At 38.5% G+C, this 140,381-nt stretch overlaps 16 protein-coding genes across 20 annotated transcripts in view; 9 read left to right on the top strand and 7 right to left on the bottom strand.

The window, feature by feature from the left end:
- Positions 1 to 32,914: 32,914 nt before the first annotated feature.
- On the bottom strand, positions 32,915 to 38,535 carry LOC105398630 (ATP-dependent RNA helicase DHX33). Its single transcript, XM_048631182.1, has 12 exons — positions 38,023 to 38,535; positions 37,666 to 37,875; positions 37,207 to 37,429; positions 36,914 to 37,098; positions 36,689 to 36,764; positions 36,214 to 36,401; positions 35,664 to 35,837; positions 35,251 to 35,375; positions 34,959 to 35,086; positions 34,550 to 34,714; positions 34,125 to 34,253; positions 32,915 to 33,817 (listed from the first exon to the last, which is right to left on the bottom strand). The coding sequence occupies exons 1-12, from the start codon at positions 38,271 to 38,273 to the stop codon at positions 33,569 to 33,571; spliced, it is 2,103 nt and encodes a 700-aa protein (XP_048487139.1). The 5' UTR covers positions 38,274 to 38,535; the 3' UTR covers positions 32,915 to 33,568.
- A 325-nt stretch (positions 38,536 to 38,860) lies between these two features.
- On the top strand, positions 38,861 to 42,548 carry LOC105398621 (FAD-dependent oxidoreductase domain-containing protein 1). Its single transcript, XM_011570768.3, has 7 exons — positions 38,861 to 38,979; positions 39,049 to 39,360; positions 39,509 to 39,809; positions 40,101 to 40,437; positions 40,537 to 40,768; positions 42,134 to 42,248; positions 42,369 to 42,548. Exons 2-7 carry the CDS (start codon positions 39,082 to 39,084, stop codon positions 42,506 to 42,508), a joined length of 1,404 nt encoding a protein of 467 aa, XP_011569070.2. The 5' UTR covers positions 38,861 to 38,979; positions 39,049 to 39,081; the 3' UTR covers positions 42,509 to 42,548.
- A 380-nt stretch (positions 42,549 to 42,928) lies between these two features.
- On the bottom strand, positions 42,929 to 44,768 carry LOC105398610 (calcium load-activated calcium channel). The gene is made up of 5 exons (XM_011570757.3): positions 44,566 to 44,768; positions 44,056 to 44,133; positions 43,790 to 43,964; positions 43,239 to 43,379; positions 42,929 to 43,097 (listed from the first exon to the last, which is right to left on the bottom strand). The coding sequence occupies exons 1-5, from the start codon at positions 44,624 to 44,626 to the stop codon at positions 42,998 to 43,000; spliced, it is 555 nt and encodes a 184-aa protein (XP_011569059.1). The 5' UTR covers positions 44,627 to 44,768; the 3' UTR covers positions 42,929 to 42,997.
- Positions 44,769 to 46,425: 1,657 nt separating this feature from the next.
- Positions 46,426 to 63,694, top strand: LOC105380396 (serine/threonine-protein phosphatase 1 regulatory subunit 10). The gene is made up of 5 exons (XM_038120866.2): positions 46,426 to 46,915; positions 48,809 to 48,906; positions 50,235 to 50,509; positions 50,731 to 51,867; positions 62,017 to 63,694. The coding sequence occupies exons 1-5, from the start codon at positions 46,913 to 46,915 to the stop codon at positions 63,474 to 63,476; spliced, it is 2,973 nt and encodes a 990-aa protein (XP_037976794.2). The 5' UTR covers positions 46,426 to 46,912; the 3' UTR covers positions 63,477 to 63,694.
- A 3,909-nt stretch (positions 63,695 to 67,603) lies between these two features.
- LOC105398594 (glycerophosphocholine phosphodiesterase GPCPD1) lies at positions 67,604 to 74,140 on the top strand. Of its 2 annotated transcripts, XM_011570745.3 has the most exons (8): positions 67,604 to 67,732; positions 67,871 to 68,976; positions 69,213 to 69,438; positions 69,561 to 69,770; positions 70,013 to 70,135; positions 70,452 to 70,586; positions 72,821 to 72,967; positions 73,201 to 74,140. In XM_011570745.3, exons 2-8 carry the CDS (start codon positions 67,967 to 67,969, stop codon positions 73,573 to 73,575), a joined length of 2,226 nt encoding a protein of 741 aa, XP_011569047.3. In that variant the 5' UTR covers positions 67,604 to 67,732; positions 67,871 to 67,966; the 3' UTR covers positions 73,576 to 74,140. The 2 variants fall into 2 exon arrangements, with proteins under 2 accessions (XP_011569047.3, XP_011569039.3); XM_011570737.3 differs by lacking the exon at positions 67,604 to 67,732 and having other exon boundaries at positions 67,852 to 68,976.
- A 2,245-nt stretch (positions 74,141 to 76,385) lies between these two features.
- Positions 76,386 to 81,697, bottom strand: LOC105398583 (transmembrane protein 268). Of its 2 annotated transcripts, XM_011570716.3 has the most exons (5): positions 81,263 to 81,692; positions 81,063 to 81,178; positions 80,469 to 80,981; positions 78,764 to 79,020; positions 78,383 to 78,517 (listed from the first exon to the last, which is right to left on the bottom strand). In XM_011570716.3, the coding sequence occupies exons 1-4, from the start codon at positions 81,582 to 81,584 to the stop codon at positions 78,781 to 78,783; spliced, it is 1,191 nt and encodes a 396-aa protein (XP_011569018.3). In that variant the 5' UTR covers positions 81,585 to 81,692; the 3' UTR covers positions 78,383 to 78,517; positions 78,764 to 78,780. The 2 variants fall into 2 exon arrangements, with proteins under 2 accessions (XP_011569027.3, XP_011569018.3); XM_011570725.3 differs by lacking the exon at positions 78,764 to 79,020 and having other exon boundaries at positions 76,386 to 78,517; positions 81,263 to 81,697.
- Positions 81,698 to 83,498: 1,801 nt separating this feature from the next.
- LOC105398574 (suppressor APC domain-containing protein 2) lies at positions 83,499 to 86,091 on the top strand. Its single transcript, XM_011570706.3, has 3 exons — positions 83,499 to 84,885; positions 84,974 to 85,168; positions 85,541 to 86,091. The coding sequence occupies exons 1-3, from the start codon at positions 83,941 to 83,943 to the stop codon at positions 85,652 to 85,654; spliced, it is 1,254 nt and encodes a 417-aa protein (XP_011569008.3). The 5' UTR covers positions 83,499 to 83,940; the 3' UTR covers positions 85,655 to 86,091.
- Positions 86,036 to 87,105, bottom strand: LOC105398564 (28S ribosomal protein S18b, mitochondrial). Its single transcript, XM_011570694.3, has 2 exons — positions 86,575 to 87,105; positions 86,036 to 86,243 (listed from the first exon to the last, which is right to left on the bottom strand). Exons 1-2 carry the CDS (start codon positions 86,992 to 86,994, stop codon positions 86,076 to 86,078), a joined length of 588 nt encoding a protein of 195 aa, XP_011568996.2. The 5' UTR covers positions 86,995 to 87,105; the 3' UTR covers positions 86,036 to 86,075.
- A 551-nt stretch (positions 87,106 to 87,656) lies between these two features.
- LOC105398551 (centrosomin) lies at positions 87,657 to 98,690 on the top strand. 2 transcript variants are annotated; one of them, XM_038121002.2, is made up of 12 exons: positions 87,657 to 87,797; positions 93,469 to 93,518; positions 93,989 to 94,128; positions 94,983 to 95,102; positions 95,747 to 95,827; positions 96,034 to 96,095; positions 96,229 to 96,265; positions 96,353 to 96,460; positions 96,553 to 96,704; positions 96,787 to 96,858; positions 96,945 to 97,927; positions 98,188 to 98,690. In XM_038121002.2, exons 1-12 carry the CDS (start codon positions 87,778 to 87,780, stop codon positions 98,382 to 98,384), a joined length of 2,022 nt encoding a protein of 673 aa, XP_037976930.2. In that variant the 5' UTR covers positions 87,657 to 87,777; the 3' UTR covers positions 98,385 to 98,690. The 2 variants fall into 2 exon arrangements, with proteins under 2 accessions (XP_037976930.2, XP_037976929.2); XM_038121001.2 differs by lacking the exon at positions 87,657 to 87,797 and adding an exon at positions 92,008 to 92,383.
- Positions 98,691 to 99,421: 731 nt separating this feature from the next.
- LOC105398541 (uncharacterized protein C18orf63) lies at positions 99,422 to 101,816 on the top strand. Its single transcript, XM_011570664.3, has 8 exons — positions 99,422 to 99,622; positions 99,706 to 99,844; positions 99,953 to 100,130; positions 100,246 to 100,342; positions 100,425 to 100,521; positions 100,806 to 100,940; positions 101,086 to 101,199; positions 101,544 to 101,816. Exons 1-8 carry the CDS (start codon positions 99,486 to 99,488, stop codon positions 101,628 to 101,630), a joined length of 984 nt encoding a protein of 327 aa, XP_011568966.3. The 5' UTR covers positions 99,422 to 99,485; the 3' UTR covers positions 101,631 to 101,816.
- A 138-nt stretch (positions 101,817 to 101,954) lies between these two features.
- Positions 101,955 to 103,497, bottom strand: LOC105398531. The gene is made up of 4 exons (XM_011570653.3): positions 103,187 to 103,497; positions 102,758 to 102,955; positions 102,286 to 102,413; positions 101,955 to 102,203 (listed from the first exon to the last, which is right to left on the bottom strand). The coding sequence occupies exons 1-4, from the start codon at positions 103,383 to 103,385 to the stop codon at positions 102,006 to 102,008; spliced, it is 723 nt and encodes a 240-aa protein (XP_011568955.2). The 5' UTR covers positions 103,386 to 103,497; the 3' UTR covers positions 101,955 to 102,005.
- A 1,260-nt stretch (positions 103,498 to 104,757) lies between these two features.
- On the top strand, positions 104,758 to 107,463 carry LOC105398509 (U2 small nuclear ribonucleoprotein auxiliary factor 35 kDa subunit-related protein 2). The gene is made up of 8 exons (XM_011570631.3): positions 104,758 to 104,884; positions 104,964 to 105,037; positions 105,245 to 105,456; positions 105,563 to 105,826; positions 106,022 to 106,198; positions 106,541 to 106,706; positions 106,893 to 107,001; positions 107,250 to 107,463. Exons 1-8 carry the CDS (start codon positions 104,859 to 104,861, stop codon positions 107,446 to 107,448), a joined length of 1,227 nt encoding a protein of 408 aa, XP_011568933.3. The 5' UTR covers positions 104,758 to 104,858; the 3' UTR covers positions 107,449 to 107,463.
- LOC105398520 (transcription termination factor, mitochondrial) lies at positions 107,325 to 111,104 on the top strand. 2 transcript variants are annotated; one of them, XM_048629155.1, is made up of 7 exons: positions 108,032 to 108,051; positions 108,202 to 108,444; positions 108,542 to 108,720; positions 108,966 to 109,062; positions 109,857 to 110,010; positions 110,418 to 110,568; positions 110,872 to 111,104. In XM_048629155.1, exons 2-7 carry the CDS (start codon positions 108,267 to 108,269, stop codon positions 111,085 to 111,087), a joined length of 975 nt encoding a protein of 324 aa, XP_048485112.1. In that variant the 5' UTR covers positions 108,032 to 108,051; positions 108,202 to 108,266; the 3' UTR covers positions 111,088 to 111,104. The 2 variants fall into 2 exon arrangements, with proteins under 2 accessions (XP_037977207.1, XP_048485112.1); XM_038121279.2 differs by lacking the exons at positions 108,032 to 108,051; positions 108,202 to 108,444 and adding an exon at positions 107,325 to 107,460.
- A 977-nt stretch (positions 111,105 to 112,081) lies between these two features.
- LOC105398498 (dnaJ homolog subfamily A member 2) lies at positions 112,082 to 113,979 on the bottom strand. Its single transcript, XM_011570620.3, has 2 exons — positions 113,819 to 113,979; positions 112,082 to 113,661 (listed from the first exon to the last, which is right to left on the bottom strand). Exons 1-2 carry the CDS (start codon positions 113,885 to 113,887, stop codon positions 112,501 to 112,503), a joined length of 1,230 nt encoding a protein of 409 aa, XP_011568922.1. The 5' UTR covers positions 113,888 to 113,979; the 3' UTR covers positions 112,082 to 112,500.
- Positions 113,980 to 123,611: 9,632 nt separating this feature from the next.
- Positions 123,612 to 131,930, top strand: LOC105398492. Its single transcript, XM_011570607.3, has 5 exons — positions 123,612 to 123,763; positions 124,799 to 124,904; positions 128,098 to 128,258; positions 130,554 to 130,793; positions 131,350 to 131,930. The coding sequence occupies exons 2-5, from the start codon at positions 124,802 to 124,804 to the stop codon at positions 131,506 to 131,508; spliced, it is 663 nt and encodes a 220-aa protein (XP_011568909.2). The 5' UTR covers positions 123,612 to 123,763; positions 124,799 to 124,801; the 3' UTR covers positions 131,509 to 131,930.
- A 1,988-nt stretch (positions 131,931 to 133,918) lies between these two features.
- LOC105380391 (polycomb group protein Psc) overlaps positions 133,919 to 140,381 on the bottom strand; it is an 8,812-nt gene continuing 2,349 nt past the window's right edge. Inside the window, exons 1-9 of the mRNA XM_048627872.1 lie at positions 139,159 to 140,381; positions 138,586 to 138,595; positions 137,232 to 137,409; positions 136,978 to 137,074; positions 136,471 to 136,636; positions 136,002 to 136,168; positions 135,171 to 135,466; positions 134,409 to 134,727; positions 133,919 to 134,220 (exon numbers count right to left, since the gene is read on the bottom strand). The exon at positions 139,159 to 140,381 is cut by the window's right edge and continues 2,349 nt beyond it. Of these exons, the coding sequence (XP_048483829.1) occupies positions 133,962 to 134,220; positions 134,409 to 134,727; positions 135,171 to 135,466; positions 136,002 to 136,168; positions 136,471 to 136,636; positions 136,978 to 137,074; positions 137,232 to 137,409; positions 138,586 to 138,595; positions 139,159 to 140,381 (2,715 nt within the window). The 3' untranslated portion in view covers positions 133,919 to 133,961. The remainder of the gene's footprint in view (positions 134,221 to 134,408; positions 134,728 to 135,170; positions 135,467 to 136,001; positions 136,169 to 136,470; positions 136,637 to 136,977; positions 137,075 to 137,231; positions 137,410 to 138,585; positions 138,596 to 139,158) is intronic.

Here is a 140,381-nt window from a genome sequence, read left to right on the forward strand (position 1 = left end):
CTCGTAAAATTGACAAAACAACGTTCATGATTCATGAACGTCATTTAACAAATTTATTAAATTAAGTACAAGCAAAATATGTTGGTAATAGTTAACACATTGGTAATACGGGAACAATGGTTGGATCACTGTGACTGTGGCTCATTGTATTAGGAAGTGTGTCGTCTGTTAATTAGTGTGCACTGAATGCTACGAGCCTACGCGTGCTACGCATCGCTACGAGCTACGAACCAGCTACGCCGTAGCAAACTCACATCTATACCGCCCACGCTCTTTTTTATACTTTTAATTTCTGATTTACTTTTCATGGCTTTACAAATTAACATAATATTGGTCAATAGTTCGTTTATGACTTTGCTGTGGATTACAGCATGAAGGTTTATAGGTCATAGGACCGACTCAACACCATATAATCTCGTTTTAAATGTTGGTTCGAGAACAGCATTTTCCAATCGTGACTTAGATCTAGGTGAGGCGGGGCCGCGGCTGCGTCCCGGGGGCCCGCAGGCGCCACTACGAGTAATAAACTTAGTTTTATTGTCCTCGCCCGTCGCTCTCCCAATAAACCCTCGCCGCCTCGCAGATGCGTCGACAGTCGCCACAATGTTTCTACATCTTGTCGATAATACCACAATGTTGTAGTTCCAGTGAGCGGGAATCCAGGCTGACCAATAACAACGTTGCTAATGCATTCATTGCTCGGCTGATGTGATTGTGTGGTTCTTATTGACATACGAAATTGATCTTTATCTCACAATTAAGCTATTTACGATTCAATCATCACATCATCGGTCTGTAGGGCCATGCCCGAGGGCGTCCCTTGCATAGCTTGCTACCTGTTCTTGATCTTCACTCAAAAACTCATTAATCGCACCTGTCATCAGTTCTTCAGCATATAAGACCGACCCAATTCCACTTTCAGCTTGCAATTTTTTACGTTTACTTTACTTACACTGTAGGTACACAAAATTAGAAATTATAATCTTTAGTGCATAAATTCTGCGTACATGCTGAGGCACGATTATCTGGCGTTGCCAAATTTGGCCAATTAGGCACTATCGACTAGCGACAGTCCGCCTAAACCATGCCTAAACACAACCAATAATGGCTTATTATTATGTCAGACATTAAACCGCGGGGGTTCCTACAAAACGGAGCCAAATTTTGTAGGCTATCTCCGAAGTCCCAATACCAATATGCTTTATTTTACCATGCGGTGGCCGATGTTTTTATGTGAAAGGTCCAATATGGACCATGCAACAACGATAAATATGTTCCTATATATTGTATGAATAGTGTACAGTACATATACATATTATTCAATCTGTTACCGAGTGTTTGAAAGATATAGGTACGAAATTGAGCCAATATCGCTTGTACAAATATTTAATAAAACAAATTTAAAAAACTTGCGTGCAAAGCTTAAAGCGTTGAGCTCTACAAAACCTCATAAATCTATACTCCCAAAGCCACACTTCTGATAAAACTATATTTATTGCGTGGTTTGATTTATTTACAGCGGAAATCGGAGGCTCTCGCCGCAACTGTCTCCTAATTGGGCGGACTCCGCGCTGGCGCTTCATCAGCCACAATTATTTGTATTTCCATAAAACACGCCATCAATACCTACTGATTATTCGCATTCATTCAGTCTTGTTTGATATTAAAATGAGTAAAATTATATGCTATTTTTAATATTTTACTATTAATAAATTAAAATGTATAGCGACCGGATTCTGATATTTCTGTCGAAGGTTTCACCTCGACTATACTGGTCTATACAGATCCGTGCGTTTTATGAATGAATGATAATGAATGTTTTCTGGGTTAAAGGGTACCTTAAAAGGTAAAAACTGAACCCTTATAGGTTATAGCATCACTTTCTTGTGCATTTGTCTATGTTGCAGTCCTATGGCACCCCAGAGGTGCAGAGGGTCTCCACTAACGTCCGCCACTTCCGCCTATCTTCGGCTGTACTTTTGGCCTCACTCCAGCTTAGTCCAGCGGATCGCAGCTCATTTTCGACGCTTCGGCGCCATGTTTGGACAGGGCGTCCCCGGGAGCGCTTGCCATTTGGTGGCCTCCAGTCAAAGGCTATAGTTGCAGCATTCGTAGCTCCTCTCCGTACAGTGTGCCCAATCCATCTCCACTTTCGCTTCGCAATTTCCTTGCCGATGGGAGATTGTCGGCACAGCTTCCACAGATCTTCGTTACGTATTGTCTTCGGCCAGAAAACGCGTAGGATCGACCTGAGGGACTTATTGACGAACACTTGCAGTTTGTTCGTCAGCCCTTTCGTCACTCTCCACGTTTCGCAACCAAAGAGCAATACGGACTTCACGATGGAGTCGAAGAGGGAGATTTTTAATCACCTGCACACCCTTAAAACATTTGATGATTGAGAATTCTCCATTTAACAATAATGTGCATTTGTCTATAAAGACAAATATATATTTTGTACTGAATAAGAATTTTACAACTATTTAAATACTGTTGGTAAAAACAAAGGCGTACTTTAGTGTAACTTTTCATTTGTGAATCAGGGTGTCTTTTGTGTGAGATTGCTACACAGTTGTCACAGCCGGGCGCAGACTGAGGGCGGCGACGATCAAAGGGGCAAGTCTTTTTTAGATTAAACAGCGAACGCCCTCGCGCCGCCTCATAACTCCTTTGATCTCAGATCACCTTTCACTCTCACTTGTTTCCATAAGTAAATAGATTTGATTAAACGGTGATTCAATTATACTTTCATTACAGCACCTTTTTTCTTTATGTTATAGGTATCTTATGTTTGCCTTGGAGAGACACGTTAATCACCAAAATTTTTAAGTTTTTATTTTCCAACATTGCATTTCGTAAGCTATTTATGTCAAAAGGTGTAAGATAGTCTGATCGTTAACCGTATAGGTAATATGATAAAACGGATTCACAAACACTCTAAAGTTACCACGCACACATGCGTATTAAGGATTTGTACGGTCGAAGTTTATATCACATTTTTAGTCATTTAGTTCAGATTTAATTGCACAACGTATCGAGGTGTCGCACGAAGCCAGGGCCGGACCTGTTGCGGCCCCCGCGGGCTGCAGTTATTGTTTTATTTAACGCCCCCGGCTCATTCACAGAACACTGATTGCGAACCTGCGCCGCTACACGGGGGCTGCTAACTGATTTAACAACGTTTTTATTTAAATATAATTCTACCTATATAGTAAATCCTTTTTCATCACTTTTTCTAGCGTGGAGGTAGCAGAAAGTACTGCTAAAATTGGGTTTTGTTACCGTGGTGAAAGGATTAGTTTCAGTCGCTTACTATCCAGGGTTCACCGGGCGTATACAATAACGAGCACGTCACTCGTGGAGGCTTCATGAACTCGACATCAGAGACTCAATACCTATTCCATACCAGTCAACCATCAGATATCAGCTGATATTCAAATCTCTAGCAGCACCAGTAGATTGTATGTATTTTTATGTCACATATTATTATTATTTCCAACAGAAAATAAAAAAATGTTAACATGGTATTTTTGGATCAGCAGCCACACTATCGCTGTTTCCAGCTGCATGAAGCAGCTCGAATAGACAAAGGTATCGACACAATCCATTAACTCTCAGCATCAATGATAACTGATGGCAACCTCGTGCGAGAAGTTTTATTTTATTTACTTATAATAATAGCCATTGGATTTACTTTACTAGTGGTTGGTAGAAGTATGTTTGGGCTAAATTTAAATTTACAGTTAGGATAAGTAAATGAGTCGGCGTTTGTACGTTATTGAGTGACTACTTCATATCGCAGTACGAATTACTTTATAATACCTATAATTCTAACCACTTGCGTTAAATGATGTCTCTGAGTGCGGCAGGAGTGCTAAGGTAAGGTGTAAACGAATCATTTATTTGCAAAAAAACCGTTACTGTCGGATATATTCAATCCAGCAATGGATTTACAGCCAGTCATTTGATTTTCAAAATTATCTCCATTCATCACTTGTTCGAAACATGCCCCAATTATCTGAAAAACATGTTTACCAATATAAATTTACATACTGCATTTAATACAGTGCGAACCAAAAAATTGTAGGTACATTTCATCCGTAGCAGGTAGCGAAAGGATATTTGTATTTTCGATGAAATCGCTGCAAAATATGGATCTTTCGCGAAATGATTTTAATACAATATTCGGCGGGCGATCGGGCGCGTTGTCAGTGGAATTTCGACGGTGGTCATTACCGGGAACGAACTCGGCCCGGCCACAAATGAGCCGGCGCCGGCGCGCGCCCGAATGGCCCGATTATACCCGCCCGGCCCGGCATAGCACCGCTTTATTAATAGCTGCGTATCCCTGCAAAACCGACAATTGCTGGTTTCCGCTGCCCTTCGGTGACCTACTTGCAACTATGTATCGTCTACTGTGTGTGATCTATTGTCTAAAGTGGTACAGTTCAGTGATGAATCCTTTTCAGGATCCGTCCATCGCCTTTACCGACTTTTTTATACGTAAAAATATACGATTTTAAATTGTAAAATATTTAAGAATTCATAAGGAAAGAATAACAATAATGTGAGCACGGCGCGCGGTCGCTCGAAGCAGGAAATGTGTTGTCGAGACCGCAGCGGCAATACGGGGTAGGAAGCAAATGAATGCATAAATTGCATTAAACCAAGAACCGTTTAGAACCCAGCCTGTTACTAGTGAGAATGGAACATGTATAATTTCGATGGTGGTTGCCATGTATTGTTATGTTTGAATATAATTGCAATGCAACAGGCAAGACTAATGACTAGTGATGAGTGAGGCTTCACGTTGCTTTGATAGATCAGCAAGCTTAATTGCTATTAGTTTCCTTGGTAATTCAGTCCCTGTGTATTTAACGTACAAAATTAATCTACCTCTATATAAAGCTAGGTTAACGTTAACAAAGATTTCAGATCAATGAAATGTCAAGTATAAAATATAGTGATACCTTCCTAATATTTACCTGACATATCGCGGTGGTCTGATTGAGCCCTCGTTACCTCTCAATGGGAGCTTCCGCAGCGCTTCCGGCGGAAGTGCGTACTCCGACGCCATATTGCTTACCCCCACCGGCCGGACATCATTATTACTACGCTCTTTCAGTCTATGTCGTTCATTAAATTGATCGTATTCCTGCTGTACTCGTGTTAATCCTAGTCCCAGTGTTTACGTGTAATCATAACAGAATAAACAGTGATTCAATGATTATGTGCTATAGCAAATACATTTTAAGTATTTGCTATCTATATTAGCTGATTGAAAAACACTTTCCATCAATACATTATATAGGGAAAATACTCTCTATCTCAAGTTAGGTACCTACTATAAAAAACGTTCTTAGGATGAGCTATTACACATTTTGTTACGTAAAAGGCGGTTGTTTATTTTGTATCAAAATGAATAATGTATAAAATAACAGGTTACTTGCGCGTCGAAGTCGCTTGTTTACTGAATATTTCCGCTCCGACTAACCCCCCGCGTCCTGTATATTGGATTACCAGTTTCCGATCACACGTAGGTAAGCCGACAATAATTGCGGCATGAGAAAATAATATTCAAATTGTTGTATATGTACTTACATAGTTGTAGGTAGTTCTTGGTGAGCATTGCGCTCATACGCTTGAGCGGCAAATATTGAATAATTCATTTGTAAGAGAGCAATGCCGGTTCACCCGGGCTCGCCGGGCTCCGATAATAACAACGAGTGCGGCGAGGAGTCCCCGGAGCCCGGACCGGAGCCCCCGCCAGCCGCCCGCCCGCTCGACACCACCAGTCCCATTTGCATTCTCTAAGCTCTCAGCCGATCTTGATTGCTGGTCGTATCTATACTGCAGCTGCACTCTTACGTAATGCCGTCATCTTTCCACAACTTCTTTAAAATAAACTCAGCATTATAAATAATGCTGTCAACATGCATTCTAGATTTATGTTAAAAATATTCTAGTCATTTTATCACGCCATATTTTAGTGAGAAATTTATTGCAGCATCGTCGCCTGCAGTTAAGCCTTCAATAAAGCATTACAAACACGCTAACTGGAGCGCCGGTCGCCGCAAATATTTGATTGGAACTAGGCACTAAAGAGCACCGGTAAGTCCGGTAACTAAAGTAATAAGCGCAAGTTAGGTCGCGCCGGACGTCGCCGCGGTCAGTTGCCTCGCCAGTCGCCTCGCCGGTCGCCTCGCCAGTTGCCTCGGCTGCCGTCGCCGGTGCCTCGTTTGTGGACTTTGCGGTCAAATTCGCGATGTCTCATTTATCTGGCGCGTGCTGCGAATATGCCGAGCGGAAACGACACATTTATCATTATTGGTTTCTTTCTACTCTCAGCGTATTAGCAAAGTTTTGTGCAGAACCATTTATTTAGTTCCGTTACTTACGGACCCTTATAGAATATCAAATTGTGAGGTAATTGAACATTAAGAGTTGACTTATTGTTAAAATACTACCTATAGTTTTCTGAATAAATACACTCACGAGCAAATAAACAGTTCCACTTACAAAATGCTGACACCAAATAGCCCAATTTTTTTTAAAATATACGAAATTTGAACAAAGATTTTGCGTTTTTAGTTGGTGATATTGTGATGCGTGGTTAAATTACTTAAATGTTGCAGAAGGCGTCATTAAGTTACTTTTTTTCCGTTTAAGACTAATTTGTGTTTTTCTCACTGAAACTTTTTCATTGCCTGTGAGTGTATTATTATTATTATTAAGAAGATTCTATACTTAACCAATTTTGTTCGGTAAATACCTACTTACATATTCTAATTTTAAAGCTAATATTTTTTCTGATGTTTCTCTCTAAATCTCATATATCTATGCCACCACTATGTTTTACTTCAATTGAAGACTTAGCGTCCTGCTTATCCTGTTCATCCTATTGCGTTCAGCGTTTGTTTCCGCTCGGCGTAATCAACAAATAGGACAACAACATGAAACGAGACAGGCTGTTTTATTTTTTCCCCATAAAGGCTGCATTTTCCAAAGTGAATTGCGTATATTTTTTGCAAGTAATTCTCAAATAATGGGGTGAGCAGTGTGACGCAGGTCCGACGGCCGCGGACACATTTGTCACTCGGCATCTCGCATCACGAGCCGGCTACGTGACGGGCCTATTTCACATCTCCTAGATAACTACTTCTATTCTACTTCCCGAGATGTTCACGCGTTTTTATGAGAATGATGAAATAAAAGTTCTGTTATTGATGAAATAAAAGTTACAGATTGCAAGCTATTTGAGATACACCTGCTTTTATGTAAATGTAAGCTACATTTTACACAAGTACCTACTCTTATTGCTACCTAATAATTAACAAAAATAAAAAAAATGGGTTTGCAGGACGTTCAAACACTGATTAACTTGCCCATGTTCTTATGGGCGGATGACAAACGCTACTAGGTAAATGTACGATGGAAAACGTAAATATGAGATGAATGCACCATCGTATAACACACCAATAAATAGTATTTGATTTCACAAACCATAATAAAAATACTGAAGAAAGAAATATTACTTGATTTAACATTTATACAATAAATGCCCGTAATTTCCTGTCATTTGGCTTTTTCATTTGCAAAAGATTGAATTGCGTGCCGGTGTTGGTTATAATGCCCTCTTTCTCGCAGTTTTCATCGCCTCATTCTTATTCATGAACATCTATATTTCATCTCGTATCGACTCCTAGCGAGTGACTGATAAAGAGGCTGAACGACCCATTGTGTTACATGAAATATTGTTTTCCTTTTGTGAATAAATTAATATGAATTCTTCGAAACACTTCCTTGTGCCATATATATTCCACACACGACTGCTTAATCTGAATATGTTTATTGCGGCAATATTTTTATTCGGAAGTATCCTCTCTTATACTGCTTATGGGTTTTCGTAAGAAGTAATTATACTTAGCTACTACTCTACGAGGATTGGTCACTTCAAATGTAATAAGACGGTATTCATGACTCCTCTATTCCTTCGGGTCTTACATGTTCCCTGATAACATCTAAACAGGACCACTTTCAGTTTTGTTTGTACACAAAGCAAACTTTGTTATGGAAAGTGGAAATATTTCAGCAAGTTGTATTGGATCCATGGAAGTAACATGGGGCTGCGGCGCGGCGTGTGTATTTTCAATCATCCCGGCTCACCTGGCTCTGGCGGCGGTTCTTCTACGTTTTTATTTTCAACGCATAGGTACCTACCTAAATATATTAAATTTAATCATGAAAATAATAAAATTTTATCTGTATTGTTACAAACTCAAAGCAATGTAACAAGAGTTATTTACGAGATTTATAAATTTGGAGACAGTCTGGCTTTGAATTCGATTGGTTTCAGCATTTTTATTACAAACACAAAGATAGAGTAGCAAATTCTCATAAAAACGAACAACAATTGGAAAGCAGTGTGGTCACGATATAAAATGTACAGTGTCTCGTAAAAGCTGCGACGTGCAACGTCTAACCGGACAGCTGTTGATAATTTTGTGAATGATGTGTTCTTAAAATGTAATATTGAAAGCGTTTTGCAATATACACACACACTCAATTCAACACTTCCCAATAATAATGTTGTTCGTTGGCTCAGTGTATGCGGGCCCGGAGGTTCCCGGGGGTAATTTCGTTTGGAGCATGGTGACAACCAATGTCACCTCTGGGACGTCGATCGCTACAATTTTATGTCGTCACCTATTTTTGCGGCGCAGTCGAGTTCGTAATGCCATCTCCTGGGCAATGTTAGCTTCAGCGCGCGTCGCCGTCTTCAAGATTAAAGGTGTCCTGCAGCTACTTTTAAATCGACATTAAATATATTATATCCCTGGTATGCTTTCACAGTACACAGTAAGAAAGTGACACAGTAACAGGAGATTTAATTTGATCCCTATACCCTGGGTGGTGGTTCCACTATACCCAACTATTTAAAGGCAATGTCTTGAACTCCCAACATAAAAATAATCATGACTTATGTCAAAGGTGTTTTTACGAAAAATAAAAATACAAATATCTTTTCCATAAAACTGACTTGTTTTAAGACAGATAGATTTAAAAAGTTCACCAAAGTACAAAATGATTATAATATGATCGCATACTCATTTGTACGTTCAGGTGCAGAGAAACCTGACGCCCCTCTCATATTAACAATGCTTCTGAGGGGGGTCAGGTTTATCTGCCCCTTACTGTACATAATTTAGTTGGTACATTGTATAACCTTTTCTTATTACTTATATACCTAGTAGTTTCGCGATTAATCCATTGAAAATATTGCAATTTGGATCGAGAATTCGATTCGACGCGACGCGAGTAATCAGAGCAGAGATAATTCGTCTCGAGTGAGGCTGATGCGGCCGCGTCGTACAAACCACTTCGCCTAGATTCCAGATATGCCTTCTTTGTATTTTTTTTTTATATGACACTCGGGTCATGGTGTGAAAGCATAATTAAAAATACACATCAATACATTACTAAGGCCCGGTTTCGCGATACTCGGTTAAATGTAGGTAAACAAGAGATTAGTTCATCCATTAGTCATCTTCATATTAAATTCTTGACAGATGTGTCAAAAATCAACAACTGATCCCTGGTTATTATCTAACCGAGTATCGCGAAACCGGCCCTTAACGTATTAAAAATTCTTCTATCAAATACCTTCAGTGAGCATGACGCTAGTACCAGTATCGCAAATTGAAATAGCTTTAAATACTAAACTGCATTAAGTTCACGAGTACAAAGATCATCATAACTAGTATTTGTCTCACAAACATTTGCACGGGGGTCAAGTCTATAAAGTTCGGAGGTCCATCCCGAACTCCACCATAAACAAGATTTACTTAGTTCAGTGTTCTCGGCTTTGTACGTTTATTATTTGTTCCGTTAAAAGAGCTAAGTAGTAATTGCCTACAAAAATAAATATTCTGAAATATTTTAAGCCTATACAGTTGTACACACCTACTCGTAACTGTCTATTAGAATATAATTACGAATTATTTTTCAAATAGACACTGCTGCTAGTCAGCTGATATGAGCTACCTTTATGTAAGTTGTAATTTTAATTATCATATTAGTGGTTGAGTTTCAGACGGCTGAATGGCGTAGTGGTTAGTGACCCTGACTACTGAGCCGATGGTCCCGGGTTCGATTCCCGGCTGGGGCAGATATTTGTTTAAACACAGATATTTGTTCTCGGGTCTTGGATGTGCCCGTTAAATGGCAATAGGCCCGCCCCCTATTACATTGGGACTAACATAACACTCTGGCGAAAAGTGGGTGCAGCAATGCACCTCTGCCTACCCCGCAAGGGAGTACATTAGTACAAGGCGTGAGTGCGTGTGTGCGTGTGTGTGTGGTTGAGTTTATACTAAGCACAAACCGGCAACTGTAACGTGGGAAGCCCTTCACTTCAGCCCAGTGGACCGATGACTTTTGATCGGTAGCCAGTAGGGGTTGAATAAGGAAGACAAAGTAAACAATGATGTGCCGCTTCCTTAGGTCGCTTCTTATTTCCTAGTCTACGAGGATTTTTTTTATATTCAAGTGTAATTTTGTAATTTTATTGTCATCTTCTTAGAAACCAACATAAGTACCTACTTGAAAAGGAAGCACTTGTGCCTACATAAACCTAGGTTCTTACGCAATCAATACCTGTGTACAGTGTACATTGAGTTACGAACTTTTGTTTGAGTACAAATTCTTTTTTTGGAAGATATCGTTTGCAACAACAAAAGAAAGTTTCTTTTCTTAAAAACTGGTTACGAGGGGCTGAATATTTCATCACGCTGAGTGACGATGTTGTGTTACGGAGAGTAACAGACGTGACGCGAGGCAGAATCGTCCGTATCTGCCTGCGCATCTCCTAATCCTAATCAAATAACTGACCCATCTGTGGGTAGCTATTCTACTGCATACCCTTTGTGCAGATTTATTTCACACGCCTAATTAACATACAGCCAAAAACACTCGCCGCTGCGAAGGTGGCTCTTAATATTCAAAACACCAAACGGGTGGCCGTTTTTTAAGGTTACCCTTTAAGGGGCAGAGACCGCAATTTCAACTAACTCTCATTAGCTTACTTACATTATTAAGCAAATGGAAAAGATAATGGATTAGGCGCGTAAATATATTTAACACCATATAAACTGAGATTAAGAGGCTATAAAGTTTTATGTGGCAGTAAACATGCTGACAGAAAACATAACTTGAGGTGAAGCCTGGCGATGGCGACGCTATGAACGAGCCTCTGAACGACCTCTTGTTAAAATATGCGCGACACAGAGAAATATAGCTAAATTCTACGACGTTCTTATTTGAATTGTTTCTGAAGTAATAACACAATTGAGTTCTTATTTATTTTATATTGGCCTAAGAAATCAATTACTTATTATAGACACTTTGAGCGATATACAGGAAGTTGCTATTGCAACTATAGTAAGCCGAAAGGTGATGCACATATTTCCACGCCCGAGTCCGCGTTTTCATATGTATTTTCATAATACAACTTTATGCATTTATGTATAATGCAATACTTATACATATATGTAACATAATATTAATAATATAAAAAGTGATAGTGCCCTCAAGGGAGAAATAAATATGTCATCTTCTTGAGCGATCTCTAACACATAACAAATGATCATTTCACGTTTCACTCCCAAAGTTATGTCTTTATTACCACGAACGCTTCCCAACGTGTCTTCCTGTCATAGATATGGATGTAGATTGCACAACATTACACTGGCGAAATATTCTCTCTCTGACATCAGCCTAAGGTGCTGTGCCCACTGCTAGAGTCGAGGTCCGTGATAGTTTGTATGTAGGTTTGTTATGCTTACCACTTTAAGCTGTAACTAAACGGGTTTTGATAAAACTTAAAGCTTAGAACATACAGGCTTATGTTTTTCGAAGAATATCCCCGGGAAAATCTTTTAAGGTGAAGCGAAGCTCGCGGGAAATGCTAGTTTAAAATATAGAGAACGTGCGCCTCCTGGTCGCCGCCGCCGCGACCCCTCCTCGACTCTCGGCCAGTGAGCGGAGCGCCTAAAGCTAAAAGGAACTCCGACATAAGAAGAGTTGCCCTCAATAAAAACTTGTTATTCCTTATGTTATGGCATTTCGCAATCCATTCCAATACAATATGTCTATATTACTGCTGAAATATAAGTTTTTCGGTTCATTTTTGTCTTAAGTGGGGACTTAAAAGTACAAAAATACTACTAGATGTATGTCTTATTACTTTTCTATAGTGGTAGCTATACCAGAAATTTTATAGTTAAAATAAAGTATATCAATATAAATAGATATTTAGGTACCTCTTTCGTGAGCCTGTTTGACTCATTTCATAAAAAAGTTTTTAAAAAAAATCTAACAATTTATATAGCCCAAAACATGAGGTTTTTGCTGAAAAAAAAACTTATGTCAATCAGTCCACCTGTATCCGAAAAAACACAGAAACACTTTTCTTTTGAATTTTATAATAAGATAGTTTCTAAGGCTATCCTTCACCAGCGCCCTACACAGGCCTAATGCGCATCCTGTTTCGGGTTGAAGCAAGCAGATTGGATTTCACTCGCCCCCGCGACTCTCCCCGAAAGCCTTCACTTATTTGAAACAATCATAATATGAGCCTGATCCTGCGAAGCCGAGCCACTTACAGCTCCAGTGTAGAGTTACAGTCATTATTTATTTTAGGATAGTTACTCTGTTTCTACCATGAGATCTTCGAGATACAAGTAGGTGAGGTGTATTATTATGATGATAGATAGTTTTCAATATAAGGACTTACTCCAAAATAATATAATACATGGCTCGAAAAACAAACGTAGTATTGGGATCGTCTTTTTCTACAAAGATAACGGGAAAATCCACTGTGATTACCAACTTTTTGTTACACTAATCACTATTACTAGTCATATATAGCACTGTACGAATGCTGTATACCCCTAAACGTACGCACAACATAAAAATTGGCAGAATATACATTACAAATGTATAACCTATTATTTGTAGGTATATTAAATAAACAATAACCGTATTATACATAATTTACAACAAACTTTTAAACAAAAACTTTAAATTCAATTTTGGATTACCCGGAATTATTTCTTGGCAGGCAACGCTAGAAATTAAAGCAGGGGATTATAAACCTTAATATTTTGTGTAAGCTTCCCAGCGGAGCAGTAGCTGGGCGGAAGCTCCTAGTCAAGGGAGTAATAAATTGTGCAAACCGAGTCTGTTCATTGCTGGTCGTCCCGCGCGCCGTAGCACTTCGTAGCGGCTCGTAGCCGTAGCATGCGCGTAGCACATCGTAGCTCGTAGCATATTGTAGCTCGTAGCACGTCGAGACACTGCAGCGCACAGCCACTGATCTATTTATACCACTGGCAATTTTTATTTATCTCATTTCATTTTCCGTACCCTCAGAAGCATCATCAACTCGTAATCCTCTTCAGCCTTTGTCATCCTGCTAACTACGTACGTCCTGTTTAAGGTCTGCTCAATCTCTCGAAGGCTGAGAGAGAGAGAGACAATCTCTCGAAGCACCAATACGAGACCCTTTAGAAACTGAACTTAGCAGCCCTAACAATCTCACGTACCACCGTTATAAACTAATTATAAACTATTTTACAATAATTCGTGAGCTGAGAGTCTAAGATCTTTCCAAGTACTCGACTGCGGTTGTAAATACTCGACAACGACAAAACTTCCCACAGCATGCAAATTGTTAACAAATTCTTGCCCTCGTCTCAGGTAATTGAATTAAGACTGGCCAGCGCCAGGCTGTTATGTAGGTCAATTGTATACACAACACAATATCCGAGACAACATTCGCAATAAGTCTAACAGCTCGCAACTAGACAGAACACAGCCAGATCGACCCTGAGTCAGAAAGATACATAAAATTTTATTGCGCCCATAGGATAAATTACCTAGTGCTCTATATTGGTGTTGTGTGTTGGTAAGTTTGTTTGTTAGGATTTTCCGAAGACGGCTGTGAGTAAATTAGTGTGTGTAGTGGTAGTGTTGTTTAATTAAAACGCTGAACGCATTAGCGCGCGGGAGCGGCGCGGGGCGGCGCGGGGCGGTGCGGGGGTGATGAGAGGAATGTCACTCCGCCAAACTCCACAATTTATTCCGTTCAAATTAATTCTTTGTCTTCCCCCCTCCCGCCCCGCCCGCCGCCACCTACCAGCTGACGACTATTGTTTTAACTTTCGTTTTAGCTATTATAGCGTTCCAACGCCACATTTGGCGACACAAAAAACTCTGCCATAGAGAGTGCAAATTCGCCACCAAAACTTGTATAGAACGTTTCAAAACTAATAAATTTGCTTTCCTACTTACATAAAACAGTTTTAAGTGTTTATGTAGCACAGGATGTAAGTGGCGGCCGGGGAACTCAATCGCTTTACCTACTAAACGTTAACCTGAATAGTAAAATACTTCTTTTTGTATCTAGGATGTGTTTTGTAAATAATAAGAACCAAACATTTTGTCGATATTACCCTGGTGCTTATGTGAATACGTTATGTGAGTTTCTTGTGTATGAATGGCTGTTGACGAGTTTAATATATTTTGTTCGTCCACCTGCAAGTTACACTTCACTTCTCACTGTTTATTGTTTTCAATGTTTTTAGTCGATTTCAATAGTTTACGCAGTAGTATCATTTACTACGGCTCGCGGGCACACGCTCGGTAAGTTGATAAAAATTGGGACAAAACTGATATGTTTACTATTTTTAATTTGAAATTATCTTGGAGAGGTAAACAAACTAGACTGCTTGCAGTGGTACCAACAGAAGAACTTCAAATGCTTCAAATGATAATAGTGTGACCAGATGGTCACATGTTCATTAGAAATCTGTTGTTACCTACTTAGATTTTTATACGTTGTGTGGAAAAGCAGTTTGACCTATTAAATAGGAATGAACAAACATTTATAAAGTATACAAAGTGCGCGAACAATGGGCTCTCACCACATGTTTACGGAGCCACTGAGCAGCGGAACTCTATTGGCTACGACAATACTAATTGCGGATTACTCTTGCTTGTTCAGGATTATTTATATGTTTGTTTATTCGCGCCGTATCGCCGGACTGGCCACACACACGCACCGATTTCTAGAAATCCCCAACTAGCCTTTCTTCCTTCTTGTACTCGTGAATATAGGTAGGTACATATCTGTATTTAGGTATATTTGCCTATTTATTAATCTATTGGGCAAACGGATATCATGAAAAACAAGTCTACTTTCTGATCTAAAATAAACCCGGCATATAACTTTACGGAATCCGTATAAAATAATAAGATCTTGAAACGGGTAAAAAATATCGCTTCGTGGAAAAGCAGTGGCTCTGATTGTCAAGGATTTGTAATATCTATTTCAGCACTTTTGCCGTAAGGATGGTCGGTAGTAAAACGAGGAAAAAAGATACAGCACCGCAGAATGGCCGCGAGCCAACTGGCTTCGTCGAGATTACAAGTGCGCCATCTACTGGCACAGCTATAAACTATACCACCCTCACTATACATAAATATAATACGCGACTCATAAATATATCAAGTACTTTAGGTGCGACCCAGTTTCTTTTCTGTATTCTGAAAAGATTTTAGCAACAGCAAAGGTACGTAATTTCAATTAAATAGTTTGGTAACGACTCCAAATAATAGTAGATCAACAGTTGTGTTATCAAATTCACATAATTAGTTAACTTCGTTGACAAACACTGCTGTAGGTACGTTATAATTATAACTTACATGATCTGCATATTTTTTGTATGTTTTTTTTTTATTTATTTTCATTTTATACACTTTTATACTAGGTAATGGCAAAAGATGCAAAATGCTGGCATATAATTAGGGTAAGCTGGTACAATACAATGCCGCTCTATTCAGGCGCTGCCAACACAAGTGCCAACCCCTATTCGTTTGCTCTCGGCCACTCATTATAACTCTACTGCCTCGGGAACGCTACATTAGTCCAATTAAGATAGCAGATCTAAATGTTTTGTCATTCATCCAGCCCGTGTCACATTAGTGCATTTACAAACATATAAATAACATGAATTAAGTGTTTGGTGTGTCAGAGTATACAGTGTAGCAATTTTGTTATCAAGGCTTTTGATAGAATTTTTATACGAGTGTTTTTGACATAAGGTATAAAGCAAGATAGGCGAAAGAACTGAGTTATCCTTCAGAACTGATTGAGGAATATCAAGGAGTGTTTAGGAACAATAATTAAATACTACAGTCACTCTAGAACTACAGGGTGTTGCAAAAAGGGTATACTAAGCCAAAACCTCCGTGTGCAGCATGTTATATCTAAGCTCAAACAACACCCTGTATATTCAAATACTAAGTACCTGAGGTACCTAGTATTTGAATATACAGGTGAAAAGAGTACTAAAAAAATAGCCCTACACATTGCTTATGGCATTGTTCTATGAACAGTTTCCTGATATGAAACCCTTTGTACAGTGGTGCCGCTGGCCGGCCGCCAGCCCCGCATGTTCAAATGTTCATATCTCGCTGGATCAGCGTGACTTACAATACTGGTTGTACCTCATACTTTTTAGTATCAATTTTTTGGTCGGCGCCGAAACTTTTGTCTCACAAACCGACGTGAGCGGAATCGGGCGTTGCTTTATTTGGTCGGGATCCTCGGACTTTTTTATAACTTTGCAAGAAACTTTGTAAAACTCGTAGCTTTAAATAACAAAACTTGTTTTATGGGGTATGCAAATAAGTATACCTATCTACTGTTGCTTACAAATATTAAGTACATAACTAGGCATACCTACCTAGATATGAAAATAAACAAAAGTTTTCTATGTGATCTAACAAACGATTCGAATAGTGGACTGGTTAGTAATACCTATTGCGCCGAATTTGTTAGATTTACAACCGGAGCGTACAATTTACAACTAAGCACCACGAGTTTCAGTCTATGTCTTTGGTTACTATTACCTAATGACTTGACTAAAATACATTTCTACAGGGTGTTGCAAAAAGGGTATACTAAGCCGAAAAACTTTTGTTCTACGAGTTTTGGAAATTCACAAAAAAAATATTCGTTCTCCATAGTAAAAAGTCACGTTACCAATAAAGTTTCTACGGAAAAGGAAATATTTTTTCGTGAATTTTCAAAAATCGTAGAACAAAAGCTGTTCAGGATGACCCCTGAGTCACCCCCTTTCTTAGCCTAGCCTTTTTGCAACAACCTGTATATGGGTATAATTCGCAGTACTCGTACGTCAGAACGAGGCGTCGTCATGTTCAATTATTGTGTTGTTAAATATGGATATGTTTACGAGTATATCGGCCAAACTTATAATAAATACGTACTTAAAGCAATTAATAACTCCACAACATCCGTCCGCTAAAGTCAACTTTCATAAAATGATACAAAACTTTCACGGACTAGTATCTCTCAGTAAAAGCCGAAAGTTAAACGAGGCATGCAGAGTATTGCGAGCCGCAACAAAAGTACAGGAACGTTCGACCGAGCGATCCCAGCCGACTGTAGCCAAATGAGGACCGAGTGGATTGGTTAACATAAGCGGCTCGCGACCGATTGAACTCTGATAGAATTATCGAAACAAAGACAGCGGTGGCCGCGGCCGCTTTGTCGAGGCTTCCACCGGCTGTATCAATGAGCCGCGTCGCTGGAAGTCTTTCAGTGCCTGTCGTATGGTTATATGAGTCATGTACAGAAGTATATAAGTACAGAATAATAATTAACATTAATGCTCATGCATTGTAACTTATATTTCTTTGCATGGTTTCTTAACACCACTACTGTTCGCAATGCAAGTTTTCAGGAGCTTCCATGAGTAGAAATATTTGAAGAAATATCTGCTTTTAATTATTTTTTTGTACCCCGTTATTCACATTGTACATATACCTACCTACATAATGTTGCAATAGCTAATAATTATACAATTCTTAAATACGACCGTTGTATACGTACAAATTAAATAATATTACTCTATTAATTAATTACATAAAACGTAAATCATAAATCTTTTAATAAGTAACCACAAATCATTATACTAGCATTAATCCGTGAGGTTCATAACGGATTAAAAAGTTTTGAGGTGGATGTGGGATTAAAACTATACCATATCTATACCAGAGGAACATTTACATGTGAACTTGAAATCCGTGCAGGCGTATTCAGGCTTGCTGATTGCGTAACAACGTGCAAACTTTACTATTAAGTACATGTAACTACACTTAGTTCCCCGAAATATTGTGGTTGTAAACCTTGTAAATACACGTACAATAATAAACAGACACAAAGCCCGTTACAATTTGAGTGCACAGCATATTTAAATGACATAGTTTTGTGACGTGATGATGTAGCGAGGCGTCACTGTGGATCATTTTCCGGTTTCCCGCCAACGCGCCCGGTAACATCATGATTCAACACCTCGTTGTAAACAATTAAACAAGGAGCACACTTCTAACAAACACTAAAACTCAACTTACACTAAAACTTTTAACTTCAAAATGTTAGCAGCATTTTAGAGAAGACTACTTTTTTAACAGAAAAAGAAATAAATTATAAACCGTGCACAGCGAAGCAAAGCATTCACTGCACGTACGAAGTAGTTAAGACGAAAAACTTTTAGCTCTTGAAATATGTGTTGCGATCTTTATTTTAGAGAAAACTAACCAAGGAACGGTTTTTATTTTGGCTCATAAATAAAGACGAATTATTGTTTTATGAACTCCAAAGTACTCCAAACAAAGACTTCGTAACTATAAACGTTAAAAGTTACTATTGGACAAAAAATAGCTTGGTATGTATACCTACAATTTATTCTAGAAAGTCGCGGTATTTTAAAAACAGCTCCTCTTTTTTTATGCGTGTACCTAATTTTATCAAAAATATTTATGCAGATTTGTGCTTACCAGGTATTTATTAATTCAGCAAGAATAAGCAAGAATTTTGATATTTAATCATAAATCGGCCATTCCTGAGTGAGATTGCATCGCGCATTCCTCCATGCGGGATCTCCATATCGCATCCCGACCGCACGCCGCGCCCGTGGGGAAATACCACACTCTCGGTTTTAGAATTACCACCCGCCCGTCAGAATTGTATGCGAATATCACCCAATTCGCATTTAAATATTCAAATCGCTATCTATTGTTTTCTATTTCGATCTAGTTTCAAATTTGAGCGTTCGTGAAACGTTGATTGAGTGAGTACCGATGTATCTGTAGTGTTTGTCGTATGACGTAAGTCCCTAACTGTGATGGTGCAGAGTGTATAGTATAGTATGTGAATAGAAAACCGATTTATATTTTATTTTTTATTTTATTTGTTAGGGATAACAAACAGTTATACATTAAAACTTAGATATATGATCTTAAATATGTTACATGACAGAATGTATAACCCACAGCGTTATCCACGTATTACTATGTTAAATATTAATTAAATAACAAAAACAACAGTCAGAACAGATGGTGTGTGTAAATTATGAAGTAAGTAAAGTATGTATGCAAATATAATGTAAGTAAGTATTTTGTGTATTGTGTATTACCCCAAATAATATTAATATTAATAATATTATGTATTATTGAAATATATAAACATCCGTGAATGCAACATTTTTATCAAGTAATATAGCTATTAATGTATATATATATATATATATATTTATGTGTATATTATATTATTACAATGTATACTCGTAGTAGGTTTATTTATTCATTAGTATTGTTAAGATTGCGCAAGACCTCTTGTTTGTACTTAGAATGTGAGCTCGAGAATATATCAATGCCAAGGAAGAATGTGTTATAGTCATCTACCATTCGGCGCAACGGCGCGCGCAAGCCTGCGTTAGTGTTGCTGCCGGGAGCAGCGAACAGCCTGCGCCGGCGCACCGCGCGCAGCTGCGCCGTACGGGGCACTTCGTATGACAGGAGGCGAGTCAGCTCAGTACAATTATACCTACCGTGACAGATGTTGTACAGCGTCATGGCGGACAGAAGTGTTCTTCTAGACTCAAGACTGGGTAGATTATATAGTTGCATTAATTCGGAGTAAGGTAGTCGTGAACCAGCGCAGCGATAGTGAACAGCTCGTAGAAATTTACGTTGTACTTTTTCAATAATATCTTTATATTTAGCGTAATAAGGAATCCATATTGCAACAGCGTATTCTAGTTGGGACCTAATCAAAGTCTTATAGAGGTAAATATATGTGGAGGGGTGTACGAAGTCTATACTTGATCTCATGACAAACCCGTACATTTTATAGGCTTTGTTTACAATTTTATTAATGTGTTCATCAAGATGTAGTTTACAATCAAGTTGCACTCCAAGATCACGAAGAGAATCAACTTTAGTGAGTAACTGGCTATTAAGTAGGTATGGATAGTTGAATACATTCTTGTTTTTGGTGAAGTTGACAATATTACATTTTTTTATATTTAGTTGTAGTTTATTACGCAGGCAGTAGTCTGAGAAACGAATTAGATCACGTGGATATGAATTGTTTAAAGGTAGGTAAATTATATTCATCTGATAAGGTAACTAAAACAAAACACTTATGTTTTAATCAATAGATACTTACATTTATACAAGTTATAAAAACATTGCATAAGCACTGTAAAGTAGTATGTAATAAAAAACAATATCACCGAATCACTCAATGCTTCGAAAGGCTGATAGAAAATAAATCCGCTTACACAAAGCAAATGATACCCTGAATAAGATGAATAGAATAGAAGGAGCCGCCTCCTCGTCACACTCATTCCTCAATAACATCCTTTCATTTGAATCTCAATGCTTCGATGACACCCGGAATATTCAATCCAGGAGTAAACTATTCATTCGCCGGGTACGATCCATACACCGCAGCCGGCTTAGAGTGATGCCAATGATACCCAGCATGGGCGCCGGCCACGCACAGTGCCAAATGTACGAATCTAAACTACTTTATTATTTGCAAAGTTAAAACATGTTTTGGAAATACTGTTGATACTTGTGCTTCGGTTTTGAAACTTATTTACGTTGGGAAATGTATTCAGTGTTTCGACGAATATGTTTCTTACACAGGTATCGGCCATCAGTAGGTACCGGTAAGGATCCTACTAGGTATGTATTACCTATCTCTGTGCTAGCTATACGTACGTGGGTAGATGTGTACACTCAAACACAACCCTACAAAGCGGTACAATTTTTCCCTTTGACATTTGTAAAAGAAAAAGGATAACCGCTCTCCGCAGGTCGAGCGCAAAAAAATATGTCTGAGGTTTCATATCAAAGTGATGTCTCTAAAAACTCCATAATTATTGATGACTATGATATATTTTTGTACAATAAAATACCTATAGATATTAAAAAACAAAAACAAAAAAAACAGGCACTCACGCCTTGTACTAATGTACTCCCTTGCGGGGTAGGCAGAGGTGCATTGCTGCACCCACTTTTCGCCAGAGTGTTATGTTAGTCCCAATGTAATAGGGGGCGGGCCTATTGCCATTTTACGGGCACATCCAAGACCCGAGAACAAATATCTGTGTTTAAACAAATATCTGCCCCAGCCGGGAATCGAACCCGGGACCATCGGCTCAGTAGTCAGGGTCACTAACCACTACGCCATTCGGTCGTATAGATATTATGTTTACAAATATGGTGATAAATTTACTTCGGAATATTTAATATCTAAAACTTGCATGTAAAAGTTAAGTAAGTATATAGGTACTTTTGTGCTTTGAGTAACCTATGATAGTTCTCAGAATTATGAATATAGCCATAGTTATAATTAGCGACGAGCGAATGGCGTAGTGTATATATGTGTATATACGACTACTACTTTAAGTGTAATATAAAATATTATACTTAAAGTAGTGTCAGATTACTACATGCAGATTTAGATTTTTAATAAATATGCACCCTTTTACTATACTAATTTTACAAAGAGGACATACATATTTGTATTTATTGCTGTAACAAACAAACTGAAAAAGGACTAAACCGACTTCAAAAATATTTCAGCATTATTGTACAATGTACATATAGCTTCATTATTAGAAACCCTAGTAATAGTATGTGTTATAGTTATAATTGTGTAGAAAGCGTGCCTAGATACGTGGTAGATGAGTTATAAGACGGGTAATGCGATAGGTATTCCCCATAGAGCTCTTGAAGACTGGCTTTTGCTCGAGTAATCTTATCAGAAATACATTTTGCCAAGAAAAGAATCCCGGAAAAAACGTCCTACCAATTTATTACCTCACGTCCGATATAACTTTATAAAAAATCATATCAATAAGGGTTCTATGATTAAAAATATTTTGGGTCGCCTGAATAGGTTACAATATGTCCGAAACGAAATATATTTTTATCAATGTACCTACTTAGAATGATGAAAACATGCAAATAAATTCTAACTTCAATTTTGATAAAAAAGTTAATTGATTATGGTCGAGTTAGCAGTGTTTGTACGATACGTACCTAGCGGAGTGCAAACCAATAACGAGATCGTAATGACTATCGAAACTATAATACTACCTACTCGATATTTTTCAATACATTGATGAGATTACAGAAAATAACACGCATACTTAATCATACTAATTATTTTGGTTGGTTTTTTTTTTGTCTGCAATTTGTGTCTTTTGGTACACTATCAGTACGGAGGTATGATCTGTTATTTTATAATTTACTATGTGTAGAATGTGTTCCAAGAAATGTACCTAAGTACACAGCCAATGTAAAGTTTTGGAGCGAAACGTATTGCACAATATGTATGTAATGTATAATATAAAAACAAATAATAAACTCAATCCTTGCTAGAAGAAATGCATGGCCTCCATGAACATGCAGGTGCGACGAATACGAATGTAAAGTTCGCCGATACAAATATGGCGGGCACGTGCCCGGCCTGCGAGACCTCGGAAGTGGCTCAAAGCAAGGACCAGAGTGTATGATACGGCCTTCCGCCTCACTGCACGCCTCTGACTCGTATTTGCTGCTCTATAACCTCGTAATAATATTTGTTTGCAGCCGGCTCTTCTGAAAACTTTTATTTGAACTTCCATTTTGCGGTAAGACGGTCTACCCTAATGTTGGACATTAAATTAAGTGTAAGTAGTCCATGTATACCTATGAAACTTGACTTATTTAAATTTGTATAAATATTTTCGTTAATCTACGAAGTCGACGGTTCAATTGTTTAAGAAAATACGCTATTACTTTTTCCTATCAACATGGAATAACATGTAAGTTAGAGAAGGCTAATAAAAAGATTGTTTTTCTTCGATTCCGGCAGATATGGGATACGCACGGAGAAGCGGTTTATCCAGTACTTACCTCGTCGCCACCTGCACGTAGTGATGACGGTCTGTAGATGTCGAACTCACCGCTCGCACTGAACACTATTTAATTGCGCTTATCTCCACACAGAAACACTAATCCAGACACACGGTTCTCCTCTCCATGCATTCTTGGAGAATACTAAGAGCACATAATTTGAATTTACAGGTACACCGTTGGGCCAGCATAACCAGAAATACCTACTTTAAGAAATAGTTTTAAGGACCCTAGGAACTCAGACAAGGAATAAATAGAAAAAATAACCCTACGTCCTTGTAATATCTTCTTGTGTATTCGAATGCGGTTAAAGCGAAGCTTGCCGCAAAGAGATAGTCGTAAACAGTCGAGCGGAAATAGCGCGTTGGGCCTCCGCCGCCGCCGCCGCCGCCGCCGCCGCCCGCCCACGCACGGAAATGAACCGCTCCGCAACGCTTCCCACGCTTAACGCACGCCGCTTACAGCGCCGAGTACACTCGCCTTAATAGATTTACGCCCTTTTTTATCTAGCTGCTGAAATGTGCACTCGTTAACCTCCGCTAAACGAGTGTGTTTGGAACTCCACTCGACGCAACTGCGGCAGCTTTTAATGAAGTTATTTTTTATCCTCCTCGTATCATACGCTCGTAAAGCGGCTTTCAGGAGAGTGATCAGGATTAAGTGATTTATTTCTAAGCTTGAACCATTGCTTACTACGCGGTGGATATTGTTGTTATAAGTATTGTTGTAACTGTGCAGTAAAAGATAAGTAAGTTAATAATTACGTAATTTAATTTGATGAGACTGCAACATTAAGTATCTAGATCTTAACAGACAAACCATAACTTAAACTCTATTGATATACCTATTACCTATTCATTACTTTATCAATATCCATTTACTGTTTAGAGCAACCTTTTCTGAATTTCGATAGAAATACTCAACATTTACATCTGGGGCTTTTCTACTCGCTATCAATTTCATAGGGATACGGACTTACTTAGATGCGATACCGTTTACACTCGGCGGCAGTGTTCTTACGGCACATTTGCTTCCAATTCAATTCTATGCTCGGCTCGTTGCAGCGGGGAATGAGCCATCCCGCAGATTGTCCCCGCCCGCCCCGCGCCCCGCACCCCACATCCCACCAGTTAATGCTTTCACGCCGTTTCATCTGATCATTATCCTACTGAACGTAAAACGGCCCAGCCCTATAGCTTCCGCATCCCAATACCATTTACTTTATAATAAAACCGAACAGTGAGCGACTTGCTGGCGAGAACCAGTCAAGTGGGAATCTAATAAATATTGCAGTGAATGAATTGAATGCGATGTTGGGAGCACACACGGTGTCGTGGGGCCGAGCCGGCGCCGTGGGACGAGTGCTACGTGTGACGTGTGCGGCGTGGCGCAACGTGGCGCGGCGTTGCGTGGCGTGGCGTGGCGTGGCGTGGCGTGGACCGCGTGTCGCACGGAGCACTCCGTGCTGCACCTTCGTGCCACCGAATAATAAATATTAACGCCTACATAACGGCTTAGCTTGTAACATTTCGCCTTTTGGCAGGTGTTACAGGAGCTTCCTCGGAAGAAATGTACATATTATATGTTCCTACACGCTCTTCCGTCTTAGCGTAAGCATTTCATTTATTTTGTTTTCAACGTAAATGCGGGCATCCTAACTGCGAGCGAATGAAGTTACGGCTCAAAATAACCTCGTGATTTTGTTAGAAGGGACGGTAACTGTTTCATCTTCGTAGCGCGTTTAAAATAAGGAGTTCCTTCGTAGGCACTCGTCTTACAGTCCTGTAAACAGTCATAATTCTATCGTTACCTATAATAAAATACAGTAAATAATCTATTTTTAAGTATAATTACCTGCATCTCGCTCACTCGGATGGAACCTACATATCATAGACTAATATCTATAAAAAAAAATCTAAGCTACGACTACAAATATGTGTATCACAATTATCTGGAGGCGCAAAGTCCCAGGCACCTGCATGGCTTGATGTTAAACTTATGTTGCACAAACTAAACTTGGTGCTCCATTGGGTTAGTTATTACAGTTCATAATTCTCAGAACGAGGGGCGGGCGGCGCTTTCAACTCACTTAGCGCTAGATGTGCCGCCTGAATACAGAACAGACTGTTATTTAGTTAATCTAACGCAAATAACGACAACTCGGGTATTGTTTTGTTGTTACAGATTATTTACTTTACATAATTATAAGTATCGGGTGTAATATAACTAACAGTGTAACAGGCGGAAATCATTCTGTTCTTAGGAATAAAAATATTAATGGAAAGAAAAACTGCTTTCATACATTCAGACCGACCCGTTCGTCGTTTTGATTTTTAATAGTATCGTACTACATGTGTTTCAGATATTGGTTATGTAGGCCGCATAAGCAGTTAAATTATCTATGAATAATATGACTTGAATCAAAAGCATTATGTTTTGGAGTTTAGTCGTAACACACCTCTACGGTGCTACGACGTTGCTACGACGCTACGGCGTAGTAATTGTAAGCTACAAATATCGTAGCAAGCTTTTGAAAGGAAAAGTAATGTTGATGTTGACACATGTCAGCGCCGGGTTCACCAATGAGTTCTTTTCTGAATTTGAGTACAATGTATACCATCGCTCTTACGGTGAAGGAAAACATCGTGAGGAAACCTGCATATCTAGATTTAGCACATCTAGATATGTGAACCCACCAACCCGCAGTGGACCAGCGTGGTGGGAAATGGTCCAAGCTTAGGAAGGCAGTTTAGACCTTTTCGATATGCACAAAGGTTCCATTCGAGAGAGCCAGGTGCAGGTACTGACACCCCCACAGAGAATAGAATAGAATAGTTTATCTATAAGGGCATGCAAGGATATGCAGGTATTGAATGAAAGGATGGTCAGTTATAAGTATACACATACCTAGCTTCTGATTATAGGTAATTATAATAAAAAGAACATGCCTATATACTCTTACCTATTTTATATGTATGTAGGTACTATATAGCAAAACCCGCGGAGATTCCCAACTTATATCTCCACGCGACCCGCCCCTCGCAAACCAAATGGAAAGCTTTTAGCTCATAAACGAATTTCTATACGTACTCTTCGCTGAACGCATCTCACGCGGAAACGAACACTCCCTGAACATTTCACAATCACAAGTAGATCTATACCTACACATACACACACATACCTACTACAGCTAACACATCGATATATTTTTTAAAAAACCTTAGTATAAAGTTAAACTATCTGCTATGTAAAATCAAACAAAAACGTTTGTAAATGTATCCATAAGTGGTTTAAAAATACGAAGCAACAACATTACAAGGTATTCATGAAACCTATCCTATGGAGCAGAGGTTGTGAGCAGAGTATAGCCGAGAGCTCCCACAACCCTAATTTTGTTTCTACAAATAGACGAGGCACTTTACCCGCTGCTCCATTCATTTGATGACGAACGCGGCGCGACAGCTTTTAGCTCCTAATTAAAATTGGTGTAATGATTTGATGGAAGTCTGCGGAGCCCCCGACAGAAATGTGAAGAGAATTGTCGGCGGAGTGCTGGTAAATATGATGTTCATTACTGGCTACAATGCGGTCTTGTAATTAAAAACCGAATTGGATTTAGAAATATACTTAATTACCTAATATTTAATCATTTACTCCTGTATGGGCAGTGTCAATCAATACCTTCCGGTGGACGGAGTCCGTTGACACAATAAAACTAGCTTTAGCGAATATAAGCGAATACTATTTAACAACTCGTGTTACCTGTTTTAACCATTATTAACATTCGAGACCAAGTCAGTTTCAGTAATTGCATCAAAATTTAATATTTTGTGAAGTGATTTACGTAGATAGTTATGAGAGTCGGTAGTGCACAAGCACATGCGGCCGCAAGCCCGCGCGGCTCGTCGCGGCTCCGGAAGAACCTGATTTATTGCGGCACTGCATTTTAATTAAATGCGAATTAAAACCGTTGTCAACGGAACCCGCCGCCCCGCCCGATGCATTCTCTGGGCACGCATTGCACGCTGTAACCCTGTTGTTTTCATCACGATACGTTGCTTCAAGTGTACCTTCTAGAATGCTTAGTTTGCTGATTCTTTTGAACTTTTTAGCAATAATACCCGTTAGAAACTTTATAATTCAACACAAAACGCTGTGGCGACGTGAGTTAAATGGGAGCAATGCGGGAATTTCACGCTATCTTGAATCTTATTACTGTGGGAACAGTGCGAAGGACACTGCTGCGTTGCCAAGACAAAGGAAGAACATTAGAAAATTTAGGTAACCACATAACGGAAAATCTTTTGATCTGGAATGCCACGAAAGGAAATCTCATTTGTTATAGTAGTTCCGTCTGACGGTTTATGATTTAGTGTCTCCATGTCGGAATCAGTAAGAGACTGCGGATTTTATTCGAGTGTACTTTTTTCATTTTGAAGAACCATCTACAGAATAGAAGTTTCCCCTATTTCCTAAGAAGATCCAGTGAAGTACTCTATCAATAGCTTTGAGTGTGCCTACAGTAGTATAATGTAAATACCTTGGTCCAATTTGATTAAATATACCTACATAATATTGACAGTGGATGGAAGCGGCGCGGGCGGAGCGGGTCAAATGTCCTTCAGAGCGTCCCCGGGGGCCTCCGAACCTTTCCAAGAGGCTTGTCATCGACGCGCCAGCCAGAATATCCATTTTACATTTAGGTATCTACTCACCAAAAACCTTTTATGACTTTTAGGAATCCTTACTAAAGTGCTGAAGGAATTTGGTGTAGTCTAATGGTTTTTGGCAAGCTCAATAAATGTAGATACTAAATTCCTAGGGTTTTGACGACTTTTATCCTTACTATCTGAGAGAGGGTAGTAAACTATACAGGTGTAGCAAAAGTGGTAACTATGCCGAAAAGGAGTGACTCAGGAAGTCATTTTAAACAAATTTTGTTCGAGTCATCTCTTCTTTTGGCTTAGTATACTAACATTTTAGTACAAAAAGTGCCGTCACGATTCTATCTGTATAAATTTTATGTTATTTATTATTTGAACATATAAATTTAATTATTGCTCAGTTTCTTGATTTACCGCGATTGTGGCTGGGTGGTTCTTTGAATTATTGGTATTGATTACCTACTCACTTCCAGATGAAATTAAACACCATTAATCTTCGTATAAACAAAACTTACGAATGACCAGCTCGGTAGGGGCTGGATAAAATTGATGGCGCATCAAGAGCATTATACAAGCCATGCATTATGGCGGGAAACTTGGGCAATTAGCGAGAGGGAACACAAAAAGCAGACGCGATGAGAACGTTATCGATGACGCCATTCGTTTCAAACTCGCATTAAGCTGCGGAGTTTTGGCGCGGAAAGCGGTCGAGCGCCTGTATGTAGCCGTCTAGCGCTGTAGACCGCTGGCCGCCGTATCCACCTACCTACGAGATCAGGAAAAGATTGTGTCCACTTGAAAATTTAGTGCCTTAGATATAATGTAGGTCTTTGTTAAGACGGCGCCGGCGTTTCGTTTAATTTAGGTGAGGTTTACCCAACAAGCAAAATGGTCGAATAAGGGCCCATTTATAGCACTTAAAATCGAATAAGTATTGATTAATGGCTGAAATTTTACTAGATTGTGCCATAAAAGTGGTACAGCTATTAATAAGCATTTTTATCTAATTTGCGCTGTAACAATGTCGAATACACATCTACTCGACCTATATTCGACCTATATAGCCCGTTTATTCGACATTTCTATAAAAGCTGCTTTATTTTATTTAACGCACACATTAGTGCTGAAAGAGAGCTTTAAGAGTTATTAATTCGCTTATTGATTGTTCAGGTTGCTATTATAGAACTATTACTCATCATTGTATTATTTGGATCTAATTTGCTGAATAAAAGATTTTATTTTACTATACTGCGTCATTGTAACTCTTATAGCTTCATTAATCGACATTTCGAATAAAAGCTTTCAAATAACTGTAATAGCTCACATACTATTTGAAATGCTCTTATGGCACATTAATTCGATAAATAATTCAGTAACAGCATTTTGGTTACGTTTATACAGTTTATAGTATTTTAATGTGACAAGCAAATAAATAATTCCATTGCACATTCATTTTTTTATTACGTGATAAAATGGATTACAAGTCATGGAAATTAAAAAAGAAAATTAAAACAAAGATACGGAAAAATTCAAACTAAGGTTCAAACAAAGTATTTGTCTCGAAATTCGTCAAGTGCGATGGCCGAAACGTCAAGTGGTTCCGTTGTTCCACAGAAAACAACTGAAGAAATCGTGGGCCTGGTGTCTCGGTCCATAAAACATATCCTCCCTTCTCAATTGTCTGCACAATCTTGAAAACCATTCTGGAAAAAAAGCGTGATTAGTATCTTTTCTGCTTTATTTAAGTTGTATACTTGCTTGCTTTGCAATCAATCAATCACTTTTAAATGTTTGCTATATTCTATTCTGAAAATCAATGTAATAAATTTTTCATCGTGTGAAGAAAATGAAGTTTTTTTTTATAATTATATAGTTGCTAATTTATCATTAAGTATGAAATGAAGCAAATATGAACCAATCGTTAATTAATTACATTTAATAAAATACATCAAATGACATTCACCCCAACTCGGGTTAGTCAAGCTAAGGATTTTGCATTGAGGAACCCTAAATTTATTTAATGATGGCTGCTTGTTTTGCTATTAGTGCAACATTGTAACTATTATTGCATCAAAAATCGATTAATAGTGCTGTAATAGCGATATACGAACAAACATGGCTATTATTTTATTTTTATAATTTATTTAATTAATTTTGACCATATTTACTATTTTTTAAGAAAGATTTAACGTAGCCCTTAAACATATGTTAAAGAATTCCTATTACTTTATCGATAAAGTTAAATGCGCCTAAGATTTTTCGTATACGAATGTGTAAAATGCAACAATAGAAATTGCACTAGTAATAACTCATTTAGTTATTAATGGAGACTTACTTACCTTTATGCTTTTGTAATCAGTCATTACGATAGATCAGTCACAATAATCCACAGATTTTCTTCCATATATTTTTCTGCAACAGTGTGACTAAAATTCAGCTAAATAGTGGGGAAAAAGAAATTTTGTTGCATTTATCCCACAAAAATGAAGAGTTGTAGCAACTCGACAGCTATTATTCTACTTATTAGTCGATTAATGAGCACCACATCGCTGTTACTGCACCCTTAGTGTAGAAGCTGCAACAAAATTGCTATGACAACCCTAAATTGGGTACAGTTTACTTTTACTCGACTTTTAACCTACTATAATAAGCTTCTTGGTTACAATCACTCGACTTTCATAGCACTGAATTGCTGTATAATTTGTGCCCTTTTCGCGTCGAGACAGCGCTGCCGTGACCATTATTCGACTAATTACGGGACTTTTACAGCACATATTAGCAAAACAGGAACGTGGCCGTTACCTTTATTGCACATATTTTTGCTACTTGGGTACTGGCTGAGCTTGGAATTAAATATTAAAATAAAAGTTAAACCATAGTGTCACTAAGATTTTTGAGATATTTTTATCATAAGTCTGCAAAAGTATTTAGAACCCGTACCTACACGGTATTGGGTTGGGATTTTAATAATTAATAGATGTATATTCTCACAGATACTTTAATATTATGTTGTAAAATCTATGTACAAAAACAAGTAAATGAACATTTAGCACCAAATCACAAAAAAACTTTTATAATTACAGAACAAGCACTTAAAAACTCTCATGTTATAAAATCGTTATCTTACGCACTAAGTCTTACTTATTTACAATAACTTATTACTCCACAACACACGAACATTCTTAACAAAATAACAATGGTAGTATAGGTAGTAATGGTTACAACGATCATTTATTATTTAAAAAAACGTAGTGTGCACGAGAATACCAACCCCCTACGTGTGCTCTTAGACGGGGCACAAGACACGCACGTCAAGACTTGACAAAAAACTTCCGTCGCACTCACTCTCGAAGCCGCATCAGTTAGCCAAAACTTTTGTCACGTCTTGGCGTGCGCGTCTTGCGCCCCGTGCTAGATCTTCTCTTTGCCTTATATTTCCTACGTCCGGCGCACCCCGGCCAGTCAGCTACGTACGCTAATCTGACTAGCTAGATAATATTTTTTATTATACTCGTCGAAATATAATAGGCCCGTTTGGAAAACTACTCAAATTTGCTATTTACTCTTGATTTACTTGATGAAATACATAAAAAGACACATAATCTGGCTTATTATTTAACGGCCGAAAGGAGAAATAACTTTTAAAGCACCAAAAGTTACTTATTGTTTAGATTTTTCATGATTTCGGTTTGACACCAGCTGTCATCCCATATTATTATTATTATTAAATACTTTTTTGCACAATAATAAATTTATGTACATAGGCGAACTTAATGCTAACACCATTCTCTTCCAGCTAACCTTGGGTGTTGTGGAGAAAGTTATAGGTAGTGCGAAAGACTGAGAGGAAAGATAATTACCATACATTTTGGAGCTGTCCAAACGTGCCTATTATATTTCGACGACTATAAGACACGCTAAGAAATTTATTAAAGATCCAACAACATGTTTTGTATAGGGATTCTCTCTGAAAGATCGCATCCGGAACGAAGTAATCCGACAGAGAACTAAAGTCACCGACATACTCGTAGCTCACCGAGTTAGTAAGCTTAAGTGGCAGTGTACTAGTCACATCTGTCGAAGAACCGATGACTGATGGGGTAGGCCGCGACAAGGCAAACGTAGTGTGGGACGCCCTCCGGCTAGATGGGGTGACGACTTGCGAAAGGTGGCTGGTTATGATTGGATGCGGAAAGCTAAAGATCGCATCCAGTGGCGTGCTTTGGGAGAGGCCTACGTCCAGCAGTGCACTGCTATAGGCTGATGATGATAGGGAAATTCATTGATACTAAAAACTTTCGAATACCATTCATCTTCTTATCGTTTCGACGACAAACCAACAAAGTCGCTAAATAATACATGGCCAGAACTGGGCCACTGATACTAGCTGATAGCGGTCATTCACAATAGGTTTATGAAGAAAAACTATAAAATCACTTTATAAATGAAGCAAGCATGGCAAAATAGCTTTTTATATTGTGGATTGATCTTTCATGAGATATTACCAACACGGTGCCCTATTATTGTATCTAAACGAACACACCCGATTTAAATATTACGCCGCTAGTTACATTCAATTATAGCAATAAAATATCGTACAAAAATAATTCTTACGGATTTTTTACTTCTGGAATGAATATGGAGCTTATAAACGATAGTAAATAATTCGTAAGAAATTAAAGTTGAGTGAGGTAGTCAGATATTCTGGTAAAAACGATAAAATCACTAACGATAACACATATTACTTCTTAAGCTGCGTACAGACCGGGCCAACGAACGGCCAACGAACGCCAACGGTTATCCCAACGATGGATATTTATCATACATAATACAGGGCAAATTGCAGAAACGAAGGTCAACGAAAAACGTTCGTTGGCGTTCGTTGGGCCGGTCTGTACGCGGCTTTAGATAAAACATTAACTGTTCGGATATAAAAGCCTGTTATTTTCACATTTTACTCTATAACTTAGAAGTAAATCTCTAAAACACTAATTAAGATAAAACTACTTGAAACATAATAATTGGTATACAACTTAATATGTTCAAAAATATGTATGGCATAAGATAACTTGTTCTCACCTATTATACAGGATCCAATGTTATTAGTGCACTTCCCGTCGGCGGGTTAGTGGGCCCGACTACCGAGCTTACTATTTAGTACTTTTATGAAAACAACTCTGAAATAGCAAAAAATAAACAGCTATTTCATAGTGCTTATACCTACACATCCAAAATGTAAGCTACAGCTGTTTTTTCGTGATTTCAGATGTGATCTAAGGTAACGAAATATAAAAAATATACCTACCTACTAAACGCCTGGAAACTCAGGCAATTAACTTCTGTTCAATGCTATCATAACCACATCGTCACCATAACTCCACTTCAATTTAACTATACCTTGTTTCACATAAATAGTCTCCTAAAAGTTAACGGTACTGACTCTCTCTTTATGAAAATTCGGTACAGCATCCACTTCTTACCGTGCCGACAAACACTTGAGCTAGGGTTTGCCACGTGTCAAATTTAGTTTATAGTCTATCCAAACCCTACCGTCCGTTCCTTCGTCATCTAGCCCTTTTACCTCCCGGCAGCCAATTGGCCTGCACCGCCGACGCCGTCACGAGATACGCCCTAGTGGTATGCAACAGCTCGGAGTAGACGAGCGCGGGGGGGCGCGCGGGGAGCAGGGCGCAGGCGGGGTGCAGTCGCGCGGGCACGCCGCCGGCCGTCACGTAGCGCGCGCCGCCCACTGCCGCCGTCTCGCGCAGCCACGCGCAGTTGCTGAACAGGCCTGTGAGTAGGCACTTTAGCACCTGAGGAATTGGGTGGCATGTAATAAACGGGGTTAAATGAAGGTGGACGAGGATGGCTATTTAAAATCAAATAAATGTAAGAAAAAAAACTCGAATAGGGATTGGACATAATTATAACGAGTTGTGTTCACTATCTTTTGGATGTGCCGTTTAACGTGGGACACCCTGTACAAGAAAGCTCAAGGGCAATCGCACGGCCAGCCTCTTTTATATCTCGATTTTCAGGCGGGAGAAAGCCGTAGCAACGCAGCTCTCACCTTGTAAGCATATTAAAGCATTACGGCTATGCTTTATGTGAATAGAGTACCTGTTCATGAGCTTGCCCGCAGCTAGAGACGGTCAGGTTGAATCTCTGGCAGATCTTCAGTAGTTGTTGCCGCACTTCGCACGCGTAAGTTAGGTTCTTGTGATTCAAGTAGTTTTCTTTGCACCATTGCTGAAAAATAAAATTCAAATATACTGTACTGTCATCGCTAGATACGTTTTACTCCTTAGGTGAGACCCATTGGTGAGTTGCGTGCCGTCGTCCCAAAGCAATTGACTTTTTTTGAACAGCAACAACGCAACAGACCAATGGGGCTTTGCCCTTAGTCTGCTATAAGGCCTTAAGTGAGAAGCAGTATAAAAATTCAACCATATTCACAGGTCAATAGAAGTTCCCAATGTTTTCCCTAATATTCTTATTTCAAAAACATTATATTAACCAACAATATTTTGTAAAATTAAACTCACCTTCTTTAGCGTAGCTTTGCAGAAGGCTTTGAACACGTTTAGCAGCGTGATGTGGTCGCCGAGCGGCGATACGAACTTCTGTTTCACCTTCAACGCCTCCTCCCTCTTGTGCATCGGCGCGTGGAACACGTTCTCACTCGACAGTATCGCCACTAGACTTAGCGCCTGTAATCAATATTTACGACTTCAAAACAGTCCAAAGCAGCTGGAATGACTTTATGTGGGTTTTTTGGCGAGTTTCTGTGAGATGGTTTATATTTACATTTGTAAATATATCTAGGTACCTATCTATCTATTCTATAGTTATAATGGTGAACTATATCGTATTTGGTCAGGACAGACATTTTGGGATAATCCTAAAATTCCATCAAAAATATTTGTAGAAAATATAAGTAGATATGGTGCGTACCTCGTCCAAACAATCGTACTCCGGAGCACTCAAGAGAATTTTTGAATATTTCGGGTCAATGGGGAACGCCGCCATCTTTTTGCCCAAAACAGTCAGCGTCGGTGTCGTGTCCACGTTCTCTACAGCTCCTGCAAAAAGAAGATAAATGGATGGTTATAATGGCTTCAAGTTGGAATTCTCATGTAAGTACCTACAAAACAAGAGAACTAATTGCACACTACGATGGACGTCAAACTTGTTAAAAAAATGTTCTATAATAATAATTGCACTCGTAATAAAACTATAATTTTACCCAGTTCCCGCAACAGGTTCAAAGAAGTCCTGACAGAGTCGGCGGGCGGCGCGTTGATCAGAGGGAACGTGTTGGGCTCCACGCCCATCGCGATCAGCGACAGAATCGTCGGCGCTAGTGGACACCTGTAAGACGCCATTGTTTTAATTGAGCTTCAGCGCAGAATAATCTGACATCAAATAATCATCAACAGCTCATAATCTTTCACTACTGGCCATAAGCTTTTCTTCTCCCATAGGCTACTAAGATGTCGGGCTAGAGTTCATAATATCAACTTCAATTATGTATCATCAACATAATGCCATAGAGACCTATGTCCACTGTCCAACAGTGAATGAATATATCCTGATGATGGTGACACAAGAGCAAATAAACAAAAAAAACAAACAGCCAGGTGGCCAGTAACAGAATACCTAACAATCTCGGGCGCATTATGCGCGGCTCTCCCCTGGAAGTCCTTGGCCGTGTAGAGGCGGTAGGCGCGGCCGGGCGCGTCCCGCCCCGCGCGGCCCGCGCGCTGCCACGCCGCCGCCTGCGCGCAGCGGCACACGCGGAGACGCTCCGCGCCCGTGCCGCCGCACCACGTCCTGTGGGGGAGGTGAGTTTCTTAATATGGATAAATGTTCGTTATAGCCATCTCCGCAACAACACTTGATGACGATGATGATGATGGTGTCCTCCACGACGTGTCCGTCGACGGCGACACTTAACAACGTGCAACAACACTTACCAGGGGCACTAAAAACTGTTGAACTTCAGTTTTTTATATCTGTGGCATCGTGGCTTAGAAGAGAATGTAGATTTTATGTCTTGTTTAAAAGTCATAAGTATATTTAGAGTGATTTGAACTATTTCCTAAAAATATTGCTATCGTTAACGGAAATCTATCTCTGGAATTTATGTTTATTCCAACAGGAAATCGGTGCGCGGTGAACCTAAAACCAAAACAAAGAAAACACAAACCTCTCTTTCACCATCCCGGTGTCGATGACGCACTTGATGCCGGGTATGGTGACGGAGGCCTCGGCGATGTTGGTGGCGAGCACCACCTTCCTGCTGCCGGCGGGGGCCGCGCGCCACACCTGCAGCTGCTTGCCGGCCGGCAGCCCCGCGTACAGCGGACACAGCTTCAGCGGCGGGCCGGCCGCACTCTGAGGAACGTGAATGGTTTGTTGTGTGGTAATAGGGAGACTGGAGAGCCGCGGCGAAAGTCATGGACAGAGGACAATACCTCAGGTGTTTGTCCCCAAGCGAAAGTAAAATGTTTGTAAAGTTTAGAGATACTATAGGTATACATATAGCAATATTTTACAAAGTGTAGGTTTTGAATAAGTAAGAATTCGGTTTTCAAAATTTAGATTGTTCAATCTTCAAGACTAAATAAAATAGGTACACATCAAGCTTTGCTCCAAGAGAATGTATTTACAACAATACTCACTTTAGCTATCTGTTTGATGTTGTATATAACACTCTCAATTTCTTCCTGGCCAGTCAAGAATACCAGGAAGTCATGGCTGTAATGAAAATATAAATTAAGTATTATCGTCCAATATTGTAATAATAGAATACAGCATATGTTCTAATTAAAATTTGATCCTGTGCCACAATAATAAAGTCTATGCATCAGCCAATATGGGGGTGATGGTATAAATGAATAACTTACTTGGATGGCATAGTGGAATGGAGCTGGAATATTGTGCATACAGCCGCATATGCATAGTCCTCATGTGGTGATTTTGAGTGGAAAATAGTGACAGGATAGGTCCGCCCTTCCAAGTAGATCACAGGACAGTTGTTGAAGTACTTACTGAATGTATCAACATCCATCGTGGCAGACATTATTATGACCTACAGGAAAGGTAGAATATATTTATTTATTTTGTAAAATTATAATAAGTTTTCATAATATGTTGAATATTAAAAATAGAATATTAGAAGTTCAGCAGCTTTCAATACCTTGAGAGGAGTTAATTTCTTCTCAGTCCTCTCTTTCTGTGCTATCTTGATGATACCGAACAGGACATCAGTGCTGACGGTGCGTTCATGAGCCTCATCCAGCACCACCACCGAGTATGCCTTCAGAAGGGGATCTATGATGGCCTCACGCAGGAGCATACCATCTGTCATATACTTTATCTTAGTCCTAGGACTTGTCACATCTTCAAACCTCACTGTATATCTGAAAAATTACAGATTTTAGTTTTGTTGATGGATAATAATCATGCAATGGAATCTTGGTATTTCCTAATACAAATGAATGAAATTTTCTCTATATGAAGATTGCATTCCATGCTTTGCCTACTACTGTACCTTGTTACTATAGTAAATTGAACATATTATTTAAGTAATACATCTTATAGCTTACTTATCCTTCTAAGACAAAGTGTAATATAGTTAGTTTACTTATAAACTAACCCAACAATGGATCCCACTTCGGTTTTAGATTCAGCAGCAACTCGGAGTGCTATGGTGATGGCAGCCACTCTGCGGGGCTGTGTGATGGCGATGGCCCCTGCCCCCTCCAGGCGCGCCCCATGGATAATCTGTGGTATCTGTGTAGTCTTGCCACTGCCAGTTTCACCAATAAGAATCATTGTATCATTCTTTCTAATTTCTTCAAGGATTCTAAAAAATATATTTAATTTACATTATAATAAGATTTTCAAAAAGGACAAATAGTAATTCAAGCCAAGAAATCAATCTATAGTAATTAAAGAGGAATATGGTATTGTGGATTTAGTAAGCTGCAATACTGAAACTTGGTAAGCATACCTATTTCTCACTGCATACACAGGCAGCTTCTTCCTTGCTTCTTGTAGATCTTCAGAAATTGCCGTCTTTTCCACTTCATGGTCACTCTTTTTGACATTTATATCACCGTTATTAGGTGAGATTTTGATGTGAGTTGCATTCAAAGGTGTCTTTGCTTTCTTTATGTTAAGCTTATTAATGGATAAAATATGTTTTCTCTTATTGGCAGACTTTGCATTTTCTGCACTGATTGAAGCATATTTAGAATCCATTGTATTTTAACATATTATTACCATGCTAGTGGTAGCGAATTTATGATTTTATCCAATGTGTCCAATATTTATTCCCAAGTGGTTTTTGTAACTCAAATAGCCTAGGAATTATTTCCCGTCACACTATACACTTCGATGAAATATTTAGATAATAAAATTATCATAATTCTTACATTTTGTAGCTGAAGATACAAATTATATTCAAAACAAATCTTCGTTTGGAGGTTATGTTATCAATGCAAGACTGCAAGTGAAATTTATGTGAAAATGTCAGTCGGACAGTCGGACAGAAAACAAATTTGGGATGGTCTGTGATTTTTAGGAATAAAAATATATTTAATTTAAATTTTATTAATTATTTTTATTGCGATAGAGGTATTGAAAACATATTCATCTCAGAACTCCCGACCTCCGTTTAACTTCTTTCTTCAAAGTTTCTTCATGACAAGGTTGATTTGAACACAAGGAACATCAAATCCACCCCAATAAGCGCTATTATTCTGAGCTTCGGACAAATTTTTGAATCTGTGCAAAAAATTACATTTATTCACAGAGTAGTTACATTGTTCTGTTCTGAAGTTTCTGTAAACATTAAAATATTATTAAATTTTTCACTGTAAAATTTAATAAAGTTTTATAAATAAATATGTTGCATCAGGGTTTTAACTAAAGATATACATCATCGTCATCATCTGCAAAGTATCCGGTAAAAGATTTAGAAAACAGTTACGATTTTCATCCTTGTCTAACCTATACTTACTCTAAAAACTTTCAGTTTTAGGTATTCCTTCGCCATAATACAAATAGAATGTTTCATAAATCCATTAAGCGAGCTGTTCTATCTCATAAAACTTTGAGTAACTTTCGCCAATATTCAAAAACCATAAAACAGAAACATCCTTTGAGAAAGACATTAGATATTATCAAAGGTGATTTTCCCTCAGTATTTGGGAAAAAAGACAATTACCTTGAACATGCCGATATCGTAATTATTGGTGGAGGTATCATCGGGTCATCTATTGCTTATTGGTTGAAAACTAGAGCTGGAAGAGGTTTATCTGTAGCAGTTATAGAAAAAGATCTAACGGTAAGAATCACGAAATTTCGTCATTTATTTATGTAACGAGCTACTTTTAGACCACAAGTGATACAAAAGTTATAATTTTGCAATCAGGTAAGGCATTACCTATAATTTTAACAAATACCTAACTCATTCTCCAACAATATGTTTTCAGTTTAAGAAAGCTCAGCAGTCATCTACATTTTCTCTAAATCAGCATTTCTCACTCCCTGAAAATATATTACTATCCCAGTATGGTGCAGAGTTTTATAGAAATTTCAATAAAAATATGTTCAGCAATGTTGACATAGAATATTGTCCTCATGGATACTTGGTACTGGCTAGTGAGAAGTATGCAGAGAACATGCAATACAATGTGACACTGCAGCGGGAGCATGGAGTGAGGAATGAGTTGCTCTCACCACAAACTATTAAGAGGAGGTACCCATGGATTAATACTGAAGATGTTGCCTTAGGTTTGTATCCCTTATCCTAACACCAACCAAGACAGTCATTACCAAATATCTAAATCAATGTCAGACATTTAACACAACACAAAACCCAAAAAAAAACACTTGCTGCCACAAAACATGGCTTATAATAATATGTATATAAATAAATATGTTAAGTGCTAGTATTTTTCTTTGAATCTGTAAAAATTGTTTTGTCAATGAAGTTTTTTTCTATTCCTTCTTTCATACTGTATAAAATCAAAACTGCTATTATTCCATGCAATTTTTATTTAATCATATATATTTCATTCACAGGATGTGTTGGCACTGAATTAGAAGGAACCTTCAATTCCTGGTCAGTACTAAATGCTCTCGTACAAAGATGTAAAGATATGGGTACTGTCTACATGGATGCTGAGGTGACAGGCTTTGAACTGCAATCACAAAGAGATGTGATGATGGAAGGGGTTCCTCCGGGCAGTTTCAAAAGAATCTACAAGGTACAATACACTTCACCAGAAGGGAAGGAAATGGACATTAAATTTGCTTCTTGCATATTGGCAGCTGGTGCAGAATCTGCAAATATTGCCAAGATGGCTGATGTTGGTATTGGTAAAGGACTTCTGTCAATACCACTTCCTATAAAAAGCAGGTAAAGTCAAACCTACACATATCACACTCCAACTTCGCTACACAAAGTTAAACAGTGATTTCTGATAGGATATTGGAATGAATCATATTATAATTTCAGGAAACAAAACATCTACACATTAAAGGGTGACGAAAATCCAATCGGTATTGGGACTCCCTTGATTCAAGATTCAAGTGGTTTGTGGTTCAAAAGAAATGGCTTAATGAATGAAACCCTTGTTGGACATCTCCCATTGTCTACTGTTGATTCAAATATTTCAGAGCAAGAGTATTTCGATACAGTCATCAAACAACCACTCGAAAATAGAGTGCCTGTTTTAAAAAATGCTGAGGTAAATATTATTAAGAAAAAACCAGCATTGACCTATTTCTGTTTGACTGTTGCACATGCATAAAAATAGTGCCCCTACATATGTTCCCAGCCCGGCATTAAAGGAATCTCAGAGTAGTGGAGGTTAATATAACATATAGCTAAAAAACATAGCAAGTGATTTGCTCGCAACGAATAGCATTCGCTTTATGAACGCGCAAATGCTGCTATAATTATAACGCGACGCGCCCTCGCGAGCTTAGCTCGCAAAATTGGATAGCGTCTGCCCGCGGCCGTTGCCACGACGCTACTGCTAGAAATAGCGGAGCGGCTCCGCTATTTCTCGCAGCCGCGAGACGTGGCGCGCGATAACCGCGCAGGCGATATTCACTTGCTTTGTAGCGTCTCGCTCTCTCAACGGTGCAACGTCGCGCGACTCGCGTGTGAGAGAGCGAGACGCTGCGAAGCTGCAAGCTTCACTACGCAATAGCGCTCCGCTATCTGCTGAAATTAGCTCCGCAGTCGCGATTTGGCAACGGCCACGGGTGGCCGCTATGCTAATTGTGCCTCGCGCAACGTTACGAATTACGATCGCGTTGTTTGTTTTGTTGCATTTGCGTGCTGTAAATAAATATTTGTAAATATACATAATAATAAATAGTTTAAATAGTAACGTATTAAAATAGGTATAGTGTTTATTTAGGTTTAGTGTAAAATTGAAAATAAATAGTGTTTGTGTAAGTGTAAATAGGTACTTTCTAACGGACAATTTGGTTCTGAGGACAATTTCGTATTTTAAATGTTTTGTGATTGTGTGTGATTGAACTTTGACTGGACAATTTACCTATCTTTACTTTACGTGTGTTTTCGTAAGTGGATGAAACATTGAAAGGATATTACTTTGTGGTTTTAAAGTGTTTTGTGTTTGTAAATAGTTATTGCAATTAAAGAACGTTTGACAATAATTCATAAAAATGAAGAGAAACAGTGATGTGCCATTATGGAAACAGTGATGTGCCATTATAGACAGTCCTAAGCCTGTAAAGTATGAAGGAAAGTTCATTGGTTTTTTCATAAATTTTTTTTTTTGCTCTTCAATATCGTTATAACCTAGCGGATTAAATAACCTGCTATAAATGTGTAACATAGCGTCTGTAGCGTGTTATCAAAATGTAGCCGTTTTTCCCACCACTATCTCAGAGCATGAGGACACTATTGCTATGCGACAGGAATACACAAATAGGTCAATGCTGGTGTTTTGAAACAGAGACTGGCTAGTGCTCTTACATCAGTGAGAAACCCTAGTTCAGCTCTAGTATTTGTCACTGAACCAAAGTAGAAGATAGAAATGGTTAAAGACTGATAATTACCTGGACTTTTTCTGCAGATCATCAACACAAGTACAGAATGCACAGATTACAACACATACGATGACACTGCTATTGTTGGGCCACACCCATATCACAACAACCTAGTTATTGCTGCTGGATTCGGAGGGTTAGGTATGTCTAATTGTGTTACTTACATTATAATTTGGTAAGACAATGGACTTGTAGTATATTATTCTGCCTATAAATTCCTCTTTTATTATTATTCATCAATAATAATTGGTTTTTTTTCAGCATATCAACACGCACCTGGCATCGGAAGAGCTATAGCTGAGCTAATTATTGACAGCAGATACATTAATATTGAATTAACAAGGCTTCATTTTGATAGGTTGCTCACTAGCGAATCTATGGTAGAGTTAAATATTTATTAATAGACATGATGGAGTTATTAAATTATTGTTGTTAACTGAATCTCCCTTAATTTATTACAAAATTCATTCTGGGTTTGGTTCCGCTTTAAGGCTACTGGCTGACTTGCTGCTACATGCTTAACTGTGGTCTTAGCCCTGTGATTATATGTATAATCTTGTACATAATAACGGTGGAAACTATACTATAGTCCAACCTGTCCAACTATAAAGTCCTGACATTAAAGAGTGCCATTTTGCAGACTTTCTATCTCTATCAGTTATTTAGTGGTTATTTACATACATTTAAAAAATAAAATACCGTTTGGCAATGGCTTTTTAACGGTTTTGTCCTTTAATGAATACATCAATTAAATATGGTCTCAACTTCGTTTTGAGGACTTTATAGTTTTACTGTTGACTCTTCTTCATATAAACATCGAAAAAATTACTAACTTCTTTATTTGAAATAAATAACTTACAAAACAAGTAATAAACTTGACTATGATATCATTACTTGAACTGAGCAGGAGAAGGGGCACCAAATAGAGCTCCTCCTTGTTTTGATGCCACACGTGACGGAGCAAAGCCAAGAAGCTTTTGAATGTTTTGCCTGAAATAATGAAATAGGTACATTATAATGTTAGTGAATCTAAAAAACAAGGTATAAAATATTGCATTTTTCAAATTATTACTATTAAGTAGAAATGGTGGTCTTATCGTGTAAAGCAATGTATTTAATAAACATGCTTACCTAATGCTCATGGTACACAAAATGTACAAGAATATGAATGAGCAGTCGGTGTAATCATCTCCTGGCAAGTTCCTGTGACTAAGTCCTTGTACCCAGGAAATTGGATAAAATGGCAGTTTAGCTACTACTCTTCCATCAAATCTGAAAATTATAAAAATAAGTTTTGAACCTAAAACAGGATTAAAAGTTGCACATTCATGACACATTCCTGTGATGATGTCCATGTTCAGTGGACAATGTTTATCCTATACACTAATTTAGCTTCAGGTAGTGTAGATTTGTGTGTGTACTTATTCTAAACTATGGGAACTGAACATGTAAGTATACAAAATAAAAAAATCTATAGAGTGTTGAACATTCCATTTGAACTTACTTAAATGCAGACATTGCACATCACACATAAAAACTTTAAAAAGTACAAGAATCATTTTCTAGCTAAAGGCTGGCTCAGAGCTACAGGTGGAATATACAACTTTTGTACATGCTACCCTATTTTCAGTGTACAGCTAGCATGGATTATATAGGTTTAAGTCAATATAATAGGTACTTACATACTGTTAAACATGCTAAGCAAAGCAGTGAAGGCAAATCCAATAGCAAACATTGACTTCATTTTTACTAAAGACAAGTCCCTGTTGTTGTTCTTTAATCTTTCCTCTTCACGCTCAATCTTCTTCTTGTGTTGCTTGTCCAGTGAATCTCCATGTGCTTCCTTCCGTTTCTCCACTAAAAATATATAATAATAAAAGTTATACTCATATTATCATTCTTCTCGAAGATTATAAAGCAGAAAAATAATGTAATATTTAGTTCTTACATTTTTTACTCTGTCTCTCCACTTCCACCTTAAGTTTCTGATATTTTTCAGTACGATAAACAAGGATCCATGTTAGACCTGAAAATTGAATAAATCTTTTTTTTCTGACTGTATAACTTTTTACACTACATCAGTATATCTATTGTGATGAATTCCCGGTATCCTGCATCAGGAACAAAGATATTGATGCCGTCAAAACCTTAATTTCTTTAATTAAAATTTAACTCTATGAGTGTTTCCTCAAATGTCATTTTTAGCTAGCAAAATATATAGTTTGACAGCGTTAAAATTATAATTTCTGCCTTCAGAATAGCTACCATTGTAGGATATTTATATGGGGTTTGTGTCTTAGGTAAAGTTGGCATTACAAGTTGGAAAATTCACTATAACGAAAGACTATCAGACACAGTCATGCCTTATACCTAGTATTCTATTTAAAAATACATTATTTCTCACTCAGCTCTTAATACCTATGTTATAAATTGGTAAAAATAATTAAGATCTCCTAACCTTCTCCTAAGAATGCCGTGCATATAGAAATAAAAACTATTAACAAAGAATCACTCCACATGGCGTCAATAGATCATAAAAGGACACCGAACACAATATTTAACCAGTTTTTGATTTGGTTGAAAATAACTGAGAAGAAGTAAGAATAAAATTTTCGATAAATTTTGCAGAAGTGAGTTGATCGAGTTGAGTGACAAGCTGTCAAGCCATCAAGCCAAGAGATTTACAAAGTATCTACTCTGTGGTGATAGGTGGCGATCAATCGTGATCACAGTGAGTCTGTTATTATTCGGAGGTCACATACAGTGCATGTACAAGTTATAGCGAATACGAATAGCCAAGTGAGGTAGCATAAAATAGAAACAAATAAACTGACGTGTTCGTATAAATGACTAAGGTTCAAGTTTTTACCTTTACAGTACCCAAAAAAAAAAACTATTGCTATATGCTCAAACTCAGAATAATAACAGCCTCGATTCATGGTCACAGATAAATTCATTCACTCAATTCCAGTGTTGCCAATCTGAGGAGAATATCCCAAACTGCGAAGATTTTCAGTCCAAAATGGGAATTTGTGGGACATGCATTTGTACACTTAGGTATATCCCATTCCACGGCGAAAGATATCTGACTTATTACATTCAAACTATAAATTTAAAGAGTCTTTAGATACCAATACTTATGGCCGTATCCACTAAAGCAGCAGGTGGAGCGGGCGCAGCGGTGGCACGCGTTAGTATTATTGGCTTTGTATTGTAAGTTATTTGTATACTCGCTGTTCCCGCGAGCCCTATGTCCCAGATTAGGGATCCCAGGATCTGATGATGATGATGATGATGTTCTTATGGGTTTAGACCATAATTATGTATACTTACCAAATATCATTCAAATTAAGTAGTTCAGTAGTTTGGGCGTGAAAGAGTAACAGATAGACAGACACAGGTACTTTCGCATTTATAATATTAGTTAGGATTAGGAGTTGGTCCAATGTTACTATTTTTTACTGAGCTGTTCTCGCAAGCTTCGCTTCGAATTTAAAGACTTCCCGTGGGAACACCACGATAAAAAGTTGCATGTGTGTTAATGTAATTTGTGTCAGCTAATAGCACTCCATACCCAATTTCGTCCAGCCGTTTTGATGTGAAGAAGTAACAAACATAATAATATACTTACACATACATACATACACATATTCTCAAACTTTCGCATTTATAATATTAGTAGGATTCATTTTTTTAATGTATCATTCCGAATATACCTATCTTACAGTCGAACTATAAAGTCCTGACAGTAAAAAGTGCGATTTTGCTAAGACTTTTTATCATTGTCAGTTATGAACTTACTTTTACATATATTTAAAAAATAAAATACCGATCGATAATGGCTTTTTACCTGATTTATCATGGAATAAATATAAAATATCGATTAAATACGGCCTTTAACAATTAGTTAGGATCCACTTCCGTTTTCAGGACTTTATAGTTTTACTGTAACCGAAAACAAAACAAAATCTTTAAAAAAGCTACATCGTGATTAATTTAATATCTCGTATAAAAATAAAGTAGGTAGTTCTTTATTTAATTTGATATAAGTATATTTTCATCAAACAAGATGTTTATTTTCAAAATGGGTTTATACAATAACTTTAGCCTAATAATAGTACTTTATTTATTTGAAAAATCATGTGGGCAGTATGAACTCCTATAGAATGTTTTTATATGTAAGTATACTTTATACTTTCCTAAATAAATTATATTATTATCATTCCCCAATAGGTTTGTAGGGAATCCTGGTCATAGCAGTTGGCAATGCTACACATTTCTCATTCGGTCCCGTCTGCATTCCGGTCAATCGGTCATCATTCATTCTTTTTCATTTCCGATTCGAGGCTTGAGCTGAGCGCCTGTGACTAGCTCTACGTGTCGTACACCCTTGCTTGTGGATTTGTAACGTTGGAACTTTATACCCGAATCCAGTGCATTTGTAGAACTTTTTTATATTGAGGATCTGACAGAAAAAATACATAAGTAAAAAGTAAAATAGAATATAAAGTAAAGACTTATTACGAATCTATTAAATTAGGTCATCCATTGTCTTGAAATCGGGACATTTTCATCGACGTGGAGTAGCTTGATTGGATCTTATTTTGTACCAACATACAATTTTTGTGTAAGAACTGTTAAAAGTAATTTGTAAGACTAATAAATAGCCGTACAAATAGTGGTTTTCTTTGTGAAAGTTAGGGAAAATCGTTTGCGCAGACTGCGCCTCCATGTTGAATGTACGCAGGGCGTGGCAGTAGACGAATTGCGCAGTTGCTGTAAATCTGTTATGAAATAAGCAAATCATGGTAAGTTGCCTTAATATAATGTTTTTTTCTTTATAAATAGTTACCCGTAATTTATGTATTTTTCTACCGTGTGTTTTTCATAAGCAATAAAATTTGGCATTCCATGGCTAAAGTGCGTATGTAGAGCGCACAAATTAGTTAAGTATGTGGTTGATGTAGGATGTACATTGTACAATCAATTTTATTAATGGGTACCTAACAGTTAAGAGAAAGCTGTACCTAGGTTATAAAGGCGTTTCATCCATTGTTCCTACATAGGACCGCCATTTTGAATTAGCGAATGACGTTTCGAACCTAATCGTACTCGTGACGTCACGTCCGTCATTCTAGACGCGTCTACTGACCATAGACAGGAAATGACATACCTATTGTAATCGTCATATCGCAATAATATCTATGGTCAAACCCTCAGAATAAAAAATCCAAATCATAGATGGCGCTACTAAAACGCTCAAACAAAACCACTCATTTAGCTTCATTACAGTAGTTTTGTACGAAGGTTTTACTAGCCATCCAGAAATTAGTTTTTTTAAGTGAGCTGTTTTAAGTCGTCTTATTACAAACGCGCTTGAGTTTTGGTCGAAGTAACATACAATTTAGAACAGGAAACACATTATTCATAATATTGTGATTTGTTGTGTATGTAAGAAAGTGGATCAAATAAACGCTTTATCTATCTATCTCTGTAATATGCCACGCGACATGTTCAATCAATTTGAATTGTACTATTTCCATAATAGACTCTTACCGACTCTATTCATGACGTGTCGTACTCCATCAGATCGCGTGGTGTTTTAATTATGTACTGTTTAATGTGACAACTGTCAGGGCTCATGCTATACTTTAAAAAGTACCTACTTACCTATAGGTCTTAAGTAGGTACCTATACTTACAGTTTTGTAGTCAAACCAGTAACTATAACTTCGTATGAATGACTAAGTTTTTGAAAGCAAGGATGTTTATTGTAAACTTATTTTCACGATCGATTTCATACTAAAATTTTGATTTCGTGCAAATGTTTTTCGTTCCTGGGTCAAGATGAGTTGCAGACGTTGCAGTACACATCCTGGCCAAACCTGTGCGACATATTTATTTCTATCCCTGGTGTCCTGAACTAGTTGCAGATATTATTGCTGAGCGACCCCACATATAATATAGGTACAAAGTAAAGTTTACACAGTACAGTGTGAATACATTTTTTTTGTTCACTTATAGCTCCGCAGTTAAGAGAGGAGTAGGCAATCGGCACGCTTAATACAACGAGATAAAGTCGTGTATTAAGCGGTAGTTAAAATTACCTCTGGTATTCTTATTCGCTTGATTAATCATTGTTTCGTGTATATTCTGCACTTCTCCGGACCGGCAAACTTTAATTGCCGATTTCCGTCGGATGAAGTGAAGAAGCATAAGATGGCTTTCGATATTTTGCTTCCTTTCCCCACTAACCTTTTTCTTAACCGTACGAGCAGTGAACAACTAAGTGGCGACAGACTGATGTTGTGATGAGTAGACATGTCAGGTAGATTATTATCATGTCTACTACTAAACGACATGCCCGCATCATTCTCTTATATATTTTTTATTATGCTTGTTTATTTTAACTATCGTATTTAACATTATTCAACAGTAGAGACTAAGAAAATATCGTTATGCGAATGTAGTGTACCAGTAGTATAGGGAAGCGTCTACATTGCGTTATTTTAGACTAATTTACTAACTGACATTTGCTAAGGCCTCTATCATCGCCATACGACCCATTCCCCTGCAATAAAGATTTATGTATCATTTCTGATGCATCCTTCAGAGGCCCTCAAATAGTTTTCCCTAGTCTTTTTCTATTTGTATGTAATATGAATATGATAACATTCTAATGTCATAATTTGTTTGTTGCAGCCCCGTATCGACCCTATTCAATTACTGAAGTGCCTCAGTGTACTTCTCTCGCCCACGGGTGGAATCAAAAGCAAGGACGAATTGCAGAGACTTGCAAAGTAAGTCTTTTTTTATCTATTGTTATTTTTCTAAAAAAACTATCACCACACAATGTTACGTATATATTTGTTAAAAATTTATTACAGTGCTCCAAAATTGATAGTGCGCATAGAAATCTTTGACAGATCGGTTGTTTTCGATTATGTGACAAATGATATTGACTCTTATTTCTTTCGGATAATTAGCAAAATCCCAGTGTTTTTTTAAGGCTCCTACGATTTAATGAATCGGGTGTGAAGATCTGCATGTGCATTATTAATTTTGGACAAGTGTACGTATTTTACTTCAAGGCATATTTTTAAACCAGTGATATGACTTCATGATATTAATATGACAATCTTATTACCATCGCTCTTCTTTTTGTCAAAAACACGCATGATAGAACGAGTGTTATATTAATAGGACGTTAATAGGATATTAATAGACGCTTGGTTAATAAATGGTACCAAATGTATTTTAACGGGTGATTTCCATACAAATGATTCGGCACAAATGTGGACAAACGAAGCGCAGCGGTTTCAGACGGGCGTATTTAATTATTTATACGTGCAATCTCGTGTTTAAGTGCGTGTGCGCGTGCCCGCCCTTTGGGCCCTTACCCTCTTACGAGCGTTGACGCGTGTTCGGGTGTAAGCTCGTATGCTGAAACAACCGTATACGTGCCGAAAAACCTGGTCTGAAACCGCTCTTAAGGGTATTTTTTTATAGTAAAATTAAAGTTTGATGATGCCACTATGCACCATCAAATCTGATTATGTTTAAGTGACAGCAACCAGCTTATTCTTCCGACAGCCCACCTTATTGTCACTGAACAACTTATTCAATATTAAGCTATAATCACTGACACCCACATAATTATTATAATGCCTGATCCTGACTCACGCCGAGAACACCAGAGACGCGATAGTGTGATGAGTATCTTGTTCTCTCGCTCGGGTGTTCTCCGAGCGGTGTCGGTCTTTTGGCCTTTCACGAACACAACGTGAGTTTGGATGGTTCACCGAGATCGCGAGAAGTCTCGACGAACCTCTCGCCGAGACTTGTCGGCGTGAGTCTGGATCAGACATAACGCAAGCGCAGAACTATAATATCTCATGTTTACATTTGATTTCATGTCAATATAAAGTCCTGTGGGGTTACCACCACCGAACATTGGCAATTAACAATCCATAAGCAGCGTCGATCGCTTGTCAAATCTGACAGATTTTTTACATACGCGGCTTATGAATTATTGTTCATTGCTAATGTGTCGGTGGTGATAGCTGTATTAACTATTTTAACAAATGAAGTATAAAACAATATTAATCTATGTGTATATTTATTTCAGACTCATGACAAAGTTTTCGAAGAAACTTGTATCAAAATGTATTTATATACAAATATTAAAATGCACGGAAATGGAGCTGCTAGGCGTATTTATGGGATCAGGAGGTTGGCGATTAGTCCACATGTGGCTGACGGAGAGTATAGTTGCGAAAAACTGGCCACTTGTTCGGGAACTCTTAGAACTCCTTCTATTATGTCCAGTTGATATTGAAAGGCTGAAAACAAACAACTGTCCGAAACTTGTTAAAGAATTATCCAAGGACGGAAATCATATCGGTAAGTAATTTACTACGATTGTTGTTGTGTACATGTTTCTGTGCCGCTTTCCTTGTATTATGTAATTTATGTATACATAACTAAATTGATGACATTAAAAGAAAAAATATGTAATGGTCATTACATATTTTTCTTTTTTGGAGTTGCGATAGTTGTTCTACCATTTGTCCAAGCTATGCTTATAAGTAAGCTATAATAATATTATTTTTTCTTTATTTTAGCGATCAGAGCATTGGCCACTAAACTTGTTGAACAATGGCTAAAGACAGTCAAAGGAGAAGTAGTAGATCAAATAAACATTTCCGATATTCCACAAATTATTGCTGATGCAAGTTCTCTAGTTAATGTGGAAGCTATGAACTGCATGGAAACAGAACAGTCTGCAGAACCGCAAGTCAAGAAAGAAGTATTAGAATATAAAGCAACTGCAGATGAAATAAAAACTGAAGCATCTTTAGAGAAGGTTGAGGTGAAGGCAGAATTAGATGAAAGTGACATTAAAATTAAAGAAGAAGCTTCAAAAGAAAAAGAGACTTTACCGGTGTTGAAAATATCTTTGAAAGATGGGAAGCAAGTAATTTCACAAGTTGATGAAAATGATGTTAAATCCTCAATAAAAACAGAGAAATCCAAACATAAGAAGGAAAAATCTTCAGAAAAATCTTCGAGCTCCTCAAAATCTAGTTCTTCCAAACATTCAAGCAAGTCGCATTCGTCAAGTGAAAAACACAAAAGCAGTAGTCACCGCAGTAGCAGTAGTCCTAGCCATCATAGCAAAGATAGATCAAAGGACAAAGAAAGGCGTTCCTCTCATAGTAGTAGTTCTAAATCTAGTAAACATAGTGATAGCAGTAAGAAGTCATCAGAAAAAACTAGCACGTCTAGTAGTCGTTCTAGCAAAGAAGAGAAGTCTAGTAGACATAGTTCTGACAGCAGTAAAGATAATAAATCGAAAGATAAAGATGACAAAAACTCAAAGGATACATCTATAACTAAAACAGAGAAGTCTGATAAACCCTCTATTCATAAACTGGGTAAAATTCCCAAACTGAGTGATAGTAAAAAAGATAAACCTTCCATATCTATAGAAGTTAGAAAACCCGATGAACCGAAGCCTAAAACAGTCAAAACTTTTCATTCTAAGTTTAGATCTCATGGCCTTGAGGAAGAAGTAAAACCACCTCCATCTCGTGCATCTTTGCTTAGCAAGAAAGTACTTCCAGCTTTACCACCAACTGTATCCATACCAAAACGACCATCTCCAGTCCACAATGAATCTCCACCTGAAAAGAAAGCGAAAACTGTAGAACCTGTTGAGAAACCTGGGGCAATCAAACTAATACCTGCTAAGCCAAAGCGTAAGTGTTGTTTTTTTACATGTATTATCGATCTATTACTAATATTTCTCTTTTTTACAGGTCAATATTTCTTCTCGCACGCTCATGGTCTGCGAAAAATGCGTAGAAAAAATCTTAGGTTATACGTTTTTGGTAAGTCTGAAATGTGCAACTTAATGGGCTCAAAAGTGATTCTGTTAACCATATTTTTTCAAATAAAACATGAATTCATACTTATATTTTTTCGTTGAATACTTACCTGGGTTTGTTAAAGCTTGAAGCGTGAAAAACATACCTAGTCTTTTCTACGTGGCCGCCTCGCTGGATCCATGTGGGACGTGGTTCGCCTACGCTGTCGACCGGTGCACCAGGCGACGTCATCGTCGACGACTTCGCGAGTCCCTGGGGAAGGCTGAAGTAACTGGCTGAATTTATATACAGTTTCTAGAAACAATTTTATGATGATAGATAGCTCATAACTAAATACTAGCTAAGAGGAACACAACATCGTTAGGTTATGTTAGTAAGGAAGGAACTGAAAACAACGTTTCCCATTTAGAATCTACCCATCCGATGCATATTCGCAGTTATTAATTCATCTTATGGAAAGAGCCTAGGAGTGAACTCTCAAATATTTATGACTTCCTATGGCTATGAATCTATGATCATTCGACCTTGCTATTTTTCAAAAATCCCGAGAATTGTCTCGTTAAAATATTGAATTTTATATGTATAGAATTTATATGTCGAATGGTCAATTAATGCATTTTACAAAATAACATAAAAACCTGAAGTGGTTTAAATATGATGTAGTTACCTGACTAACCTACTGAAACTGAACACATTGTTGTACTCTTCTCCCTCATGAAATTGAGAAACTTTTTCAATGATAAATAATTTAATTAAAGTAACCCTTTATTGGAGACGTATAGATAGTAAAGCCTGGTTAAGCCAATCTTATCAATCTTAATTAGTGCATCACTGAGTTAAATAATAATAGGTAATATAAACAAGTGAAGCATTTAGAGCCACTTTCACAAAGTCGATTATGGCTTTCTGCCATAGTTTATTTTCTCTATGGCTTTCTGCTACTTTATGAATATAACTGGGTTCAGGCTACTACGCTAACAACGCAACGGATCTGGTTGGTCGGTACGTTGGTTTACCAAGTTATCAATAACTCATCAGTGAACAATAATAGTACATAATTATTACAATTCATTCCTGACATTAGTCCACTCAGTATCCCCGTTATGAAGCAACAAACAATAGCTTCATAAAATTACCTAGTATTAACTATACAAAGTAATACCAACCCTTTGTTCAAGATACTATTAAATCAAATAAGGGCATCGAAATGAGTTACGTAATATGTAAATCGACCTAGTTCCCTTTATTATTTTTTTACTTGTAAGAAGTGTATCAATTGATGTTCTATTAATATACTTACCTAATTTATGGTGTCCTTCCTCTAAAAGAATCCACCTCAACTTATGAAAAATGAGAAAATAATGGGTTGTATCATGTAGGGACCCTATGCTAGTGTTTTCCTAACTATAGGTATATTGGCATAGTTTCATTACATGGAAGTCCTTTCTTCGCCTGCGGGTGTAGATTTAGATTTCAGACGGTGAGAAAAGAATCTCTAAAAATAACTTATCGATATACCCAGAGCTTCCTATATTTACAGTAGCCAATGTAAGTAAGCAGGTAATTATTATCTCGTCACAATTTTACGGTATAGGTACCGAAAACAACATGTTGGTATGCCACCTGATTATACCTAACATCTGTGCATAATTTTTAATTATCGGTACCTATTGATATTATTGTGACAAGGTTCTAATTTTGGTGCCTATAGCTTTCGATTACCGTGCACCTGCCAAGAGAGAAAGGTACTTAGGTAAATAGGTAGCCTAGGTATGGTATGGTATACCTATAAATGAAGATTTCATAATGGGTATTTTACCAACACTAAAACGATTAATTTCGAGTTTCAACCGCCGCCGCGCCGATGGATTCTCATTAGCATCTCATTAGAGTCGTCAACTTGTACTTTTCACATTATGGAAATTGGGATACCTATATGTGGGTACAAATTATCTCAATTTTACCTATGAATAGTTAACAAGGGGATAGATTCCTAAAAAGTGACTGATGCTTTGTCACATTGGCTGAGTGTGCTACTTACAAAAGGGAGAGCCTAACAATACAATCTATGGTGCTAACTGCTAAGACTGCCTGGTAGTCTATAAATATCATTAAAATTACCTATTAGCAGTCGCATTGTAAACGTATTTTGATGGATCCCTTATTGTTCAATGTATTTCTAAGCGCTGCCGCTGTTGACCGTAGGTACATCATCTCATGAGACCACCTGTGTGTGGTGATGTCCCCAGTCCTACTTGTACAGATACTTTTCCCCGCACACATAGGTGTGTTCTTTGAAGTTTTAGTGGGTATCCTTGATCCGCTAAACAAACCGCACAGTCTGTTCCTAAATCAAACAATAAGAGCATGATAGTTTGTTATCGATTTTAGCTAGTTATTTTTACTTTTAAAATTTTCTCCTTTTGCCAACTATGTATGTATGCAACAGATGTCGAAAAAAGGGTACTGTAAAGACGACAGGGATCACACGACTTAAGATCTAAAGGGTGGGAAAAGGCTATTGTAAGCCGAATGGGGGTAAGTTCGTTATTGAAAAGGGGAGGGCACCCATTGCCCATTGGCTACTGCTGCGCCCTAATGCTGGCACCCCACTTGGCTATTCATATTTGTTATTAGATGCCAAAGGATGCTGAATTCGCCAAATACCTACTTACCAAAAAATTTGGCATATTTGGCAATAATATTGCATACACTGACCACACATGGCAGTTTTGGCAAATACGAATTGCCAACTTGACCCCACCACGGTTGTAGCATGGAATCTATTGTGTATTGTGTGAGACTGGTAAAAAAAGTGTACCTAACTACTTAGTTAATTCAGAACAAAGCTTTTCTAAAAATAATTATTTATAACATTGTTTCGAAATGGCTCGCTGATTCACCCCCTCTCGGCTTACTAGATATATCATTTTCTCAACATCTCTGTTTAATTATTTTTTATGATGCCTTATGCAGTGGCGGATTTACCTATAGGCCAAAAAGGCCAGTGCCTAGGGCGGCAGATTGAGAGGGGCGGCAAATTTGGCAAATTTTTCGTTTTTTTTATAATTAATTATACGTGTATCATCTGTACCATCCATGTATAAATTACTATTATATAATTAAAAAAATTAAAAAACCGACTTCAAAAAACCACTAAAATGTAAGAAATAATTTAAGGTTTACACAAATTCTACTCGTATGAGACAGTACAAATATACCTAAGCAGGAACTGTTCTTTTTTGATGTTGGTGCGGTGACAAAGTAATCTGAAGAAATATGGCACCAACTTCAAAAAAGAACAGTTCCTGCTTAGGTATATTTGTACTGTCTCATACGAGTAGAATTTGTGTAAACCTTAAATTATTTCTTACATTTTAGTGGTTTTTTGAAGTCGGTTTTTTAAATTTTTTAATTATTATTTTATTTAATAGTTTTTAGTTTATTTGTAATAATTTTCAATCAAAAGTAAGGTGCAAATGATACCAAAAAGTCCTACTAATCAATACGAATCATTCAAGCCTAAACACGAAGTAGTTGCTATATACCGTTGAGGAGTTCCCCTGACTGCCTTCCGTTTCCATCATCAGATCAGCTCAAGGTCACCATCATATTTTTTTGTTATAAGAACTATATTTACGTTCTTAATTTCATTAGAATCGGTTAATATGTGCCCAAAATGGAAATTCATACCCTGTTTTTACCCCTTTACCCACCCTTGGGGGTGAGATAAAATTCTGAAAAAAAAATGGGACCACCTGGGAGCTCAACCCAATACAACAAAAAAAGAATTTTCAAAATCGGTTCATAAACGGCGGAGTAATCGGTGAACATACATAAAAAATATAAAAAAAAGATCCCGACGAATTGAGAACCTCCTCCTTTTTTTGACGTCGGTTAAAAATAGGCATTACCTAGCTGATTACATAAATATTTTTAGTCTTTGGGGCCGTCCATTAATCACGTGAGGCTCAAAGGCCCCCCCTCCTTGGAGGGGGTACGGAAAACCTCACGAAACATCATGAGGGGGGTTCTCGTTAGACATCACGTTTTTGACAAAAAACGCTAGGTATTTGTGAACCGAAATTTTGAACGGCGCAAAATTTTCTACAATAATAAATTTTATTGCAAAAACACATTATAAATGTTTTCCAATTCAAAACGCAATTTTCAATACTTTTGTATCTATGTATTTGTGTAGATATATCAGCTGTCCGATACCCATAATACAGGCTCAGCCTAGCTTGGGGTTGGATGGCCGTGTGTGAAATGTCCCCACATATTTATTATTATTATTTATTATATTTTCTAGTCAACAATAGCCTTTACATAGATTTCCAAAAAAATACAAGTCATCCAGGGGGAGGGGGGGGTCCCAAACCTCACCGAATATCACCAGGGGGGAGGGGGGGGGTAAAAAAATGGGAAAAATTACCTCACGTGATTAATGGACGGCCCCTTTGTAAAAACGCTTTGAAGAGAAGTTATGATTTTTTAAATGTTGACAACGAAAGACAGACGCAATACATTGCCTTTCAAGAGTAGGGGGGCTGAACAAATGAACCGATTTAGTTTTTTTTGTATCACATGTGTTCTACGGGAGAGTGTTCTTAGACAATAAGTTTGCTGAAAATCGATTTTTAAAAGTTACAGATGTTTTACGTCTTTTTACGGGTTTTTTATTTGCCTGTCAAATTAAACTTTTTAGGTTAACATTAAACTCTTCAGTACATAGCGGGTTGCAAAAATAATCTAATTAAATGACAGAAATATGATTAAGTTCACAATCGTACTAATAACGGAATTAAACTAACGTATTGAATTTAAAAAGTCAGTAGGGGCGGCAAAATATTAATGGCCTACGGGCGGCAAATTTGTAAATCCGCCACTGGCCTTATGCAGGCATAATATACAGAATGTTGCAAAAAGGATATACTAAGTCGAAACCTGCGTGTGCAGCATGTTATAATAATAATTATGTAAGCCCGAAAATGAAATCAGAATGTCAATATTCGTGAAAAAATAAATAAAAATCATTTTCCATAGAAACTTTGTTGGTCCCGTGACTTTTTACTATGGAGAATAAACTACCTTTTCGCGAATTTTGACACTCTGACTTATTTCCGGGCTTAGATTTAACATGCTGCACACGTTGGTTTCGGCTTAGTATACCTAATTACCTACCCTTTTTGCAACACCTGTATACCTATAATATTCTCGGTACACCTAACGAATACCTCGGTTTCTATAATATGTGACAAAGCGCCTCAATATTTTAATATTATTTCAGCAACATATAATACCTTCTAGTGTTTAAAAGGTTGACTATTATCCATAACTATATCCGGTCTATGAGCGGAGATTTCATGCAATTTCGATGGTCGACCTCTTCGCTCTAGCTCTACTTTGGTGGACAGGCTGCCCTACCACTACCAGCCTGATTGCCTATAAGTATTCTAGTGAAGCATCAGTACCTACTTATAAAATTATCTATGTAACACGTGTCGTGTAGTCATATGTAGTACATACGTTATGTTAGAATTGAATTGTTTTAAGCCGTAGACACTTAATTACATTGATTACTTACTATTAATTTATCAGCGCATGTCTTGAATAAGTACCTATAATAATTATGACTACCGTGACTAAAGCTTTGATTAGTTAATACCGCGATCTCAACGCGTACTTTCATATTTTATTTATGTACTTCCCTACTACGAAATTAAATAAATTCACGGATAGTTACATCACAATGCAATGAGGCCCTGCTAACTATGTAGTTGTGCGGATTGTGACTTATCAGATGACTCCTAAAAAGCTCCTAATCCTAAAAGTCCTATACACTTATTTAAATAAATATTTTACTAATCTGCTAAATCAGGGTGTCCACTTTCTGGAAAGTCAGGGATAGTCAGGGAAAAGTCAGGGAAGCTCAAGGTGGTCATGGAAAGTCAGGGAAATTGATGGGCCACCTGGAAAGTCAGGGAAAAATTACTAGTAAAGCATATATTTTTGCAAAATTGTAGTTCTTTCTTTTACTAATTATTAATTTTCTTCTTTTTTAAACGTAAAATACGTAAGTCATAAAATAAAATCTCGTAAGCCAGATTCCAGACTCAGTTCATAGTTCATTCAATAGTAAAATGATGTTCCATTAATTAAATTTCTTTCAAAAGAGTGTGACTCAGCTTGCCGTTCTGAACAACTATTGTTTTAAGAGTTAGTGATGAAAAATAAGTCCCCACATAACGTGTTGGTGCAGACGTGCTGTATCGGCGCTCATTCCACTCATCAATTCTCATAATTTGCTACGGCAGCGGGAGCGCATGCAGTAGCGTTTCCTCCACGCGGCACCTAATGTTTTTTTTAAAACGTCGTGCCCATACGAAAATATTTGATTTTGGTTTTGTTTTATTTAAATTAATTACGGTATTTATGTACGGCGACCGAATGGCGTAGTGGTTAGTGACCCTGACTACTGAGCCGATGGTCCCGGGTTCGATTCCCGGCTGGGTCAGATATTTGTTTAAACACAGATATTTGTTCTCGGGTCTTGGATGTGCCCGTAAAATGGCAATAGGCCCGCCCCCTATTACATTGGGACTAACATAACACTCTGGCGAAAAGTGGGTGCAGCAATGCACCTCTGCCTACCCCGCAAGGGAGTACATTAGTACAAGGCGTGAGTGCGTGTTTTTTTTTTATTACGGTATTTACAAATCTTAACACGCTTTGGGGCCGTCCATTAATCACGTGAGGCTCAAAGGGGGGGGGGGAGGGGGTACTGTAAACCTCACGAAACATCACGAGGGGGGAGGGGGGGTTCTCGTTAGACATCACGTGTATTAATTTTTTGTAAAAAATTAGGTATTTCTGAACCGATATTTTGGACGGCGCAAAAATTTTAACGATTTGTAGTATGACCTATTTTTTTCTAGTCAAAAATTGCCTTTACATAGACTTCCAAAAAAATACACGTGATCAAGGGGGGGGAGGGGGGGTTGGTCCCAAACCTCACCAAATATCACCAGGGGGGAGGGGGGGGGTCAAAAAATGAGAAAAACGACCTCACGTGATTAATGGACGGCCCCTTTACTCGAGTTATTTCCGTTTTGAAGGTCCTAAGATTACTATACAAGGTGCTAGTACAAGTTTTATACACAAATTAAAAAGTTTATTTTATCTACCTGCATCCAAACTCTCATTTAACAAAAAAAATATGAGAAGGCGTATTTCTTCAAAGCACTCTGTACTTACCATCAATAAGTGTGCTTTAATAAAATTAACTAGGTCTAACTAACGTATTTTGCAATAATAACCAGTGGATCCCGCTTTAAATGACTTTTTTTCAAAAGTAAAATGACATTTTGAAAATAAAAAAAATATATACCTATTTCTCAATTTGTAAATACAAAAAAGAAATACAAGTTATGGCAAAATAAAAGTATTCAGAATTTGTTGTACAAAAAAATTAAGTAGGTACTTATTTATCATTGCTTTCCATTGAGTATGAATGGTCTGGAGACGAAATAGGCAGACGTTCCCCTCTGGCGGGGTGGTAGGCCAGAAAGGCCCACCGATTTATAAAAACTAGTTGCAGTCTCAATTTTCACTAGACTCAATCTAGTTGGCAAAGCGATCGTTTCATAGAAAATGATTTGTTTACATACTAAAATGACAGCTTCAATTCATAGAATATCCGGATTCCGGATTTGATCACAGATTTGGTCATGGTTTATTGTTATTAGCTGTTTCCTAGCAACCAATGTCAAAAAAATGCAATAGTGATGTACCGGTATGTAGATATGTATTAATCGACAAAAAAGGTCATAGTTGGGAAGCGTCCGTAGTCGAATTGGCTTCAGTAATCGTAACTGATCACTGAGGTTAAGCAACAACTGACACGGTCAGCCATTGGTAGCTACAGCATGAGTTACCGATTTCAAATGGTTCTTTTCTGGACGCTTCCGTGCTTCGGACGGGACGTTAAGCCGTGGGTCCCGGTTGCTGCTTCGGCAGCAGTCGTTAAGCCTAGTCAGAGGCCGCCCGAAGAGGCGGCTTGAAAGCATCTGATTGACGGGTTGCCCACTTACTCGACAACTTCAGTGCATTGTACTCATTCAAAAATGGCGATACGGCTCGCGACCTATCACGTGAGTATAAATGTACAGCGAAAAGCGGGTGACTTCGTTTATTAATCATTCCTAATTAAATTTAACTATACCTAATTAATTTGAAATTAGTATTTCTAATCTAACCCATGTTCTCGAATTCATCGATAATACTTATCGATAATTGTTACATCCATTGGCAAGAAAAATGAAGACACTGTGTTCATTATTAAATGTCACTTCACGTAACATTTATTGCTGGGAATTAAAACTCATAATGATATGTCCCATGAGACAGAATCAAGGTAAACGGTAAAATTTCCCCCCGCAAAAATTGGCAGACTTTTTTGTATCAAGAAAGATCGCTATGACGCTTCCCGAGGGTACACCCGAGTCCGCGTTGTTCTATGTTGCTTTCTAAACATAATGTTGCAATAGTGGTAGATGTACATAGCCGAAACAGGGTGACTCAGGGGATCACTCGAAACAACTTTTATTCTACGTGTTTTTGAAATTCGCGTTTTTTTCTCATATAACTTCACCTGTCTAACAAAGTTTGTGTGGAAAATCTTTTTTTTTGAAATTTTATGTTGTTCAAAATGATCTGCCTGAGTCACTTTCTCTCTCTGCTTAATATACACTTTTTAGAGCCAAATATTTTACGCAGTGATAGTTTTTTTTAATAAGTGTCGCAAATGAACGGAAAACTTTCAAATCAAGCTTTTGGTTATTTTTATCTCTGGTCAGGGAAAATTTCTGAAATGGTCAGGGAAAGTCAGGGAAAAGTCAGGGAATTTTTTGGAGGATTCTGAGTGGACACCCTGTAAATGTATCGGTAAGGATAAAGCCAAGCGTCAGGTCAGTTCAATAAGAAGTTATAGGACATGTTCAGCTGACGACCACCCGGCACTCTATTAGGTGAACGGAATAGCTAGGTAGTTACCAACATAAATATATCGCTGTAGAGATGGAACCTTGACCATCGCGCATCGTAAGTCGCAACCTACAGCACGGTCACTAACTTATGACGGCATCTGACGATATCGTTAAGTTCTTGGTTGTCACTTTAGTAGGTTTATTTATTTCTTTCAAGAAGTTAGATACTTTAGAATGTTCTGCTATCTAGGTATTTAGAAGATTGATCGTGTATTTATAAATAACAATACTTGGGGATTTACCATTTATTCGTAAATTAATCTACATTGCCGGGCACGCACGAACGTTTGAAAATTATGCTCACTTATACCCAGCAGTGTACGTATTCTATGCACTTTCACTACATTAGGTAATCAATGTGTGAAGGGGCTTGCTGTTGGGATTTTTCTAGTATTGATACTTTTAAGTAATAAGTATTTTATTTTCCTCTGAATAGGTAGTAAACTACCCTTTATGGAACAAGGTTTCATATTTTGCCTAGATCTTTAAAATAAATTGACGTATGTAGGTATAATTGTATAGGTTTTTGATAATGTATTTTTTTCATAATTCATTTGCAGGCTTGTTATTTGTATACTTATTTTGGACTTGCTGACTGGACGGTACCTAACTACATACAAATCGGTGGTAATGATAGGGATATACCTATACCTATACCTACATGTAGGAAGCGAGTCGGTGAACTTGTACAATTTCAGTCGTTGGATTGACCATGAATGACCAATTTTTTTTGAGATACTGATTTATACATTTTATACTTATAATAGGCATGTCTTGTTATAAAGTTTTCCACTAGTCGACAAAGACGTTATGAACCCATTACTTAATGCACATTTCAGACTAATATTTTAAACTGAATATACATAGGTATACTTACTGTTTAATAGTAATGTACCCTCTGGTTCTTACATATAAAAGAATACTTTGATATACTTAAGTACTTAAAAATAATATTCCTGTTTTTTCTTTACAGCCATGCTGCTGCTAGAGAGCGACATGTTCATGGATGCGCTGAACGCGTCGGCCACCAACAAGAAGGAGCCCAAGAAGCGGAAGCGGCGCACCAGCGGCTCCAAGGACGGCAGCGGCGAGGCGTCGCCGCCGCACACGCCCGCCAGCCCCACGCGCGACGCCAAGCCCCCCAGGTTCTACCAGGACACGCTGGACACCGACGATGACAAAGATAAATCTATAGAGAAAGAGAATGAGACTAATGACAACACGGAAAATATAGATTTAGAAAAGAAAGTAACCGAGAGCATGGAAACCACAGAACCACACACCATCACGGTGAACGGCCTGAAAGGTGTACTCTGCTATCACAAAAAACGAGGCCCCAAAAAGAGTATTAAATGGAAGCCCGAAGCTGAATTAGAAGAGGTCCAATACTTTGAACTTGATGAAACGGAGAGAGTGAATGTCACAAAAACCTTTACGGACATGAAGAATTGGGAAAGAATACACGAAAGAGAAGCGTTCCAGAAGGGCCGTAACCTTAGTAACGAGGACGTAATGGAGGAGAAAACTAATTGGAGACCGCTTATTCCTATTGATACTGAAGGCCAAGTTCATGTAGACTATGGGAAAAATAGTAAGGAAAAAGATATACAAGCCATGCGTCAGAAAGGGACTTTACAGCCACTATACTTCCATAAGTCTATGATACCTGATTCAGCACTAGAACCTGAGCCAGAAACACATCTTTATTCTGAACCGAGTATTATACCGTTAGAAGATGTCACAGGTAACACGGACAATATAAGTGACTTCCGGAACATGCCTTGGCCTGAACCTAAGGGCAACGCGCCTCCACAATCTGCCTCTACTGTTAACGTGGCGCCCATGTTTCAACCTAACATGGCACAGTTTCCTAACAGTTTTCCGAATCAATTCCCTGGAGTTCCTCCTTTCCAAGCACCTACTATGGTGCCAAATGATTGGCAGAATGCAGTCCCTCCAATGATGGCAAACGGAATGGCGGCGGGGCCCATGGGGGCGATGCCCCCGGGTGCCATGCCCCCCGGCGCGATGCCGCCAGGCATGATGATGCCCGAGACCATGATGATGGGCCCGGAAATGTTTGGTGCCCCGAATGCAATGTTCGGTCCAGTGCCCCCGGAGGGATTCATGATGGACAACATGATGGCCCCGAACATGTTTCCTCCGGACTTCAATATGAGTGGCGGAGTGGTCGGGGGTGGCGGCGCGGAGGGGTTCCAGGGCGGCTCCTTCCGCGGCAACATGCGCGGGCGCGGCGCGGGCGGCGGCGGCCACTGGCGCGGGAAGGGCTCGTGGGACGGGCCCCCGCGCGGCCGCGGTGGACACTCGCGAGGCGGAAGAAAAACCGTCTGTATATATTTCCAAAGGAAAGGATCGTGTCGACAAGGCGATAATTGTACATTTTTACATCCCGGTGTAAATGGTCCATATTAATACTAAACTATACTTTAAACTATGTTCGTTAAGATTTGCAATAAAAATAGGCCAGCTGCCATAAGTAAATAAGTTAAATGTATAAAATGAGTTAGATACTCAGCAAAGACTGCTTAATTGTAAAAAAATGTAAATTTAATGTACAGATTTCTGATAAGGTACTTTTATGTAGGACGTTATTTTATAAAAATGATAAATAAACTGTTATTTTGAACTTATTTCGAGTTTGTTTTTTTCCATGAAACTTGGAAGTTATATTTATGTAAGTAGTACTACGTATAAAAATATCATTTGTTAGTCGTATACCTCGAAATCAAAAAATACTTGTAGCTTTTCACCTATTCGCATTTCGCCGCGATATCAAAATTTCTGAATAGATTTTTATTCTTGTAGTATAATTTTTGATCGCTACTGACAATTGTCTGAAAAAAACATAGTAGATTTACTTTCCTGCCTGCCTTCACTGTAGTCGCTTTTCACCTTGATAGATATTTGTTTGTTATGCATTATTAGGTACATATCGCGATATTTCTTTTACACTACAACAATATGCGACCTAAATAAGATGCGACATAAAATACTTACTTGCTATTCAAAATAGGGTAAATCGTGGTATAACTGGCATGTGTCAGTAACTGGCACTTTGACTATAAAACTAAATATATTAAGCTTTTGGATAAAGTAAGACAATCTTTGATGTGTTTACAGCAATCTCCAATTATTCATTGATATTATAGTTTAATTTTACGCCGCTAGGTGTGTATTTTCCGGCGCTGGAAATTATCTCAGTCAAAGCGGCGAAGATCGTCAAAAAAATGCACGTGCGTTAAGTTTTTCTTAAGGAGACACCAAAACTTGTATGGCCTGTTTTCGCGAAAATAAATAAGTTTTTGATAGTGTGACAATAACAAAGAGGTAGGGGAAGGTCTAAACAATATCATAATAGCCCGATTCACTGTGATTTTAGTTGCTTTTGAGTTATATTTGAGGGTGCTAGTTACTGAAATGTAATTTATATCTTCTCTTAGTAACTGGCACCCCCCTGCCAGTTACTAATATTTTGGGTTTTGTGATTTTAAGCTATTTTATACCTTCTATCGACAGAAAATACGATTTAAAGTGCACTGTAAAAACCCCCAGTGTCTAGGCAGCTTTGTTTCAATAACTGGCACGGGGCTGCCAGTTACTAATCTGCATACATTTTTTTACGCACCAGTAACTGGCACTTACTGGTGCGGTAAACATTTCTTTCATGTTTCTTTTCAGAAAAATGACTAAAATCAAGGCAATCTACAGTAGTCTGTAATTGTCCACTGCTGGACCTCTCACCAGCAGTGACACTGCACTCTGTTCTCGACCTTCCTCATCCAGCCACTACCGGTCAGCTTTATAAGGTCGTTGGTCCATCTGGCCCGAAGGTATCCGCCGCTACCCTTGCCTGTTCGTGGTCTCCACTCTAGAGCGCGTTTGCCCCACTGGTCATCGGTTCTTCGGCAGCTATGGCCGGCCTAATGCCACTTGAGCATACAGAATTTAAGAGCTATATCGGTTACTCAAGTTCTCTTACGGATTACCTTATTTCTGATATGGTCCTTCAAAGAACCAAGAAACTTTCCAATGCCCGCTGATCGATTTTGAATCGGTGGACCAGTCCAACCGTCAGTGTCCATGTCTATGATCCATACGTCATCACCAGTAAGACGCATTGACTGAAGACCTTTGCCTTCAGGCATTTTTATGTGAAAATTTGTCAAATCTTCCCCTATGCAGTCCTATCCAGTAATATTTTGTTTTACGCACCTTATAGCTTCGTTTTCGAAGTTCCTTCTGCCTAGTCGAATAGACTGTCCAAGGTAGACATAATATACTGTTGATGCATTAAGGCCGCTATGCATGTTATATAGAGGGAATTCCAGAACTGCCCAGGTCTAAATGGAATCAAAGACTTTCTAATAGTCCTAGAAGAACTTGATAGAAACACGGTTCGTGATGACCTTATAAAACAGCTTGAAAACATGACTTATAAACAAAATTGGTTAAAGAGCTTCTGAAGCTGTTCGAGGATAGTAATAGCTTTCAGAAGAGCTGTACTAATTCTGTCTTTACCCAGAGCAGGTGAAGCTGAAAGCCGTAGAAACCTTCAATTTCCGCATGAAATTTCAGCTTAGAGGCAACTATACTACCGTCAGCAGTCTTCAACTTAGCCAGGTCACTTCTCCCAAGCTGCTGAATGAATACATCAAGGTCCATAAGCATTTGCTTTCTCCATTTCCGTTTCCAAATCCAAGGGTTTCTCGATTTGTTGCATTCATATGGACCCACGATTTGTCGCATACTTGTACTGTCATTTTGTCGTAGAAGTCGACCATTACAACGGTGATTTTGAGTCTTACCGATACAGAACCTAGACAGGTAATTGTGCATTACCTAATATCAAATATATTATTGATTTTAGGGTACTTATTGACCTAATTGAATGATTTTTTAAAAGGTGCCAGTTACTGAAACATCATGTGACAGTTACTAATTTTTACTGCCAGTTACTAAGTTTTTTGGGGGTAGTGGATATAAACTTCATTAAAATCGAATATTAATCATATATCTTTACCATTTATGCCTATAATTGTTCCTCATCTTATTCCCAGTAATTCAAGCCTACCAGTGCTTAAATCAGGCCAATACTTTATTTTTAATATATTTTTTTGTGTTGCAATTCGCTTAAACTGCCAGTTACTAGTACTTTTACCCTATATGCAGTTTAATAAATAAGCTATTGATAATACATGCTACATAAAAATTTGCTACCGTTGTAAAAATCTGTTAAAAATATATGCTAGTAACAAAATCTACTACCGATATTATACGCTACCTACAACAAAAAACGCTATCAAGGTGAAATGCAAATAGGTGAAAAGCTACAAGGATTTTTTGATTTCGAGGTATACGACTAACAAATGAAAAATATTTAGGTTGATAAGTATGTAGGTACATAATGAGCAATATTTGAAAGTTCAAGGTAGGTTAGAAAATTTATGTAAGCGGTACAACACGGTTGTAAACTAAAGATGATCTTAAATAATGTAAATAAATAAATATATGTACACTTTCTCTCGTTATAATAGGTCAAATGGCCTTCTCGTTTAACTCAGTTGTAAGTATGTATTTAGAAAATAAGTCATCGGTCATGCACCGAATAAAAATAGTAGATGAATTGTAGGTAGGTATGTCATGAAAACAAGATCAAAGGGCCTTGATCTTGATTGTATGCTGATTGCTGTCAGTCAGACCATGGCTGGGCCATCCCCATGGAAGTTATACGTAGGTACTGCAGCCATTCCACTCCAACCTCACCAACGACACCAACAGTGGTGCCATCTATTGTATTTCTCAATGAAACAGATATTTTAAATTTAATGGTCTTATCCGTGTAGATTATTATCAATAGTATAGTTCTCAATGAAAAATATAAAATTGGCTGTTTTTATTGAATTCCCTAGTTAATACATATAATTTTTATGTGTAACAAACTTAGTTATAAGGTGACGCCCTGACTCCTAAACATTTATTTATTTTTTCTCTATGCTCCTAAACTAGGAGCACCTGTATGTCAGGAGCTGCTAGTTAGAGAAGTATTTATGTTCCTTGGTCAGGAGACTGAGTCAGGCTGGAGTCGGTGGGAAATGAAAGCATCAACAGCGCCATCTATGATTTAGTTACCCAAGCCATCCCAAGCCCAAGAAAAATAAGTTGTACTTCTCACTTGGGAGTTAGGTACTTCATGGAGGGCATGGAACTAATAAAGAGTACTTATTAATTTCATGGGGGCAACATATTATAATTATATTATGTGGTTTATATAGGTTTATATGCATCATTGTGTTGTTTTATTCTCTTTGCTTTTTCATTATTTTCATTGTTGGATTTTGAATAACGTTGACATGTTTTGTTGAAATAATCTATCAGCCACACGGCCACATGGAAGTATAGTGCCACAAACTTATCTGTTCCGGTGAGAGCGAACTAAATTGGTCCATACCTCATTACTTACTAAATGAATTTCATATTGACATAGATTATATGGACCAATTTAGTTCGCTCTCACCGGAACAGATAAGTTTGTGGCACTATAATAATACAACACGGCCACCACGGCCAACATGAGTAAAGTGACATTGACAGATCGATCATCTGATTTTTGTTGTTCATTACAGTGATAAATGAAAATGTATTTTGGGGACAAAATTTATTAAATTGAGGTATTTAGTTAATTTAATTTACTACTCTATAAAATATATTGTTGCTGTTTTTATTCATTCATTAAATTTTTGTTTGATCTAGCTTTTGTGTATCACCTTATCACTAAAAATAATTATAGTGTATTTTTTGGCATGCAGCGGTGGTTTTTTTTAGAAAAATCAAAAACAAAGCCCAAGGTCTTGAGAGAGATAAAGAAAACGACCGCCAAAACACCCAGTAATTATACAAAAAAAATGGATCATAAAAAAATAATAGAAAAAGGAATATCTACTAGACAATGGAAACTGTCAGTATCTGCACCCGACGTGCGACCCCGAGAGAAGGTATGTCTCACGGGAAACATTCCCGAGCTTGGGGAATGGGACTACAATAGAGTGGTGTCCATGGATCATGAACAAGGAACAAACATTTGGACTACAACATTAACTGTTCCTAACAATGTTGAAATACAATATAGATATGTGATTTGTCTTCTAGACAATGACTCTGATAGCACTATTGTGCTGAGATGGGAGACAAGTATTCACCCAAGAACTATAAAATTATCAGATTCACCCCCAGTAGTTGATATATTTGGTACTTATGGAGACCAAACTAAAATAACCAGAGGCTGGCTGACAAAACAAACATTAATCCAATTTAAATTTCTAAACAATCCATTAAAACTGAAGTCCCGTCTCTCTGGTAGAGCACTGAATATTAAAATTACACCTGTTAAATTAACTTTCAACAATCAAAATGAGGCACATCACGAGGATTCCTCCCTGAGTGTAGATGTGGTGGATACAGAGGTGACCGGAGGGGTCAGTGTGGAAGTGTCTACCTGCAATGATGATGCAGCAATGTGTGTGCTGCAGCCACAGGGACAGTTTGGCCGGGAATATAAACCTAATGATGTACTATTGATAAATGTGTCTGCCCTAGACATCAATGCTCTAGCCTACCTTGTGGATTTCTATTCATTCAGCACCCGTGCCTCATTGGATGACCCTCCATGTCATGTGGGCTACACCTATGTATTACCAAATATGTTCAAACCATCAGAAGGTATCTTGGAGTTACCAGTTACTTGTAATATCAAACATAGACCATTGGGAACTGTAAATATACAATATTTAATAGTAAGACCTATGGAAGAGAATCTTTGTGACCTAAAAGTGTCCTACTTGAAACACTGGGACCCATCCTGGACAGGCCTGGAGGTGGGGCACCGCGGCCTCGGGGCCAGTTTCAAAACTAAGGAGTATGTATTCTTGTACCCTTGTGCATAAAAAGTTGTATTCCTAATTAGGTAGTTTGGTCTCTCTCCATAAAAACAAGTATCAAGTGTTTTGTTATGATTATGAGAGAGACCATTATGATAACTTTTTGTGACAAGAAGGGTGGTGATAAATGATCAGTAATAAGCATTCAGTAATGCAATACTGGTTTTTGTAAATTGAGAATGTTTGTAAATTGATCGTAAATGTGTTTACTTAGAGGAAGTGCTATTCGGGAGAACACAGTGGCTTCACTGAAGAAGGCGGCCTCCAGCGGGGCCGACCTGCTAGAGTTTGATGTGCAGCTCAGCAAGGACATGATCCCAGTCATCTACCATGACTTCCATGTGTGCATTTCCATGAAAAGAAAAAAGGAGTTGGACTATGCGGAAATGCTGGAGCTCCCAGTTAAAGATCTCACTTTGGAACATCTGCAGAAATTGAAGGTATTTTCCAGTTTTATTTGAATACTGCAATATTTTTACAGCCTTATTGAAAATCTTTAGGAAAACTTGGATTGCTGAGAAATTTGGCCCCGCAAACACATCTCAACAGATGCACTTTCCAGGTGTACCATCTAGTGGAGGGCCGCAGCCACGAGGTGCTATTCGACGATGAGGACCTCGAGGAGCACCAGCCGTTCCCCACGCTGCAGCATGTTCTTCACTGCATCGACCCGCACGTCGGCTTCAACGTGGAGCTCAAGTGGACCATGGAGCTGCAGGATGGGACGTTTGAGTTGAATAACCCGTTCGATATGAATACTTATGTGGATAAGGTATGTTTGGTGTGGCTTATTATGACTACTGTCCAATGCCTTGGGAGACTAGTTTTTTTTATGATTTTTTAAACATGCCATTGTTCTTGAGAGAATTTCAGATTTTAAACTACATATACATAGTAAGGTAAGAGTATAAGTAGGTACCTACTTAAGTACATAATACCTAGTTATTTACTTCACAAGAGTTTCTTTGTGAACCTAAATAATTAATACTTTTCAAGTTAATTTTATTTTAACAGGTATTGGAAGTGGTTTTGAAATACGCCGATGAACGCAGAATAGTATTCTCTTGTTTCAATCCCGATATCGTGACCATGGTGCGCTTGAAGCAAAACAAGTATCCAGTGATGTTCCTTACTGTTGTAAGTACCTGCTATCACCTTTTCTTTTACCGCAATGTTAATGGTATTACTACACTACCTTGTTCCCTTTTGTATCTTATGAAATCTTTAATTATTTATTAGTCCTGTGAAAAGCATGATTTTTCAAAATTGTTACAGACACTAGACATTCGAGTCCACTTCCCCAGTTATCTACTTCTTCTATCATCTCTAATTGACACAGTCCTCTTATGTACCTAGACCTGAAGGGCTAGTACGGGGCGCATTTAAGACTTGACAAAAACGCCCCGTGCTGCTAGCCTATAGGTCGTTTCAATAAATCCGTCGTCGTCCCCAGGGCACGACGATCAAGTGGAAGCCGTACCGCGACCCGCGCTGCGTGTCCATCCCGTCGGCCGTGCAGCACGCCATCAGCGCGGACATCCTCGGCATCGTCGTGCACACCGAGGACTTGCTCCGGGACCCTACACAGGTAAATATAGCGGTGAGGCCGGGGGGGTCACTCTAGCTAAGGAAAAATAAGGTTTCAGAGCGCTGCCGCTGACGACGAAAGGCTCCATTTCTTTGTATCGCACCTATTGGTCTTTCGTTTTTTCCAAGGTTGAGTAAACCTACAGGTGCCAGCTGCGTAAACATAAAAAACGCGCAATTTAGCGCCTCAATCGACGAAACAATCGCATCGATATTATGTGCAGATCTCCATAGCAGTGAATATTCTGTCTTAACTCTTAATAAGGGACGTCTTATTTATGGCCAAGCGCTAAATATCTCAGCAGTTACCAAACTATGTTAGGTAATCTTTTAAAATATGCTTAGAAATACCAACTATTGCAAATCCACTCAAACGACCATCACCCACATAGTTAACCTATGTCTAGTAGTTGTTTGTAGTAGAGGTTTTCCTTCATACAAATTAGGTACTTATAACTAAAGTTGTTCCCATATGTAATTTATTGTAATTAGGTACATACCTAATTAATTTATCAATATCATCGACTTTTGGGCATTTGAATGTGATATTAATCAATAACACCAACTCTTGCGTATTGGAATGGCATAAGACTCATAACTCATTAAAAATACCGAATAAGCCTCATGTGTACCTAAATGCCTAGGGATTTGCTAGGGTATAAATTGATAATGCAACTCTGATTGGCATCTTCTTACCATGACGACGACGACACGTTTAGAAGAACAGTATAACTGATTGATTACCTTTCTATAATAACACATACGTAGGTACATTTAGAAATCCCTATGTTTTATGTTCATGAAATTGGCATTTAGATAAAGGATTTTGAGCCGCAACACTAATTCACGTGATTGTCCGTATCCGGTTGTAGCAACTAGTCAATGACAACTAGCAATAACTGTATCCTCACGTGAGTCACATGCGACAGGGGGGAACGGTTTGTATTGACAATATACACAAAGCTTGGCAGGCATTATTCGGTTAGGTTTAGCGGAACATTTGTAGTGTACCTAGTTAAGGGATGGGTCAGGTTTCTTGGTTACTTGGTTAGGTACTAAACATAAAGTGTACGGCGTACAAGTCACGCACTGCGCAGTGTAGACTTTGATCAAATATTACTTAAATAACGAATTCATTAAGATAATAAGTTGTTCAAAGGCCTACCTATTTTATCTTAGGTAACTTCAGTTTGAAAAATGTGCTTAAATAAATGCAACCGTAATTTACCTACTCATATGCCATCATCATCATCATCATCACCCACTAAGTAGGTAACATGTTGGAGCTAAGTATCGACAGTTTCGACACGCCTTCCTGAAGCCACAACCTTCTACTCAGTACCCACTACACCGTATAAGCATTGGAATTAAAAGATTAACCATTTGCGTAAATCTCGTACAGTCGATCAGACCTACTTACCAAACTATGTACAAAGTAGGTACCTAGTTTATCTACTGATAAAATTATTAAATACCTACTTACTAACTACATTATAATCACTTAATTACACACGACATGAGGTGATTTTTTCTAATTTTAAATATAAGTACCTACCTATCTTGAGAAGTTGTTTAATATTTGTTTAAATGAATAAGATTACTATTGTATGAAACACAAGTCTCATTACACACTCTCTTTGTTAGCTCAACGACTCGGCCAGGCAGGTCACATTGAGCTGTTTTTACTTATGAAATGCTAATAATAATAACCGATACTTAAACGCTTAACTTAATCATCTCTGTTTATTATAAACAGTACAAAACATTACGTGCAGTACTATTAACATTCTGTCACGTCTCGTAGCCATGTACTCTGGGTACACTGAGAAATAGTAAAACTATTGTAGATATAAGTTTGTAATATCTACTTGCAAGATTTTTGTAATGTTGTCCATGTTTTTGTATACAAATAAAGAATACTTATCTATCTATCTATATTATGCATAACCTGCCCACAAATACCTACTTATATAGACAAAGATATGTAAAAGCAAAGTGGCTTGTTTGTTATGTTCGATTTACGTAAATACCCTTTCAAATAAATCCAACATAAAACTTGATCTACTGTTAGGTAAATTTTAAGAATAACTAACAAATGTTTAGACGGTAATAATACCTATGTGTGTCAAGGACCAAGTAAAAGCAATAAGGAGACGCAATTATCATCTATCATACTGGCCTACCAACTACCAACCCACATTCTCAGCAACTCAAGTCCCAATCTTCCGTTTCCAGGTGAAGCTGGCAACGAACGCGGGCCTGGTGATCTTCTGCTGGGGCGACGACAACAACGACAAGGACACCATCCGGCGGCTCAAGGGCATGGGCCTGCACGCCGTCATCTACGACAAGCTCGACCAGTACATCACCAAGGAGGTCAAGGTACACCGCTAATTCCTGTCTAAATTAGGTATAAGTCGGTCTTCTTTCGCTGGCTGCACAAGCTCGATCAGTAAATCACCAATTAGGTCAAGGTACTACTGAACGCATAAAATCATAAATGATTTATCAGTTTGTCTCTCTTGTTCTTACTATTTCTTTAAAACACCCCTCATTTTTAATTTATCACACACTGCACGCTTTTTCCCTATGCTGATGGTAGAACATTGTACTAGGAGAGCATATTCTTGATGGAGGCGCGCGAGTCTCAGCGCGACATCATGCGGCTGGCGGCGCTGGAGGAGGCGGGGGGCGCGGGGGGCGGGGGCGGCAGCGAGGCAACATCCAGCGCGCCCCCGCGAGCGTTCCTCGACCTGGCCCGTCTGCGCGGGGACCTCTCCACCGCCACCTCGCTTGAATCACTCGCCTCGTCGATAGACTTCAGGGACGACACTGAGTCGGAGAAGTGCCTCAAGCGGAGCCTCGATTCCGTGGTGCTGGTGGACAAGGACGCGCAGCTGAAGCAGCAGCCGCGCTCGTTCAAGGACCTGTTCCCCGCGGGTGATAGCGCTAAAGGAGCTCGCCCGAAGATACCGCGTTCGAATAAGTAGACGGACGTATTTTCTTGCCTCTCTACGGTGTTTTTATTTATTTGCTCACTTACCTACCTAATCATGTATTATTTTAATATTTACTATATTTAAAGTGTGTTGAATAGATTCCCTTTTATACATAAAATTATATTTTTTGAAATGTATTGTAGTTTACATGTGTGTATAGCCGAATGTTGAGATTGTATTGTACAAAACTGAAATCTTTCCAAGCAGTCTCACACATGCAACAGGGTAATTCAATTATATTTTACTCTAAGTACCATGCGAATTTATTTATTGTTTTATGACAATTTAAAATATTGTTTTAAATAGTTACCTACTAACTCATCAAGTTGTCACATTATTATGAGGCTATTACTTTTTTATGCTTGCTATTTATATAATTCAATTATTGCTGTGATATTTCTGTGTGAATAAGTAATTAATCACTTCAACTACCGTTATCATTTTAATTGTTCAATAATTGCATACCATAATTCCTAAGTAATCTAATTTATTCCATTAGTTTCATAATTTGAATTATTTTTGAGAAATTATAAATTAAAATTATTATATCAAATTTCATACTTGTTATTTATTTCACTTCATTAATATTTAATATTACATTAATTAATTATGGGAGTTTAAAAGTTATGCAGTGTAAAGCTACTATTTGTATGTCTGTCTGTACAAAAGCCCTTCCTTCTTATCTAACGGATGCCATTTTTTTATAGTTTCTTTATCTGCGCACGTTAACACTCACGCTTATCCATCTGAACGATATACATGCTACATGCTGTGAATTATCTGATGCGAGTTACAAATTATGCATTACTTAATTTAATTATTTTTGTGACATGTCTGTGCCAGAAGGATGTAGAGGCTTCATCGTCTTCTGATCTATAATAAGGTATACCTATTCTAAGTAAGTAAAATTAGATTGATTTAGTTAGATAGGACCAAGTAACATAGGTATTTCTCTAACGAGAAGTGATAGGACAAAATGTTATGCTATGTCCGTATCGAGCCTTTGTTCCCATCTTTGTTCACGAAAAGTGTGCCATCTAGTCACAGTGTTACTCGATGGGAGTGTTACTCGTTGGGAATGATATATTTCTGAATTCCAAACCAGCCGCTGTAACTGGATAGGAACATAATTTGACGGTCGAATGGCGTAGTGGTTAGTAGCCCTGACTGCTATGCCGAAGGTCCCGGGTTCGATTCCCGGCTGGGGCAGATATTTGTTTAAATACAGATAAGTATTTGTACTCGGGTCTTGGGTGTTGATATTTATATTTAGTATCTATGTATTTGTGTAGGTATATCAGCTGTCCGACACCCATAACACAGGTTCTGCCTAGCTTGGGGTCGGATAGCCGTGTGTGCGATGTCCCCACATATTTATTATTATTTATTTATAAACTAGAAAATTCGCAACTGTTCTCCCGTTACTCGTTAAGATTTGTTTAGTGATGATGAATGATGATGATGCCTAACCAGTGATAGGTACTATGACTTATACAGTGTGTTGTTTTTCGGACCCGACAAACTTTAAGGGTGGATTCTACGAGTAATTTCATCGAGAAAAAACCCCCATATGTGGGGTCAAATCTCAATATTCTAGAAATGGCGGCCATTTTAAAGTTGCTTTGAACTTTTAAGCAGTTGTGAATATTTTAAATGAATAGAGATGACTTTTTGCGGATAATAGCATTTTATTTCATGTCCTTAAGGCGTTTAAATCTTGAGATGATTTTCTAAACGAAGAAGAAAATCTAATTTAAGTTACTTAGACCCCCACATATGGGGGTTTTTTCTCGATGATATTACTCGTAGAAACCCTTAAAGTTTGTCGGGACCGAAAAACAACACACTGTATAAGTATTTATTATTACGATTTTTTTATTTTCGTTCCTTGAAAAAGTATGAAAATCGAAATAATTATTCCGAACAATCAAATAAGTTTTATTAAACTAGTTAACAATAAAATTATAAAATCAAAACCGAATTGTAAAATCCAATCATTTTTTTTGCATAACAGCCATGTAGTAGTTATAGTTATCGCATATGGTGGAATTCAGATCCATTGGACTCTTGTATTGGCTCAAAAGACTTGATGAGGTTTCACTAGCGCCATCTACCTAAATCTCTTATTCCCTCCATCCAAAGGTTGTCTGGCAGAGATCGCTTTTAGTGATAAGACCGCCTTTTGTACCCTAATTAGGTTCATCATCTATCTAAAGCCTATAGCAGTCCACTGCTGGACGTAGGCCTCTCCCAAAGCACGCCACTGGATGTGATCTTTAGCTTTCCGCATCCAAATTAAGTTACAACTTGTATATTTTATTATTCTTTTGGGTGTACAAATAAAGTGTATTCTATTCTATAATCGGTTTTTGTCTATGATGGAAAATTCTTCATTGAAAATCCCAACAAGTTACTGTGACTTGTTGGGAATTTTTATTTTCATAGTCCCAACTATTTACAGTGTTACAGTTCTATGTGACACGTTGGGAATGAAGGAAAAGGGTGTTTCAACGAGTAACAGAGTGTGGACTGATGGGAATTTTGAACATAAAATTCCCAACGAGTAACAGTGTGACTGGTTGAGGTGTGACTGGCTGGGAACAAAGGGTATCGAGAACTAGTGTATGGTCAGCTATACACTTTTTATACCTTGTCAAATAAATGAGTAGGCGGTTTGTTAGCTTGACAAGGTACAGTGTCTAGTTAGCTACTAATAAAGCTGACTGGACTGGGTTCATTTCTTTGTAGGAGAGTACTGTTTTGTATCATAAGCAGTTGGGATATTTAAAATAAATAACTGGTTATGTATTTCGGATCTATATTAACAAGATTCATGTGTAGAATAATGACTTAAAACTAAAAAATATCTTAAGTACTTTGCTTACAATTTAGGTACTGAGGACGGAATGTATAATACATTTTTAACATTCAATTATATTAGTAACCCAATACACTATATAAAATATATTCCCCTACATTTAATGCTTCACTACAGTTAGTTTATGATTAAATAAATTATAAAATAAAATTGTAGACATTCTGAGGATAAACAGCAGCAGATTTATATAAAAATATATTTTGCACCATAATATTAATTTAGTAGAGTTTAGTAAGAAGAAAACATGACAACACTAAACTTATATTGTACTATGTACCGAATGGTAAGTAAATAAATGTAATAATAAGTTAAATATAATGTATATAATCTGTTTATAATACTTATGTTTATAGTCAACGTGAGGAGGGTAAGAGGAACACGATAGGAAGAGACGCTAAGTATTATCTTCCTCAGTATTCCACTTACTTCACCTCACTATAGGCCAGGCGCGTATTACGATTTTACTTTTTGTGGCAGTAAAATAGCGCTGGTCTCGTAGTGCGCGCTAGGCTTATATCGTGATTAAAGTTTCTGTCATTAATAATTAATCCACAGTATCTGACGGGCCGCATTTAAAATTCAGAAGTCAGGTAGTACAAAAATTGAGCTTTGGTATAAAAGTATGCGGTAAGCAATAAATAATCACTGACGAATACCTAATAAATAATATATGAATCTTAAACATCCATGATGACTAATTTAAATACTTGCAATTCGATGGTAAACAATGATACATCCCTTATTTTTAAATGAAACTTTAAATGTTATACCTACCTAGCTAAAAATCAGATTAGTTGCTCAGATTAAGTAGTTTGTTTTAGTGCGCTCGTGCCACGTGCCACGCACTTTATCACAATTAACAACCATTTAGGTACTTGTAAGTTTGATTATAATCTAATTTGTTGATGTAAGTAGAATACATAGCATAAACAATCCTTTGCTGTGATTAAAAATACAATATTAAACAAGTGAGCATACAATATTCTAAAATATTATCAACACTGATAATGGCACTTAAAAATCATGATTAGTGCGAATTAATATTTCAATATGCTTGGTTAATACATAGCTAACATACCGAGGTATAACACCTTGTACCTGTAGGTATATTTACATGTGTACATGTGTGAAATTTGCCGAAATAAATTTAAATAAATAGTACAAACACAATAACACAATTCATTTTAGTCTGTGAATTTAGTACTTATAATCATAACCTAGTAAAACATGGGTCGTCATCTTACGAAATGAATGGTAAGAATATTAAAAATTTCGAGACGACGGGCTATAAATATGGCCACTTTTAGAAGAAGCTAACTATAAGCTTTTTCATTAGACAAAAAAACTGGCGTGTAAATGGAATTTATATAATATTATTACACATACTATTTTACAATTTGCCATACGTGAAGTGTGAAACACACACAGAAAGTGAAGGAAGATAGCAGATCAAGATACCATATTATAGTAAAAGTAGACTGCTTAGGCACATATTTGAGCACCAAAGTAATTGTTTCAATAATTAAGGATATAAGTTTAAGTATAAAATAAATGATTATATTAGGTAGGCTATTTTTTATCTCATATTTTCTATGGGTATTCAAGTAAATGATAAATAAAAAGGAAAGACAGGTTTAGTAAAATGCAAAACCGATAAAAAGAATAAGTAGACCTAAATAGATAATTAAAATCATAATTATTATGTTAATAGAACATAATATTAATAATGTTAGGTATAGGTTAATGCTTAGAGCTAGGCAATCAATATACTGATATGTTGTATAATTTAAAGGTAATGGACGGACTTAAGAATACCATTTGTATAATAATAAAAACACATTTTCAATAAACTTGGACGTTCTGGTCGGGTAAAGTGAAGAACTTGGCTATACCTGCCGGAGGTTTGGTCTTGAGGTGCTCCTCTATGAACTGGCAGGGGCAGACGTAGCGGTCGCCGTGGCGCCCGGGCACGTGGTTGCTGAGGTCCAGTCGACGCTTCACGGCTTGTGCGCCCCACCGCGCCGCGTAGCGCAAGAATAGAAGAGCACCCCTTTCCTGTGGGAGAATTAGTCGTGAAAAACCAAGTCGTTAGTTTGAGAACTAGCGGTCTTACCACAAAAACTTAACAGATTTTTAGCGCTGAAAAGTGCAGCGCTTTGCTTCTGGCTAGTCATCTCAAACACGCTAAAACTGGGTCTAAAAGTTTTTGTGGCAACACAGTGGATACTAATTAAATGCAAGCTACAGATTGTTCTCATAATCGGGCGGCAACAGAATAAAGTTGTAAGTAATAGGACTTGCCAAAACTGGCGGTACAATCAGTCGATGCCGCGGCGCCTGAGCCAGTGGTTGCAGGTGGGGCAGCAGGCGCGCAGGTCGCGGGGCTCCTTGTTGCGCAGCACCTCCTCCGCGTACTGGCAGGGACAGAGCGCGCCCGCCAGGTGCCGCGGCGCCGCCGGGTTGGTGCCCTCCTCGTCCAGCGTCCAGTCCAGGCGCCGCCGCAGCAAGTCCTTGCCCCACCGCTGCAGGTATCGGAGGTACACTTGCTCTGCCACACCCTGCACATTCATATGCTACGCTTACCCACAGCCACTATCGCTACTGGTGTGACCACGTCATAGTCCAAGAGACATAGTTTTTAGACAGTGCTTTAAAAAGATACATAGGTCAGGTAATCAACTCAAATGGTCAATTATTCAATTATTGTTATTGAGTTATTAGTGGGGAGCTTCTTTACATTAAATCATTGCTTGAAACATTGGACTATGATGTTGATAACAGCCGATGAAATAATAATATTAATTTATAATATGGGTGATACAATACAGAGACATGAACTTTCAGAACCATCACCAAAGTGACTAAGTGAGAAACACCCATATAATTAATATATACTATGTTCAAAATATTTCCTTTCACAAATGTAATAAACAGAGAGTAGGGAAGTAGCTAATGGGTAGTTAATATAAAATAGGAGATAAAGATTAATGTTTTAGTTTATACCTATAGGTTATGATAGTAGAAACAATTCACCTACATTGGGTATTGCAGGCAGTCTCATTTCTGCTCGTACTCTACATCAATGTATGTTAGTCATAGTGGTATAGTACTAACTACTTTTATACTGGCCTATTGTCATCTTTGAGCCACAACACCAACAACCAAGATACAAGAACAAATATCTTCACTAATCACCGAGGGGCCACTTTATACAGGGTGTTGTATAAGTGGTATAGTACTATACAATACAGGTTGTTGTAAAAGTCGTATAGTAAGCCAAAAAGGGATGACTTAGATGGAATTGTTAATAACTTTTATTCCATACTAAAACTTTTTTGTTACACCCTGTAGTAAGCCAGATGGAGTGATTCAGAGCCTTATCCTGAACAACAGTTGTTCTGATTTTCGTAAATTCGTGAATATACCTACTTCTCATACTAAAAAGCCATGTGTCAACGAAATAATGTTTCTACACAGAAGAAAAAAAACGCGAATTTACAAAATAGAACAAAAGTTGTTCAATGTTTATAATTATTGTGTTATGCAAACAAACTGCTGTAAAGTACAATTACGTGAAGTGTTTTATAAGATGAATCATGTTATGCATACTATCAGTGTTAAAGCAAACCAATGAATCAGCAGAATAGATAAAAATTATAATAAAATGAACAAGGTTTAGAAATTTTCTATACCTACTATAAAGTGAAGAAATTAGTGCCTGCCTAGGCATAATAATATGATTATGTGTTATTATGTTTAATGGTATGTTAATTAGCCACAGGGCACCCAAGTAATATAAAAGTACTTAATTGGTGTTAAATAATGTTACTTGAAAAGTTAAGCATGAGAATGTCAAGGTTATGGCTTATTTAACACAATTTTAATTACAGAAATTCAGTGTACCACCAATATCTTTCCAGACAGTAATTTATTTGTATGCACTTGAAATGCATATTCATTTTTGAATAGGAGACATTTGCATTGAAATAAAATTAATTTGTCTTACCTGTTTTCGAGACAGTCTAGTTGACTGACTTCCTTGGATGATGATGTCATTGGTGGGCACATCAAGTCTTTCCTCCCATCCTTGCATGATTGTTTTTCCTTCTTCACTCTCAATGAACTGCTGGATATGGTTGATGCATGGTGCGGAGTCAAAGTAGATGAAGCAGAGGTTGACCTTATGGCAGGAGATGCGGCCGCGGTCGTCCAGCGCCAGAATCAGCTTGTGCTTGTTCAGCAGCTTGTTGACTCTCGCCAGGCACTGCTCCATCCCTTTAGACAACCTCAACTTGACCCACATGCAGAGGAATATGGCAGCCGCATTGAGGATCAGCCACATCACTCCGAGGGAGAACAGTGTGAGCCCCGTGAGTCCTGAGAACAGCAGCGCCAGCAGCACCAGGAAAGCCAGCGTTATCCAGCACACCAACACACGCTTGTAGCAAATATTGTAAAGCGTAAATCTTGCATCATTAACTAGAAGTTCCATTGCATGAACATATTCTTCAACAGTTAACTGAAATACAGAATAGTAGATATTATGATATGTTTCTAATTAGAAAACAGGTAACAAAGAATGTTACTATACTATGCTTACAGTTAATCCTTGGGCCATTAACTCCTCAGGCACAAGCTCAGGCCGAAATCTTGCTGCAGTAATCCATGGCAAACTCGAATTTACAGGCAACAGAGTGACAATAATGTCACCATTAGCTGTAAGGAATAAAATGATATTGGTAAATAGGATACAATGGAAGAGTATTAAATACATGGCATAATCGTAAACTCTGTACTTACAAAACCCTTGGCGGACATTGACGAATTCAACATTTTTGGATAACCTTGGCATTACAGGTTCGTGATGTTTGTCGTTGCGATCCAGGTTGATATGCACTGACTCAGTCTTAAGTACGGCTGCCTGGGTTGGCTCAGGTACTTCTGCATTCTGCACTGGCAGTGCCGAGGTCCCAGGGGACGGGGAAACCTCAGACAACGGCACGTTAACTTGTGGCGAATCATCCTCGAATTTCACCCAGCCCTTCCGTTTACTACCATCTTCAGTAGCATCACTTGTTCCATTTGTTTCGGTAGTCTTATTTATACCTCCTAAATCACTCATTTTATCTAATATTGTTAAAATCTAGTAAGAATTTCACTTTCCCCTTTTCCCCAAAAACCAAACCCAAATATTTGCTATTTGACGTGTATGAAATGTCAGTGTCAAGTCAAACAGAAACCGTCACAAAACGGTCACCTGTTCAAGGTGCGTTTTAAACCTACTATAATATTATCGTGTGAAGTGTGTTACTGACCGTATGAGCCAGAGCGTTTTGCTTTCTGGCGGGAAATATAAAATCTTTCAGGTTTTACTGTATCTACCTATATTGTCAGGAAAATATAAGTGTGATTTTGTAACCCTGCTTAAAAATAGAGTAGTTACCTAACCCCCTTATTCATAGAGAAGTTACAGAACGTTTTAACTAATAAACTGTTTTGTCCCTCTCCGACAATGAACAATTTGTTCTTTGACAGATAGGGACAAAACAGTTTATTAGTTAAAACGTATTGTAACTTCTCTATGAATAAGGGGGTAAGTATGTACGACCTTTATAAGGCTAGAACATATTTATTTATTTTATTCGACATATTTCCGTGAATAATGAAACTATTCCTATGAAAAAAGAGAACATTAGGTACTTATGTATATTAAAGTTTCATTATTACAGTCGTCGAAATATAATAAGCCCATTTGGACAGCTACACAAATTTGCTATTTAACTTGACGAAATATATAAAAAGACACATAATCTGACTTATTATTCAACGGCCAAGTTAAAAAAGAACTTTTGAAGCACCAAAAGTTACAATTATTGCTTAGATTTTTTATGAATTAGATTTGACACCAGCTATTACATTTCGACGACTCGACTGTAGTACATAATCAAGTTTCAGTCAATACTTACTTATTTTACTCCCAGTTATGTAATAATCACCACCATAATTATTTTTAATAGGTCATCATCATCATCTCGAGCCTCATGTCCTCACTGCTAGGACACGTGGAGGACTAGACTTACACCCTCCCTTCATTCATGCTGGGCTGGCCTAAGGCCTAGTGCGGGTTGGTGGACGTAGGTCCCTCATTATAATCAGCCAGATATCTCCTACCTCATTATATCGACCATCATAATGCACCCACAGAGGCTGGTTGGATCATAGAATTAAATAAACTATAACTTGATGGCCTGGCCTCCTTTAGTAACTGTTTGTCCAGTATACGATAGGCCTTTACAGGATGTTGCAAAAAGGGTATGCTAAGCCGAAAGTTACTATTGAAAAGGAAATCTTTTTTTCGTGAATTTCCAAAACTTGTAGAACAAAAGTTGTTCGATGATCCTCTGAGTCACCCCTTTCGGCTTAGTGTACCCTTTTTGCAACAACCTGTATATGTAGCCTATGTGAAGCATCTGACCCCCATCCCAGTAGCAATGTTTTTCTAACAGGGGTCAAGTTTCTATGCAGACCACTGTAGGTTACTTATTAGTTTATTTAAACTATTTAAAGTAATTCTGTTTCAAAACTTTCAACAACTCTGTCTATACCATGGAACATCGAGACTTCACATTCATACTGAGATCTTGTACCATAGGTACTGTATACCCTACCTATGTCTTAGCCATCGTCTAGGCTATGCTGATAAAATAATAAGTAAGTATAGTAAAATAATAAGTATTAATAAAATAATAAGTAGTTAATGAACAAAACACTGCATTCATCAAAATCGTACCTACTTTTCTACTTACCCATAGGTATGAGGCCACGGTAAGAAAAACTAAGCCTATTTTCCATGCATACATTTGAATTAACTTAACAAATCCAAACGAGTTATTTGTAGGTTGCCCAGTTTATCATTGATAGGCTACCTAAATAACTTAACTGTCCAGGAGGGTTACTCTAACGAACGAAAAAGAGCTATCGTGCCATCGGATATAATACAACGAGATAGAGTCGTGGGTCGCGCAGCAGCAACTTGTCTTTTCGACATATAGAGTGACCCTCCAGTCCAGTCTCGCCCACCGCGCTACCTGCCCGCGCGGCTGATAGCAGCGACGACCTTCGCGGCGGCGTTGCACCGTGCCTCTCGCTCGCACCCGCGGCCCACATGTATACCACACCACCATTGCAAATTCACTCCCACAAGCCGGTTTGGTTGCCCACTAGCCAGTTACTGTAGTCACCACACGCGCGCGCTTGCTTCATAACGGATGCTGACCGGACCATTGTATTGTTTCGATCGGGAGAAAAACTCTGCTTGGTAGTTTAGCGAAGTTCCATTACATTTGGTATATACATGAGTGGGTTGTCAGAGCCTTATGTGGATAAATATAAGTGACTACATACTATTAATACCATGTATTTGGGATAAAAACTAGTTTAACTTAATCTTTGAAAAACTTGCGTCTGCTAACATCATCATGGAATCATTACCAAAACAATTCGTTTCGGCAATGCGAACACTGTTCGACATCATGGATGATAAACGAACTGGGTACGTAAGACTTACGGATATTGAAAACCGTTGGCGAGATGACCGCACCAAAGGGTTGCCGCGGGGTGTTCTAGAAAGTTTGCAGAAAGTTGCATCGCACGATGGGTTCCTTACCTTTGACCGTTTCTGTACCGGGCTCAAAATATGCCTGTTGCGAAACCAAGTAGAAACTCAGACCTCCCACAAAATAGACTCAATAAACGCTGACATGGAAAAAACGGTTACAAATTCAAAATTATCAATGCAATCACACCGACCTCCATCCGCGCCCATACTCGACATCGACGATAGCCATCATAGACAGAGAAACTGGAATGAATTGAAAATATCTGATAATATAAATCAGCACAGAACGATAAGTATGCCATTATTGATAGTGAGAAAGGACGCCCAAGGGAAAGATGTCCACCAGGACATGATGTGCCCGCCGCAGAAGCCAGCAGACACGGTCTACGGCTCGGGGCCTCCAAAGCCGCCGAGACTCGACAAAACTGCTATGGAAAAGAGAGAACTGTCCAGGACAAGTTTTAAATCTGAGGAAGAGTCGTATAAAATTGAGCATCTGTGTAAAAATGAGGAGGATATATTGCGAGGCGTGGTGGACGGGCAGAGCCGGGGCCACGGCGACGGGCGGCCCAACCCGGAGTCCTCGCAGGCCGCGCGCCGCCCGCGCCGCCGGGAGCCGCGCCGGCACACGCTGCACAACGGCGTCGACTACAACCTCTTGAAACGAATGAAACAAATCGAGCAGGAGAAAGACATTCTCCTTCAAGGGCTCTCGTCAATCGAGGAAGCGAGGGAGTGGTACCTCAAGCAGTTGGCCGAGGTGCAGGAGAAGATGAGATATGCCGGGCGAATGGGCGCATATCTGGTAAGAAACTTAACATTAATACGCCTGTCACAAGTTCATGAATTAAAAAAAACAGACTAACCCAACCATATCTACATATAACTTTCAGGAGCCGTGGACGGAGGCGCAGCAGGAGCGGCTGGAGCTGCTGCGGGCGCGCGTGCTGGAGGTGAACCGGCAGCTGGGCGCGCTGGCGGCGGGCTGGCGCCGCGGCCCGCTGTCGCTGCACATGAACCTCGCGCTGCCCACGCCCCGCACCACCCCCGCCCCGCCAGTGCACTCGCAGAATAGGATGCTGCTAGAGGTAATTAGAGGGGCTACTGGTGTAGTGTATTTAGCGTTTTGAAAGCGATTGATTAGTCGTAATACATCGACCTTACGGTAAGGTAAGGGTAAGGTCCTTACCCGGTTTCCCGTGCTGTTATGTTTGCGAATTTAGAATCAATCAGACAATCTGTTGCTGCACATGAACCTGGATGTTGTTTTTTACATCCTTAACAACTGAAATGGAATTGCTGTATAAGGATATAGTGGCATGGTATCTTCTACCTCAAACCCTACTTTTTGTAAAGGTACCCTATCCTCTTATTATGAACATAACTTTTAAGATGTCTTCTGCACTTTTTATTTGCCATTTGTATTCATAGTATTAATATTCATTTTTCTTTATTTTCAGGAAGTAAATAAGAAAAATGAGAGAATATCAATCTTAGAAAGGGAAAAATCCTCACTCATCAGAGAATTATTGCTGCAGAGAAATAGGTCCAAAATTATGGATAATCTTAACTGACCTAACTGTAACAGAAAATAAGTGCAATATTGAAGCAGAGTATACTTACACTATTTGTATCACCAGTGCCAGTTTAAGGTTTATTAAATACTATGGATGGTAAAGAAAGTTTATATTATGGCATAATAACAAGTAGAAATATTAAACTTGAACATAAAATATGAAATAAATATTCCACCACATCTACTACTAATTTAACTGAAAATATTAGTTGATGACTATCAACCCTATGTAAAAAAAAATAATTTTACCCCACTAAAACTAGATTAGTTAATTGTACTATAAGGATGTATTTACTATCACTAATTATCTATGCATAGATTATTTTACTCTAGTATAGTAGTGCCATAATTATGAATTATCAAAATAAATATGATGGGATATTGTTGCTATGGCTATAGTTTTTATTTAGTAAATAAAGTTATATTTTGTTCTTAGTTGTCTCGTTGTTTTTGTTATATAATGAGTAATCATATTCCCTGAATGGTACATCATAGGTGAGGTAGCCTTGGTCCCAGGCTCGCTCAATGGCCACCAGCAGTTCCTTATGTTTCTTCTGACAAAGGCCAGTTTTAAATGCATCCAAGACCTGAAATTTATATCAATAATCAGTATAGTAAGTAAGTAAGTAAGAAGAAATCAGTTTCATTATAATACAGATAATCAGGGAAAACTACCACTACAAGAGTAAATGAATAAATTCAACATAACACAGATCCACTATTGGAAATAGGCTACTTTCAGTAAATGGACATGCAGCAACTAAGTGCAAAATATAAATGGTTCAGTTGGCTAAAGGATGAGACCTGTGAATACTAAGTGTATGTGTACAAGTGGATTAATACAGAAAACAAAGAGTATTTGTGGTTTTTATAATGATTGTTAATTATTATAAATGTATACAGAAAAGAGATACATACCTGTCCAGTGTGTTCTGATATAAATTGTTCAAGCAAATTGGTGTTTTGATGGTGAAGCACAAGATACTCATCCCGGCATATAGGGCATGGGTTACCGGTAGATATCATTCCATTTCTGACGCATGACTTCCTGGTTTTCCTTGGAGCAAACCCTCCTTTATGGTTCCTGCGATATAGAAACCAGACTGGGCTTTCACCATAAGTCTGATTGTAGGCTTTGCTCTGCATGTACTTCATGCTTGTCTCTAGTGGTATAACTTTCGTGCGATCTTTAGTCGGGTCGACGGCGGCGGCGTTATCCTGCTCTTCACCCTCAGCCGCTCCATCCGCAGCATCGCTAAATGCACGGAAACCAAATCGAACATCACTTCGAATTATTCTATTCAGTATAATAGAGCGTAGATTGAGCGAGAACGCCATATCGAAACAGAAAGTATTTATATATAAAATGAATGAATTAAATATCGTAACCAGATTCAAACCCAATTAATCAAATCAAAACATTTTTATAGGTTATAATAAATTTTGGATAACCAATTGTCAAATCTGACAATAAGCTATTAGTCTGTGATCCTTAAGGCAGTTATACACGGGGATAGTAACTGGCTCCAGTCGACTGTCGCGCCAATGCTGTCGTGGTGCTGTCTGTCGCGACCACGGCCACGGACCTACTGAGCCATGGCCGTGGTCATATGACTGGTGGGAGTTACTGTCCCTGTGTAAGACTGCCTATAAATTATACAGAAACATAGAAACCATATTTTAGGGCGTCTTGCACAACAAAGTTAATCAAAATTTGTTTTTGTTTGTTTCTTGCTCTGACAGTATAATTTCAGAGCTTATAGATTTAATTTTGATTATCTTTGTTGTGCAAGCCACCCTTAGAATACATGCTGAGAGGGTGGTCATATAACGTCATCATACAGCCACGGCATTGTTGTAGGAGAAGTTGGCCTATCAACCAGTGTGTAAAGGATACTTTAAACTAGGCACCAATGAGGGCTCTCATAACATCCATTCATTCGCTTTTCCGGTAGCCCGGATATTCATTCGTTCAACGAATTGTCAATGTCATGTGTATCAAATCAAACTGCCAAAAAGTGACAGCCATACAAACAAAGATTTCAGTTAAAATTTGAAAAGCAAAACTATTTTTATTGAAAAAGCGTTTATAATTTAATAATAGTGTTATTTGTTTTCAAAATGACTGAAGCACATCTTATGTAAGCATTTTTTACATTTATTGTCTAGATCTAAGTAATAAAATGGTAAGTAAGTACTTTCATAAACTTAAGCTGATCCCATGCTGATCCATACAAGTATCTTTCCCTTTTTTTCGTGCACTTTTCTACTCCGTCTAGAAGTTTTCTAGTGAATAAAAGTAAGTTTATCATTGAGATCGGCCAACTGCCCATGGGTAAGCAAATTATGGTGCATATTGTAGTGTGTGCACAGAACAGGCCGAACAGAAGTGCTTTCTCTATAACGACCAGGAAAAGTTGAAGCACAGGACAAACTGGGGGTGGTGGCTGGTGGGTCATCTAGGTAAAGCATTTTTGTCAAAGCATTCAGTATGATTCGTCCATCAGTTCCATCACACCAATGATTTCAAAAGGAAGGATACGCCCGTCAGAACGTTTTGTCAAAAGAAAATGGCACCCGCACGCTGGCCCTAATTTCATACAAATTATGACAGATTTATGAGGTTTTAGGGCCAACACGAGGGTGTCATTTTCTAGAGCGGTTGGGCCTGTCCTTACGCTAGTAATATATAAGTCAATGCATCACACATATCTGGTGATCAGCATTCTAGGGATCCTGGTGATGTTCCCAAACCCAGGGCCTTCAATGTAGGCAGTTTTATATTAAACACAGAATTTTCTAAGAGCTAAGTAGGTACTTCTTACATGCAAAATGTAGGATAATTTAAAATACATAACCCATATCTAATCTGCTTCATGTAAAGTTATTTTAATTCATTTGCAGAAGTTTTAGTTGATTTTATTATAATTTGTGAGTGGGCAAACTTACTTTAAATGTGGCTCTCTCAATGTAGTAAAATACTAGTATACTTACTGCATTCAAATGTAACCCAACAACATACATTTCATCAATGGCTGCTCTGGGTCATGCTGCCATACAAATATTGGCTATGTTCTTAAAATTGATAACACTATTCTGATGCGGAAATAAATTTGTAAGAAATAATCCATTGTATTTCAAAATATCTGTGATGAACGTTTGAACACAGTCAAATTTATTTCCATGAAGAGTCTATTTTATGGAATTTTTAAGTTCTTTTGTATGAGAATTCCAAGGTTTCATTTTACAAATGTTACTCAATGTTTTTGAACTTGCGAAAGGTGGCTGTTTATGATTGGATGTGGAAAGCTATAGATCGCATCCAGTGGTGTGATTTGGGAGAGGCCTACGTCTAGCAGTGGACTGCTATAGGCTGATGATGATGACTCAATGTTGTATGATGTACCTAATTCTATTCTATGTGGGGGTGTACCTAAGTACTTGCAACTGGCTCTCTCGAATAAAACCCTTTGTGCATATCCCCAAGGCCTAAACTACCTTCCTAAGCTTGAACTCTTTCCCACCATTCTGGTCCAATATGGGTTGGTGGGTTCACAAATCTAGCTGTGCTTGATATAAATGTGCAGGTTTCCTCAGGATGTTTTTCTTCACCATAATAGCAATGGTTATACATATACATTGCACAGTGGGTCACGATTCGAACCCTCATCTCTGGTGTGAGAAGCGGGCGCCTACTCAACTGGGCCACCACCGCTAGCACAGAAGGCCACACGGCCATCTTATAACACCATTAATGCTAAAACGCTTACCACGAAAAGCTGTAGTACTGCTCACCACTATTATCAATGCTATCTTAAGGACAGGGCATTATCCAGCACAGTGGAAAATTGCACAAATATTAATGATAGCTAAGCCAGGAAAACAACCAAATGAAGCCACCTCTTATAGACCACTAAGCTTGCTACCAATAATATCGAAAGTGTTTGAGAAAGTGCTACTAGCAAGAATAAAACCTTACCTGGTAGACATAATCCCTCAGCACCAATTCGGTTTTCGTGAGAAACATGCCACTATAGAGCAGGTGCATAGGCTTGTAAATGAAATTACATCATCACTGGAAAACAAGGAATACTGTTCAGCAGCCTTTCTGGATATATCAAAAGCTTTTGATAAAGTTTGGCACTTGGGACTGAAACACAAGCTAAAGAACCAACTACCACACCCCATGTACTCAGTACTCAACTCCTACCTATCCAACCGATGCTTCCAAGTAAGACATGATGATGAATTATCCAGCTTATATCCAATAGAATCAGGAATACCACAAGGTAGTGTGCTTGGTCCCGTGCTATATATACTGTTCACGTCAGACCTCCCTACGACAGAAGAAACAGTGGCAGGTACATTTGCTGATGACACAGCTTATCTTGCTAGTCACAAAGATCCAGAAATTGCATCACAGAACCTGCAAACTGCCCTCTATAAAATGGAAAAATGGTGCAACAAATGGAGAATCAAGGCTAACGAATCCAAGTCTGTACATGTAACATTCACTCTCAGACGAGAAACTTGCCCCACGGTCTACCTGAATGCGCAACCCATACCAAAAGCAGAAGATGCAAAATATCTAGGAATGCATCTAGACAGACGACTCACCTGGAGAAAACACATCTGGACAAAACGAAAGCAACTTGACTGCAGATTGAGATCCATGGACTGGCTAATAGGACGCAGGTCACAATTATCAGCAGAATGTAAAATTCTGGTCTATAAGGCCATTATTAAACCCATATGGACCTATGGTATCCAATTATGGGGAACAGCATGTAAGTCCAACATTGCCATCCTTGAGCGGTTTCAGACAAAAACATTGAGACGGATACTTGGGATACCATGGCATATAGCAAACAATCTCATGTATATGGACTTAAAGATACCTACAGTGGCAGAAGAAATAAAGAAAGCCAGCCTGACCTATCAGTCACGACTTTTCCATCACCCTAATGAGCTCGCATCAGCACTGCTAACAGATAATGCGCCGAAATTTACACGACTTAAGAAAAAGAACATACTTGAACTGAAATTATAGTGGAACCTTCCCATGAATGGTAACAAAAAAGGAGGATGGAGGTCAATGGGCCTCACTCTGCTACTACAACAACCCAAGGAGATACAAAGTAGAGAAAGAGATTGCTTATTATAGCCCACTGCTATAGATTGCAATGATGCAAACAAATGAAAAGTGAAAAAAAAAAAAAAAAAAAAGAAGGCCACACGCGCTCGCCAAGACGTGACAAAAGTTTCAAGAGCGTGTGCGACGGAAATATTTTGTCAAGTTGTGACGTGCGCGTCTTGCGCCCCGTGCTATCCCTTCAGGGCGCAAGACACGCAAAATAAGGCATGACAATTTTTTTGCATCGTGCTTGCGCGATGTGAGCGAGCGCGGCGCCTGATATTTTTTGCACGCTAACAGCCTGTATAATACTGTTGAATCAAGTTCATTTCTAGTAATGCCCTTCATATACCAAGCATACTGCAGTCTGCACATGATACGATAGGCATAATGCTGCCGTGTAGGACATAGGACCTACTTGAAATAGAGGTGACTGTCACAGAGGAAAAAAACACTAGTGACTGTGTGTGGGCGTGCGTGCGACGCCTATTCGGGTCAGTCAGCGGATCTTGGCTACCGCGATAGGCATTAAAATACAGAGCAAGTTAGGCAATATTTAAACAAATAAGGCTGCTACTGCAACTAAAAATAGAGATACATTACTGAGTAATCAGGGTACAAAAGTAGTCTTATCTTATTGCTTACAAAATTGTATAATTTATAAAAGACCTTTACAGTATGGAGCGGGGAAACAAGACCCCTGTAAGGAGTGACTATACAATATATTTTTGAAAATGCATAAATATTTCAATTTTTAAGAGGTTTTTACAACTTCACTACCTAATTTACACATCCTATCTACCCTCTTAGCACGTACCGTACGTAGGTATACTAGTAGAACTACAAACTACAAGGCAAGTCTCAACTCTATACTGAAGTTAGCTAAACAAAACTGTAAAACTCAAACTATTAATACGTCTTGTATTAATGGATACATTTTCAGGAAGTAACACATAAATCCAAAATTTGGAGCACGGCAAAAAACGCCTAATGGCGCCGCCGCAGCGTAGCTATTTCTGTAAAGTGCACCCAGGTTATCATTAGTGGCGCTTAAAGCTGTCGACATTTATTGCTAGGGCGGTAAGGGCTAGTTCGGCGTGCGTGGCAGTTGTAGATAAGTTTGTCGAGCGTTTGTGCAGCCGCCAGCATCCGTCTGCACCCCTCGGGCGCGGCGAAGTCTCCCGAGCGGCCCCTCTCCCTCCCTCTCCCTCCCGGTCCCGCGCTAGTAGTGGCTTGCTCCTCGCTGGCATGACGTAGTCTGTCGCCTCTGCCAGTGATTCCCAAACACGTCCCAAAATACAACGCATTTGAACCCGCGTTCAGTGTGTAACTAGTGCTCGCTTGAGGTTAATGTAAACATCAAAATGATAAAACTTGTGGCTTTGCATGTCATTACGTTGATGTTATCGTCAGTGCCTCGCGTACCTATTTGTTATTGAACAGTGCAGTTGATTCGTATGATTCAGTGGTTGGTTGCTTTTGTTGTGATCTTAGTGCGGATGCTGTCTTTATAGATATCAATCTCGAGATGGCTACGTTACCGAGAATGCATAGTTCTAAACACGGCGGCAATATTATATCATCGCCTTTTAGGTAAGAAAAATATTAAATTAAAATTAATTGCCACGGGTTCTTCCTATCTGATTGTCTTATATTTTATCTTATAGACGAATTTTATTATAGGTATTCTATAGAGGAAATATTTGAATGTATATCCTTGCTCCCTGTACCTGTGGGTATAGTCCCAGAGTGGCATCTACTTAAACACAAAATACAACATATAGGTACATAGGTTACTTTTTCGGAAACCTCTGCCTCTGGAGAAGCGAAGTTGACGGGAAAAAGGCTAGGGAGAGGGACTTATAAAACTGTAAAAAAGCAACTAATGAAAAAACTACGTATGTATGTAGGTACCTATATGTACTGTGTAGCTACTATAGTACTTACCTAGATACCTACAGGAAGCTGCATTAAATGAGCTTTAATTGTAATTACCTTTAATGATGTTATTCATCCTATATATATTATGAACTTATACATACTAATTAGCCAATAAGTTAGTTTTTTATTATTACCACTTGTAGGATAACAATATGCAAATAACAAAAACATTCTCATTAACTAATTGGTTAATCTGATCCATACTGGAAAGTTACTGAACAATTTCACCATCATCATCATCACCCAACGACTGCTCCGTGGAGCTGGCTTTCCTCATCTTAAGGGCGTCCCACGCTACGTATTACTATTCGTGGTGCTCGTCTTCACTCGAGAAAATGACTACCCCTACGTTTCTTCGGCTGACATGGCCGGCACACGACACGGCCACTGTAGCTTGTAGATTGTTTAAAAGTTTTGTCAGTATCCTTATTAGTTCTCTGATGAAATGCACGCTGAGCGACTTTAAACGATGGACCGCTCCAATCGTCACTGTTGTAATATCAAAGGGTATTACCACCTTGCTTGTGTTGGGGTCCACCAACCCGCCCAAGGCCAGCCTGGTTATATGTATAGGCCTAAAACCATTCCTTCAATTGAAAGACCCGTGCCTTAGTAGTGGGGACGTGAAAGGTTGTGATGAAGATGACTTACCATCTATAATAGTTATAAGTATTTTATTCCTAGTGTGATATAAACGAACGAATAAGTATCAAACTATAAACATTTTGTAATTTCAGCACCAGTCCACGAAAGCTACAGGAAATGCTGCCGACGGGCGACGGACATGGTGAGAACCTGATGCTTTACTTACACAATACATACAGTATCATTTATGCAGATTTAAATAGGTTTTGCTTATCCTGGATGTTCATTGTACTATATTAATGTATGGTAATTTTAATCTATTTTAGAATTGGTAAATAGATCGGGCGTTAAACACGGTTACCTACTGAAACTACCTGTCCATAACTGAAGATATACTGTGTAGTAAGAGTTCTTATCTAGCTGTAATTATATGTTTAACCCCTACTTTAGCAATACACTACATTTATAAACGATAAAATCGCGCGAGACAATAGATTTTTTTATCGTTTCCATTAAATTATCCAACAGTCAATAGTTGTGGTCAATAGGGAGTTTGTTAGTTTGACAAAGCACAACAGTGTAATCACAGCCAACTTCACGAACATTCAAACATGTTTGGACCGACGTACCTACACATTACACATACATAAATGAAAATTCATATTTCCCCAGATGTGACGGCCGCGAGCGGCGTCAGCATGAAGCAGTACGAGGACCAGCTGAACGGGCTGCGCAAGGAGAACTTCCATCTGAAGCTGCGGGTGTACTTCCTGGAGGAGAAGCTGGGGACGGGCGCGCCGCCCGCTGTGCAGGTCTGAGCGATGGAGATGACATTTATTAAATACTAGCTGTTCCCGCGAGCTTCGCTTCGCTTTAAAAAGTTTTCCCGTGGGAATCCCGGGATAAAAAGTAGCCTATGTTCTTTCTCAGGGTCTAGACCGTATGTATACCAAATTTCATTCAAATAAGTTCAGTAGTTTTGGCGTGAAAGAGTAACAGAGAGACAGACAGACACAGTAACTTTCGTATTTATAATATTATAAGTCATACCTACATACATACATATGCCTATGACTGTACCTACAGTCCCCGAAGGGGTAGTCAGAGGTCACCCGCTTTTCGCTGTACATTTGTACACATTTTTTATTTTTTTTATATGCAAATTTTGCAATATGTTTTTTATTTTTGGTAACAACTGTTGAGCGATAGATACCTACTGTCTGTTTTTTTTTTGTTTTTGCTTATAAGATCCTCAAGTAGCTACTTCACTTCTTCAAGTAGTGTAAATAAGGTGATTTGTTGACTAATGGTCACAGCACAGAAACGTAACGTTAACAGATCGCCTTTCAACTCACTGTCAAAAAGCTCGCGTACGCTTGGTTGAGAGATGAAACAAAGGCGATCCGTTAACTTTACTTATCCTAACTAATATTATAAATGCGAAAGTAACCGTGTCTGTCTGTCTGTCACGCTTTCACGCCTAAACTACTGAACGGATTTGAATGATTTTTTTTTATACATACGGTCTAGACCCTGGGAAAGCACATAGGCTACTTTTTATCCCGGAATTCCGGAAAACTTTTTAAGGCGAAGCGAAGCGCGCGGGAGCAGCTAGTACTATATATGTCGTTTACCGAGCCAATCCTCATAAGTCTCTCCCTCGCAGGGTCTGCTGGAGCACAACGTGCGGCTGCAGGTGGAGGTGGAGGAGCTGCGGCGCCAGCTGGCCGCCAAGCAGGAGCTGCTGGCCGCCGCCGCCGAGGCCATCGACGTGCTCGAGCAGCAGGTACCTACATAGATACCTACCGTAGTGAGAGTGAGGCTCTATTGTAGCGGGCTGCAGGTGCATTGACGAGCTCGAGCAGCAGGTCAATAGATAAAAAAAAAACACACTCACGTCTTGTACTAATGTACTCCCTTGCGGGGTAGGCAGAGGTGCATCGCTGCACCCACTTTTCGCCAGAGTGTTATGTTAGTCCCAATGTAATAGGGGGCGGGCCTATTGCCAATTTACGGGCACATCCAAGACCCGAGAACAAATATCTGTGTTTAAACAAATAACTGCCCCAGCCGGGAATCGAACCCGGGACCTTCGGCTCAGTAGTCAGGGTCACTAACCACTATGCCATTCGGTCGTCTTCAGCAGCAGGTGAATAGATATGTCGTTACATTGGTGAGGGTGAGGCCCCATTGGAGCGTTAGATGCGTTGCGTCGTCCCAGGGGAACGGTCATAAAAATGTATGACAGTGACAATGCAAAGCACCAATGGGGTCTCTCAAAGCGAGCACACGATGCGTGGCGTCCATAGGAAAATATCCCTTGTTGCGTCGCACCACTAAGGTTCCTTACTCCAAAACTGCATAGTTGAATGTATATAATAAATAATATTAGCACTTACACGCTTTTTAATCAATATTTTTACATTTCAGGGTTCAATATCTGCTGACAGTATTGAAGCTTCATTGGAAAACTGCACAGTATCAAAGAAAGACCACGTGGCTAAGGAAGAGGTGAGATATAATTGAGTAGTATTTGGCTAAAAATATAAAAATCTTTCTGTGGATATCATACCTATTTAAATCCAATTCAAATCATTCAAAATAAAGTCTACGTAGATGATCAATGTATTATAGACCAATTACCTTAGAAAAGATAATTTAATAGGGCCCCCTGTCCAATAACTTTGTAATCAAGTAGGTAAATGCTTTTATTTCAGACTTATTTGTTAAAAAGTGAACAAACATGTGAAGATACTTGCCTGGAATCGGAGTCGGCCGGGTAAGTCACTCTTAGTATCTAGCTGGGTTCAAGTCCCTATTAAGTTTTAACCTAACACTCTTTCTTCAGGATACATTTAGCTAATATGTGACTTTATTCGTGTTTCTAATATTTCAATTTCTTGTTATTTCAGGGAAATGCTTGGAAAAACTGTGACTGTAAAAAATTATGTAAGTACTTTTCATATTTTATTTAAACAGTTGTATTTCTTTTGTAATTTATACGTTACATCATAAAATGTGATTGTTTGTTTGTAGGATGAACTGCCAAGACTGCGACGGGAAAATAGAAAAGCTCTGCAAATGATAAAAGGATGCATGAAGAAAATTCAACAGCAAGACAAGGAAATCAAGAAACTGAAACTGGTGTGTATGTTTGTCGTAGACTGTGCAAAAACTAAAAACGCTATTACATAAAATGGGCATGAATTGATAAGAAACACTTTTGTAATTTTCAGGATAAAGAATTAGTCTACGCACACGTCAGCGACTCCCAGCTTGAAAAATATGAAGAAATTGTAAAATGCAAGGACCAGCACATCAAGGATTTGGAAACAAAGATTAAAGAGTTACAAACAAATGCAGAGAATATTCATGACGACGAGTCAGGGTATGTATTTTTTTATTGGATAATTATCAGTCATCCTCTCAATTTATAGCATGTATTAATAATGAATCTATTTCTGTTACAGGAATCTCCAAGAGCTACTTACTCGTAGACTGCAGGGGCTGGCGTTTTTCTTAGACAAGTTACTGTCGCACAAGTAAGTGTTTTTCTATTGTTCATTCTTACTTTTATAATCGTCTAATCGTCAATTCATAATTTTAATAAAACTTTTTATCATTTCAGGTGTGTCCTCGGTGAAGACAAGAAAAGACTAGCAGAGAGTATACTCGAACAAAGTCTAGCTCTACCTGTGGGTCTGAAACTGGACGAGTCAATGGCGCCGGACGACTTCACGATGGACGAGAGCAACATAGACATCTCGCAGTCGCTGAGGATCGAGGACCTGACGGCCATGTTCGGACACCACCTGAACTGCAGCGAGGACGGCGGGCGGGGGCGGGGGCGTCGGGGCGCGCGCGGGGCGGGGGCGGGGGAGCTGTCGGAGTCGGAGTGCTGGTCGGAGCCGGACCGGCAGGTGTCGCTGGCGCGCATGGGGCTGCTGGAGGCGGAGCGCGAGCCGGACGCCGCGCGCCCCCGCCGCCGCGCGCGCCTGTCGCACGACGACGACGCGCTCTCCGCACACATACAGCAGCTGCAGGCCGAGAAGAAGGACCTCGACAGCCAACTAGACTACGCCAAACAACAGATCGGCGAACTTATGGCCGAGAAGAACGTCCTCAACGAGACGTTGGCCGCAGAACGCGCCAACCTAGTCAACGCCATAAAATCTACGCTCGCCTTCGAGACGAAATGGAAGGAGGCGGAGGAGCGGGCGGCGCGCGCGGCGGAGGGGGAGGAGCGCGCGCGCGGGGAGCGGCGGGAGCTGGAGGCGGCGCACGCGGAGGCGGAGCGGGCGCTGCGGCGCGCGGCGGACGAGGCGGCCGTGCAGGCGTCGCAGGCCGCGCTGGAGCGGGCGCGCGCGCAGACCGAGCGCCTGCGGGCCGAGCGCGAGCGGGACCACGCGCGCCAGCAGCTGGGCGCGGAGCGGGAGGCGGCGGCGGAGCGCGAGGCGGCGGTGGCGGCGGAGCGGGAGGCGGCCGCCGCGAGGCAGCAGGCGGACCAAGCGCCGCCCTCCGACGACGAGCGGCCCACCTCGCCCGACCAGGGCATCGACAGCGACCGCCTCTCCAGTTTAGAGCAGAATGACGGCCTCACCTTATCGCCGCGTAAGTTACGTACTATTATAATTGTACAACATGATGCAAAAGTGGGTATGACCCCCTGAGTTAACCCCTTTCAACTAAGTATACTTATCACTTTTAGCAACATCCTATAAAGAGATTGTAAATCGCAAAGAAACATGAGTTACGACTCCTTTATGATAGAATAAACAAAAATTTATCATCATTCAACAAACATATTTGTACCAAAAACAGACAATAAGTTTTAATTACATGGGAGTTTTATTAGTTGTACTCTTTTACAGGTTCTTTATATGAAGAAAACGTGACCCTGAAGCAGAAATTAGCAAGGACCAAAGCAACTCTGGCTGATACCCTAACTCAGCTGAATTCAGCCAATATGAGGAAGAGAAGTGTACAGCGCGCTATCTGCAGAGAAATACATAAAACACAGGGGGTTTTGAGAAAGGCTCGTGATCAGTTTGAAAATCAAAACCAGTGATGATGTTGATGATGTCAGCTTCCGCGTCCCAATCGTACCTTTTTATAAGACAAGATTTAGGTGTTTTTTAATAATGTACTATATTTTTGTAAGTACCTTAGTAGTTAAGTAACTAGCTATATTTTTAGGATTATTTTAATGGACAAACTATTTACGCGTAAAACTAATTTTAGCGTGACCCATGTAACTTAATATTTAGTTCGCCGAAGAGGCAATCATGATTTAATTTATATTTTAGGTGCTGACAGTTTGTTGTGAAAATTAAAAATAATGTGATTTATTAATTAAATAATTGTTAACTTCCTATGACCATATTTTATTACAAGACCCCAAAAATAATTACACATTTGCGCTTTATTAGGTAGTCTACCTAATAATCGCCTAGAGAGAAGTACGACTCCATTTACGTTACTTGGTTACATCATTACATGTACTCATAACTAGTGGAGAGTTAGCATACAAAAAAGGAGGCCTATACCAAACAGTGGGCGATAGAAGGCTGATGATGATAAGCTTTTTTTATATGTGCTCATAACTACTAAGTCGTGATAACGGAAATGGCAAGGCCTCTGCAGATGATGCCTTTGCAGCAATGAATCGATATATCTTTTTTCCAGCTTGGCAAAGAAAATAGTAAGCTGCACTCGTGTCGGAGGTAAAGTAAGGATGCTGTTGGAAATATTGAGATACACGGCCACACAAATTTTCTCAAATGCTACTTTGCGTTTTATACACGTTTATAAGAATTAATTTGTGTTTGCTCGAATTAATATTTTGTTTAACATTTTAGCTAGCCGTAATCGGTTGATTCGATTATCGTTCCTCTTTACTCCGTTTATTTTATGTCTTTCTTCAAAATCAAACGGAAATCAAGGATGTGAATAGTAATAAGTACCATCGTAAGTACTTATTACTTCCATGGAAAAAAAAACATTATTTATACCTTTTTCCATAGGTCTATGGTCACTTTCATTGTTTTTAGTTCACTACCACTTCCGTTTCCTTTCTTCTTTGTAAAAATAAAAAGGCGCGAATCGTTCTCGCGTGCGTGCGTAGGTAGGTACAGTACACGTATATAATTACAAATTAAATTAACTAAAAATGCCAACAAATTTTGAACTAGCTGTAGAGAATCCAAATTTTAAAAACTTGGGCTACGTAATTGCTGTTGCTAATCTCAATGATAAGCATGACCGCTCAGCGCCTTCAGACCACCATTGGAAAATTTTAAAATGCAGGTTGTTATTATACCTAACTACTTGGTAAAATTTTATTAAGCTTTAGTGGTTTTTTATTCAATTTTTGTTTCTTTTGTTTACAGAATGATTATATTTTCCAATTCATCAATTCTCGCTTCTCCTGATAAAAATGATATAAAACGCATTCACATAATTTTCAACAAAGTTGGTGATGACTATGACAAATTAAATTCTCTGTTCCTCAAATTTTCTCTGAGCCAGGTAAAACGTTACGGTTTTAATTAGCTAAACCATCAACGTAATATAACATTAGTAGGTAGAGCGCTAAGCAAGTAGAGGTACTTACCTATACTTATATTTGAATTTCAGGAAGGAGGAATCCATGCTGTAACTGCTGAAATGTTTCAATTATGTTTTAAATACACAATCACTGCAAAAATTGCCCCTGTCTGGAATACATTAGGGACTAGTTATTACATCAATAACCGCGACTTTGTAACAGCAAGAGGGCCGCAGAATGGCTTGCAGTATGCTATAACATCAGATGGTAATTATTACAGAGTTCTTCGGTTACCAATAAGTATTTAAGTAACTAGGTATTACCTATACGTACTTAATAAAATAAAAGGCACACGGTATAAAACTCGGTGGGTTTTTTGCAGATGATCAAACCATTTTGAATTTAAAAGGTGTTAAGATCAATTTCATCAAGTCAAAGCAAATTTATTCACCTGGTGAATGGATAAGGGTACTTCCGAGGTAAGGAACTACTACCTACTAACATCATACAACATATATAATAACTCTAATAAACATTGTCTTATTTTAAATAATTTTACAGTTTGAATAAAGCAATAGTAGAAGAATACTGTGACAAAATGCCGCAATCGGCCAGCTTCAAATGTTATAAGGATTTACGGCGACACTGGAAGAATATTGTAAGTGAAATTAATTACTAAAACTTATACCTACCTAGAACCAGAAATCTTAGTCATCATACTCTACAATGTTACTTACCTAGTTACTCTTCTGCTAGTCATAAGTACCTATCATATTCAGGCCCTGTTTCATAATGTCTGGATAATGGCTACCTGTCGGATAAAATACATGCTGTCACTCTCTGTAATTATGCTTTAGACAGTGACAGGATGTCTTTTATCCTGCAGGTAGCCCTTACCCAGACATTGTGAAACAGGCACTTAGAGTAACAAATTCCTTCCAGCACGGATATCGCTTGCCAGAGGAAGAGTTTTCGTACTATCTAATTCGCTTCTGGCGAGGTGAACCCATGACCTACCCGCAAGTTTGTGTGATCAGAGACTTCCCTATCATCACCCCGGTACCTAAAACTGATGAGGTAAGTATGTGGAGATAGAACATAATTATTATGTCTACAATTATTAGTCATCCATGAATACGTTTCAAAAGCAAGTAAGTACAAACCTACACCTGTGCCTGTGCGAATAAACTTAAAAAAATAATAACGTTAAAATTGTTTATAGGCAACTACGGTATCCAGATTTATAGGATACCTAAAGAGCAAATCGCCTATGATCCTCGGTGAGCCACTCCAAATTCGGCAAAAATTATTGGACAGACCAGCGATGCAGGTGGAGGTAAGTATTTATTTACACTTTTAGACTCTTAATCATGGTTACCCTATCTGCTGATTTTACGTTTAGGGAATAGGATGTAGTGTCCCACCAGTCCCACCACTGAAGTTCGATTAGCCGTAGCGCTCCACTATGAAACCCTGATTCCACCTATCGAGTAGAGTGGACGAGAAGTATCCTCGGCCGAGCACTTTTATTGGTCGAGGATCGGCCGAGAATATACTGTTTTCGCCATTCTACTCTTTAGGTGTAACAATGTTATAATCACTCAATCAGCATAAAAGAGTGATGATTGTTGACGGCTAATAAGATATAATTACCTAAGTACTTATTTTTATCTTTTCCAGCCGGTAAACGACCGTGTCAACGACACTCAAGCCATAAGTTTATGTACTCCAACACAAAAGGAAATAAGACCCCGGAATACTTATTAGAATACGGCTTGTGTAGGTAACTAGTACTTCTAAGGGAAGCGAGGTATTGAGAATATTGAGATTTACAGTTAAACTAAGACAGGAAGTTATTTATTTCACTTTTTAGTCATTTATTTTTTTATCTAGGTAACTTTCTTAATTAATAAATAGATTGTCAACTTATAAAATTTAAAACATTATCAGTATTTAACATTTGTCATTATTTAAAAATTAACCAACTATCGTACTCCCATATTTTTCATTAGATTTAGAAAACCATCATAGTCGTGTCCACCACTGGCGCTATACAATAATAGACCTTAACATCGATGATGGACACGAAATTAATGGCAAATTATTGAATATGTAAGAGTCTCGTCACATTAAAGTAAAATTTCAGTTATTTAAAATTGGCCAGTTACTAAGCGGAGAAGAGTTTCCCAGTCGTTGTCTTGGTGAAGTGTTGAGGAGAGTCGGAGAACTTGATGGAGCTAGCGAGGTCTGGGCGGCGGTCTGGTGGAAGAACCTGGCCACTGACGGAGACAGGTTCCTCTGCGAGGGATGTGGCTGGGGCGTGAGGGTTCGCCTCGTATCCTAACAACACAGAAAAATATAACGCCAGTGAGCAGGGCAGGATAGGTATGGGTTGTATTTAAAATGGAATGTAGGTACTTACGGTTCTGTGTGGTCTGATTCGAGGAGAAGTAGAAAGAGCTGTGTTCTGAGTTCGATCATTTGCAACTGTAGGTCCACTGAGTAAATAGTGAAGTTTATAGCCTTTAGCTAATTGTTCTAGCGTTTTGCCTGAAAATAACATAAAGCGTTTGCTTTTAGTTGTTTTTAGTTAGCCTCTACATGAGCTGAGTAGGTAAACCTACTTAGGGAGGTAGGTAACTTAAGCGATAAAATTCATCAATACAGTGCAATTAATCTAAGTAGTTAATCAGTACTTAATTATAATAGGTACTCTTCGATCCTATAATACCTATTAGCCCGCCGGGGATGTGAATGAGGCATTAGCAATAGATGGTTTCTTACTTGGTTGTCCAAAAGTCCTATATATGGTACCCATGGAATAATAAGTACTTAGTTGTACGAAGTACCTATTACTTCCATGATATACCATGATACCTAAATAGTTTATGTACCTGTCAACGTAGTTGGTATGTGAGTGTTACACCGTCCCGTCTCCATAATTTTCTTGAATGCTGGAATATTTTTGAAAATTATGGCCACAGCTGCACCATCTGCAAGTTGGGATGAATCACAGCAGGATAATAAAAATGACCATGTTTCATTGTCCCAGTGTTTTCCAGCATAAACTGCCAATTGTAAAGTTGATGCGCCTGAAACATAAAAAATTATGGACACATAATTACGGATGTGAGACATAAATTAAGTAGTTAATAGAAGTTATTAGCACAAGGGACGAGCAGATATTAAGTAAGTACCTTATTTTTTTTCAAATCTTTAGTTAGAAGGTAGGTACCCTATCTATTTAAATAAATTGATGATGAATTACTCTACTATCCAGACTTCCAGGCACGAATGTTCATTTATGTTATACGACCACATACCTGATTCACCTAATAAGTGAGGGTCAGCACCAAATTGTATCAATTGTCGTACAACAGCGAAGGAGCCGTGCCGAGCTGCTAGTCTGATTGGCCATCCACCTTCGAAATTGGGGTCAAAGCCAGATCGCAATAGGTCAGCTATATCTTCGTCACAATCCGTTACGGCGCAGTTTCTAATCTTATTACTTGTACTATCCATTTTGTTTCAATACGAACTAATGCATACCCAATATGTAAATATGAGGAGGTAGATACTTTTTATTTCAAAACTACCGCCGGTTTTACTGCATTACCGCTAGTACTTCACGATACCATAGACTAGAACAGCTATACTCAAACTGCGGCCCGCGGGCCGCATGTGGCCCGCCGGGCCTTTATCAGTGGCCCGCGTGCCATGAGAGATAATAGATAATAACATTCTATGTAAAAAGTATCGGGATTATATCCATATAAAAAACAAAAAAATATTGTTATTCATCCAAATTTATTTAATCACCTTCAAAGTTTGCTCCTTAAGAAACGATACCCATACGCCAACGAATTATCCAATCATCACAACATTTACTAAACGCTGTTTTCAGAGTTGTGTTTAGTACCTACTCGCGGCGATTATTCCTTATTGTCATCTATCGATTGAAAACAGTGCCTCGAAGTGGTATTTTGTGTTTAGGAAAAAAAGAAGCTATAGCCGTGAGCTGCAGCCATATCTGGTTAATATGGTGGATGCTCGATGGTATTTGCTGAAAAATTCATTAACAATTGTGCGAAAGGTGCGATATCGTGGTGCAAAATCTTTCTTGGTTTTTTTCCACAAATCTGGCCTTCTTCGTCGAATTTGCTGTATTAAATTTTACATAACCCGCAAATAATACTATTTTCCAATCGTTTGACTTTCTGTCAAGAATTCCGAGTACACAACACCACAATAGTCAAAGAAAACAGTCAACATGACTTTAAATAACAATCAATAGAAAATAAAAAGGAAAATTCGCCGCGAGTACTAAACACAACTCTGCAAAAAGCGTTTAAAAATGTTGTGATGATTGGATAATTCATTGGCGTATGTGTATCGTTCCTGAAGGAGTATACATTGAAGGTGATAGATATATAAATTTGGATGAATAACAATATTTTTTTGTTTTATTTGTCTAATAGTATATGCATGTGTTTTTTTATATTAGTATACATCGCTTTATAATAGTTAAAAAAAAATTGCTTGCGGCCCGCGACAGCATAACTTGAACGTGTTTGTGGCCCTTATATAAAAAAGGTTGAGTACCAATGGACTAGAATATTATAACCACATAACCACGGTACCGATTCGACCCGTTATTATTCTGACGTTCAAGGTCTATAAATGTGATTAAAATAATAGGCACTCTTGGACTAGGTAGGTACCTACCTATATACAATCTTTTCATGCAATCTCGATTCACGTTCCGGCAACACTTGTCTTAAAGAATATTATTATTTTAAGCTTAATCTCATGAACCTGCAGAATACTCAGCTTCAGCTAATGACAAGATTATGAAGTCTGTGTATGATCTGTGTCTGGTTGACTTTTGTTTTAATTTGGTGTTGTTTTGGTGGCATTGGTGGTTTTTGGGATGTTTACCGGGGAAATTGAGAATTTGTAATTTTTAAACCACCCAATATTACATACTATTAATTTATGACTCTTCAAAATTTAATGGGCAAGTACGTAATAAAATAATCAAAGATTAAACTTCAATTCCACAAGTGATTCCTTATAACTTAAACTTGTAACTTTTCCCAGGCATACAGAATGGAGAAAAATTGCCAAGAAGGAAAGAAGAAGAAAAATTCGAATCCAGAGAGCCAGAAATTTAGGTATGAAGCTTAGCTACTAACTGTCGTTACTAGTAAAGCTCTTGTATGCAAGCTTCTATGAGACCAATGGTACACAGTAGACATTGCCAACTTTCTTCCTATCCTTCTAACAAAATTATCTAAACACTATTTTCTGTTCTATTTATGTAAAGAGTTAGATGGTTTACATCCATCTGAATTTATAACTGATAAATGTTATAATTTTAGATATTCAATCAAACTTAACAACAAGTGAATATAAAAATTGGCTGGAAGAGCAAGAGTTGTTTGAATTGGAACAGATAGAAAAGAAAAATATGGAGGAACATAAAAAATGGATGAGAGCTGAGGAAGTTTCCTTAGCCAAGTGGAATAAACTGCAGGAAAACATGAGAAGGGCACACCAACTCCAAATAGAAAAAGAAGCTAAAATACGACAGGTAATATTTGTATAGACTAAAATTATATATGAAATAACCAATTCTTCATTAATTAGGGTCAATGAAGAAAAAATATTGTTTTACCAATACTTACTGTTTTTCTTAGGAGTGGGAAGAAGAGCAAATTAAAATAAAAAAGGCTGAAGAAAGACTTAAACAAATTGAAGAGGAGAACAAGAAGCAGCAACAACAATTTATGGAGAAGCTGGAGCAGTTCCTGTCGGGAGACACCCGGGAGCCCCCGCAAGAGCTGCTGACTCTGCGGGAAACCAAGCCCGGCATGGAAGCCTGCCCATTCTTCTACAAGACTGCCTGCTGTCGCTTTGCTGACCAGTGCTCACGAAACCACCAATACCCAGGAATAGCTAAAGTAAGAATGATACCAAGTAAAATATTGATTACATTATGCATACATTTGATGATCCATTGGTTAATTTCAAAACACAACAAATCTTGTTAGAGAGTGCAGGCTGATTGGGTTTTATATTGATGGTTAAAAGGAAGAACACAGTTTATAGGTAGTATGTCCAAGTCTAATACTAATTACTGGGTATTTCACTTTCAGACACTTCTGGCAACAAACTTTTTCACACATTTCGGTTTGGAAAATTCTAATTATAATGAATATGACACTGACCTCATGCTTGAATATGAAGAAAATGACACCTATAAAGATTTTAAAGACTTCTTTTATGATGTCTTACCTGAGTTTGAAAAATTTGGAAAGGTGGTCCAGTTTAAGGTAAGACTTGAAGCTGTTCGGTGATGATCCTGATGTATCCTTTCAAAAATATGTATAGAGTCTACTTATTTTTTTTATAGGGGTGTTCTTTATAGCATACAATATTGTAAAAGGTAATTTTTTCTTAATAAGCTATACCAGATATAAAAATATTGTGACTGAAATAATGCAAAAGTTCAAAGGTTTGTATTTGATACTTAAGTAATTAATTACATTGAGTTTTGTTTTACTGGCTAATATTAATCTGATAACAACTCTTATGGAGTTGTATTAAATTTTGATACAAACGCTAACATATTTTATTTCAAAATAAAACTGAGTCTATGTGCATTATTTTTGTAGGTGTGTAACAACTATGAGAAGCACCTGCGTGGCAACACCTACATAGAGTATGCGGAGCTGCGTTCAGCGGTCTCTGCGTACCGCGCGTTGCATAGTCGCTGGTACGGTGGAAGGCAGATCTCATTACAATTCTGTGATATTAATTCATGGAAAAATGCCATTTGTGGTAAGACATATTTTGTACCTGAATAGTATGTTACTTTTTCTTAAAGTTCTTTAAAACCTTTTGTTAAAACCATTAAGCATATATTTTGTTAAATATTTTTAACAAATACTTACATACCTAATGTTGTGATTAGAATTAAATAAATTAAATTAAATACCTAATTAATTGTTTATTGCATATTTTCAGGTCTCCAGTCAAGTAGACGATGTCCAAAAGGCAGAGCTTGCAACTTCATGCATGTATTTAAGAATCCTGACAATTTGTTCAATACATTCAGTACACCTTACGAAAACAGGTAATTTATTAAAATGTATAACATACCCATTAAGGTCTAAACTAAGGGACCACTTCCAGCCACACTGTTCCATTGCGGATTGCGGGTGGGTTGGTTCTCTCATAATATAATTATTTCCTTTCATAGTGAGATCGTTCATCAAATTTCACAGGTTTCTAACATTTCTATCCCTCTATTGTGGAAGCGGGCGCTTCTCCGAGATATTTAACGTAAATAAGTATTAAAGTACTGTAATGTATATCTTTCAGAGTAAGGACGCCTCGGCGCTCTTGGCGCTGGTCCGAATCACCGGAAGTGACCGATTCTAGAAGACGAGTTAGGGATCTCAAATCACGGGAAGAAGAACGAAGTAAAGAGAAAAGAAGAAGTAGACATTCTGAAGAAGACAAGCGACGTAGTAGCCGCCGATCACATAGCAGAGATAAAGGGAGAAGCACACGAAAATAAACTATTTCAAATGTATGTACTGCTTTGCTTTATTTATCTCTTTTTCAATACAAATACTAATGATTAGGATAGATTTATGCTAAGCAAAAGTATACCAGCATAATATAACAGCAATCATTATGATAATATTGTAAACGATGATTTTTGTATGTTAGCTAAAAATCATAGAACAACGCAGACTCGGGTGTACCCTCGGGCCTCGCTAAAAATGTATGACTATACAAGTATACAATGTTCATCAGTGAACCACAGTGAACTTCGTCGGCTCGTCAATGTAGGTACCTACTTACTAGTAGGCTGATCCCATAATCCCATCATTATTGCTTAGTACGGTAGGATAGATACATCAACCTACCGTCGGGAAGTTCATGTAACAACAAACAAATCCTCGTGATATGGTAAAGGATTATTCAACTAGCCAAGGCCGGGGCCGGGCCGCCTCGTTCTGGGCCAACCCAGACAGGGTAATCATAATACCATTTCTTATGCGCTGTTATTATTTTGAGGTAAAGCTAAATTAAAAAATATTTATAATCTGTGTGCGTCAGACTGACAGATTGAATTTGTAAACATTACATTATCGCATTATCGTATCGTATAACCTAACCCCCTTATTCATAGAAAAGTTACAAAACGTTTTAACTAATAAACTGTTTTGTCCCTCTCCGACAGGGAACAATTTGTTCTTTGACAGAAAGGGACAAAACAGTTTATTAGTTAAAACGTCTTGTAACTTCTCTATGAATAAGGGGGTAAAATTATAAATGATAAAACATTTAAATTATTTTTAGATTAAGATCTACGTTCAATTTAATAAAATGAATAAATTCAAAGTTCTAATGCGCTTATATATGCCTGCTCCATTATACTGTGTGAGACTGTTCTCGTGTGCAAAGTCAATCAATTTTGTTTATCCCGTACTCGAGCAACAAAGTTATTTAACATTATTCGCTTCATACAGGTCTAAAGCTAGAGAAAATGTTGAAGTAAAAAGTAGTAAGTAGAAAATTAGATAAGGTCAATATATAATGATAGTTTAACTTAAAACAACTACACAAATTGGTAATAATAACATCTTAATATATTTTTTCAGATGTTAATAAATTTAAGGAGCTGTTAATTCTTAAAATGGGTTTTAAATCACCTAGTGATGCATTGCCCTTTTACGACTTAGACACAACAACTGTGATGAAGCTTGCCAAATGCATAGAAAAGGATAAAGCGACAGGCTTTTGTGAAAACAGGCTGTACTATATTGCTGAAAGAATCAAGGTATTTATAATGCTATTGTAATTAAAATGTACAAGTTATGTTCTTGGAATACTTAATAATATATATAATATAAGTCTTCATTAACAAGGACAGCTGTGATTGGAGTCCCAGGGTAAAAGTAGCATAATAATATGATACTCAGAGATAATTAAGTATTATAATTTAATAATAATTTATGTAGCATTTTATTTTTTAAATATATTACTTAATACTTACTTTTATGTAATTTTCTCTTCAAATTTTAGTGTCCCCCTGCAATATTAAGCCCCAAATTGGCTAAAAGAGATTTCATTTACACCATGTCGGCTGATTGGCTTGAAAACTCATTGAAAGTACTACTAGGTAAGAGATTAATATGATTGTCCTTGTATAAATGTTATCTGTACAGTTCTAATTCTACAAATAGGTATAAAATTTTGTACTTTGTCAAAATATAAATTTAAAAAGTTTTCATTATTTCAACTGCAGTTTGTGAAGTTTTAACTTTTAACAAGGTGCAAAATTATATTATATTTATTGAGTTGAGTGTACTCAAATGTTGTATGTATATCAAACGAAATACCTACCACTTTATCTCATATGTCTTGCTCAATCATCATAGAATTAATTTCTGCAGATGTGATGCAAATTGACTGCTGCTTGCTTTTTAATCTATTACAATACTAGCTGTTCCCGCGCGCTTCGCTTCGCCCTAAATAGTTTTCCCGTGGGAATTCCGGGATAAAAAGTAGCCTATGTTTTTTCCCAGGGTCAAGACCGTATTTATACCAAATTTCATTCAAATCCGTTCAGTAGTTTTGGCGTGAAACAGTAACAGACAGACATACAGACACAGTTACTTTCGCATTTATAATATTACTAGCTGTTCCCGCGAGCTTCGCTTCGCCTTAAAAAGTTTTCCCGTGGGAATTCCGGGATAAAAAGTAGACTATGTTTTTTCCCAGGGTCTAGACCGTATGTATACCAAATTTCATTCAAATCCGTCCAGTAGTTATGGCGTGAAAGAGTAACAGACAGACAAACAGACAGACAGACACACAGACAGACACAGTTACTTTCGCATTTATAATATTAGTTAGGATATAGTAAGGATAATGATGTATTAAGATTATATTATTTCTTCATATTTTTTTCAGAAATGGGAGTACCTGGAGATAGAATTTTGAGAGATCTGTGGGTCCTAAAATATCACCCAACCACTATCAGAGAGAGATTACAAAGAGTGAAAGACACTGGTGTAAAAAACCTTTACCCATGGATGGTTCGTTGTTCTGAAAATATATTGGAAAGGTAATAATGGCTATCTTCATTCTATTAGTACAATCACAAGCTTGGCTTCACCTTAAGCCGCATAAATTCCCCACGAATGCCCAACGATGGATATTTATCATATATAATACAGGGCAGATTGCAGCAACGAAGGTCAACGAAACCCGTTTGTTGGCGTTCGTTTGGCCAGTCTGTACGAAGCTTTAAAAGAATTTCCTGTGGAAATTTGAGCATTGGAATTCAGCTATATTTGTGTAGTAGAGTAAACCATGTTTTGGGCACGATTTATTAAAATTGTAATTTTACCCTTTTGGTGGGCCATTGTGTGTTGGAAGTTATGTATTGACTGACACATCTCATTGAGATGCCATAAAAATATACACCTACTTACTTGTAACAAAATATCTTATAAATATTATTATTTACAGGTCAATACAAATATCCAAAGACGCGAAAAGTATTTTGGGAGATAGCATGTCTACACAAAATTATTTAGCAAACAGACTAAATATAACAACAGAGACAGTTGAAGACATGTGTGTTAAACTACCTGCACTCAAAACTATTCGTGTTACAAAGGTAAATAACTATTTGTTTTGAACTTATTATAATAAATTGACCTTACGGCCGCTTGTTAACGTCAATGGTGTGGTCCGATTTTTCTGACGGTCGGCGCAAAGACTACATTAGACTAGACTACAAGACGGGCCGACCATGTGTTTTTGTCTAATATTTATTTTCCTAATCTCGTATGGCATAGTAACGTTTTGAATAAGTATCTTTTAGACGCAAATCGTATCGCATAATCTTGTGTTTACTAAACTATAATAAGTATATACTTACTTACTTCCAGGATTTTAATTATGTTTGTATTTATTTCAGTTAAAAAGCTTCTTGGATTTCCTGATAGAGGAAGGATTTCCTGTCCACGAGATAGCCGACAAGCCGCGAGTACTGACAGCTTCACAAACAACAGTGAAGCAACGATTGGAAAAGTTACGCAAAATGGGGCTACAATACATAAATCTAAATATTCTTTGTAGGAGTCGTAAGGACTTTAAAAAGTATTGTGATATATTTGAATCAACTATAAAATAAATATTGTGCCCATAGCACTTAATGTATTTTATTTGAATTTCGGCTAAGGGGGCTACTCGTCATCGACGTAAGTCGTAAAGCTAGATTTCTGGAACATAATAATAATATGTCGAGGGTTACCTACACTTAAGCTAAACATAAGTTTCTGAGTGCTGCTATTCTTAAACCTAAACATTACTCCATTTTGTATTAAAAACATACCTACCGACTGTGCATGGCTTAAGCCGGGTCCAGACGAGAAAATAGGTATGTAACATTACGTGTAATTTAGCGTCAGCAGTGTGCACGGCACGCGAACTCAACCAAACGAGCACTGCGCCCGCTTTTGTGTTCGCGCGAAAAACCGACAGCCGATGGATCAACCGCGAGCGTTACAGTTACATGTAATGCTCGTTGTGACGTCCACACGTAGAATTTGTGTTACACTCGTCTGGACCCGGCTTCAAATGACAAAGTGCAGCACGTATATCGCTAGGTACTCTCCCCTGCCATACAAATTCGCGTTTACTTACTATGCTCGCCAATACTCGAACTGATTATGTAAACTCGTACTCCCCATGCTCATGAAGAAACGAAGTTGTTACCGACTGATTACATCGTGGTGATTACCTACCGTTATAATATTATAGTGTGTACCTACTACCTACCTACAATTTAATTTTAGCAACTCCCAAGGTGTCGCGGCACCAGCAGAAACTCTCACCTTGTTCACACAAAGTGCTCCATGCAAGGTAGGCAGATATATTTTTGGGCACATCTGACCCTAAGAATTGGAATGAATAATCAATCCATTGTGTGCCCCGTGGGAATCGAACCACAGAGCTAACCAGCCTAGGAGGCAGGTAAGTATGTACTACTAACCGCTGGAGTTCATCATCTCATGGAGGTATGGTTTATTGTTATGGTTTATGATTAAGGTGCAATATCTCACTCGAAGAGGCTCCTTTCGGGATCAAACTTTAAATAATAGACATAGTAAAAAGGATAAAAACAATAAAAGAAAATATGTGTATTTTTATGATTATTTGCCTCATCCATACAAAAATGTCCCTGGAATGAATTACATGAAGGAAGGAATAAAATTACTACTATTCATTTAGTAATTATTGTGCCCAAAAACTCTATAAAACAATAAAATAAAAAGAAAACTAGCATTAAAGGTTACATTAATAAATGTATTACTACTCATTGAATGTTATTGCATCATACATTGTTTAGTTCAAAGTAGTTCTAATAAACATTTCATATAAATCAGGCACATGTCATTTTAACTGGTTCAGTGACAAAATGAATCTAGTTCAGCCATAAATTAAAATTTCTAGCATTGTTTTAACTAATTTTGTGATATAGTGATTGTATTGAACTATATGCATAATGAGGTCCGAGTAAAATCCCTATAAATGGATAATTGAGCTACTGATGGGCACATTGGACTCCTGGGCCGGCATGCATCTGCTCTTCGTCATCGCTGGCATACGCTTCTTCTCTGCCGCGATTTCTGTCACTAGCCGTGTACTCCATCAGATTTACTTCTTCAACATCTTCACCCGTTGGCATAACAAAGGCAGGACGAGGCGGCAGAATACCTTCAATTAGTTTCATTTGTTCTTCGGAAGCAAAATTATTCTCAGGGAAAATTACATCAAATTTAATGTACAGATTACCTTTCTCAAATGGATTCTTATAAAGAGGCATGCCTTCTCCTTGAATACCCTTCAAATCTCCTGGTTTAATAACTTCACCAGGCAGGTGCTTCACAAGCAAATCACGGCCATCCAGATGTTTGACAACAAATTCAAACCCACATAATGCCTCAGTAAGAGTGATCTCATGCTTCATCACTAGATCATCATTGGTTCTCTGGAACACATCATGAGGCTTCTGCTGCAGAACAATGACCACATCACCGGGCTCGGTGTCCGGCTGCTGGTCTCCTTCTCCTCGGAAGAAAATCTTCTGATGGTCACGCATGCCCTTCTCCACATGAACTTCCAATATTTTGGTTTCATTTAATACCTTCTTGCCTTTGCACTTAGGGCACTTGTCCTTGTCATTGATAGTCTCACCCTGGCCCTGGCAGGTAGGGCAGCGGCTCTGAAACTGCCGAGTCATGTTAGGCCCAATCTGCTGGTAAGAGACCTTAATTCCTTGTCCATGGCAATCCTTGCAAGGAACCACAGCCCCTGGCTTTCCCCCGACTCCTTTGCAAGGTCCACATATCACATTTTTGCTTAGCTGTAATTTCGATGTTTTACCATTGTACATAGTTTCCAAAGACACTTTCAGCGGATGGATGGTATCCTCCCCACGGACCGGGCCGCGCCCACGGCCACGGCCCCCTCGGCTGCCGCCACCCATGCCGAAGATGTCGCCGAAGAAGCCACCGAACAAGTCATCAGGAGGGAAGCCACCGCCTTGCCCACCTTCTTGAAGACCTTTCAACCCATACTTGTCATATGTTTGTCTTTTCTTCGGGTCTGATAATACTTCATAGGCGTAACTGATTTCCTTAAATCTATCTCCAGCTTCAGGATTCTTGTCAGGATGAAACTCCTTCGCCAATTTGTGATAGCTCTACAATTAAAATGAAGCACATTGTACAATACGTAAATGAATGACAGTAGGGGTAATGGGCTCTAGGATAGGAACAATGAACTATGTTCGAGACGAAATTTTCCCGAAGTCATGTGAATAATTATTGCGTCTATGAAATACGTTGAAATAAACATACCCGTTTTATTTCTGAGTCGCTGGAACTACGAGTAACACCTAAAATCTCGTAAAGCTTATTATCAGCCATTTTTCTTCAACTCAAATTGATTAATGAATGAACGAAATGAAATGAACGAACGAATAGAATAAAAAGACGTAGAAACCGGTGTGGCCAGCTCAAGACACTCGATGAACACAGATTATAATTTAAACCATGGAAAACAGTATCCACTGCCCTTTATCACTGACTTTGTTAGTGTGAGTCCTGCGTCAGTCTCTCAAGTCGGTCTTGTCTTGTGTCCGTGCCTTCGGCATCGCCACCACTGCACTGCACTGGGGTGCTGAAGATAATAAACGGCGCTGCACTCACACAACACAGTTAACTTAACATCGGAATGGAAATGCTAAGTATTAGAATATGTGAAGTAAATTAGTTCCCGCCACGTTTCACGTTTTACTTTTGCCGTAAGGGCAAGAGCACACGACACGATGCGTTGCGGCGGCGGTGCGGCGCCGGAGCGGTGTCACTGCGTCGTTTTACATAGAAATGTGTCTCGCTCAGACTTCAGCAATGGGTAGGTGCGGAGACCCTGGCGGCTTTGTTGAATATAGTCCTCAAAATAAAATAATAATGTGAAAAGTAAAGTCTTCTGTCTGGGGCGCAGATTTTTATTTCTGACGTTATGAAAATGAAAGTTCCCCAATAGAAACATGAAATACTAATGGCTAATAAAATTCCACTTGTACTCTGCCATGGTGGCAGGAAATTTCTACCATCTCATGTATGTATTTGCATAGTGTGTGACGCGCGGCACATTAGTACCGTGCGACGGACAATGCATACTTATGGCGACCCTCACTGGTTCCCCGAGAAAGTTAGCCCTAGGCGTTCTTCGCATTGTCAACTTTACATGTAGATTACATTATGTACTTACCTATACTTAGGTGTATGTAGGTAGGACGAATATTGTCTTTTGACTTAGCATATGTGAGATATTGAACGGCAATGGCAGGTGGTACTTTTTCATTGCTTGCGAGTGTAACTATAAAATGTACCTTCTTAGCTGTTTTTGCTTCTGTATATTCGTGTATAGGCCATAGGTGGGTGGATAGGTAATTACAAATAAAAATATAAGTAGGGTAAAAGTACTAGTAACTGGCAGTTTAAGCGACTAGCAACACAAAAAAATATATTAAAAATAAAGTATTGGCCTGATTTAAGCACTGGTAGGCTTGAATTACTGGCAATAAGATGACGAACAATTATAGGTATAAATGGTAAAGATATATGATTAATATTCGATTTTAATGAAGTTTATATCCACTACCCCCAAAAAACCTAGTAACTGGCAGTAAAAATTAGTAACTGTCACATGATGTTTCAGTAACTGGCACCTTTTAAAAAATCATGCAATTAGGTCAATAAGTACTCTAAAATCAATAATATATTTGATATTAGGTAATGTACAATTACCTGTCTAGGTTTTGTACCGGTAAGACTCAAAATCACCGTTGTCATGGTCGACTTCTACGACAAAATGACAGTACAAGTATGCGACGAATCGTAAGTCCATATGAATGCAACAAATCGAGAAACCCTTGGATTTGGAAACGGAAATGGAGAAAGCAAATGCTTGTGGACCTTGATCTATTCATTCAGCAGCTTGGGAGAAGTGACCTGGCTAAGTTGAAGACTGCTGACGGTAGTATAGTTGCCTCTAAGCTGAAATTTCTTGAGGAAATTGAAGGTTTTTACGGCTTTCAGCTTCACATGCTCTGGGTAAAGACAGAATTAGTACAGCTCTTCTGAAAGCTATTACTATTCTCGAACAGCTTCTCTCTCAGCTCTCGAAGCTCTTTAACCAATTTTGTTTATAAGTCATGTTTTCAAGCTGTTTTATAAGGTCATCACGAACCGTGTTTCTATCAAGTTCTTCAAGGACTATAAGAAAGCCTTTGATTCCATTTAGACCTGCGCAGTTCTGGAATTCCCTCGTTGTAACATGCATAGCGGCCTTAATGCAGCAACAGTATATTATGTCTACATTGGACAGTCTATTCGACTAGGCAGAAGGAACTTCGAAAACGAAGCTGTAAGGTGCATAAAACAAAATATGTATTACTGGATTGGACTGCATAAGGGAAGATTTGACAAATTTTCACATAAATGCCTGAAGGCAAAGGTCTTCAGTCAATGCGTCTTACGTCTTAGGTGATGACGTATGGATCATAGACGTGGACACTGACGGTTGGACTGGTCCACCGAATCAATCAGCGGGCATTGGAAAGATTGGTGGTTCTTTGAAGGACCATATCAGAAATAAGGTAATCCGTAAGAGAACTTGAGTAACCGATATAGCTCTTAAATTATGTATGCTCAAGTGGCATTAGGCAGGCCATAGCTGTCGAAGAACCGATGACCAGTGGGGAAAACGCGCTCTAGAGTGGAGACCACGAACAGGCAAGGGTAGCGGCGGATACCTTCGGGCCAGCTGGACCAACGACCTTATAAAGCTGACCGGTAGTGGCTGGATGAGGAAGGTCGAGAACAGAGTGCTGTGTCACTGCTGGTGAGAGGTCCAGCAGTGGACAATTACAGACTACTGTAGATTGCCTTGATTTTAGTCATTTTTCTGAAAAGAAACATGAAAGAAATGTTTACCGCACCAGTAAGTGCCAGTTATTGGTGCGTAAAAAAATGTATGCAGATTAGTAACTGGCAGCCCCGTGCCAGTTATTGAAACAAAGCTGCCTAGACACTGGGGGTTTTTACAGTGCACTTTAAATCGTATTTTCTGTCGATAGAAGGTATAAAATAGCTTAAAATCACAAAACCCAAAATATTAGTAACTGGCAGGGGGGTGCCAGTTACTAAGTGAAGATATAAATTACATTTCAGTAACTAGCACCCTCAAATATAACTCAAAAGCAACTAAAATCACAGTGAATCGGGCTATTATGATATTGTTTAGACCTTCCCCTACTTCCTTGTTATTGTCACACTATCAAAAACTTATTTATTTTCGCGAAAACAGGCCATACAAATTTTGGTGTCTCCTTAAGAAAAACTTAACGCACGTGCATTTTTTTGGCGATCTTCGCCGCTTTGACTGAGATAATTTCCAGCGCCGGAAAATACCCACTTAGCGGCGTAAAATTAAACTATAATATTAATTAATAATTGGAGATTGCTGTAAACACATCAAAGATGGTCTTACTATATCCAAAAGCTTAATATATTTAGTTTTATAGTCAAAGTGCCAGTTACTGACACATGCCAGTTATACCACGATTTACCCTAGTTACAAACCTCGTACCTCGTTGAAGTAGGTAGATAGGTAAGTGTTGGGTATACCTAGCTATAAAAGTAAGTGGCGACCAGTAGATAGGTACATCTTCGAGAGAGGTTCAAATACGTCGCGTCGGTGACCTCGGGCCGGTTGCACAACCAATCACAAACGTGTACAGCTCATATAATTCTGTGTGCTAAGCTTCGGCAAGATGGGCCATTATCCTGAAATAAATTATTGAGCAGCCCCTATTCTCTAAATTGTATGGCACATACATATCGTATGGCTATATTAACACGATTGCAAAATCTACTACTTGTGATAACTTAACCCTGAAAGTGAAGCTGATGAATCTTATCCAACTTTATCAGCAACTGCAATCTGCAATTAAGTACCTACTTAGATATTAAAGGATGTTTCAGAAACGTACTACGTTTGATATCAAGTTACTCGCAATTAGGTGTTAATTTATTCTGGAAATGGTAAAATAATAAAATATCATTTTGTTTCTTTGAAATAATTATATCTCAATGAAATTGTGCTGCTACGTTAAATCTCAAGATAATATAAAATGTAGGTACTTATAATACGAAGTTAAAGTTACATAGTTCTCAAATAATACAAATGACAAAAGTTTCTAGTAAAAGACATCAACGCGCGCCGACGAACTTACATTTTACCAATAGGTATACCGCTCGTTTTGTTATTGTATATATTGTATTTTTTGTCTGTTATTGTATATTAATAAAGATATAACAAAGTTTGTCTGGTAGAGATTGCTATAAGCAATAAGGCCGCCTCTTTGTACTGTTTTATTTTTAAGTATTGTTTTTTGTAATTTTTGTTCTTGGTGCAAATAAAGTGTATTGTATTGTATTATAATATAAGCATATTTTTGTATACCAGTACCGGTATCAATGAAATCTTTACAAATAAATAAAGAATTTAAGTACGATTATAACTCGGACTCTTACGGTGAAGGAAACTATCGTACATTATGGCTTAATTAGTATGCCAATGGAGGCTTGTGGCTAGTTTACACAGTGCGAGCTAGCGTACGAGTCAGCCTTCCGAGTAGCTGCACTGCAGTAACTCGCACTGTTTGGACGTAACTTACGAGTAACTCGTACGTGCGAGTTGGTCAGTAGCTCGCATTCGAGTTACTTCAACATTTTTTATTTTCACTCGCCTGCTCGCCCGGCAGCTACTCGCCCATGACAGCGGCTCGGCCGTCGCTCGCAGAGTCGTAGAGCGTATCACCATTTTTTTTTAAATGGGAGATTTTCAACCATAGACAAAAACCGATTATAGATGGCGCTAGTAAAACTTCATACTCAACAGCACTGCATTTTTTTTAGCCGGCATGGATTCCAGTCCTTTCAGCCAATACAATAAAAAATATAACTCTAAACAAACAAAAAACCCGACTGCACAAAACGATGAAAACAAGTCCCAATGATAATGGAAAGTATCGTAGGCGGGGACTAGCAGAGGGTTCACCATTTAGCTGAATGTTACTTAGAAAACGGCCTTGTGTGGCGGTCAAGTTGGTCCCCGCCTGCGGTTTTTTGTTTGTTTAGAATTATATTTTTTTATTTGTAACTTTTTAGTTGTTTTTATTTTATGAATATTTACGTCAGTTTTCGGGTTTTAGTTCATGAACATTTTTTATTTCAATAATTTTGGTGTGGTTATTTAAATACCTACAATATGCATATTTTTGTAATGTGTAAATCGTCCGTAGTCGAGCGGGCCTCAGTGATCGTAACTGATCGCTGAGGTTAAGCAACAACTGACACGGTCAGCCATTGGATGGGTGACCAATTTCAAGTGGTGCTTTTCTGGACGCTTCCGTGCTTCGGACGGCACGTTAAGCCGTGGGTCCCGTTTGCTGCTTCGGCAGCAGTCGTTAAGCCTAGTCAGAGGCCTTCGGGCGGCTTGAAAACATCTGACAGTCGGGTTGCCCACTTACCCGACAACTCTCTCAGCACAAGCTTGTTTGTGTTGGGGTCCACCAACCCGCACTTGGCCAGCGTGGTGGACTAGGCCTAAACCCTTCCTTCATTGGAAGGAGACCCGTGCCCCAGCAGTGGGGACGTAATGGGTCGTGATGATGATGATGATGTGTAAATCAAGCCCTTTCATTTAATACCCCACACGGCATAGTTGGAAAGATATTATTTTATCGATCATCACGTTATGTCCTCTAGAGGGCGCTATGTACATTTTAATGTAACGTCACATAGCCTATAACCATCGCGCCATCAATACGCTTCTAACGATACCTCATACATCAAAATCTATCAAGCCGTTTAGGCTACAGGAGGGAACAAAGAAACAGACAAACAAACATACAATACATGCAATCGAAAAACATTACCCTCCTCCTTCGGCAGTCGGGTAAAAACCCAATGGATGTGAATTGAACCATATGCAATAACTAACTGTTATATTATGCATAATGTTAAGTGTTAACTAGTTTAAGACAGTTTTGTACCATTTATGACATCTTCCGTCCCCTCAGAAGAATGTAGCTCATAAAAAACGACAGGCCGGATGTCATCTATTGGTCGATTTTGAAACTTTTAAACGTCAAAAGAAAATCTCCCATTAAAACAAGTTCACCCGACACCGCGACTCGACTCGGACTGGGTGTCGTGTAGACAGCAAAGGCGAGCCGAGCTACTGGCGTACGAGTAGGTACACAAACCGAGTAGCTGTCTACTGGCCAGGCAGCAGCTCGCACTGTGTAAACGATCCATTTCCCATTGTCAATTTTACAGGCACTTTATAGTGTATTGATAAATGAATGAATTACTCATTATTATCTTTAGTGTACCGTTTATAGGTACATACTTCTAAATGTTCAATAGGTACGTAGGGACTATAGAGTTCTAGAGAATCTAGAGCATGATTGTAGCTTACTAAGTACAATTATTGGCGGTCGAATGGCGTAGTGGTTAGTGGCCCTGACTGCTATGCCGAAGGTCCCGGGTTCGATTCCCGGCTGGGGCAGATATTTGTTTAAAGACAGATGTTTGTACTCGGGTCTTGGGTGTTGATATTTATATTTAATATCTATCTATTATCTATCTATGTATTTGTGTAGATATATCAGCTGTCCGATACCCATAACACAGGCTCTGCCTAGCTTGGGGTCGGATGGCCGTGTGTGAGATGTCCCCACATATTATTATTATTATATAAACGCACCATGCATGGTGTGAATTGCAAAAGCTGCGGACGGCCTAATCCCTAATCGCGGTGGAGACACTGTTAGTCCGTAGTTGCTATAGCGTGTCCTACTTCGGCTATCTCAAGTTTACGACCTGTGGCAGCAAGTATGCAATATTTGCGGTTGATATTTATAGTTAGGTATCTTTACTACGGTCGTGTATATAGGTACATCATACCTGACTATAATTTTCTAAAAAACGAAACAAGATGCAGAATTGCACATGTAACGAAATTTGAAACGTTCTAAAATCATAAAACCCGTCTAAGACTGGTGATTATCCAAAATTATGCAACAAAAATGTCTGTAGGAAAGCGTATTCTGTATACACTGAAAGTATTTTGTAAACGAAGATTAACTGAATAATTACAAAAAATATGAGAGGTTGGTCCAGCAGCTATAAGTAAATAAATACCTACTTATAAGATAGAGAAATAGTTTTTCGCACGAGGTTTGCTTCGACCTAAAAGTATTTCCCGTGGGGATTCCGGGATAAAAAATATATAATTACAATCTATAAAAAAAACTTTAAGTAAGTAAGCAATTGAGCATAGTAGTTAATGTACATACGGACAGATAGACATACATGGGAAGCTTTATACTATGTAGATCTATAGATAGATAGAATACACTTTATATTTGTACACCAACAAAGAATAATAAAATTTACAAGTTGCAAAACTTAATTAAAACAAAGTACAAAAGGCGGTCTTATCACTAAAAGTGTCTCTGCCAGACAACCTTTATGTAGTGCATGATGGCTATATGTATTATAAGTGATTTTGAATTGAAAAAGTGCATTTAAATTAAATATTAATGTCTTTGCTCATTAACCGTGAAAATGAAGATGATCGAGAGAAGTGAAACTCTGAATATTTTCTCAAGTAGGTACCTAAGTATAAAATAAAATAAATTGAAAACATATAAAGCAGTCCATTTCTGAGTCGTGACTTGATGCGAAGTGGATCACGGCCATCAATGATCATCTCATCTAAGTTAGAATCGGTCTGGCCCGGTGCCTATTGAATCTCTGTAATAAATCTTATCGACTACAGTTATGGTCAAATACTTTGTATATTTTTTTTAATTCATTGTCAAAATTCCACTCTGTTTAGACTAAACTGAACAAAGCGAAAGTTTAAATTAATATTCATAAATCATTGATCCAAGGTAGTAATTATTAAAAATAGATAGAGATACATAGATAACTCTTTATTGCACACACATAGAAACAGGAGATATGTAGGTACACATAAATATGGTACAAAGTAACAGCATAGACTAAAGTCTTCGACTGAGAGATGAAAAGGGTAAAAAACAAGCAAAAAGACACAGTAAATGTACCTATCTATACTCCCACTCACACTCCCACCTAACTACTAAAAAAATACATATTATATTACGGAAGCTAATGTCTTGCTGCAATAACATCAACTATTTTATATTGTACATACAGTCGTCGAAATATGGGCCCGTATGGAAAGCTACACCAATTTGCTATATTACTCTTGATTTACTTGATGAAATACATAAAAAGGTACATAATCTGGCTTATTTTTTAACGGCTGAAATAAAAAAAGAACTTTTGAAGCACCAAAAGTTAGTTATTGTTTAGATTTTTTATGATTTAGATTTGACACCAGCTGTCATCCCATACATTTTCGAGCTGTCCAAACGGGCCAATTATATTTCGACGACTGCACCTACTATTTTTCCCATGTAAAAGACATCAACGCGCGCGAAGGAACTTTTTATTTGTTATTTGGTTCAAAACGCTTTTTTATGAGTATTTAGTATCCTATTCTACTTAACTACCTAAATTTAAGTAGGTACTCAACTCTATTTCATGCAGGGAATATTGTGATGCAACAGATAGAAATATGAATTTACAGTAACATCTATGTAAGTTAAGTACTTTTTTCTTCAAAATTATCTAGCGACAGTCATAAGACTCATAAGGTCTTCTTCGTTCCGTAACTTTTGGAAGCACTTAGATAGTGTTGCTATGCCCAGGGCGGTGTCCGCCAAGCCCTGTTCATTGTCGTATATCAGCATAAGTTGATGTTTTGTAACCGAAGTATCTCCCTTAAGTACTCATACTACCTACTCGTAAACTTTCAAAGAGTTTGCCATTACAAAACAAATGACGATATTTTTCCTGCCAGCGCAGCGGTTCGTCGAATACAAACAAATCATATTCCCATTGCGGTGAACAGGTTCTTGTTGATAACACATTTCACTTTCACTTGTATCTTACTTGTGCTTTACATTTAATTTGATGATATGACGAAGGAGTTTGACATTTGCCTGCGATGCGATGCGATAGCGCAACTGCATATTGCACAGGCGCGTACAGGCAGCGAACTCGCTAACGTTACATTTAGCTTTTAATTAGTGCATCGTAGGAGTTAAATTTGTCCGAAGTTCCAATATTTCTAGTGTTTTTACACACTCGCAGTAGGTATTTAAAGATAGCTTCAGTTAGTTATTTGATGCTTATGCATGGTTGCACACTCCGATTCTACGAACACTAAATACTCTAAATAACATAAGATTTTACTCATACAAATACTTACACGATAAGTGTGTGTACGAATGTTTACACGATAAGTCCTATTTACTACTGTTTATCAACAAAAAAACATTTGTCAACAATCAAGGTCTACATTTATATAACTTCGTTAATTCAGTCACATTCAGTTAAACAATCGCGTCATTTGCCCTAAGCTGATATCTATAAAGGACGAATACCTACATATTACCAGAACTTGGATAATTTATCTAAACATGAGTTCCGAATTTCGTTTGGAACATAGGTACATATATTTTTCCCAAGGAGCGCCACAACAACTTAATCTGATGTGATCGCTAATATCTCCCCATATAACAAAGAACACAGAAGCGTAGCGGTGCACCCGATTTTACAATTGTCCAAACTCAGGACTCCTGAGTCAGGAGTAGTTAGAATTGCGGAAATCTATCTAACATCCTGTATATCTGAAGCTAGATCTATTAATCAGGTCAGGGAATCAATGTGATTATTACATTAATTAAAAACTGAAAAATCTAGGGAATTTTAGGCACGTCTGACTGAACATATCACTATTACACTTTTCTGGCTGACACCAGCGATATCGATATGTGGCACGGTGGCACGCAACGGTGACAGAACAATGTATTGTACTTGTTATGTAGAGTCACGTCACTTATTAGCGATATGTTCGAACCCGCGGTATCCGGTACGACCTCCAGAAGGTCCCCGCTCCTGGTGAAGAGGCGCGGTGCAGGTCGTCCAAGTGAAAGTGAATGAATGCCGGAGGCTTAATTAGAGAGGAGGCGCGCGGCTGCGCCAGTCTGTCCCCTGCTCCCGCGCCGCCCGCCCGCGCCACGCCCGCGCTCCGCTCCGCTCGCTACCACTGACACACACACAGATACAGAGGTACGACATGAAGCCCTTTTTAAAAACGAAAACCGTGCAGGAAAATGGTGGTGCCCTAAAATATTCGTGTGTGTAAAAAATATAAGTTTCAGCGATGATGCTGCAGTAAATATAAAATTATTTATATATCGTGATAGTAAATATTTTATTTGTTTATATGAATATTTTAGAAATCCACACGACACCTGCTGAAGTTTTTTATGTGTTAAAAGATAAGAAATATATATTTAAATAGATAAAAGTTAATCTAAGAATGGAAAACGGTAAGAAAATATTATACAACTTATGCAGTGCATACGAAAATCATTTTCACAGCAATAACTTTTAAATTTCGGTCAATTCATGAAAACTTCAGAAACTATTTATACCTTATCCTCTATCAACGGAAATGATTTTTCCTTTGCAATAAATAATTTATAAAGCAATAAAAGTGACTAAGTATTTATTGTTGGGAGCAAACTAGTATCGATTGCGCCCAGCGAGCGCAGAAGAGCTTTTCCGTCACCAGAAGCGCGCTCCGGCCGACGACGATTTCTCGAACTCAACACCTTTTCTCGCAAACATTTAAACACGCGAGCAAGGAGGTCAGAGAGCCGAGTTTGCTTTCACAAATACAACAAAATAAATTCATCTCACGTATCGATTGTCCTCGGGCGGTCACGGTCTGCATAAATAAAAGAAAGCAAACTCGTAATACGGACTCGTCGAGTGACTACTTTCGTCGCCCGCGTGAGGCGTGGCCCGCGGTATTGGGCCCTTGGACACCTGTCCGTGCACCTGTGATCGAGAATATTCTATTTTGATTGTTACATTGTGCCCCACGCAATCAAAACATCTTTTCTTTTATGTACAGTCATGAAATCATGTCAGTTCCACCCCCAGTAAATAGTTTGATCCTAAGAGTCGCTGATGAAAGATCACTAGATAATATTGCTGAAGACAGAAACTCAATTTCATCAGCTCATCCTGCATCCGATGTTGTATCATGATTCCAACTCCTCTCTTGCTTGCTGACTTTATTCCCGTTTTCTGCAGATTATGGCCCGCTCCAGCTGCGTGGCGCTGGCCCTGCTGGCCGCGCTGGTCGCCGTGCACGCGCAGCGCCGCCTCGCGCTGCCCGACCCAAGGAGCTGCTCCAACAGTATGTACCAACTACCTTACATATCTATACAGGATGTTGCAAAAAGGGCATAAGTAACATGCTGCATACGTACATTTTTGCAACACTCTGTATACATAATACATATTATATGCATGATCGGGTGGGTCTACTGGACCTGCGTATCTTCAGGAGCCTTTACGCTATCAGAAGGTCGCGGCTGCGGCGACCGTCATGCGAATCTGAAATCTACTGATTGTGCTATGGTCGGGTTCATAAAGATACCATATTTGTCGGTACTATTACTGAAATCCATGATGTCCTAGTTTGAAAACAATTTCTCGTGTTCTTGTGTGCAAATCGTCATTAGGGAAATCCGATTCCAGGAGTAAGTACATAGAAAATTCTGTACAGCGATTTTCGCGGTCACAAGTCATTTCGTAATACACGTCATATCTCGTAACTTACAAAATATCTTCTACATACATTGAGATGATGTCGAGCAAGTGAAAATTGGCCTCAATATTTTAAAATAAACAAGTGTAACCCACCTGGGCACTTGCACTGGTCTAAGATTCGTACACAATCACGGATGTGAAAAGGCAACGAAGCGACGCGTTATTCGAATAGAATTACTAATGGTGCCTACCACAAAAGGTCTCAAGTCTATTTAAATTGTTCTATGTTAAATACTGATAAGCAGTACTTTATCAATATTATGATTCCGCAACAAGTGCCCGTATGAGGTGTGGCGTATGTCAGTTAGTACGTATGTAGGTACTAGCTTCAGTGTGGGAGCGTTTGTCCCTCAGTACTCACATTGCATCACAATGGGCATTCATCCTGTGTGCCGTGTATTCAGGATAAACATACTTTACTTGATGCTTTATTTCCTCGAACAATCCGTTATTTGAAAGCCTGTCAGCCGGGTCGTCAATATATAGTCATCATGAACCAAGAATAACCTTTTGTGGTCACGATAAACCATCTGATTGTCATTTCAATTTCAAGGTGAAATTTTATTGGGCTTTTGGATTAGGTACACTTTCATTAAGAAGCAAAATAAATTTAACTAACGATAACGAATTAATGTTCTTTATTGATTTCAGAGAGTTCACTGAAAAAATTGTGATTTGATTTCATAAATTTGTTCACCAGTATAATGCTACATTATCTCTGATTCCTATAGGCTACTTTTTATCCCGGAATTCCCACGGTAAACTCTTTAGGCAATGCAAAGCTCGCGCAGAAATTATATTTTAACAACTCGCGAACGTACCGGAGTACATTGGACCCACTGCGAAGGGCCGTAAAATTGTGTATGATTAGTTAATATCCAATAAATAGTAGCTATCATAAACTCTGACATTACCGCTCACGCACAATCGGTACATCAGCTATTAACAATTTTATTGCCACTAAAATTTATTTGACGATTATGGAATACAAAATGTAGTTGCGCCATAAAAGCAAGGATTTACAAAATTAAACTGAGGTACTTACTTAGAAACTGTAATGGAGACGCATGCATCATGCAGTATGTTGCAACAAAGCACCTATCTACCTACAATTTATTACGCAGATTGATCTAGAATCCACACTTCGAACAAAAACCTAACGATTACCAGAGTTCATGGGAGAATTTGCTTACACTTTCTCTTGACACCGCGGTTCAATCGCGATGGTTAACTGATAATGAGACATGAAGAGTTACGTAATAATTACAATACAACCTGACTGTTGTACCATAAAAAATAATTTAAGTAATTTAAATATTCGTGCAGATAACGAAGATGTCGATGTCACACCTTAAACGCATAATCAGTCAATCAATCTTTTCCATTCGTCGATAGTTAGAGCTGTTACATAACGTGACCGGTACGGGCACTCATGAAGTTATGTAGGTATTTACTCACGCTGGTCACACAAAAAACGAGTAAATATTTTTCGAAGGTGTTTGCAGAGATGCGTCGACCGGAGAGAGGTCTAGAACTTTCTACAATTACGAAAGAAACGCTACATTGAATCAGCTGACGATGGGTTTGTTGTGATTGGCGCGGCGGCGGGCGGCGGCGGTGCGCGGGCGCGGCGATAATGTCCCGCATTACGGCGAGAGCTCCGGCGCAGGGATCGATGCTCGTCAACTACCACCATATCCATAGCACAACGATAACCAGCATTATAGCCGCCATCATTATTCTATACCTAATTAGGTCAATTCATGTTAACTTTTAATTATGAGATAGTATGAGAAGTGCGATCACTTATAGTAGATTCGTTGCCGTTCCATATACGGTTAAACCAAATGAGGCAAAGTATTTAACTCCAACTCCATTAGGTACTATAAATACTCGCCTAATAAAGTCGTGAGAATCGTAACACTTCTTCTAAACAAAGCGTGAATGAACTAAGTCGTCCAGATAAACGTAGTGTCGAAACATGCTAGTACCTACACTACCTTTTCACTAAGCTGGCACAAGTAGGTACATGTGCCAGACTCTGTCGTCACCTGCGAAGTTACAATACCTTTGTATGAACAGCATTTAGTGATCCGTACAGCCAGCACCGGTGTCGCAATCTAAACGTATACGTTACAGCCACCATCACCTATACAAATGGCAATCCCGTATGCGGCTTCACTGCTGAAATTCTAGCAGTAAACAAGACACGTTCGATGCGTTTCCGTTTGAATTTATTATGCTTATTCGAATATGGAACTTGATTATGCCATCACATATTTTCGCTTGGAAAGAACGATTGGTAAAAGTAACTGAAGGATTCACAAGCATAGGTACCTACTTACTTACTTATGTAACTTGAAAGTAGTCACAGTAATATCTTCGTAATAAGTAAAGCTATAAGTAATATCCATTATTAGATAAGAATCGTAAATTCTTGAGGTCAAAGGTTCCTCCGATTCCGACTTAGGCCGTAAAAAGAAAGAAAGCTGGAAACTTATAAAGCGCTTACTTTTCCATACTAAGCTAAACATACATACATAAGGTACCATCAATTTTAACCTGCGGTAGGCAAAAATGATATACTTAACAATAATAACCTTTGAATGCCAAGGAAGGCAATATATAGGGAGACCAAAACCGAGGTGGTCGTAAGAGGAGTAGTAAATTATTACCTATAATTAAACCTAGGAGAAGAAGTCTAACTACAGGGTTTCAACAAATATAGGAGAAGTAGAAAGAAAACCTTGAGTAACTTACCTCCTTTATTCCCGCAGGGGTCCGCCACTCGACGTACCGCGACGCGCGCGGGGTTCTGCACTCCTACTTCTTCAGCTGGGAGCACGCGCCGACGCGCAGTCTCGAGGTGGACTGGCTGGACGCGAGGAACATCTGCCGCCGACACTGCATGGACGCCGTGTCGCTGGAGACCCCACAGGTGAGGGTTTTTTGAGGTTACGATGGTGGTAAAAATGAAGGTGCGGCAAAGTGTAATTATAAGTGTTAATTAAGTTTAGGTACCCATGTATTGATAGAGTCATTAATTTAGAATAACTGCGATTTCATAAGCACTAAAAAGTAAGATGTACTTACGAAGCATGTTTTTGGCTCAAGATGTTATATTATACATGATTAATTGATTATACTTCTTCTTCTTAGAGCTTCTACATAAATCGATCGATGTACAAAGATGCAATAGCAAAAGTACTTACCTACTTGGATACTATTTAGGACAGCCATAAAATTCATAATGAAAATTTTGCAACAGAACACAATGGAACACATTTTATTGATCCGCCTAAATACATTGTGTTGTCGCCTATGACTATAAATCTAAACATTAAACAGGCGTGGTTTATGTATGAATTAAACAAGTGTTTACATTGTAGAGTAGGTTGTAAATGTAGAGTAAGTAGACCATTATAACTAAGAAAATTTCTGCAATAAGCTTCTTACTTTTGTTTCATTAGGTTCATGCATGACACTTTCGTAATAATTATACCTCAATTAGGTATTTCATTTAGGCAACTCTCATCTCGTACCCCTATAATCATAGAACATAACTAGAGAGCTAATTAGAAGTTGTGTACAAAGTGTTCTCCCTTACGCCAAGGTCAGACGGGTCATGTAATCAGGTAGTTACATGAAGCTACAGAGATCAGCCTCGCACTATGTTCACAGCTGAGCTTCACATCAGGGTCAGTCGTGATGCGCTCACTCACTCGGCTCAGCTCTAATCATTCCTCTCAAAAGGAATTAGGTCGCAATTAATTTTTCGCAACGACAAATCTATTGCGCAAGGCCAAGTAAGCGGATAAATAGCATCTTTTATTATTTTCGGCGTATCCAATTGTAAACAAAGTCACGACGTTTATACTTTTACTCATATCATTACGCTCGTAACACTCGGGTACTTAACGAGAATTTTATGCATTTTTTTCAATACCAAGCATAACGCAGGTAAGCTACATGCCTACACAGCTTATCAAAACATAGCCTTATTCCGGCTTATGCTAACGTCTCTCTTTACATAACTTATGTTTTTGTTCGCGCAGTTCCTTGTGAATACACATCGAGTGTTGCTGATTTCCTAATCATTGTGATGTTGACTTATCTACCGGTGGAAAGCATGAGTTTTCACTGCGTGCACTTCCTGTCGCGGTCGTGGAATGTCAACGAACGTTTGTCGCCTCATTGTGGAGTCGCTTACCACAGCGGGCTCGAGGGCGACCCGGAATCGCGTGCTGATCGCACCGACTGAATAAAGAAGCTATCGGCGCGTACATCAATATTCATTGGGAAGATTGATGCGGTTTGTAGAGCGTTGCGGCGGCAGAGAAAGGGGTGCAATGGCCGGCGCGGGCAGTGGCACGCGGCCCACATTCCCGCGTCTCGCAGTCGCAGCCTCGTCAGCGCCTTCCTGTCCCACTGCGCGTAAAAGGCCCTCGTCTAAGTAAACCGAGCTAACAGGATGCCTACATCCTCCGCCAAGGGAACCATTGCCACATACTCGTTTGTGCGCTATGGCCTCCCAGAACATACTAGAAGCCAGCTAGAGCTATATTTACCTAGGTTTTGCAATTTTCCCACAAACATCTTAAAGAATTATCTCGAACATTTGATTGTAAGTAAATTACTAATGCCAAGTGTTGCAAACAAAGCAATTACTGTGTGATTTTAGGAGGATGATTGCTCAGTATTCTAGTTACATGATTGCTCGAATAAAAGATTCTTGGGAAACAGCCTCAAGAGCAGAAAAGTCGTCGACCGCGCCATTGACATTAGTTTGTGCGTGCGCCGGCTATCTGCGGCGGTCATCGCGGGAGCGCGCGATCACCGTTACGATAGCACACGCCAACTTGCTCGCGTTACTGTATCGCGTATCTGATGCTGAGTTTCCTCATCAGCGGGAAACAAAGACATTCCATTATCAAACATACTTGTGTGTTGGGAAATGCATAAGTAGTTTCATTAGGTCAGATGCAGATGGTATAATACTTACGAGTGTACATCTTTTGTAACTTGAATCGGGGGAAACGGACAGTAGTTTATAAAATCGTTAACAACTTACCGGATGGAGGCCCAGATAGACCAAAGCGTAGATGTCTGGATGGCGTCAGGAAGCCATTGCAGATCTTTGCTCAGCTGTGGTACACAAATGCAGCTACATAAAAAACGACTCAACCCAATCCAATCACCTTATCAGTTTAATCAAGTTTCATTCCCTTTACAGGAGAACGAGTTTATAAAGCAGCGGATCGCTCGCGGTAACGTCCGCTACATCTGGACGTCGGGTCGCAAGTGCAACTTCGCGGGTTGCGACCGTCCCGACCTGCAGCCCCCCAACGTGAACGGCTGGTTCTGGTCCGGCTCGGGCGCCAAGATTGGACCCACCACGCAGAGGAACACCGGCGACTGGTCCTACACCGGCGGGTTCGGACAGCCGCAGCCTGACAACCGCGAGGCCGCTCAGGTAACTACTACATACTTTTCTAGCTACTGCTGGATTTAAGTAGTTGTGCACGGTCAAAAAAGATGTCTGGTTAGGATAGGATGTGGAAAGCTGAATAGTATCGAGTACAAGCTTTGGGAGAAGCCTGTGTTTAAGTGGAGCAGTATGAGACCAAGATTGAAAGAGAGTATCTGTCTAATATTATCTTATCTGAAAATGTTTCCACTCTACTCAATCAACATAACAAGACACAATTTATGATTCACATTTCGCATTTTCGCACCAACCACTCCACCTGTCGGTTGCCAACCAGTATGCTAATCAAATCACACACCTTTTCTCTTTTATTAAGAGCCCATTATTTATTCACAAAAATTCATTCATTTTGTGTATAAATTCAATCCCATCTGTGAACACAAATAACGAAGAAAGTCGTGTCCAATCAAGAGATAGCGTGCAGAATTTTATCATTGGAGTCTCGTTTGGGTGGGTTCGTTGAACCGGTCCGCGAAACTGGCAATTTCCTTATTTAGTAGTCTTTGTAGCGAAGTACTTAACTGACGGTTGATGTCCGCAGGGCAACGACGAGTCGTGCCTGTCGATCCTGAACAACTTCTACAACGACGGCATCAAGTGGCACGACGTGGCGTGTCACCACGTGAAGCCCTTCGTCTGCGAGGACTCCGACGAGCTGCTCAACTTCGTGCGCTCGCGCAACCCCGCGCTGCGCCTATAGGCCCCGTGACGTCACCACGTGCTGTCTCTGTCTCCCACACGCGAGCACTCCTTCCATCATCAACCACTCCATGTCGACGCCATCGGAACATTGTTGGGGTCAAAAGTCGGCATTGTACAAACCCAAGTGACTCACTATTTAAGTTATTTATTTTAACAAACTATCATTCACTCTCTGGGTATTATTAGCAAGTAAATAACTTTCCTTCCCCACGGACATTACGATTTAATTTATGGCGGTAAATAGCTAGAAAGTTTTGTGAATTAAAAACCGATAACTTTATTTACTGCCGCAACGCGAAGGTCAGTCAGATCGTCCACTGTGTACCTATCACTTAGTTAAGTATTTGTAAAAAGTCTTCCGATTTATGCACAAATTAGATTTAAGATATAGATTTTTTAGAATAAATTATATTTAAAAGTAACTTGTCTTCTTTATCTCCCTCGAGAAAGCTCGCGAAATAAAACTGTTCGGTCACAGCTTGCACGGTGCCCACTTACCTACATATTATGTTAATAATAATGGCCATTCACGTCTTTTAACCTTAATTTATAAGGCAAGGTTTTTAGGTATTATACACAAAAGGCGCGTCCGGTTGACACCACTTTCTCCGCTGATGGCGCATTCATTACCGCCGCCGCCCAGCAGACAGGCTCATCTAAACTGAACGAAATAATTACATGCTAACTATACAGACTATACTTAATACTACAGAGCAACATAAACAATCTTGTAATATTTTCTTGCCTTTATTACTAAAACGAAAGTCAAAACACAAATTCAAAAGATAAAATCAAAGAAACAATGAATGTCTAAAGGAACATTTCACATGAAATTGTAATGAAACAAAACGTGAGCAATTAAAATTAACGTCTACATGATTAGATGATTCCACATCACTTTTCAAACTTAACTTTTTCAGTAATACCTACTAATTAATTCACACTTTTATGCAGTAACTTTTATATTATTATATTGAACTTAATACGTGCATTCACATTATTAAGGCACATTCATACACTGTTTAATGAGAGTGTAAGTAGATACATTGCTGGGCTTGTTGTACAATATTTGCAAAACTTTTGAATCTGCCATACATACTCCGCAATGTACGTCTACTTAACACTCGCACTAAACAGTGTGTGAATCAGCCTTTAACAACGATAACTTGTACCTATCTTCTACTTCATTATTATTACATAACGTGTGTTTTATAAAAAGCTTCTAAACTGAAATGTCACTTCATTACACAAACTCTTACCTACTGACATACTTTGTCGCATACTTGTCTATTACTGAGAGTTATTTCATTATTATAGAAGCAGAATGCACAAACTATTACTACGAGTCTTAATTATTTCCGCAAAATATGCAAGTTGTATAATAAAATGTCAAGAAAAATTGGGTCAGTGCATTCATAAAATGTCAAACTAACAACGTAACCACCAATTAAACAAATGCAATGTCATTAACTAAGTAAAAACACTTCATCAGTCCAAATTTTAAAATTTAGCATTTTCTATAAGTACCACAAAGTAGCACTGGGCGTCAGTCTTGATGTTAATTAAAACTTACAAAAATATGTCTATGTCTACCGAGTTAGACAGTTCGATAATGACCAATCTAAATTACCAACCTGTAGAAACCAATCTAAATGCCTGTAGACGAAAAGTGGATCTTTTCTTCGCCTATGAAGAATATAGTCGGCAATTGTTAACTACAATCGTCATCGTAACTTAATAACTGTACTCTGGCATACAAATCCAAAAGTACAAGTGCCTGATTCTACTAAATGATTAGTAGCGGTGCGGCGCACAACGGTCAGCCGCCGCTTAGCTTTGGTAAGGCACTAATAAATTAAGATACATGATTCTATATAACACGACATCTACGATTCATTTAGTAGAACAAGGCACTAGGTTAAATAAATAAATTGAAAACCTATCTAAAGCTGCGTTCAGTACGCAGAAAACTATTTCATTATTTCAGCCGATTTATTTCAGCGCCGTTGGCTTATTAGTGTTGCATATTGTAGCGTTTTATACAAAATATTGACAAATCCAATAACGGAATAAGTATTTTTAACACATTGAAATACCATATTTTACAGCAAGAATTTTCGGAAATTTCTCTAGATGTCACGTAACCAGCATTGATCGGATAAGGCGCTTTCGTTCATTAGGAGTCAAAGGGGATCAAGCACGACTTATCGTCACGAACACTGCTCGCGAACATCGCTAGCGCTACTAGTGAGAGGACATATACATGATTCCAGGAGTGAACCAATTCTACTAATTACAATACAATCAACACATTCTCAATACTCGACTGATTGAATGACAACAGTTATCCATCTCATTTTACATGGACAAGGACCATCAACAAACCGGAATGGACAGCACATCAATAACTTAATTCAAATTACACTAGCTACAACAGAACAGCAGTAACACTCACGCAAGGCAGCTTGTGTCCTTCAATATGGCGGCTAACAGCGGCTTATCCCTGAGCGCGTGCGTTAGTTCCGTCTCGTCCCACTGGAGGCGCAGGCGGCGGCCGCGCGCGCCCCCCGCGCCCCGCGCGCCCCCGCGGCCCCCCCCCGCCCCCGCCCCCGCGCCGCACACCCGCAGCGCCCCGCGCGCCTCGAGTAAGGCACATGCGCTGAGGACCTCGCTCATGTCGAGAGGCGCGATGTTGCGGGCTGTTGCTACTCTGTGGAGTGATGGGGAGGTTAGAGAGGGTAGAACGGTAGATATGCGTAAGAGAATGATGGTTGGAAAAGATACTTACGTTGAAGTATTTTTATCTAAAATCAATGGAAGTTTTTTTTAAACAGAGTCGTACAATGAAGTAAGATCGATTTTGCCAGAATATTTGGATTGCTAAAATGTTAAACTTACTTCTTATAAACATCGTAGAGCTTGCCGAGCATCACATCTTTATTTTTCCCCTTACTGAGCACCAGCATCAGACTGCACAAAATAAGCTTCTGCTGCATCGGGAACGTTTCATCGACGTCCGCCTCGATGTTTCTAGAACCCCCATACACGTCGTTGAGCACTTGCAGCACTTGTTTGAGTTCAACCGTGACGGTGTTGTCCTGTAGCATGGTGTCCACTGATTGGTTGTCTCGGAAGCGGCTGCGCTTGGCGAGCTCGATGACGCGGCGCCCGATGTCGAGCGCGCGCCGCATGTCACCCGATATCGCCGCGATTTTCGCTGGAATTAGGGTTTTATGTTAGTAAATGGGGTTAGGATGTTTTAGTTGGTTAAATTGAAGTACAGAGACAATTTGATTGTGATTTAAAATTGTATACCTGTATACCCAAATGTATCGTGCTAAGTTCAATTATTAATAATACATTCTATAGCAGACATTATTATCTAAGAAAGCATATTCGCAGATGAATGACAATTGCAACTAACACCTATGTAACAGTAATGTAGTACACCTATTCATTATCGTGTAAACACCCCATTATTAAGCTTTCCCTATCGGAACTAAACAATAGCTCATAATACCTTACAACTTCCTGCAAATACGCACCTCGGCACTTTATAATATGAGCATTATGCAAGAACGGAGACTCCTAACACAGGTTCTAGTCACGCAGAAACTTAATAAGTAGGTACTTATATACAACGTAAATACTTTAAATTACCTGCAAGCATCTGTAGAGCGACTGGCGAGAAAACACTCGTCTTGTCTTCCTCAGCGAGTATAGTGGTGAATATATTGATGATCTGTTGCTTGGTGTAGGGTGCGAAGTGCAGTGTTTGCGGGCGCAGAGAGCATCGAGCCTGGAGCCTGGGCAGGGCGCGCTCGGTCAGGTCTAGGGCATTAGCTACTCCTATGAGCACTAGGCGCGAGTCTGGGATCGCCGGCCACTCGAATATGGTGTACAGGACTGACTGCCGCTTGCTGTCTAGTTGGTCTATCTCGTCGAGGACTAGTAATCTGGAAAATATATGTGTTTTAGATAGGATAGGTATTGAGAATAGTGGGACATGTGTGGGTCAGGATTAGGGTCGGTATTAAGATGTAACGGGCTGATAAAATGATGATAGATCGGTGGAGTGGACGGTGTTGAGTTCCTAGGTGGAGGCTGGGTGAAGGAAACAGAGGATAGTGTTGTGGGACCGCTTATTGGGGCATTTGTAAGGAAGTAACGTGTAGGCTGCTGATGATGATTATGACCACTGTCAGCAGGCAATTGCCAATTTAGAAAAATCGTAGGGTTTTTTTTTTACTTGGGGCCATAATCATTTGACTTTGAACCACTGAGGAAAAAAATCACTTGCTTTGAACAACCACGGTGAAAGTTAGCCCATCGGGCATCGGTGCAAGATGGTCTTTACCTAAGTGGTACGGTCTTTACCTAAGTGGTACGATGAAAATTAGGATGTGAAACTTGTAAAAATCAATAATGATGACTTGCACAAAACTTACACCTGTCTGCAAATTACGAATAAGAGCGTAGGCGGATACTTACATCATTTTATGTTTCTTTGTCAAATATTTCTCAATGGCGCCGAGGCAAGCCTTCTCAGTGGTGCCGGAAGTCGGTATCTTCAACTCCTTGCAGATTCTGTTATAAATACTCGCAGCAGACTTCATCATCGTGCAGTTCACGTACACTTGAATAAAGCCTTCTTTGATCTGAAATTCAATGAATATGTTTTATTAAGATACCATTTTTTACAACGGCTTTCTTTGGCAAGGAATACCTACTTATTGAAGATAAATGCAACGGCTAGAATCTTCATATTTGATCGTTAATTAAATGATTGGAGCTATATACATTCACAAATTAAACAAAGACGAGTGCAATGTTCGACAGCCCAAACTTTTAACATCTTCACCAACCTTTGGCAGCTGCAGTATGTAGGTCAAGCTGGAAGTCTAAATTACAAGTCGAGTGCAATGTTCGAAAGCCCAACCAGTCCACTCCCAAACCTTACCTTTGGCAGCTGCAGTATGTAGGTCAGGCTGGCGGTCTTGCCGGTGCCGGGCTGGCCGGACACGTAGAGCGAGCCCGAGTCGCCCGCCTGCAGGCGCGCCGTGAGGAACGACTCGAACCACGCCAGCTCCGTCTCGCGGCTCGGCAGCGGCCGACGCTGCACCAAACTGGGGACGGGGGTTTGTTTGGTTATTTACTACAATTGCACAACATTGCAGAATAGTCTAATGCGTTATACAATTACCTAAGCTTAAGATAGGTAGGTAGGTATATAGAATAAAAGTAGAATAGAGAGTTGTGAGGACGTAAGGCTGATGATGATGATTGTTAGCCAGATAAACGTATGTTTGATGTAATCAGCCAATAAATAGACTTCCACAAATTGGTACCGTTCGTACTTCAAAGTGCCACGTGGCCACAATACTTCTATAATCTGTCTATAGCTGCTTATTAAAAATCAGCATCGGGCCTCATGATAAATATAATAAGACTACTTAGAAATATTTACCTTTCTTCAGTAGTTATTGTAGAGTCAGTATCACAGTCTTCTGTTAAAGCTTTTGCATTTCGGTTTAATCTAGAAATTTTGGTTGGAGAACAACCTTCTGTAACAAAAAAATAAATGGGTAGGTAAGTATTCAGTAAGAAGATTTCTTTTATCTATACCACAGGCTTTACATATTTAAGTATTCGCATAGGTTTATGTATTTACGTAACTCAAGATGTTTTTGTTACTTTTCTACTCTAATAATGAAGACTTACCGTCATCTGTATCTTCGAAGTCACTTTTGCTTTTACTAATGGTCCTCTTTAATTTGTTTCCGGTCAGGTTCAGGTGGTCAATATTTTCATCATTAGTTTTCTCTCTTTTTGAAGTTTTTCCGCTGAGGCAAGTCTTCTTACGAGACTTAAACGGTATCGTAGCCTGAACCGCTGCCATCTGTGAATTTAATATAGATATAGGTAACTTGTTCCATCCATAGGTATTATAAGTATTCATAAAAATAATTAGGAACATTGATCACCTTTCATACACCTGAGTATTATTATCAGGATTGTTAGGCTCTCTAATGAATGCTTTAGGAGAGCGCAAAGAGGTAAGTAACAGCTCCCAGAGCTTAAACTATTTAAATTTACTATTGAACCTAGATGATAAGATAAGGCTCTTATGCAAGTATCGAATACTATAATTACAATATTCATTAATTCTTGGGATCAAATTAAGTACCTACCTATGACCCAACCTAAGATATGGTGATCACCTACTTATAAATTCCGAAGAAAAATTTAAATGTATTAGTTATCTTTCTACCTTACCGACGTGGCACCAACTCTGAAACCGCTAAGTCCGCAAAGGTCTCATAAGTTTTGGTTGAGGTAGGTACCTACAGACGAACATATTTAACTTTGTTACGGGCAGCCAGGTATTTTTTATGAAATAAAACAATATATTTAGAGTATACAATTATACATTTATTTTATCAAACCCATACCTACTGTACATAATTGTGTACTTTTATAATTAGGTAATTAAAATTATATCTTTAGCTGGTATTTGATTAGGTTAGCACCTAATCTCAATAAATATACCCTTAGGACATTATTATTTGATGCACTAAAGTTATATTTACTTATAAAATATCAAACCTAAGCCTAACATACATTGTAACAATTTTTGCCATTGTTGTATAAAATTATGTTCAAAATTATTTAAAAATCATCAACTAAAGCACTATCGCTATATAGCTAAGGAATTGCGCAACATAAGTTCTTAATAAGCAGAAAACACTCGATAGTGAATTTCGTCGTTATAGTCGTTAATAAATAAAAATACTCTGAATCCATTCTTAGAAAAAAATAGGGAGGTACAGTCGCCATAAATGCAGTTAAAATGTAATATCTTCCTCGACCCTTGACAAAATGTACAGAAAACCTCGGTAAATGTAAGTTACGCTACGTACGTATATCCCATACCACGGGTAAAGACATCTGACAGAACCCTTAACATATTCGAATAAGGGTAGTTTTTGTTGGTATCAGATGTCTTGCCCGTGGAATTTGATATAGGTAGATAAGTTATGTAGAGTTTTACATCAACTGCATGGATGGGTAGTACGTGGCGGTATCTAGTTAGGTAAGGTACATTATAGGTTTTAAATTTAGACAATAATTTTATCCTTTAAATGTATACACATTTGTAAAAATAAGTCTAAAGACTGACTTAAATTAATTGTTAAATTTTAAAAGGGAATGCTTCGAATGATACAAAGATTTTAGAACAAATTACATGAGATTTATCATAAAGTGCGAAACATTATTTAAGTCATAATTCATAATTAAGTTCATAATCATAATGTTTCGTTACATAACATAATAAAATATACAACAAATAATTTCTAAACCAACTATACAAAATAAAGTCAAGTCACACATCATCAATTCATCACACATGCTTACAACCTACAAAAACTGACCCTAAGTTTTAAATTACTCATGATTTCATAACTAAAAATTCAACCATAAAAAACAAACAAAGATCTTGAACTGATAAAGATATTAACAATAAATACTTATATTATATTTGATTATATAAAAAAAAAAATATCAATCACACCTAGATTTCAAACAAAACAGTACAAAAATACAGAAAATATATATTTTTCGGATTTTGGTTTGAAGGAATATCTACTGTTTATTATTTTTATTATTGGACTGCGACATCAATCTTTGTTGTTCTTTGAACCATGCATTTTGTATTTCCATTTGCCTTAGGAACGCGGCGTGCTGAATCATTTGAATTTCTGTAGGAGTACCCATCATCATAGGCTGCCTAGCTGCAGGCATTTTATTTTGCATTAAGGATTTAACAGGTTTCATAATTTGCTTAGATGGGCCAGGTGATGACTTTGGCTGTTCCGTTTTTGTAGCACTTGTATTAGGAATCTGAGTGCTAGTTATTTGATTTGACTGATTAATATTTAGCTCTGAAGAAGTAGTTTGTTTATCCTCTGCAATTATCAATTTTGGTGAAGAACTAGGTGAGCGGGTCTGAGGCCGAGGGGAGGGCTGGGCTACATTGTTACTGGGCGAGCTGTGAGATATTGAATAATTTGGCGAGGGAGTGCTTGGGTTTGAACCACTTGGCGATGGTTTGCTTGGATTCAACTTAGGTACATCTTGTCTTACAGTATTTACTTGAGCTGTGCTCGGCACATTTATTTTATCAGGTTTTGTTTGGTGTGGATTACTACTTGGGATAGATGGAATTCTTAAAGGCATAGATGATGCACCAGGAACCTGCCTGTTTTGCATACCAGAAAACATACTATTCTGTGACAGTGGTGGCATAGGCTTACTGGATAAATTTTGTTTCTTGGCCAAGTTGGCTATGACTTGCATGGTTTCAAAAGCTTTTGTTTGTTGAGGCCCCATTTGACTGTGAAGATTATGTGGAGTAGACAAATCAAGAGCATTGTCATTCCTTATGGTTGTTTTGTTATCAGGAGTGGATATACCAGGTGTCACAGGTTTATTATTCAATTTATTTGCAGCACTCAATGCTTTAGGAGTGGCTGGCATTAACTTGGGAACTTGCATTTTATTTTTAGGTAATTTAGTCTTGTCTGACTGAATTGACATAATTTGTTTCTCAAAGGTTTGTTGAAATGTGACTCCTGAACCTGTTCCGCTTTGTTTGCCTAATTTTGTATCTGCAATTGGTTTCAAACTAGGGATTGGTCCTTTAGCTGAAGACTCTGATGATTTAGGCTTCCCTGGTGTACCAGAAGTGTCATTTTTAGGAATTGCAGGTTTATTTTGAGGGACATTTTCTATTTTAGCACCTGATTTCTTGGGATCATTATCAGGTAATTTTAATATTTCAATATAATTATGGACGGGAGGGCTTGGTAC

Source organism: Plutella xylostella, chromosome 4 (genome assembly GCF_932276165.1).
Source record: "Plutella xylostella chromosome 4, ilPluXylo3.1, whole genome shotgun sequence".
Classification (NCBI taxonomy): domain Eukaryota; kingdom Metazoa; phylum Arthropoda; class Insecta; order Lepidoptera; family Plutellidae; genus Plutella; species Plutella xylostella.

What these genes read in the sequence shown, in the direction of transcription:
- LOC105398630 (XM_048631182.1), bottom strand. Translation starts at nt 38,273, where the DNA reads ATGGATTCTAAATATGCTTCAATCAGTGCAGAAAATGCAAAGTCTGCC. An exon ending in GAAGTGGGATCCATTGTTGG is followed by an intron (nt 37,430 to 37,665) that starts GTTAGTTTATAA and finishes GTAATTTTTCAG; the next exon opens with ATATACAGTGAGGTTTGAAG. An exon ending in GAACCTGTTGCGGGAACTGG is followed by an intron (nt 35,087 to 35,250) that starts GTAAAATTATAG and finishes TTCTTTTTGCAG; the next exon opens with GAGCTGTAGAGAACGTGGAC.
- LOC105398621 (XM_011570768.3), top strand. Translation starts at nt 39,082, where the DNA reads ATGTTTCATAAATCCATTAAGCGAGCTGTTCTATCTCATAAAACTTTG. An exon ending in CCACTTCCTATAAAAAGCAG is followed by an intron (nt 40,438 to 40,536) that starts GTAAAGTCAAAC and finishes TTATAATTTCAG; the next exon opens with GAAACAAAACATCTACACAT. An exon ending in TGCTGGATTCGGAGGGTTAG is followed by an intron (nt 42,249 to 42,368) that starts GTATGTCTAATT and finishes GTTTTTTTTCAG; the next exon opens with CATATCAACACGCACCTGGC.
- LOC105398610 (XM_011570757.3), bottom strand. Translation starts at nt 44,626, where the DNA reads ATGTGGAGTGATTCTTTGTTAATAGTTTTTATTTCTATATGCACGGCA. An exon ending in GGAGAGACAGAGTAAAAAAT is followed by an intron (nt 43,965 to 44,055) that starts GTAAGAACTAAA and finishes ATATATTTTTAG; the next exon opens with TGGAGAAACGGAAGGAAGCA. An exon ending in CTTAGCATGTTTAACAGTAT is followed by an intron (nt 43,380 to 43,789) that starts GTAAGTACCTAT and finishes TATAATTTTCAG; the next exon opens with ATTTGATGGAAGAGTAGTAG.
- LOC105380396 (XM_038120866.2), top strand. An exon ending in CAAGGACGGAAATCATATCG is followed by an intron (nt 50,510 to 50,730) that starts GTAAGTAATTTA and finishes TCTTTATTTTAG; the next exon opens with CGATCAGAGCATTGGCCACT. An exon ending in AATACCTGCTAAGCCAAAGC is followed by an intron (nt 51,868 to 62,016) that starts GTAAGTGTTGTT and finishes TTTTCTTTACAG; the next exon opens with CCATGCTGCTGCTAGAGAGC.
- LOC105398594 (XM_011570737.3), top strand. Translation starts at nt 67,865, where the DNA reads ATGCAGCGGTGGTTTTTTTTAGAAAAATCAAAAACAAAGCCCAAGGTC. An exon ending in CAGTGATGTTCCTTACTGTT is followed by an intron (nt 70,136 to 70,451) that starts GTAAGTACCTGC and finishes CGTCGTCCCCAG; the next exon opens with GGCACGACGATCAAGTGGAA. An exon ending in TGCTCCGGGACCCTACACAG is followed by an intron (nt 70,587 to 72,820) that starts GTAAATATAGCG and finishes TTCCGTTTCCAG; the next exon opens with GTGAAGCTGGCAACGAACGC.
- LOC105398583 (XM_011570716.3), bottom strand. Translation starts at nt 81,584, where the DNA reads ATGAGTGATTTAGGAGGTATAAATAAGACTACCGAAACAAATGGAACA. An exon ending in CAATGTCCGCCAAGGGTTTT is followed by an intron (nt 81,179 to 81,262) that starts GTAAGTACAGAG and finishes TATTCCTTACAG; the next exon opens with CTAATGGTGACATTATTGTC. An exon ending in TAATGGCCCAAGGATTAACT is followed by an intron (nt 80,982 to 81,062) that starts GTAAGCATAGTA and finishes TCTGTATTTCAG; the next exon opens with TTAACTGTTGAAGAATATGT.
- LOC105398574 (XM_011570706.3), top strand. Translation starts at nt 83,941, where the DNA reads ATGGAATCATTACCAAAACAATTCGTTTCGGCAATGCGAACACTGTTC. An exon ending in GGCGAATGGGCGCATATCTG is followed by an intron (nt 84,886 to 84,973) that starts GTAAGAAACTTA and finishes TATAACTTTCAG; the next exon opens with GAGCCGTGGACGGAGGCGCA. An exon ending in AGAATAGGATGCTGCTAGAG is followed by an intron (nt 85,169 to 85,540) that starts GTAATTAGAGGG and finishes CTTTATTTTCAG; the next exon opens with GAAGTAAATAAGAAAAATGA.
- LOC105398564 (XM_011570694.3), bottom strand. Translation starts at nt 86,994, where the DNA reads ATGGCGTTCTCGCTCAATCTACGCTCTATTATACTGAATAGAATAATT. An exon ending in TATCAGAACACACTGGACAG is followed by an intron (nt 86,244 to 86,574) that starts GTATGTATCTCT and finishes TATAAATTTCAG; the next exon opens with GTCTTGGATGCATTTAAAAC.
- LOC105398551 (XM_038121001.2), top strand. Translation starts at nt 92,319, where the DNA reads ATGGCTACGTTACCGAGAATGCATAGTTCTAAACACGGCGGCAATATT. An exon ending in GCCGACGGGCGACGGACATG is followed by an intron (nt 93,519 to 93,988) that starts GTGAGAACCTGA and finishes ATATTTCCCCAG; the next exon opens with ATGTGACGGCCGCGAGCGGC. An exon ending in CGGCCTCACCTTATCGCCGC is followed by an intron (nt 97,928 to 98,187) that starts GTAAGTTACGTA and finishes ACTCTTTTACAG; the next exon opens with GTTCTTTATATGAAGAAAAC.
- LOC105398541 (XM_011570664.3), top strand. Translation starts at nt 99,486, where the DNA reads ATGCCAACAAATTTTGAACTAGCTGTAGAGAATCCAAATTTTAAAAAC. An exon ending in CGGTACCTAAAACTGATGAG is followed by an intron (nt 100,941 to 101,085) that starts GTAAGTATGTGG and finishes AATTGTTTATAG; the next exon opens with GCAACTACGGTATCCAGATT. An exon ending in GACCAGCGATGCAGGTGGAG is followed by an intron (nt 101,200 to 101,543) that starts GTAAGTATTTAT and finishes TATCTTTTCCAG; the next exon opens with CCGGTAAACGACCGTGTCAA.
- LOC105398531 (XM_011570653.3), bottom strand. Translation starts at nt 103,385, where the DNA reads ATGGATAGTACAAGTAATAAGATTAGAAACTGCGCCGTAACGGATTGT. An exon ending in CATACCAACTACGTTGACAG is followed by an intron (nt 102,414 to 102,757) that starts GTACATAAACTA and finishes TGTTATTTTCAG; the next exon opens with GCAAAACGCTAGAACAATTA. An exon ending in GAATCAGACCACACAGAACC is followed by an intron (nt 102,204 to 102,285) that starts GTAAGTACCTAC and finishes CTGTGTTGTTAG; the next exon opens with GATACGAGGCGAACCCTCAC.
- LOC105398509 (XM_011570631.3), top strand. Translation starts at nt 104,859, where the DNA reads ATGACTCTTCAAAATTTAATGGGCAA. An exon ending in CCAGAGAGCCAGAAATTTAG is followed by an intron (nt 105,038 to 105,244) that starts GTATGAAGCTTA and finishes TTATAATTTTAG; the next exon opens with ATATTCAATCAAACTTAACA. An exon ending in AGTACACCTTACGAAAACAG is followed by an intron (nt 107,002 to 107,249) that starts GTAATTTATTAA and finishes TATATCTTTCAG; the next exon opens with AGTAAGGACGCCTCGGCGCT.
- LOC105398520 (XM_048629155.1), top strand. Translation starts at nt 108,267, where the DNA reads ATGAATAAATTCAAAGTTCTAATGCGCTTATATATGCCTGCTCCATTA. An exon ending in AAATGTTGAAGTAAAAAGTA is followed by an intron (nt 108,445 to 108,541) that starts GTAAGTAGAAAA and finishes ATATTTTTTCAG; the next exon opens with ATGTTAATAAATTTAAGGAG. An exon ending in TCTGAAAATATATTGGAAAG is followed by an intron (nt 110,011 to 110,417) that starts GTAATAATGGCT and finishes TATTATTTACAG; the next exon opens with GTCAATACAAATATCCAAAG.
- LOC105398498 (XM_011570620.3), bottom strand. Translation starts at nt 113,887, where the DNA reads ATGGCTGATAATAAGCTTTACGAGATTTTAGGTGTTACTCGTAGTTCC. An exon ending in GCGACTCAGAAATAAAACGG is followed by an intron (nt 113,662 to 113,818) that starts GTATGTTTATTT and finishes TTTTAATTGTAG; the next exon opens with AGCTATCACAAATTGGCGAA.
- LOC105398492 (XM_011570607.3), top strand. Translation starts at nt 124,802, where the DNA reads ATGGCCCGCTCCAGCTGCGTGGCGCTGGCCCTGCTGGCCGCGCTGGTC. An exon ending in TGTCGCTGGAGACCCCACAG is followed by an intron (nt 128,259 to 130,553) that starts GTGAGGGTTTTT and finishes TTCCCTTTACAG; the next exon opens with GAGAACGAGTTTATAAAGCA. An exon ending in ACAACCGCGAGGCCGCTCAG is followed by an intron (nt 130,794 to 131,349) that starts GTAACTACTACA and finishes TGATGTCCGCAG; the next exon opens with GGCAACGACGAGTCGTGCCT.